The sequence below is a fragment of the Arvicola amphibius genome, chromosome 5 (genome assembly GCF_903992535.2).
Source record: "Arvicola amphibius chromosome 5, mArvAmp1.2, whole genome shotgun sequence".
In the NCBI taxonomy this organism is placed as follows: domain Eukaryota; kingdom Metazoa; phylum Chordata; class Mammalia; order Rodentia; family Cricetidae; genus Arvicola; species Arvicola amphibius.
In genome coordinates, this window is record NC_052051.1 from 5,874,848 (window position 1) to 6,017,177 (window position 142,330).

Here is a 142,330-nt window from a genome sequence, read left to right on the forward strand (position 1 = left end):
GTGTGTGCGTGTGTGCGTGTGTGTGTGTGCGTGCGTGCGTGTGTGTGCGTGTGCGTGTGTGCGTGTGCGTGTGTGTGTGTGTGAGTGTGTGTGTGTGTGTGTACACAGATGATGAGGATGTGGTGCGTGTGCGTGTGTGTGTGTGTGTGTGTGTGAGTGTGTGTGTGTGAGTGTGTGTGCGTGTGTGTGTGTGAGTGTGTGCGTGTGTGCGTGTGTGTGTGTGAGTGTGTGTGTGTGCGTGTGTGTGTGTGTGTGTGCGTGTGTACGTGTTCCTGTAGAGGCCAGAGTCATTCTCAGTCTCACTGGGCGCTAGGCTCAGCACTGAGGCTACTGGCTGGCAGTGAACCCCAGAGATCTGGGCTCCCCCTCCTCTGCTGGAGTCACAGATGTGCACCTCCATGCCCAGTTTTCTTGTTTTTTCAGTGTGGGTTCTGGGAACCTGAACTCGTACCCTCCCACCTGTGTAACAAGCATCTTACCAGCTGAGCCATCCCTTCAGTCCCCTGACCACGGCTTTTAAAGGGGAACCGAACAGAACACACACTGTTTAGTGACCTCCCTTCTGTGGGAAACTCCCAACTTCCCGGACATCGTTGCAGCCATTGGACATCAGTCCAGCTGAGTTCTTCTCCTGTACTAGCTGCAAGGACTCCCCTGGTGAGGCCCCTCTTGGTGCGTAGGAGGCCGTTAGGCCTTTATGGTCACAAATGCTTACTGTGTGAACATTCTTGACTGGCAACATTAAAACTTGGAATTCCATTTGGAAAGGCAGACTCACTGGCCAGATGATACACTAGGAACCAAGTCTGAGGCATGTTTAAAGTGCTTTCCTAATTATTAATGAGCCTGTATCTCTCTGACCCATTTTACAGGTGTGGAACCTGAGGCACAGGAGGAAACTGAGGTACAGTGAGATCACATCACTTGTCTGAGGCTCATATGCCAGTACAGACTTTCAGGAATATTATTTTTTATAATATTATGAATATTATGATCTGTTTGATGTCTTTGTACGGTGATGGGCATTGAACTCATAGGCTCACAGATGCCAGGCAAGTTCCGTGAGCAGCACCCCAGTTCAACTTCCAATGTATCCCCACCAGCAGAGCCTGCCTCCCTGGTCCAGTGATGGTAGGAAGAAGCTCAGTGACCTAGAGCTTCCTAAATGCTTTATGGCAGTGACAGGCAGCCATTAGAGGGGCTGTCATTATCCCACTTGAAGTGGAATTCACCTGAGGACAGAGGCTAGCATCTTACGATTATGGAGCTGGTACAAATAGCTTGGGGAATGTGGCTCCTGCCTAATTTCCAAACTGAATGTCGTTTGTGTGCACGTATTTTAAGAAGTTCTTGTCCAGCCTGGGGGTTCCCTAAGCCACACAGGTGCACGTCCCCAGACTCCAGCTGTTCCTGGGTGTCACTGGGGGTTGCTGTCATCACAGATGGTAGTGGCAACACTCACGAGATTGGTGAAAGCAGCTGGGTGACAGCGTCTAGCCTTAGGAGGTGAAAAGGATCTCGTGGAAGCCACAGCTTTCCCCTCCTGCCTGGTTGGAGGGAGGTAGGGCAAGCATTCCACAGGTGTAGGAGCAACTGGGTCCCTGTGTGGAGGACTCTATCAGGGCATCCTGTCCACTCCCCCCTGCCCACCGTCTGGCTGCGTCATCTGCCTCCACCGTCAGGCCTATCAGGCTCTCCCCTCCCTTCCGTAGCAATCGCTTTACTTGGCTAGCAGGACCAGCTCAGCGCTACTCCATCTCAGTGCTCCCCACTCAAAGCCTGGAGGTCCAGCGGGGGACCTGAGACAGAAGGAAGACTGTCCCTTGCCTCAGGATTTATCAGGAAGGAGACAGACACATGACTCATAGCCCTGTGGGGGTCACCAGCTGATATCTTGGGGACAAACCTCCCTCAGAAAGCTGTTTGAGAACCATAAGACCCCAAAGAAGGAGGTCCAATGGAGTCAGCCCAACACAAGAGACAGGAACACGGTGGGTGTCCCTGGGCACAACTCAGAGGAGAGGTGGGAAGGCCAAGGTCCATGAAGATGGCAGAGAACTACGTTCTTTGCGTCAGAAACCCTGGTCCCTCCATCCTGAGAGCCACTGCTGAGTGTGGTAGCCCATGCCAAAGGAAGGAAATTCATGTTGGCTTTTACTCCTTTTGGCCACAGTGTGGAGGGTGACCTGGCCTGTCACAGGGTTTGAAGAAACTGTCACTGATGTCTATATATGAGGACCCTCTATGGGGCTATGTGCAGACCACCAGGATGAAGCCACAGATGTCACCAAAGCATTTTCATTCCTGTCTTTTCCTATATATCTGTATCTACAATAAACTCTCACCTGTTAATGTGAGAAGGTGCTTTGTTTGGATTTTTGAGACAAGGTCTCACTACACAGTCCATGCTAGTCTTAATCTCAAGGTCTGTCTCAGCCTCCCAAGCACTGGCAAGACAAGCATGTACCACCATAACCAGCTTAAAGAAAATGCTCCATAGCTGCTCCCAGCAAGGCCGACAGGCAGGTGCCACCACTTTAAACTTTGCAGCCTTGGGGGAAAAAATACAAATCACTTGATCTTCTTGCCTTTGCCTCCCAGCAGCTGGGACGATAGGTCAGACACATACTAATAGGCCTGGCTCCCACCCCCACGCACACATGCTGTGTGTGTGTGTCCATACATATTCATATGTTCATGTGGGGTAAAGCGAGGCCAGAGATTGGCAACAGATATCTTCTTAAATCTTCTCCATCTTATTTTTCCTTCCTTCCTTCCTTCCTTCCTTTCTTCCTTCCTTCCTTCCTTCTTTCCTTTTACAAGACAAGGTTTCTCTGGAAAGTTCCAGACTGTCCTGGAACTTGCTATGTAGACTAAATTGACGTCCCAAGTGCTGAGACTTAAGGCATGCCTCGCCACTGCCTAGCTTGTTTCTTATTAGTTAACTGATTAACTAATTAATTATTGAGACAGGTTCTCTTTATTATGTAACCCTGGCTGTCCTGGCACTTACTATATAGACCAGGCTGGCCTTGAACTCACGGAGATCCCCCCCCGTCTCTGCCTCTCTAGTGCTGGGATTAAGGTTCAAGCCACCATATCCAGCCTCTATCTTATTTTTTTGAGAGAAGTTCTCTCACTGAACCCAGGGTAGGATAATTCAGCTGCCCTCACTGGTTTCTGTCCAACAAGTCCCAGGGATCCCCTTGCTCTGAGAGCACAGGCGTGAGCTGCTGCGCTGGCTTTTTCTCCTCTTTTCTTCATAGGTGTTGGGTATCACACTCAGGTCCCCATACTTGCTCATAAGCACTTCAGTGACTGAGCCATCTTCCTAGCACCCTTAATTGTTTTCCTGTTTTTAAATATCGACATTTGAACACTCTCCTCCTCCACTAATTCCCATAGCAGCCCCTGAGGCTTGTACCACCATCAGCTGGGATTTCCCAGTCAGGAGGACAGAGTTTAGAAAGAGTTAAGGGACTCACTCAAGGTCACATGGCCAACCAGTAATGTGCATCCAACATGAACCCTAATCTGTCTGAATCTTAGCCTTCAGTGTTTACAAATGTGTCTTGCCAGCTGGGAGAGGCAGGAAGCCCACAGAAAGTTCTCAGGGAAGCACTACCAAAATTTCCCTGCCCTTTATTTCACTGGTCACCCCAGCAGTGACTCAAAGCAGAGACTTCGCCTGGCTACTTAGCGGCTTGCTCCTGGCATCAGTCCTTCGGTGCATGGAGTGGACCTAGGGAGTGGGCTTTGGAGGTGAGCCCCTCTTTGAGGTCTGCATTGCTGTGAAGCTGTGGGACCCAAGGTGAATCACTCTGACCTGCCTGTGCTGCAGCTGCCCCAGGGTCACCTCCTTCCAGGGGTCTACATGGTTTCTGTGGACTCTGCTCAGGGCCTTCCCCTAGTCAAGGCTGGGTCTTGTTTCTGGGCTTCAGGCTATAGACTGGACTCTCTGCCATCATGCAGTGGATCATCGGGCTCTAGAGTTACCAACACTGCAAACTCACCCCCAACCACAACTCCCAACCCATACCCCCGTTTTGTTTTCTATGTTTTGTTTGAGACAGGATTTCTCTGTGTCATTCTGGCTGTCCTGGAACTCACTCTGTAGACCAGGCTGGACTCGAACTCACAGAGATCTCCTGCCTCTGCCTCCTGAGTGCTGGGATTAAAGGTGTGCACCACCACAGCCCAGCCCTTTTTTATGTGAAGAAAAAAGTTTATATTTATCTTGTCTATAGTAGGGAGGGCTGTAGAAAAAGGAGGGAGAAAAGGGGAGGAAGTGGAGGGAAGAAGACAAAAGGAAGAAGAAATGAAAAAAGGGGGGACTCTAAGAGCACTTGTTCTTGCAGAGGGCTTGGGTTCAATTCCTAGCACCAGCATGGCAGCTCAGAACTGTCTCTAACTCCAGTTCCAGGGGATCTGACTCCCTCGTCTGGCCTCTGTGGGCACTGCATGCATGTATGTGTAGCACATGCATGCAAACACTCATTCACATAAAACTAATTATTTTTTTAAGTAAAGAGGGTAATAAATAAATAGGAAAATGAGTCTGCATGCAAGCTTCAAACCTTCAAAACTCTGGCTATTAGGAGCTGTGTTGCAAGGCAGGCATGGTGGTATACGCCTTTAATCCCAGCACTCAGGAGGCAGAGGCAGGAGGATTACTGAGTTCACGACCTGGTCTACAGAACAGCTGGGCTACACAGAGAAACCTTGCCTTGAAAAATGAAAGAAAACAAAACATCAAACAAATGAATAAAGAGAGCTGCGTCACTCAATGTCGACCACGAGGGAAAGGGAGGATGACTCTGAGCAGAGCCCTTACCAGAGAAAGGGAAACTATGAGAGGCATTTGGTGGAAGCTTCATTTGCCACAGAGTCACTCCAAGCCGCTTAAACAGAGTCATGCCCTGCATAGCTAAGAGGGCAGGCAAGGCACACTAATTCAGGTTGCCAGGAGACTGCACGCCATGTGGCCACTGGAAAGGAATCCCATCCTTGTTTAATTAAAAAATAAACGGAAGAAAGGAGAAGGAAGACTAAGGAAGGGTGGAAGGGAGGAAGTGGAGAGGGAGAAAATGGAAGGGAGGGAGGAAGGAAAGCGTGGCCCACTGGGGACCAGCCTTAGACTGCGTGGGGACATCTCTTCTTACCCCAGAAAGACATCAGTGACCTGCTGGGTTGGGAAGTGGCTCCCTGGCTGAGCCCTGGAGTGGCCTTTACCACTCCTTGTGAGTCACTTGCCGCCTCTGTGCCCTGGCATGATGGCCAACTTTATCTAAAGACTACAAGTGATCCAGGGACAGCTCAGAGCAGGAGATGGCTGAGATGCAGCTGGCCTTAGCATCTCACTCATGTGGCTTTGGGACTCATTTTGGATACTTGACTATGAGCTTATTCATCTGCAAGACAAGTGAGTCACACTTGTGCCCAACACCTGCGTCAATGGAGCCCTACACGGCCATGTCTGTGGCCAGAGGTCGGAATACCAGCAAGGCTGTGTGGGTTTCCCCCTGGGCTGGCCGGGGTAGATTGCTTATGAGCACATCACACACATGGCCGCTGAGATCCAGAGTTCAACTGAGCTGACCCACTTTGGGAACATCATCAAATCCTGGAGATGCTTAAGGCATGAAGGGTCGTTCCTGGACCGGAAAACTGGGACCGTGTGGCCAAAGCTTTCATCCACCCTGGTATTTGACTAGAAGCAGCCAGGATGTATTGCAGTAGCGCTTCACAGTCTGGGCCCTTGACTGTCAGTCAACAAATCAGTTCTTGATTATTGTCAGCATTTGCATTTGTCTGTCTGTTCCGTCTCTTCCGGATTCTGTTTGAACCCAAGGGGTGCAGAGGCCTCCAGATGAAAAGCAAAGGTTCTGAACTGCGGAATGTTGAGCAGGTGCTGTACCCTGCCCCATCAGTAGAGTCACTACTGACCTCTGAAAACCCGTGTCCTATGGCATGGAGCAGTGCACACACAGACGCTAATGCATGTGTTGTGTGCCTGTGTGTGTGTGTGTGTGTGTGTGTGTGTGTGAGTGGGGGCCGAAGAAAGAGAAAGATCTCCTTTGAAAGCAGTAATTACGGGAATTGTGGGTCAGTCCTGCCTGTCTGACACCCTCCTTCCCCCGTTTTCTTCTCAGACAACAAATAAAAGAGCCAGCCTCCCTTGCGGCCAGACCACCACAGAGGAGCAAAGGCCCAGCCCTCCCCAGCGCCTTGGCTCTGCCCGACTGGGCACTTCTAGGGCGGTTCAATGGCTGCCTTGTTGAAACTTCCACAGGGTTGGCCTGGAAGGAACCATTAAAAAACAGTTTAGTCAGAACAAAAGCTTGTCTGTTTTTATTGTCTCCCTGGCTGCAGTTTGGTCTCTGTAGCTGAAAGTGGATCCGATGGGCCCCAGATTTGGAAGCAGTCAGCTGAGCATTCTCCCGTCTCTGGCTTCAATGTCTGATCCTTGGTAGAAAATGTATAGACTAAGCCAAACCCAGGCAGAGACTTGGGAGGATGCTAATGCTAAAGGCCTCAGAATCCCCTGGAGCTGCCTGGAAACTGAGTGCTTATTGCCCTCATGCTGACTGTCTGGGGTCATTTGGAGCACATAGGTCCTGCTATATATGCAGTCCCCGTGACTCTAGGCTGGCTGTTCAGAAGCCAGGCAGGACACACGGCCTGAGAGCTCTCTTTTGGCTGTGTCCTCAACCCCCATACTGAAAGTCCCCAACAAGCAGGCCTTTCAGAACCCCAGCAAGGAGCTCTACTGCCCTGGGCTGTAGAGAGTGGGAGTCTCTGTTTTACGGCTTAAACTTATTTTTGTTGTTGTTTTATTTTATGTGTATGAGTGGTTTGCCTACAAGTATATATAAGCACCACGCGTATGCAGTGCCCTCAGAGAGCAGAGGAGGGTGTTGGATCCCTGGAGCCGGAGTTAGAGAACAGACACCTGAAGGAGGGTCAGTGTGACTTCCAGCCGTGAGACAGCGCAATCAGCCCCAGTCCTTTTTCTAGTCTGTATTTTGAGACAGTCTTTTTGTTTGCTTGGTTTTTTTTTTTTTTTTTTTGAGAAAGGGTTTCTCTGTGTAACAGCCCTAACTGTCCTGGAACTAACTCTTGTAGACCAGGCTGGCCTTGAACTCACAGAGATTCACCTGCCTCTGCCTCCCGAGTGCTGGGATTAAAGGCGTGCGCCACCACAGCCTGGCAAGACAGTCTTATTAAGTTGCCCAGGCTAGTCTTGAACCCAGACTAACCCTAGTCCTGTGATTGTCCTGCCTCAGCCTCCTGTGTTGTTGAATGCACTAATGAGCCTGGCTTCTTCCCCAGGAAGGTTCAGGAGCTCCTTCCTTAGGGCGCACTGCCTCTGAGGCAATAATGGAGACCCACCCTATATGATACAGCATTCCCATGTCCTCCTCCTTATCAGTCTCCATGCATTACTTCAAGGTGAGCCTGCATATTCTATTGAGAACAGGGCAAAGCAGGGTGGCCTGACAAAGCCATTCAGTCCCATGGTGTGTCTCTGCTGCTGGTCCACCAATACACTCCAAGTAGCAGGGACCTGGCAAAGGTAAGCACTCTCAGGCTGTACAAGGGTTTAGATTCTGTGGATCATGGTGGGGGGGGTCTCCATCACATCACTTACTGCCATAGCAAATCAGGTCATCATAGATAATATGCAAAGAACAGTGTATTTCAGTAACATGTCTTACTTAAACTCAAATGGGCACCTTATCTGACTCTCAGCCCACAGCTTGTAGGGTCCAGATGTAGTGACATATGCTAACTCTAACTCCTGAGGATATTGGAGGATGTGCTGGTCTAAGCCTGGGATGTGTGGATACAGCAGCAGCTTTCTCATTCTCTCTCCCCTTTCTAGTAGACTCTCTTGCAGCTATCCTGTGCTGGCTGAGAAAATGGGAGGATGAGGTATGACAACATCAGAAAAGGCTATTACTGTCCTAAAAGTTCAGGACAGACTCAGCTGGCTGTGCTTCTTGCCTTTCCTTCTTCTAGTCATTCTGCCTGGAAGGTCAATGAGTCGCCTGGAACTGGGGCAGCTGTGCTACCGAACCACAGGCCAGGAGCAGCAGAGCAGGGAGCTTGTGAAGGGGGGGGGGGCACTTGCAGTATTTATTGAAAACCTGCATTAGCTATATTGGACTTCCTTCCTGTAGAATTCTTATATCGTGAGAAAAAAAACATAAACAAAAACAAACCCCAGCTCAAACCTATCATGTTCTTGTTTGGTCAGTCACCATGGGGAAGTCTCTGCCACAGCCAAATATAGCCTTGATTCAAATGCTGAGCCCAGTGATGGGCTAACAGTCAACCAGAGACAATCAGTCAAGATTGTCAGTGCCAGAAGAGACTTTTTTTTTTAACTTATCCAGGCACCATGAATGGGTTGAATAGGAAGATGCTGTGTTTTAGCATGGAAGTTATTTTATTACTGATCATATGTGTGTTCTTGTGTATGAGTGTGGTCGCACACATGTGCAGGTCAAAAGAAAGCTTTAGATGGCAGTTGTTGCCCTTCCACCTCATCAGAGACAGGATTTCCCACACACACCGCTGGAGAGCCTCTGGGGATTAGCCTGTCTCCAGGATACTGCTAGAGCACTCCCATTGCTGTAGAGTGCTGGGACGTGGACTCTATGCTACTACATACGCTACTGCATATACTTTCACATGGGCTCTGGGGATTCAATCCTAGGACTTCATGCTTGTGTGGCAAGGGCTTTACCCACTGAGCCATCTCTTGGGCCCTGGGGTAGATTTTATCACTGTTTTCCCCCCTTTGACTTAGTGAGTGGATGGGAAACCGGACAAGGAGCTGGAAAAGGTCGTCCAGGTCCATGTGTCCTGCCCCACCCCTTTTCTGGTTAATTTGACACAAGCTAGAATCATTTGGAAGAGAGACTCTCAATTGAGAAAATGCTTTTGTGGACTTAGTCTATAGGCAGGTCTGTGCAGTATCATTTTAATTAGTGACTGATGTGGGAGGGCCTAGTTCACTGTAGGTGGTGCCATCCTCTAGGCAGATAGTCCTGGATGGTATAAGAAAGCAGGCTGAGCAAGTCATGAGGAGCAAGCCAGTAAGCAGCATCCCTCTGTGGGCTCTGTATCAGCTTCTGCCTTCAGGTTCCTCCCCTGTTTGATGTCCTGCCAGGACTGGCTTCAGTGGTAGACAGTGATGTGGAAGTGGAAGCAAAATAAACCCTTTCCTCCCCAAGCTGCTTTCGGCTGTGGTGTTTCACCACAGCAATAGAAACCCTAACGAAAATGCCATGGTTTTTTGTTTTATTTTGTTTGTTTGTTTTCTACATTCTTTTCTGCGTGCCAGGATTGTGGCCATTTCTCTTCCTCGGTGCACTTGTGCACATGCCACCTGTTACAGGCTTGTAGGGGTTTAGGATGAACTTTCTGTGCTAGCAGAGTGAGCTTCTCAAGACAGCAACTGAGCTACTCATGGAGTATCCCTTCCTGGACCCTTGCAGCTAGGATGGCTGTGTGAGCTGCTCGGACAAATGGAAGAGACATCTGAGAGAGAATTTATATCCAGCAAGAGCGACAATCCAGTCTCTCTCCCTCCCCTCAATGTCTAGAGCTCTGGCTCCTCTCGTGACCTTAAGGGGATAAGTTAGAGTATGAGCAGGAAGCGCTGAGGAGGGTGCACTGGGGAGGTGGCTTCAACAGATTCCGGTGGCTGTCAAGGAGTTCCTGAGACCATGCTGATGCCTCAGCCTCCCTCCCCAGGGTTCTCAGAGGGCACCTGGGTCTGGTGGTGAAGACATGCTGCCTGCAGGCCCCATAGTCAAATACCTCAACCTTTCAGGCCATAACCGCTAAACCTGGTGAATGGGACACTTTTTGCTGTTGTTTTGAAACTGGTTCTTACTCTACATCTTGCCTGGCGTTGGTGAGCACGGCCCTTGATAATGTCCCTGCCCACTCCTAGGCCTCCACCCACACCATTGCTCAGGCTGCAAGGCGTAGCACTTCCCCGTCTTCCTCCCTGATGCATGTGATCCATCTGAGAGCCTTGAGCTCCACCCTCAGGAATACAGACTCCAGCCCCAATCATGGCTGCCTCTGACAACACCAGGTCTATGGTAATATCACCTCCACCCTGAAGCTCCCGCGCCTTCCACTGCTCCAGGCTCTCCACAATCTCCATGGGGTTCTTGGGTAACCTTGAGCTCCTGCCTTGCTATGTGCTCTCCTGGGCCCTCCACAGGCTTCTAGAGTCCTCACTCCTATCAACAGCAATGTAACAAAGTTGTCACAGCCCCTGTGGGGTCTGAGGTGGGCTTGGGTGTGGCTCCATGGCTCTTCTATAGGCCCGTCAGGGCACAGCCAGAACTAAATTCTTACTGAGGTTTCAGCTAAGGAATATGGCTGCCCAGGTTCACTGTCCTTTGCTGACTACCCTGAGCTCCTCGTCATTTGGGTCACCAGCACAGCCACACAGAAGAAAGTTATAGCTAGATATAATCACAGAAAAGCCCAAGGCCATTGGCTAGGAGTGAGTCACAGGTCCCGTTTGTAGTTGAAGGTGAGGGAGGTCGCAGGAATGCCAGGAGGTGGGACTGGTCAGGACCGGCCTTAGAATCTGGGGGATCCATGGCCTGCAACTCCTCCATGGTATATCTTTGGAGTCAAGATTTTAATTCCCTATCTTGGTGTCCCAGTCACTGGAACCCTCTGGTTGCTATGTAAACACACACACATACACGTGCACGCACACACACACACATGCACACACCTGCTCTGCCCCAGGACCTTTGAGCATGTCATTTCCTTGATCTAGATCACACTTCTGCCCAATAGTGTGATTTCTCTACTCAGATCTCTCTCCTCCAGCAGCTTTTCCTGGCTGATGTTGTTGAGATGGCCCTTCCCTCTGAAACTCTGCTCTGTGTCACCGGGTAAGAGGTTTCTGTGTCAGGACTCTGTCTGCCATACCCTCCCAGACTCTTGGAAAGTGCTAGTCACACAGTGGTACTCATTAAATGCTTGTCCTACCAGGGTGGATGGGCTCTAGGAAAAGAGATTCAAGCCCATGGAGAGGGCTGGAGAGATGCTCAGGGGTTAAGAGCATGTGCTGATCTTTTGGAGGACCAGAGTTTGGTTCCCAGCGCCATGTCAGGCAGCATACAACTGCCTGTAACTCCAGCTCCAGGGAATCTGCTGCCCTCTTCTGGCTTGCTTGGGCTCCTGCATTCATGTGCCCATCCCCTCACTTAGACCTAGACTGAAGGCATGGCTCAGTGGTGGAGTACCTGCCTAGAATCCCCACTGAGGGGTGGGACTTAGAGGAGGTTCACTTGATCAGGATGTTTGAAACCCTGAGTTCTGTTCTCACACCTCAAAACACCCCAAACCATTTCAGAAACACAACACCCCTTTTCCCATGATTAAAGGGTTCAAGCCCACTGACTTTTCTAGACACCGTCACCTCCTAACCTTACAGGAGAAAAAGTTCTTTCCTCTTGATGATGGATTGATTCATGGCGAAGGCCAAACATGTAACATGAAACTCACCAGGAAGGTTGAGACAGGAGGATTGCCATGAGTTGAAGACTAGCTAGGTTCCACAGTGAGACCCTGCCTCAAACAAAGGACCCAAACCCAGAAACTCCAGAGGCTCCCAGGTGGCAGCCCGAAGGCAGATACACACAGGTCTGAATTCTTGGGCCTGTCCTTGCTGGGTGCAGCTTGCTCCTGAGCAGGGACTTTGGTGCTCACACGCGGTTCTTTTCACGGCGTGTCTTCTGAGTCTGGTCATGTTGTTTTATCTATAAAAACCCTGCTGGGAACCAGGCCCGCTCCTCCACCGCAGGCCAGTTTTATCTGCTCAGCTTGTTTACTCCTCCATTCCAAGACCAGGGTGTCTGAGGCCCAGATGCCTCCAGCATGCACCGAGCCTGGGGCGCGGGACGGCCGCCCTCTGTTGATCTCCTGCTTTCTTCAAAGATGAGAATAAAAGAACCAAATGTCTGGAAATTAAATTTTCTGGTTATAACAAGGCTTTTGAAGCCCCGAAAATCAGTCTTTTGTTTCTCTGTCCCTCCCCCCTGCTTCCCCTGCCCTGCTCTCCCCAGAAAATTCCCACATGGCATTTCAGAATCAAAGGGTTTTACCCCATCAAAACAAAATCAAGGCCACAGTGCCAGAGACACTGAGGGCCACAGGAAGCCACCGACTTCTACCACTTCCACTGGGTTAGGCTAACTTCTGTCCTTCCTTGGTGTGTGACAACTTAGCAGCCATAGCAGGAAAGGGTCCAACATGTCAAACTCTTTGGTGTCTGGCACCATGCCAGCTTCTGTCTCTGGGTGCTTGTGGATGGACAGACAGCCCCCCCTGGGAGCAGGCTGGGGCAGAGAGCAGCCTGGGGAGGAGTCTGGCTACCTCTCTGGCCAGGAGTAGCAGGTGAGGACCCAATAGTGCACTGTGTGGACTCTGTTCCTGGGGAAGGAGTTGGCAGGGGTCTGTGCTGACTTCTTCTGGCAACAGGAAGTCGGTCCTGACCGATTCCAGCCACCAGGTGAACAAGGCTGGAGAATGCGGACGGACGGACGGAAGGGGCTGGACCAGGGCTGGTGATCCGCTGGGGACCATGAGTCTGGGTCGGTTAGTTCATTAACTCTTGTGCTCACTTTGCACCTCCTGTTCCCTGAACCAACAATTCCCTTCCCTCTTCGTCTCATGCCTGACTTTCCAGAAGTCCTTCCTCCAAGAGCCTCTCCCTGCTTTGTTCTCAATCCTTGCTTGACTCTTACCTGTCACTGCTTTTTACAGGAAGTGGGGGTTGAGAGCCGGTCTCTCTGTATGTCCTGGGACTCGCTATACAGCTATAGCCCAGGCTGGCCTTGAACTCACAGAGACTGGCCTGCCTCTGCCTTGCGAGTGCTGGGATTAAAGATGTATGCTACCATATTGGGTCCTGTCACTCATTCCTGTTCCTCTTTTCTCTCTCCCAGCTAAAACACAACGGCCATCAGATGTCTCTCCACTGTTGCTGCTGTAGGAAATTGATGCATACACACCAATGCATCAGTGAATGAATAAGAACGCAGAGAGTGTCAGGTACCGTGGGCCAGAGCGAGCGCCATGTAAGTCTGCAGGTCATCATTCTCACCATCATTGCGATGATACTAAAGTAGAGGACACTCATCACCTCACACACAGCCCTGGGCCCCACTGTGGCACTTGCTGGCTCCCCGCTGGTGGAGGCCATGCTGGCTCTGCCTGCTACAGCTTCCCTGATGAGAATTCCATAGTTTTCACAGAGAGGAGTAAATCTGAGAAGTATCCATAGTTGTCATGCTTAGAGCAAACTCATTTGCCACTCTGACCAACTTGAATGGTGACTGGCATGGGACTTGCTCTGGCCTGGTTGTCTCTGGCTGGAGAGGTATAGGTGTTGGTGGGGTCCATGTATAGTCAGGCCCTCCTCGCCCGCAGGGTTACACACAGTCATTTCACACGTCCACAGTAGGTGGCGCTATCACAAAGAAACTGATGATCTAAAAAAAAAAAAAAAAAACAGCTGGGGCTTCAGTTAGGTTGGCTGGGTTCACAGTCTGTAGCCATGAGCAGACTGCTTAAGCTTTTATGAGCCTCAGTTTCCTCCCGGGTAGAGTATACAAATGGTATCTGTTTGGATAGAGGTGATGAGGGTCATGCCAGGAGCTCATCGCTGACAGCTGCTGTTTCTACTGTGTTCCCTGGTTCTGCTATCTCTGAAGAAATGCTGGGGTGAGCAGCCTCACGATCACAGTCAGAACAGCCCAGGGCTATGTCCCTGGGCACAGCTGTGGGACATGACCTGTGCAGGAAGATTGGAGGGAGCTGCTGTTGCTGAGTGAGGGCTCCATCTAGAATCTTCTGTCACCTGGTAGTCCAAGATAAGGACTTGTCAGCTGAGCACTGCTGAAGCAAGGGAACCAGAGGCACATCTATCGTCACCTGGCAGGTGACTGAGTTCTGGCTCCAGATTCTGAGTCAGGTGTCATTCCAGCCAGTCCACAGTTCTCTCTGAAAGCTTGCTTATCCATCCATCCATCCATCTGTCCATCTGTCCATCCATCCATTCATCCATCTGTCCATCCATCCATTCATTCATTCACTCATTAATGAGCACCATGTGCATTTCAGATACCATTCTGGCCCTCAGACATGAGGTCATAACAGAACTGATGCCCGCATCTTAAAATACTTTATTTTTAAATGTGTGTGCATGTGTGTATGTTTCTCTCTCTCTGTGTGTGTGTGTGTGTGTGTCTGTGTGTGTCTGTGTCTGTGCCTCTGTGTAGATATGTGTACCTAAGTGCAATCCCCTTGGAGGCCAGGAGAGGAAGTCAGAGCTCCTGGAGCTGGAGTCAATGGAGGTTATGATCCACTCCACATGGGTGCTAGGAACCAAACTCTGCAAGAGCAGAACCTGCTGTGAACCGCTTCACCATCTCTGCAGCCCCACCCAACTGCCCATATTTATTTCCACAGAGGGAAGAAGGCAATAGACAATAAACTACATATTTTGGGTGGTGGAAAACATGAATGAAGAAAAGTCCCATCTCCCCAAATCTTGATTTTAATTTGCCAAATCTGACAGTTCTAAGCAATGGTAGAATCATGGGCACGGTGGAATCTGCACCTTGTTCTGCCATGGTCGGGACTGCCCACTGAAACAGGACTTTCAGTGGCTGGTACTCCTGGACTCAAATGCTGGCCTCACTGCTCACGGCCACACGCTGTCTTTCTGCCTCATCTGTGGGACGGGAAAGCCAACAACCCCACGTAAGGTTAGAGCTGGAGTTCGGTCCTTTTTTTTTTTTAATATTTATTTATTATGTACACAATATTCTGTCTGTGTGTCTGCAGGCCAGAATAGGGCACCAGATCTCATCAAAGATGGTTGTGAGCCACCATGTGGTTGCTGGGAATTGAACTCAGGACCTTTAGGAAGAGCAGGCAATGCTCTTAACCTCTGAGCCATCTCTCCAGCCCTGGAGTTCGGTCCTTTGACATGGAAAGCTGTGCCCTTAATCTAGTTCTTAGGAGGCTTTGCATCCAGTTTAAGACCCTCCCAGAACTGCTAATCTCCCCATATTGGCTTTCTCCCATGAGTCAGGACTGAGGTAGTTAAAATAGGCTTAGGAGAGGATAACAAAACCCACAGAGTGAGGAGGGATCACACTGTTTCTGTGCGTGTGTGTCTCTCTGTGTGTACACACGTGTGCTCACGCACCTGTGTGTGTGTGACATAGGTCTATCATTCTCCATCATATAACCCTGAGGCAGGGTCTCTCACTGAACCTGGAGCCAGGCTGGCAGCCAGCAAGTTCCAGGAATCCTCCTGTTTCCACTCCTCCACAGTGCTGGCTTTCTACGTGGGTGCTGGGATTTGAACTACGTCTCTCTTGCTTACACGGCAGGCAGTTTTAACCCACTGACCCATCTCCCAGAGAGGGTCCTGTGTCAGGTGGCGACCGCATGCCCAAGTACAGATTCTAAGCCCAGCTTGGCAAAGGCTCCTGAATCAGAGCCACACTGCCTCTCTCCTGGTCTGAGAGGAAGACGCTGAAACTCAGATTTCCAGGGCTTTGCTACTGAGGAAGAGCTCCTCACACAATGGCTTAAGCTGGGAAATTCTGGCCCAAACCTAGCAGTCCCCTCTATGAGACCAGGGCAAGCTGGAGCCCCAGAAACAGATCCCTGAATCATTTTTTTTTGTTCAAAACTCAAAACCAAATTGGAAGGTGGTGAGAAGACTCGGCAAGTAAGGGCACTTGGGCGCAAGTCTGATGGCCGTGTAGCAAACGTAGTAGAAGAGGATCGATTGACTACTGTAAGCTGCCCTCCTGCCTCTTCATGCATGCATGGCACATGTGGTTGCCTGTGTGTGTGCGTAAAATAAGTAAATGTAATAAAACAATTTAAAAACAATGTGCTTGTTGGCAAATAAACATGAGAATTGTCATATGTAAACTTGGTCCCAATTTCTCTTAGAGATCAGAGCTGTCTGGTGACTTAGGAGTCAAGTTTGGGATGGTTTTGATGCCCCCAGCTCATGCTGGCTCCTTCCCTCCTTACTGTCTAAGGTTATTTGTCCCAGCCTTGCACCTGTGTGTTCACAGCTTCCTTCATGGAAGCCAGTAAGGGTGCAAGCATCCTCGGGCCCAGTGGGGCTTATGCTGGTTTCTTGATGCTTGCTGTGGCACTGGGATACATTGCTTCTGCTTTAAGGGAAGCAGAAAAAACAGGTCCAAAGATGCTGTGGGCATCATGCTACAATGATGGGCATGCCTATGGGCAAGGCTCCTGCCAGTATTTGGAGATGCATGGGGCAAGTCCCTGTTCTGGGATGCCCCAGTGTTTAAGACTAGATAGCCTGCATTGGAGCTCTGATTGACAGCATTGGGCAGGTTCCTAGCTGAGCTCTCCCTTCTGGTGCGTAGACTGAGTACATCAACAGGAAACATGGTACAGGTGGTTGGGAGAGGAGGATGGTTAACTGAGAAAGTACTAACCACCAGGCATGCGCTTTTTGGTCTGCAGCCTTGGAGCCATAGCCATCACTTAGGAGAGCGTTTTGTCATCCGTGGAGAGTCCACAGACAGTAGCAGCTGCCAAGCCTGGGAACGGTATGGGGCAGAGTCCAACTGCTTCCCCGGCCCGCACGTGAGAGCTGCATTCAGCCTGCACACTGGCAGATTCCTGCACCCCACCACCAGAAGTGGTGCTTGAGGATGGAGTGGGGGGGAAGAGCAGGTAAGCTCTATCTCTAAAATCCTGGCAGTGTGAGTAGGCCCGTCCCAGTGTGTCTCTGGATCCTGTTCCACCACTGGCTGGACCTTGAGACAGCCTTTCTCGGACTCTCAGTCTTCCGTTTCATGTGGAGATTGAAGCATGAGGCAATGTTGTCTTAACAGGTGCCACCCCTGGAGCAAATGTGTCCTGTGGGTCAGGGGTTCCCTGTCACCTTCTGGAAGGAGAGGAAAGGGCTCCCTCTAAAGTGCCCATTGTCAAACTGGTCTTTCTCCAGAGGAAGGAAGGACAGCCATGAGGGTCAGAACAAAGTACCCTCCTACCCTGCCCCCCACATGGCGGTGGCCCATTGCTTGCCAAACCCTAGAAATCATCATAGCTCCCGTGTGTAAGGTGGTAGTGCAGTCTGCTTGGCGGTGCAGCCCCGCGACCTGTGAGTCAATGGGATGTTTTCCACTCCTCTCCTATCCTTTTCTTTCTTCCTTTATTTCTTTTTTCCTTATTTTTTCTTTTCTCCCACCGCTGTGTGGTAATTGCATTTATGTGTAAAGGCCAAAGGCCAAGCTCAGGTACACCCCTCAGGAGCTATCCACTTTGTGTCTGTCAGCGTTCCCAAGGGAAGCTGGAGTACACAGATGGGCTAGGCTGTCAGGCTGAGCAGTGAGCAGCGAGGGTCCTCCTGTGTAAATGCTGGGGATTGCTCTCCTCACGCTTGACAGGGAAGCACCTTCCTGACTGAGCTCTCTTCCCAGCCCACTTTCCTTCTTTCTGGCAATAGGCTCTGTGTAGCCCAGCCTGGCCTCAAATCAAGCAATCCTCCTGCCTCATTGTCCCCAAAACTGGGGTCTCTTGGCCACTAAGTGCAGTGCCAAGATGGACTGATGGGTGGATGCCCAGTTTCTTGTTCTGATTTAAGTCGCAGAGAACATGCAGGAGTCGTGGACACAGGAGCTGCTGGAGCTGCTGCTGTTGCTGCAGAGCAAACTTTGCCAGGAAGAAAGGCATGGCCGACGTGCAGAAGTAAGTTTCTTTGTGGGGTGGTGCTCTCAGCACACAGGAGTGTGTGTGTGTGTGTGTGTGTGTGTGTGTGTGTGTGGAGAGAGAGAGAGAGAGAGAGAGAGAGAGAGAGAGAGAGAGAGAGATTGAGAAGCAGGTTTGTGGGGGTGGAAGGGTGGAGAGAGCTTGTTTGATCCCGGTCTGAGATCTAAGTCATCTGGCCTTGACCAGGTTGGGTGGGGGCACAGGGAACTGACTGTAGGCCTTAGCCGTGCAAGGTACCCCTAGGTTGGCTCAGTTCCCGCTCTCCAGGCAGATGGAATTAGACTCTGCAGTTGAAGATGAGGTCCCACCTTGCTCTGCAATGTGTACATCAGCAGAATTCTTTTCTTTTTTTTTTTTTTATAGCCTTGGAGACATATGCTGTTGGGATCAAAATCACCTCTGCAGGGTGTGACTGACATGCAAACAGACGAGAACTCCTTGCCCAGCACTGGGAGACTGGCTGCAGGGAGCAGCCTCCAGACATAGTGACACCCCTCCATTCCAGGCCCAGGTGGCCCAGGTGTGGAGCAGTCTGTGGGGATCACATTACATCCTGGAGCCTGAGCTGGGTGCCCAGGCCGGGTGGGGGTGGGGCTGGTGTGGGTCAGGGCCTGGCTGCTCAGGAAGTCCCCGGGCCCAGGCTGGCCTAAGGTGGGGGCTGGGGGACAATAAGAAGCTGGCAGAGGACCGGGATTCATGAGCTTTAACACTGGCTGGGCCTCCTTTCCTCTCACTCAGTTGCTCTCTGCTCAGGTCTGTCTCAATCCTCTGTGCAGGCCACCCTGGAAGTTCTGCTCATTTTAACCTCCAGGAGCTTCCTCTCGGTGCGTTTTCAGACTTACTAGATGGCAACAGACTTTTAACAAGGATGTCTTCTCTACCCCAGGCACCTGGCAGATCCCTTTGCCTGAGGGGCACTTGTGAATCTTCAAGCAAACTTGGGAGTCACAAGCTTCTAGTCCCTCATTTTATAGACTGGGAACCTAAGGCAGGGCCTGGCCGTTTCATTGTCACCGAATCCAGGCTGTCACTTCCTCCTCACAAGGCTGTCCCTAAGCATCCCTAAAGACTTTCCTGGGATGGCCTCGGTGCTGAAGGAATGCTTCTGTCCTGATTGCTTGCTCCATCACCCAGGAAAGCTAGCTGGGGTCTGCTGAGGTCTTGGGGAGCGCAGGGAGAGCCCTCCTCTCTCCAGGGTTTGACTGAGAGATAATCCTGACTAGGGGATGGTTGGAGTTCAGAGAGAATCTTATCTTCAGAGTGGAGGGATGAGAAAAGGTGGCTTCTGGGAGGGAGGGACCTGGGTGAGGGGTGGCCTTTCATGGGCCACCCCTGAGACAATGGCCATCTGGGTTATATATGATCCACCCATCCAACAGGTACTTGGTGAGCAGACATCCACTTTGTGTGTTGGGGAGAGGGTCCTCAGGGAGATACCAACAGGAGACACACTAGGACCCTTCGTTCGTTAATGCCTTTTCTGGTGGAAGAGTCCAGAGGAATCCCTCACAAGAATGTTTTCCCTATGCAAACTGGCAGCACCTAGACCTGCTCCGGTTCCCCCTACAAAGCTTGCTAGGGAGATGCTCCTAAAGATGGAGCCAAGGATTGGCTTCCTAGAGCAGGACATCTTAACTTGATGTCATTCTAGACTTTGGAAGGAAGCCACTTCCTGAGTTGAAGCTGACATTGGGATCAGCATAGTGCCTATGGGGCCTCGACTGAGGCCTCAGGAGGGGCTGAGACTAACCTAGTTCTCCTTTCTGCTCTGTGGGCACTGCTGGTTGGGCTCCTCTTCTTGATGCCTCTCCCAGGAAAGTCTCTCCTTCGGGAGTTGTGTCTCACCTCTCACCTCACGTGGGCGGCCCACTCTTTTGGCAGGGACTGGAGTAACCTGGGGTCTTGCTTGTGTGTTGTGCTATGGACAGTGGATACAGTGGCTTTCCTGTCACCTGCCCTCCAGCTCATAGGTCACATGTCCTTCTCTACCCAAAGGCCAGCCAGATGTCCTATCTCTACTCTTTTGGGTGCCTCCTCCGCCTGACTTTGGGGCTTTCCGGGGAGAAGGAAAGGGAGGCTCCTTTCCGGTTCCCAGACCTTACTGTGGGTCCCTGTTGTTTCCAGGGGCCTGAGAACCAGTTGGTCATGGAGGTCACCATGCTGGCTCCCTTCCTGTTATATCCTCCTCCCGGGCTCTATCTGTGGCATCCAGGCTGCCACAGGGTATTCTGAAGTGAAAGTAGGGCCTTTTGTTTATTCTTTATCAAGAACTGCAACACGGTGACCAGAGGTGTGACACCAGCTTACAGCCAGCATGGCCTCAGTTCACAAGGTCCAGGGAGGGACCTCTCCGGGTATTTACTGGCTAGGGATTCAGTACTGGGAGTATCCACAGCCTGGGCTAAGACCTGCGGGCCTGTTTTGTTGTCTAAAATCCTGCAGGTCTCAGGAAGCCTTGTTGTCCAAAATCCCCAAGAGGAGTCTCCTCTGTTCTAAGAGGCTTTCTCCCCAGGCTGTCGCTTCTCACCCTAGGACTCCAACAGAGGCACCTACCCAATGCTTAATACCCAGTCCACTCTTAATCTCAGACTTTCATGGGTCCTCTAAAGCCGCCCCCCCCCCTCCGGAGAGCAGGGCAGCCTGCCGTTCTACAGAGCCTCCCCCCCCCCCCACTCTGGGCGAAAGCTGTTCTGCTCCTGTTTTTTTCAGATGAGGAGACTCAGGCGGCAGAGAGCAGCAACCCACTGAAAGCCCCAAATGTCGAGTGTACGGGGCCTTTCCTGGCTTGAGGAGAGGGTGGCTGATCCTTTGGGAACAGGAAAATGCAGTTGAGAGGTCTCCTGAACAGCCCCTGGGCCATGAATTTGGGTACAAAGATTAACTGCCTACTCCTCAGCCTTGCCTGGGGCTGGGAGGTGGTGTCTGACTGTGAGGGATTAAGGGGCTAAAGTTAGGATGTCACGATAAGGGGTGGGTGGAACCCCTCCTCTCCGAGGAGAGGGTGGCACTCTCTAGTCCCAAATTTTGCTTATGCACTCAACAGAGTTGCAACATCAGGGATTACCCCGGTTCTGGGTTCAAAATACTAGGGTAAAAAAGCCTAGAAGTCGCCGGGCGGCGGTGGCGCACGCCTTTAATCCCAGCACTCGGGAGGCAGAGGCAGGCAGATCTCTGTGAGTTCGAGGCCAGCCTGGTCTACAAGAGCTAGTTCCAGGACAGGCTCCAAAGCTACAGAGAAACCCTGTCTCGAAAAACCAAAAAAAAAAAAAAAAAAAAGCCTAGAAGCCAAATCTGAACGCTCAGGGTGCTGGACTTGGGGGATGGGACGGGGGCTCGGGGAGACCCCAGACTATGTAAATAAAGATTCGGGGTGTGTGTGTGTGCGCGCGTTTCGGGGAGCGAAGCGCATAAAAATAAAAGTACTGTCCGTAGGAGGAAACAACCTTATCTCCACATTATCTCTGCCCGTCCGAGAAGGTTCCCAGAGGAAGTGGCACCTGAGGGGAGGAAGGGCGGGGAGAGAACGTCCCTGGCGGGGAGAGAACGTCCCTTTAGGAGGATGGCCAGGGCAGCAGAGCTGGCAGCCCAGTGAGTGTGCAGTGGGGGTCTGCATGACGGGAGCAAATGAAGTATTCGGGAGGAAAGAGAGACGAGCCAGGTCCAAGGATGGCTACCTCCGGGGAGCCTGCTCGGATTCTCGTGCTCCCTCCCCGGTACTTTCCACCACAGCCCGAAGGTGCCACTGGTCTCACTTTGGTCACCTCCAAGTGCGAGTCCCGAGAGGGCAGGGCCGCCTCGGATTCCTCTCTACGCACCCCTACAGCGTCCGACCAGGTACCGGACACACGGTGGGCACTCGGTAAATATTTGTAGAGCGCCCTGGGAGAAATGAATGAAGCCATTGGGCCAGGCATGGGGAAGGCGGGGCCGGGCGCAGGTGGGAGGCCGCGGGAGCGGGAGGGGCGGGGAGGTCGGTCCTCCCGCTCCTCCTCCCCCTTCTCTTACCCGGCCCCAGCGCGCACCACTCCGGGGCTCCCGAGGCGGCTGGAGGGGAATCCGGGGCGCGCGGGGCTGGAGAAGCGACCCGGGGCTCCTGTTCTGGGCGCGGGAACTCAGAAGAGGGTTTGTCGCCGGTGCCCGCAGGCCTGGGCGCTACCCGAGCGAGAGAGGAGGGAGCGAGGGCTCGCCCGGAGCCCAGCCGCCTCCCCGGCACTCGCTCTCCGGACTCGAAGGTCTGCAAAGCTGCTGCTCCTCCCATCCCGGCCCGCCTCCTCGCTCTTTCGCTAGCTCTCCGGAGCTGCTGTGCTAACCCTGCGGTGCGTCCCGGCGAGTGCGGGCCGAGGGGCCCCGCGCCAGGGCTAAGCAGAAGACAGGGGCGTCCCGGGCAGAGCGCAGCCGGCCGGGGAGTGGCCATGTGTGGCAAGGCCGCTGCGAAGCTCGTCTGCAGCAAGTGACCTCGCGTTGTGGACCGCTGCCCTGCCCCCTCCGCTGCCACCTGGGGCGGCGCGGGCCCCGGTGCCCCGGATCGCGCGTAGTAGAGCCGGCGCGATGCACGTGCGCTCGCTGCGCGCCGCGGCGCCACACAGCTTCGTGGCTCTCTGGGCGCCTCTGTTCTTGCTGCGCTCCGCCCTAGCCGACTTCAGCCTGGACAACGAGGTGCACTCGAGCTTCATCCACCGGCGCCTCCGCAGCCAGGAGCGGCGGGAGATGCAGCGAGAGATCCTGTCCATCTTGGGCTTGCCCCATCGCCCGCGCCCGCACCTCCAGGGAAAGCATAACTCGGCGCCCATGTTCATGTTGGACCTGTACAACGCCATGGCAGTAGAAGAGAGCGGACCCGATGGCCAGGGCTTTTCCTACCCCTACAAGGCCGTCTTCAGTACCCAGGGTCCCCCTTTAGCCAGCTTGCAGGACAGCCACTTCCTCACCGACGCCGACATGGTCATGAGCTTCGTCAACCTCGGTGAGTGGCGGTGGGAGGGGTATCTCACAGCTAGCCAGCGAGTCCACCTTCCATTTGCAAAGCATCAGTGCCCGCGAGAGACTTTCGCACCGGGTTCTTAGAGAACCCTAAACTCTGTTCGTTCCTGGTAGGGCTTGCCGGCTCAGCGGGTTTGTGGGGGATACCGGGAGGGAAGGATCGGTCCTGAGTCTCTTTGCGGTCCCGGCCACGGCTTGGGGCGGGAGGTGCTGGCCTGGCCGCGGCTTAGTTCAAAGCGCCCGGCTGGGTCATGTGAGCTGAACCGGCCACAGCGGCCCGCGCTACCTGGATTTAAAGGGCCCTTGTGGGCCTAGCTGCCTTCCCGCCCTTCCTTTGCTCCTCTCACCCCAACTTTACTCGGGCACCGGGAGCATCCATTTCCCTTACCTGCCTTGGCCAGTCCTACCTGTCCCCTTGCGGTGCGCCTGTCTCGGCGCGCGCCCGGAGCTCTTCGGAGCTCCTCTTCCAGTCGCAGGGCCCCCTACCTTTGGGCTCTTGTCTGGAGCCGGGGAAAGAACGTTGCCATTGCGAGTTTTCTATTTTAAATATTTAATGATAGGTCCCGGGCAGGCAGAATCCATTTTCAGCGTTTATCACGTGTGGCGCGCAAACCACGGGGTTTGGCGATTGGGTAGCTGGGGACCTCGGAGCAGAGGCCGCCACCGAGTGGCTGGGGAATCCTCTTCCCTACTGGAGTCCTAGCCAACCAAGTGATGCGAGGCTGGGTTGCAGTTGGTCCGGATAGCTCCCCCTGCATCCCTGCGCTCACATGTGTCTAACTTGCTCAAACTAACCCCCGGCGGTGCGCTGTGGGGTTGATCATCAAATATTTGGTTTTGGTGCTAACACACTCTGATAGTGCTGTTTCCTGAGCCGCTTTTATTCTGCTTGTGGAAATTGCTGAGAAAACCCCAAATCAAGATACCGAACACCACAGGCGCTGTGTCAACTTAGAAATAATGAAGTTTGAAGGCCACCCCTCCCCCGCTGGGTACCTGGGGCTTGGAAGGGGACTCACGTTAATCCTTCCAGCTCCAGATAAAGGGCCTGGAGTCCCAGGGAGGCCATTGTCTGCCTCCATTATTGGTCAAAAATATCAAATAATGAAACAAGGGTCACCGTGGGTGATAGAGATGCCAAAACAATATAAAACAAGTTTAAATTTTCCTTAGATGCTTGTTAAGAAGAGGCCCCGCTTTGGAACTATCTCCAAGACATAGGTTAAAAAAAAGGTAGGAGCCGGGCGGTGGTGGCGCACGCCTTTAATCCCAGCACTCGGGAGGCAGAGGCAGGTGGATCTCTGTGAGTTCGAGACCAGCCTGGTCTACAAGAGCTAGCTCCAGGACAGGCTCTAAAAAAAGCTGCAGAGAAACCCTGTCTCGAAAAACCAAAAAAAAAAAAAAAAAAAAAAAAAAAAAAAAAAAAAAAAAAAAGGTAGGAGAAAGCCTGAGAACTGAGAACTGCAGAGAGATTCTCCTGGGGGCAGGGCTGGGAGGTGGAGGCTGTGCTTCACTGTGTTAGTTCTTTAAAGTATGTAGATTACCAAAAACTATAGACAACCACTTAATAACATGCTTAGCAATATATGGTCAGCATGGATGTGTGAAACCGCCTGTTCCAAAGCCAGAGTTAATAGGGTCCTTTTCCTAGAGTGAGGGTAGGGGCTTATGGCATCTTCTGTGATCTCCAGGAAGGTCCTAACTGATGATTCAGAGTCTTTTTGGGCTCATCAAGCAGCGATCTATAATCCCTGGCTTTGGTGGCAGTTCTCTGTGCTTTAGGTCAGGCAGTGTGGCCCTAGCTGGCCTCCTCTATCCCAGAAGGCCAGGTGGCTCCCAAGGCGGCTCCTCGGGCCCTGCTGGGAACTTGGCGGGGGCGGTTGCTCCCCCCCCCTTGGGTACAAGCTGGGGCATGCTGAGGAGGCCACAGCTGGGTGGCTTCCTCTGGCTGCACACACACCTTTCAGTCCATTCTTTCATGTTGAAAGGACAAAGACTGGCTTGTCTGAACCTCTTACTCAGTGGGTCTGGCTTTGGGCTTTTGTGGGACCATCCTGACTTTCTCAGGCCTGGCTTTCTGGGCCATCACTCCCAATTAGATAGCAGAGTGTCTTTTAGCAGAACCCATGGACCTGGGTCTTGTTTTCTTTCCCTTGGTATAAACTATAGGTAATTAGGGGAAACCCCAGACTGCAGCTGCTGTGAGCTTCCCGTGGGTGCATCTTTAATCTCTGCTGGGCCACAGCACAGGGCATGAACCTCCTGCCTCTGCTGCTGGGATTTCTCCCTGGAAGCGACTTGGGGGTGGCAATCAGGTGGAAGAGGGGTTGTGTGGCCGCTGGAAACGTGTCCGACATTGAGTTTGCTGAGAGAGCTTAGTTGGACTGCCAGTCACGTGGATCAGAAATAGACAAAGCTTTAGAAAGCCAAGTTGGCTCTTACCTCTCTCCCTGAGTGATACAATGTCATTGGTTCCCATCAAGCCATCCCTTGTCACCATTGCAGCACTTGGTGTCGGTGCAGACTGGCTTCCCTAGCTGCTCCCTCTGACCCCAAACACCTCTGCCACCCTCCAGGCCTGCCTGATTGGGGACCCCTGCCTCAATCATGAAGGCTTTTGCAGGTCCTTTACCCTAACGTCTGCAGCCAAACTGGTTTTTATTCTTTTAAGTTGTTCTCCCTGGATACTGAGCAGTTTGCCAGGCCGAGTGGGATCTACACTAGAGGGTACTGGTTTTGTACGACAAAACCAGGTGCCCTGTGTGAGGACTTGACCCCTCCCAGATGACAAAGACCAGCCCCACATCATAAAGCCCCTGGAAAAGCCAGTCAGCTACTTGCATGGCGGGGGCGGGGGCGGGGGTGAGACACCCATCATCCCAATTCTGGCCCCAGAGTTCAATGGCAAGATCTGTAAACTGGTTTGGATTAACAAGCCCCTGACTTCTCTGGGTAGACTTCATTTTGGAATTCAAAACAGGCTACACTCACTTAAACAGTCCTCAGGCAAAGTCGATCCTGTGGAGATTTAGTCTAGCCATTAACCCCCAACTATTCTTTTCTTGGAAACCCCAGCATCTTTTCTCAGAATCTTCTAGAAAGCCAGCCGGCTTGGAGAGGGTGTATGTGATTCCTGTTTATCTCTGGGACAGGTTAGGAAGGAATGAAATTTGTTTAATCTTTGAAACTAAGTTAGAAAAAGGAGAAGGTTAGAACCCTGTCATTATTGTAGCCAGCACATGAAAGTGGCTTTTGTTAACTCAGGCTGGGAAGCAGAAGGGAGACCCAGCAGTTTGGTTTTCACTTCACCCCATCTGGCTGTCCTTTCTGTAGACAAGTGTTTGGCGTTAACATCTCTCCTTTACCCCTCGGAACAGGCTCTACCACTGGGGAGTAGTAGGGAAAGGTTCTGTTACAATTTAAACACGTCCTTTGGGGACTGCTCCACAGAGCATGGCTGCAGGGGCCTGCAGCTGTAAGCTGGCCTGCCTTAGAATTTGGAAGGGGCTCCTTCACATTCCAGCCCTTTCTGGTTAGCAAAGGAAGGTTAATAGAGATGTCACATGGCTTCCCCCTTCATCTTTCTCCTCTCTCTCTCTCTCCCTCTCTCTCTCTGCAGACCAACTTCACCATAGGGGTGCACTAACAGCTGTGTTTTCAGTAACTCTTTCAAAATCACTTTTAAACCTCATTTTCCTGGGTCTATAAATCAAAGATTCCCCCCTCCCCTTTTCCCAAGGATATTATGTGACCCAGATTTGAACTGTTTTTTGGATCTTTTGTGTATTTCCCTTCTGCAATCAAGGCAAAGGCTGGGCCCTGGATGGCAGCTCAGATGGCTGGCTTGGGTGTTTATCCCAGGGCTGTCATTTGGGTCTGAGGTTCCCGCGGAAGGTAGGAGGTGGTGCCTAGAAGAGCCGGTGATTGTTCCCCCCCCCCCCCCCCCCCCGTGGAGAAAAGAAAGCGCCTCTGAGACCCAGCTCCAGAGAACTGGGTCGGTGGAACTTTAGCCTAGGCAATGATGGTGGCAGCCACCAAGCCTTTGCCCAGATAAACGCAGAGCATGGACGATCCCCTACCACTGTGGCGTGCCTGTGATGTGAGCGCATGTCACATGCCTGCTGAACTGGGAGACAAGTGATGATTTCATCCCAGGCAGAGTCCCGTGGACATTGATCGATCGCCCCGATCGCTTTCATATCTTGCCCACCCCGCTTGCTAAGGTCATATTTGGCCCTCATCGAGCCTCACAGTGTCCTCCGGCTGCCTCCTCCACCCTTCCCGCCCTGCCCTTTCGTGTAACTGGAATGGAGAGCCCTTCCCACCTCGCAGCCCAGCAGTGGTTGGGGCCCATCGACACACAGGGGATGTGGCTGGCCGCTGCACAGCTTGCTTTCTCGGACTGGACTCTGCGGTGTCTCTGGGGTCAGGGCACAGGCAGGGATGTATAGGATCTGTCTTGCTATTGTCAGAAGGAATGCACTCAGGGATTAGCGGGAGAGCACGGTGGTGGGAGGGAGCCACAGCTGTGTACACTTATTATAAAAGATTTAAGTCCCACTGGTAAAATCAATATATTGAATTGCACAGCCCTCTGCTTTTAATTAGTTTAAATCAAACGCGCCCAGGCTGTTTTGCCTTTCCTTGCCTCTGTGGGGTGAGGAAACACCAATATTTACATAGAAACTGATAACATGTCCAGCTTCACACTCCGATGGCCTCATTTTGATGGATCCCAGATCGACGTGGATGGAGTTGGGAGGGATGATGTCAGTGGGGTGAGGGACGTCGCTGATGCCCAAGACTTGGATCCCGATATTAGGATACAGTAGGTGTGTGCTCAGAGGTTGGTGAGTCCCCTTTTTGTACAGGCACTCGGAAAGCTGAGATTCACCAATTCGCCCTCTAGAACATTCTTGCAAAACCATTCAGGGGCTCCGCCAGCATGTGGGGTTCTTTGTACTGGGGCAGCTCAGGGCACATGCTTTATTTATTCCAGAACTCGCCTTCCTAGTCCCTGCAGCTGTTTATAGAGGCAGGAGGGCTTGCATTGCAAGCGATCGCATGCACCACCAGGCTATTATGTGAGCCCGTCGGTATTAGCTGTGTGCTCAGCTGGGATTGAATTCCCCAGGTTTTGCTGCAAATGGCATTTGACAAATACTATTTGACAAAAAATGTGACTTGGTATTTCTTAATGTGGAACAGATATTTCACGGTTAACGTCCCCCGGCGGGAAAAAAAAATCTCTCGACCCCCAAGTGTAATGGCAGTGCAGATGAACGCCAGGCCGGGCAGGGTACTTCCCCTCTCCAGGATGGGCTGTTTATGATTTGGGGGATGTCAGGAGTGCACGGAGCCTGACACGCCCCGTTGTGAAGCTCAGAGTAGCATGTGCCAGGCTGTCCTTTCAACATTTGTGTCGGAAGGCATCGCGGGGAGCGGCGCAAAGCCTCCAGTGATCCTCGAGGAGTGGATTGAATTAATGAGGCCTCTGTGAACACCAGGGTTTGGGTAACTGCTTTATTGTTTGGGAACCAGAGTGCTTATAATCTGGTTCCTGTACCAACATGTTTAACGTGTGTTAATGCATTTCCAAACCGGAGCCTCTCAGCACAGCCCTGCTTTTCATTAATTGATGTCAGTAGCATGGTACAGTATTTCAAAGGGCCGGCCAAGCATAAACTGTGTTTCCAATTTCCTTCCTTTCCTGTGTTTGGGATGCCATTGTTAATTTGTTCCCATGCAGGAGCTGGGGCTGCCAACCGGCTTTCTATAAAGGGTTTCACAGTGAAGGCTTCCAGCCCTCGCTCATGCTCAGGGCTGCCTGGCCAAGTTTCCTGACACTTTGCAGTTAATTCTGGATGATCTACGGGGTGGGGGGTTGGGGGCTTCCCTGCCGAGGAACGGAAGTTCTTGGTGACAGCGGTGGGTGTGGCTTGGCAAGGGAGCCCGGAGGAACATCCACCGTAATTCTCTTTAGACACGACTTAAACCCTGCGTCTGTTTCCACCCTGGTAGAGTAAGTAGCCCTGTGACCTTGGGCGAGCTACTTTAAGGTCTCTGAGTCTGTCCCCTCATGTTGTAAAGGCCGATAGCAGACCTCTATCTCAAGACAGAGTCTCAAGAAAACACCGGTCTCACCAACCCAGAAATAGTCGATGTATAATCAATGTACTTCTTGTTGTTGGGGTGGGTAGAACCGTATTCGTTTTCTTATGTTAGTCTAAATTTCACTTACAATTTCTTTTTTTAAAAATATTTGTATTTATTTTTACATACCAATCTCAGTTCCCCCTCCCCTTTCTCCTCCTCCCCCACCTTACCCCCACCCCACCCATCTGCTCCTCAGAGAGGGTAAGGCCTCCCCTGGGAAGTCAACTAAGACTGTTCCATCACCTCGAAGCAGGACCAAGGCCCTCCCTGTTCTGCCATGCCTAGGCTGAGTAAGGTATCTCTCCATAGAGAATGGGCTCCACAAAGTCTGTTCATGCCTTAGGGTTAGATCCTGGTCTTCCTACACTTATTTATTGGGGAGGAGGTACCTGTGTGGCACATGAAGGTTAGAAGACAACCTGTGGAATCCAGTTCTCCCCTTCCACCATGGTGGTTTTAGAGCCTGAACTCAGGTGGTCATGCTTGGCAGCAAGTGCCTTTGCCTGCTGGGCCGCCATCTTGCCCACCTCTACATTTCAGCGCTGCTTTTTTTTAAAAAATAATATTTTATTCTCTTTCTCTAGTGTGTGTGTGTGTGTGTGTGTGTGTGTGTGTGTGTGTATCCCTGTGTGCACGCTGGAGTCACAGCTCTGAGCTTCATGACTGAGCATCCTTCAGCACCGAGTCCCCTCTCCCGCCACAATTTCAGTTTCTAAGTAGTTAACTATAGATAATGAGATCAAGTGCAGGGAATGCAGCTTGCTTGGTAGAGCTCTTGTCTGGTGTGCAGGAGGCTCTGGGGATGATTCCCAGCACCAAACCAGGCATTGTAATGCCAACACTTGGAGGAAGATTGTCTTGCTAAGGCTAGCTTTGGCTATGGAACACATTCAAGGCCAGCCTGGGCTACACAAAACTATGTCTTTCAAGAAAAAAAAAAAAGAAAGAAAGAAAAGAAAAAAAGGTTAAAAGATACTGAGCTCAAGTATTTGAAGTTTCTCCCCTTTTTCTGAGACTTAGAGACTCTCTCTGAACTGTCACTAATTCCATCCATCCTGCTCGAATCAACAAGGCCTCTGGACCCCTCTGGTGGCACACAGATGCCATCCAACATAGACAGGAACAGAACACCAAACTGACTGACTGATGGTGAACAGAGAAAATCCTGACTCTTTCTCTGGATTTTAGCATCTGTGGTTATTTAAAAACATCACAACCTGGGAGACCAAAATGGAGTAAGGGTTCTGTATAGAAGCTTCAAATAAAAACTTATTCCAACATGAAAAAGTTTAATTTAAAAAAAATCTCATTACTGAAGTATTTGTCCCCACCCCCCTTTCTGGAAGCTTTCACTTCGGGGGAGCTGACAAGCCCAGAGCATTCATTAATGGAGCCTGCGGCTTGCACTTGTGATTGGAGCAGGTGCAAGGTGCCCCCTGACTCCCCCAGCTGGGGCTGAGCAGACGACATCAATAAAGCCTTGTGTGGATTCCATGGAGGCCAGAGAAAGAGCGAGATCACGGCCAAGGCCCAGGCAGATGTGCACCCTCCTTCCAGGGCCCCACAAACTTCTTCAGCTCTCCATGCCTTTTGGGAAGTCCTGCACAGTGTGCAAATGCCTCTGCGTCGCTGAAGCCACGCCTCCCCGAAGCCTTTAGGCTTCCATCTCTTTAGTCACACTTGATTAAATTTGTCTGTGAGTACACACGTGTGCTGTTTTCAGGACCAAAGGCTTGGTATTTTAAGCCCTGGTCTCGGGTGTGTGCATTCTTACCAGCTCAGCCTCTTTTGAGGCTTGGCACTTTTCTGTGGCACTAAACATTGCACTCTGAATCTGATGGACTAGGTGCTCACCTGCTGGGTGAACGTCATACAGTCATGCGCACGCAAACATGCATGGATGTATGCACATGCAGAGACAGGTACAAACATGCATGCATACACATGCATGTTCACACACGTGCATATCCACATGTGTACATGTATGTGTATATCCACACACATATGCATGTACATACACACAACCTAGGGTGTCTGGTTGCTTTGGCTTTTGATGAGGGACTCCTTGATTGTTTTCTCAGCTCTCCTTGCTGCTGGCTCAGGCGTTGCCTTGCACAATTCCCAGGGTGCTCCAGGTGTTCACATGTTGGCTTTCTGTATCTGTGTACATGGCTGGCGGGGTGATGACATTCCAGGCAGAGTCCTGTAAATATGTCTGATCTTGTGGTCCCTCCCTGGTACGTTTTGAATGCACAGCCTACCTAGAAACTGCATGATGAGTAGCATGTTGGGAGATTCTTGCTTTATAAGGCATAGATGAGAATAGCAGTGTAAGCAGGGGTCCTAGAGAGGAAAAACAAAACGAGAATCTTTGTGTTTGTTTATCGGCAGGAATTGAATGTGACCTGTCCCCCAGCAGCTCATGTGTTTGAACACCTGGTCCCCAGCTGGCGGTGGTGTTTTGGGAGGTTGTAGGAACTGTTTAGTGACGGACTTAGGGTTCATGGGGGGAGAGTCTAATGATGAGGACGCTGTGAAGTTTTCCCAGAAGGTACCAGCTGTCCCTTATCCCCAAGTCTTGGCTTGTGTGGAGAACGTCTTCTTCTCAGGCTTTAGAGATGGCATCTCCCTCCCCACAGGACCTGTGTGGCTGAACCCAGACACTGAGTTCCGGTTCTTATCTAAACCTCTCTGAAATGGGACAGAATGAAAGCTCAGAGCTGGTAGCTTTCTGTGTAGCCATTTAGTTAGTCTTCCCCCGCCTCAGACCTTCCCTTTTTTAGCTCCGATTTCTGCAAGGTAAGTGCCACGGGGCTTACCTGATGAGTGTGGGCCATGCATGTCACTGAACACAAGCCTCTCTGGCCCCTGAGGGGTCTAGAGGAAGAGGACAGACTGCCTGGGAACAGACTGCAGGCCTTGAACAGACTGGGTCCCTTCTGATGGGTAAGAGAGCCAGAAGCAGGCATGACTCTCTCCCTCTCCATCCTGACTGTAGTAAAACTTCTCTCTGTCATGGCCAGAAAAGAATTGTCAGGACAAAGAGCCTGCGCACCCATGGATGGGATCCTACATGCCTCCTGCTTCCCCAGCCCATCCAGGAAACCCCGGGGCAGCTACACGCGTGTTCTAGCGGTCAGACCTGGTGATGCTGGTGGAGAAGTGTGTAGAAGTGGTATCACCATGTGCCCAGGGCTTCCAATTGCAGCTGGGTTGTGACACGGGACAGTCATCCTTCTCTGGATGCCCTCCAACGGGGAGTTGAGTTCTTTTCTTGTGCCTGTGTGTCTCCCTCTGTGTGTCTGTGTGTGTGTATTTGCTGGTGGCTGGGTGTATGTGCATGTGGTATATGCATTGTGGGGCACACCCCGGCAGGCTCTGGGAACAAAAGCAGCTGTGCAGTTCAAATGCACAGACCCCTGTCTGTGTGCAGGGTGACTTAGAACACAGCAAGAGAGGAAGTGAGGGGCAGAGGGCGTTTAGAGTGGGGCTTAGCACACAGTTCGGGCTCACTGGGCACGGGGGGTGACTGCAGATTGTGGGCATTGTGTTCTGTAGTGAGATCACGAGCATGGGAAAAGACTCAGGACCTGCAGGATGACAGCTGCTGGGGGAAGTCAAGGCAAGGGGTAAGGACCAGAGCATACGCCACAGCTGAGGTCCTTCCTTGTGTGCGCATGCTCACGTGGTGTATGCGTTTGCACCCGTGGCCCCCCACCTTCTTAATGCTGTAGTCCTTTGATATAGTTCCTCGGGTTGTGGTGGCCTCCAACCAGAAAATTATTGTCATTTATGTTTCATAACTGTAATTTTGCTACTGTTATGAATTGTAATGCAAATACCTGTCTTTTCTTATGGTCTTAGGCGACCCCTGTGAAAGGGTCGTTCAAACCTCCAAACGGGTCTAGACCCACAGGTTGAGAACTGCTGATTTTTACATGCTTAAGTATGTGCTTGGGTCAGGGTAAGTATACACATGTCTGGCGTGTCTGCATGTGTCTGCACTTGTGTGTGGAGGCCAGAGGTCAGCATGAGGTGTTGTTCTTGTCTTTCTTTCTCAACTAGTCTCCCCTTTGCTTTGGTTTTTGAGATAGGGTTTCTCACTGACCCTAGGCCTCAGCATTGGAAGGCTGACAGGCCAGTGAGCTCTAGGGAATCTACTTGTCCCCCCCTTCCTGTTGCTGGGGTAACAGATGTGTATGTGCCTCCTGCAGCTTTTTACATGGGTGTGGAGGATCCAAGGTTGCAGGGCAGCCTCTCGCCATCTCCTCAGCCCCCAAGGTTTCATTCTTGTAACAGTAAGAAGCTAAAGCATGAGGTTCCGGGGTCAGATCTGGACAGGACAGGACCAGACAGCAGTGAGCAAGCAGTCACGTTCCCAGCACTCAGGTTCTGCAGCATGCCAGCACGAGTCTCAGCACCGACAGTGCGTGTTTCTGGTCGATGCTCACATGGTGGGGGACTGGGTAAAGCTCACAGGTAGGGCCTCTACCCACCAGGCTTGAGATTCCTTTACAAATCTTGTTACTCCAAAAATAATTTATCTTATTTTAATTTTTTTTAAAGGAAGCAACCAGAATGTCATATCTCATGGGTACATGGATGCCTGGCATGTTTGTCTCTAAGGTCTGCTGTGCGGTTAAGCTTTTCCCAAGCTTAGGCCCATCAGACTGATTCCTACTGAGATACCTGCTGGGCACAGTCTGCATCTGGTCTCAAGGCCCTCTCTGTGGCAAGGCACCCCTCCCTGCTGTCCAGAGTAGTGCTGTAGATTCATGCCTCATGGGTCAATAACCAATCAATCTTGAGACCCATTAGCACAAAGGGGACCAACGGAGAGCAACTGGAGACTCAGTGGGGCAGTGCCTGGAGACATTTAAAGCTCCCTCGCCTGCTCCGAAAAGGCTTAGAATGGAGCAGACATTCGTTCATGGAGCAGGGGCTGTCTGGGGTCTTTCCATTTCTCCTCGGTCTTGAACTTTGTAAAACACACCCCCACTCCTTTCCCTTCTCAAGTTCCATTTTCTGACTGACTTGACCTTACCATTTGTTGAGAGACAAGCCCTTAAAAATGGCAGTGGGGCCAGGAATCTTCCAGGGCCAGTAAATGTTTATGGGATGGAGGCATTGGTTGGTCCTTCCCTGCAGGAGGAAACAATAAATGAAGTGACTTGCCTCTCCACCGCGGGTACGGTACAACCGTGGGTTGTCTTGGTGGGGGTTGGGTAGGTGGAGAGGAGGGTGTGGAAGGGGGATCCAGGAATATTGGGACCAGTGAATGCCTTGGGAACATGGAGGCAGCTTTTGTAGGGAGTATAGGGCTGCTGTGGATGCAGTCTGCACGGTCACCCTGGTCTGTGTACTGTGGAATATTCAGCCATCTCCTAGGCCTGCACACACTAGCTACTGGGACTGTGTATGTCTGGAGTCGTGACACCCTAATGTAACCCCAGACCTGGTTAAGCATCTTCTGGTTGAGGGGAAGTCCCTCCCCCCAGTTGGAAACCACTGGCTCAGAGTGACTTTTTAGAAGCTTAAGAAGTTAACTGCAAGTTTGCAGCAATCAGGCTGAGTGGGGATACCCCATTCTTGGGGATGACTCACTTCTCACTTGCTGGCTGTAGGGAGGAATATTGCAGTGAGGATGGAATCACTCCTGGACCATGCCACCTTCCTGAGAGCTTCCCCAGCGACTCAGGTGGAGGAAGACATTCCACTGACCAGCTATTCTCTATCTGGAGCCCAAAGTGATGGCTAAAGATGTTTAAATGTGCACTCAGACCTACTGGTCGCCTGGACCCATTCTGGGTCCATTCATGAGCTCTCTTCTAGCTCCTCCAGGAGGAGTCTGGGTGTCCTAGCCTGGTGATCTTTTCAGATGAACAAAATGGGCAAGCCAGCTTCCTGCAGGCTTCAAAACCCTTCAAACCAGAGAGGCCACCTTAGGCCTTGGCTGGAGTTGGACCACGGTCTGAGGCTTGGTCTAGCCACTCACCTATTTCTGTACAACCCGTGATCTCAAAACGGTTTGTTCACCTAGAACACGAGTTAAATTGTCAGACATGACAATTAACCCACAGTCCAAGTGTCAGGGATGCTAAGTAAATGTTTTGCTGGCACACAGGCTGGGTGTGTTCTCTGTGGCCATCTCTGGTTCATAGTGGCCTTCTAGGGTGTTTTCATCAGATGTTGTGGTAGTCGAAGCCTGAGTGTCTCCTGCCTGGTGTGCCATGGGCCTCTGCAGACTCCTGTGTCTCAGTTGCTAACCCCTCCTGTGAACAGATACCATTTGGTTGCATTAGCCTTCTTCAGGGACCTCCTCCCCCTTCTCAGAGCACCTCCTTCCTGGTTTGGTGGGACCTATGTCTACTCTGATGTGAGCCCCCAACCCGCCCCCAAGGGCAGTACTCCACCCCAGTACTCCACACAGGTCTCTGTGTCCCATCCCTACAGACTTTTTGAAGTTTTCATAAGCAGCCCAGCTCTGAGGTCCATTCCTACCCCCGGGTCGATCCACGACCTTTTCTTTTTTGAGCTCAGGGATTCGGTCCCATCTCTAGAGTTGATTCTGCTTTCCGTACCCTGAGGGCCAGGTTAATAGGAGGAGAGAGGAGATTGGTGCATCCATACTGAGGCCAGGGACCTCAGCTGTGGGCCTCAGTGTGGCCTGAGTACAGGCATGCATGCAGCCAGGGTCCAGAGCATGGTGCCTCAGCCCTGCATGTAGGACATAGGATGGAGGTGGCATGCCTGAGCAGAGAGACACTGGCTCAGTCAGAAGCTTGCCTGTGTTGACAGGGCACGAAGCAAAACAGGAAGTTGGCGTTATCACATCGGGCTGATCCTGTCACACTAGAAAGTTATATCTGGACTGATTAAGATCTGTCATTGGTCAGGGTTTTTAAAGAAGTAGAACTGGGGACAAGATGGAGGAGTGCCCTGAATAGAGACTGGTAACCTCCCCTGAGGTTCCCTGGAAGATGTCGCCTTCCTTGACTCTCCAGTCACCCTAGGTCACAAGGACACATCTTGCTGCAAGTGAGGGTAGAAAGGTGTGCTCTGTCCTCTAGCCAGCTGGGCTCATGGAAGACAGGGGGAAGGTTAGACCTGGCTGTCGGGAGCCATGTTGAATAGATTAAAACGTTTCTCACTCTTTGTTGTTTCCTATATTGCATACTTGTAGTTAGGAAGGTATGCGATTGGCTTCACTGTATACATGGGAAGCAGAGCCTGAGCTACTTCCAAAGCCTGTGAACACAGCAGTGTGCCACCGTGGATGTATGCAGAAGGCTGGCTGCATTTAATGGTTGCTTTGTGTTTATAGGTACTGGGGACAGAACCCAGGGCCTTGAACCTGCTGGCCAATGTTTCTTCATCTCTGAGCTGTGCCCACAGCTCATGGCTACTAACCGGGCTCTACAGACTGCTCGAGGTTTTTCCTCAACCCCCACCCCAAAGGTCTGGCCTTAAATCCAGCTGAAGTTCAGCATTTGCTGCTAACATGACCAGCAGAATCCTCCCAGTGTCCTTCCACAAGGGCAAATGTTCTTGACAATGACCCAAGCAGGTCAGAAGTCTCATCCTCCAGGTAGAAGTAGAGCTGGACAGGCCTCCATCTGGGTCCTGCTCAGGGACGGGTGACAACAGCTGTCTCCATGGTCAGAGTGTACACAAGGACAAGATGCTGTGAGTGCCATTAGAGTCGGGTCATATTTGATCCTTGGAGGTGGCTCCAGGCCATGTGGACCTGAACCTTAGCAGACCCTTCATCCATGAGTGTGGTCTGGCCTTGACCCTACTGCTGCTTGTCCCCCTGGAGGATGCTGGGACAAGGCCTTGTGTTTCTTCTGATGGATGGGGTGGGAGGAGTAGGAGATTTTTGTTGGGTGCTTTCTGGCCAGCATGTGTCTGCACGTTTGTCAGAATTCTCTGAGCATGGGCATCACGGCTCAGTAATGAGTAGCTTGTGTGTTGGGAGGAATCAGTATAAAGAAAGGGCTCACTAGCCCAGCACCTACTGAGTCCTGGAGAGGATGCAGGATCTGTTCAACAAAGACCCACAGCACTGTCTATAGACAGAGCATAAGCCCTCCCCGCCTAGTCTGCTACTGGCCTACTGGAGCAAACATGGCCGCACACAACAACTCTTGATTATAGCATAGGCCTCCACCCCACCCCACCCCACTCCACCCCTTTTGCTTGCTCAGCTTCCCTTGCAGCTTGAACCAGCCTTGGGCTGTTATTCTAATTAGCAGACACAACAGGAAACCTTGTTGGACAACGAGCTAGGGGGTGGTTCAGAAAAATATTTTGCTTCCCACCAAGTGACTGCTTAGCAAACAAAACTTCTTTCCTTGCCTTGAGTGTGGTTCTATGGAGATGGTGCTTGGTGTGGTGACAACTCTTTTGTGACCACGAGACCCGAGGATTAAAAGCCATTGTGCAAACAGTGGCAAAGTGAGAAAGACAAAAGTAGCTCGAGTTATTGATTGATGTGGCTGAACTTCCAAATTTAACCAAAACTTTTGGAGAGAGACTTTAAGCTCAATCACATGCTCTGCCACGACTCAGCTGCTTTAGAAGGTAGATCTTACCACATCGATGGGTGGCAGGAAATCAGGCTCTGGTCCCCTGTGGCTGCGCTGCAGATACTGGGGTATTGGGCCTGCTCTTTGGTTGCCGCTGGGTTAGTCATCATAATAAGAATCAAGTTTCCTTGTGCCCCATATCCTCTTGGTTACTGTCTTGGTTCATAGTATCTTATGTTTGTAACATATACCCAGGGACACTTGGAGCAATGGGTGCCCCTTTCTACTCTGGAGCCCCTTGTTCTCACACCCAGTGGTCATCACAATTTGCCGCTAAACATGTAAATTCGTTTGTCGATCCGTTCTTGCATGACAGATTGCAGGAACCCTGCATGGGAAAGACCCTGCTTGGAGCAGTATGAGCCTGTCAGTGATTTGGCCTGCGTGTGTGCAGGAGGAAGAGTTCCTGAACTCCAGGATGGGTCCACAGCGTCTCACATGAAGCTCGGGCTGGCCTGGACTCAACAGAGATCTCTCTGCCTCTGCCTGGAGTGCTGGGATGAAAGGCATGTGTGCCCCACCACGCCAGACTCCACAGGCAGTTTTTAAAGGGCTTTGGTAGTTCAGACTAGGAATTTGAGCACCATTTGTTCAAAATATGAGCTTGAGACAGTGAGGGCCTTGAAGATTTCCAGTTCCCACCAAACCGTTTCCAGTCATCTCCCGCACCAGCCTTTTTCCAGGAGTGAAGTCGGGCACTCAAGTTGTCCATGATTGGTCTGGAGCCTGAGGTCAGTCGGCTCTATGGAAGACTCTTATTTTGAAGGGGAGATGGAGCCTGTTCTTCTCTGAGACACCTGCATCTTTGGGGCTAATGAGTTTAGGCTGATAGAACCCAGACCCCAGGAAGGATTATAAATTCTCATGTGATTTGATTTGCTGCTGAATACCTGAAAGCAGCTGTGCCTGCCCAGCTGACCCTGCAGCCCCAGCTGCCTGGGGGCGGTCTGGGTCTCCCCCTGGCCCAATGGGGAAGGAGGAGGCAACAGATCCACTCCCCCCACCTGGCTGCTGGGCCTGGGCCCCTGCTGGGCTGGCTGTTTAATGGGGACCTGGTTCTGCCACCTTGTGTGCTGGCTTCTGTTGTCTTTACTTTTCACTACAGCCTCTGTGTGGCTTTGTGTCCTGAACCTTTTAGAGATGGATGAACTTGTCCTGAGTCCCTGGTGGTTGGCAGAGGCTGTGTCCCATTGGGCATTCGGGGCCCCCGGGATTGCACTCAGATTTCTTCCTGAGCGGACTGAGGTCAGGAGAGATTTCCTGGGCTCTGTGGGATGCTACCCAAGCCCTCTGCCACCTTCCCAGAGAAGCTGCTGAGCGCCTGGCAGCGAAGCGGTAGGTGGGGCAGAGGTGAGCGGAAGAGCAATGGCAGCCATCTTTGAAGACCTTTGAATGTACCGGAGGCTCCACAGATGTATCCCAGTGGTTGTCAAAGTGGGGTCCCCTGGCAACATCATCACTCTCGGGAATAGGCTAGTCCAACCCCAGAGCCTGTTCAGCCATGGGCATCTAGAGGGGCAGTCTTGACCCTCCCCTGGCCTGGATCCTCGGATCTGGAGCAAGAGCAGCGTGCCAAGAATGTGGACTCATCCTAGCTCTGAACCACAGTGGGGACTGGCGTTTGGTTTCTGCAGCTGACAGCACACGGGCAGCAGTGTGCCAGACCAGAAGGGACGGAGGCCACGAGAGGGTAGTGATGAGCTGTGCCTGCCAGGCTGATTCCTGCCAACTGGGAAGAGGCTGGGGGCCAAGGGCCAGGTGGGTCTGGAGCAGAGCCCTGCATGTGTCACCTGGACACGTCTGACCACTGTGCCCACAGTGACATTAGCCACATGTGTTCTGTGAGCATCTGCTTTGAGGGACCTTGTGACCTCAGCAGGGGTCTTCCTGCAGGCAGAACCAGGAACATCAGTCTCCAGGGTCCATGAAACTCCACACATAAGCCTTAGACCCCAGGCTCTGGAATGGATGTGTGTGTGTGTGTGTGTGTGTGTGTGTACGTGTGTGTACTCATGCACATTAATGTGCACATGTATGCAGGTGCATGTGGAGGCTGGAGATTAATGTCGAGTGTGAATCTTTTTCCCTCTTACGCTTTGGGGCAGGGTCTCCACCGAATCCAGAGGTTGTCAATTCAGTTGTCTGGTTGGCCAGCGAGCCTCAGGGATCCTCCTGTCTCTGTCTTCCCAGCATTGGGCTACAGATGTGTGCTGTCCTGCCTGGAATCTGTGTGGGCGCTGGGGATCCAAACCTGCACCCTCATGATCCGTCACAGGCCCTTCCGTGGAATTCTGCTGCCCATCGGCTGTCTCACCTTCAACCACCCTTCTTTGAAGACAGCCATCATGTTACCCCACACGGCCCTCCTTCCCACTTCACATCAACCCTACGATGCCTCGGAGCAGGTGGTGGCACCGGGTGCGGCAGAGTCGTGCAGATCCATAGGGCTTTCCACCATGCTGCACGCGTTCGTCGGGTGGGGAGTCCACAGGCCACAAGTGGCTGCTTATGTTTAAATTATAACAACAAAAGCAAAGCACCCAGCCACAGTGGCCACATCTCAAGGGCCCCGTGGCCGCATGTGGTCCATGGCTACTGCCGTGGGCAGTGCCCGTGGACAGAGGCCCATCCTGAGCCATGTGTAGATCAAAGTTGATGGGATGCTGGCAAGTTTGGATGACATGACCTAATGGAAGAGAAAGGGGACTTCAGAGTGATGAAAGGCATTGGGGTCCCACCCAGCTGGCTGACAGCCCAGATGGGGACCAAGTCCAGCAGCACCCTTGACCTCTTGAGGTCTGGTTAGCTCAGAGCCTCTCAACACTTCAGGATAACATCTGGGAGGCATTGTGGAATGAGCCTGCAATCCTAGCACTTGAGAAGTGGAGACAGGAGGGTCAGGAGTTCAAGGTTATCCTTAGCTACACAGCAAGTTCAAAGCAAACAAGTCATGATTTCTCAGAAAGTCAGAAAAGGGCCTAGAGGTGTAGTCAGTGGTGGAGGGCTTGTCTGGGTTTAGTGCATGTCTTTGCAACAGATTAATAAACAAAGAATAAAGAAAACAGATTAATAAACAAAGAATAAAGAAAAGGAAAAAAAGTGAGATGGACCTTAGCATTTTGTTAGGCTCTCCTTGAACCTGTAGGGGCAAGTGATCTTCTTACCAGAGCTTTCCCGATAGCCAGGATCCCAGGCACGAGCCACCATTAATCCCCTCGTGTCTTTCTGCATTTCAAGGCTATGCAGTGCCTTGTGGGGTGTGGCAACATTATGACCCCAACCAACCAGACTCTAGTAACCGCACCCATCTGTGTGACATCCACAGATGTATCACGTGCTGCTTAGAGTGGCTGGGTGCAGAGGGGGTCTGGGACAAAGCTGCCCTGTCTGGGAGAGCCTGACTTAGTGGGACGTTGTCATGATTTCTGTTGTTTCCTCTTGTTTTTCAGTTATTTGAGGACGGGGCTGGGATCAGATAGCCCTGGATATCCGGATCCTCACCCTGGGGATGTGAATGACAGGTCAAAGCTGACTATTGGCTTGTGGAGGGCAGAAGGCCCTAGACTCATGGAGCATCTCTGCTCTCATCTTTTCATTCTGGGTCTTTTTAGGCAAATAACTGGCTCAGCCCTGGAGAGATAATTAGACCCATCTTTCCCTCTTCTCCACTCCAGCCCGAACCCTCAGCTTCACCCAGTTTACAATGATGACATTGTTCGAGCTGTGCTGCACACATGTGAACACTGAAGTGTTTAATCTTGCAGCAAAGACCTCGTTCCTCAGCCTTGTCTCCATCCCAGCGTCTCCGTAGCTGAGAAAGACACCCCCACCCCTGCCAACGCCAAAGCAGCCCCGTGCTCAGAAGGAGGGAGGCTGAGCCTCCTAAGACCCCACTGGAGCGCTGGTGTGGGGACTCTGGAGGCCTGACTGTTACTACACATACTCGGTGAAGTTCCAGAGCTACGAGGCAGCGAGTTGGACGTGAATCTGTGGGGAATGCCAAGGGCTCTGTGCACACCTGGCTCGGGTGCCTCCCCAGGACAGGGTTGACAGTGGTTCAGAGCTGTGGGGGCTTGGTCCTGACCTGTGGGCCTCCAGGTCTCTGTGGCTGTAGGTAGCCAGTGACTTTATACTGAGCCTCAGTCTCCTCAGTTCTGAGCCAAACCTCCGCTGGAGTAGGGCTCTCATAAGGATCAAGGATATAACGTGTAGGATAGGGATGGGGCATCTAGGCCAGTGAGAGAGAGAGTGTGTGTGTGTGTGATGTGCATATGGTAGTGTGTGTTGTGTGTGTGGGGCATGTGATATAGATTTGTATAGTGTGTGCTGTGTGGGGGGTATATGGGGTGTAAGGGTGTGTGATGTGGGTGTGGTTTTGTGTGTGTGTGTGTGTGTACGCGCGCGCGCGGTAAGGTGTATATTGAGACGGGAGGTCAACCTGAGGTATCATTTCTCAGAAGCTGTCCATTGTCTTTTTCTGTCCTGCTAGCTCCCAAATAATGACAGAGACTTCTTATTAATTATGAAAGCTTGGCCGATAGCTTAGACTTCTAACTAGTTCTTATAACTTAAATTAACCCATATCTTTTCATCTATGTTCTTTTACATGGCTTGGTTACCTTTACCTTGTAAAGCCTATGCTGTTTGCTCTGTGACATTGGCGTCTCTCTCATGCCTCTGCCTTCTTCCCAGCATCCTCTCTGCCCCCCAAATCTTGCCTAGCTATTGGCTGCTTAGCTTTTTATTAAACTGGTCAGAGTGACACATCTTCACAGGGTACAAAAAGATTATTCTACTGCAGTCTATTTTATTTGTTAAGACAAAGTCTCTCACTGTGACCTGAAAGTCAGCAATTAAGCACGGCTGGCCGGCCAGTGAGCCCCAGAGACCACCTGTCTGCAGCCTCCAATTGCTGGGGTTCCAGGTGGTGCCACAAAGCCTGGCTTTTTCTCATGGGGCCTGGGGACTGAACTCATATCACCGTGCTTTTCCGGCAAGTACTTCACCATCTTTCCCAATTGAGAAGGCTCTTAAGATAGTGACTGTCCACCTCCCAGCCATCTCTGGTGACACACGGAGAAACCGGGGCACAGTGCACTGCTGGTAAAATGGGCAGCTGCTGTGGCAGACATTGGTGCAGCTGCATTAGAGCAGACAGAATTACCATTCCTCTTTTTGGTCTCTGCCCAGAAGAATTCAAAGCAATGTCTCCAGGGACTGCCTATACGTCTATACTGACAGTGGCATTTGTCACATCAGCAGGAATGGAAGCAATCCAAATTCCACAGGAGGATTGTAGTGTGAAGCGGTGGGGCTGCGTCCCGCCACCCGGCCGCCGGCTAGCTTTACACCCAAAATAATTACACGGAAACTGTATTCTTTTAAACACTGCCTGGCCCATTATCTGTAGCCTCTTATTGGCTAATTCTCACATCTTTCTTTAACCCATATTTAGTAATCTGGGTAGCACCACGAGGTGTGGCTTACCAGGAGAGATCTTAACCTGCGTCCATCTCGGAGAGGAGCAGCATGGAGACTCACTATGGCGAATGCCTGAAGCGTCTCCCCAACTCTACTTCCTTGTTCCCACAATTCTGTTCTGTCTACTCCACCTACCTAATTTTCTGTCTCTTAAAGGGCCAAGGCAGTTTTCTTTATTAATTAACCAATGAAAGAAACATAGACAGATAACTCTCCTCCATCAGAGGATGAAGAGATAACAGGGTGTTGTCTATCCATATGATGGAATATTATTAGTTCTTGAAAAGGGACATTCTGATGCCTGTTATAACCTTGATAATCTCGAGGACATTGCTGAGTGAAATGGCCCAGCTGCAGGACAGATTCTGATAGGTGGTCCACAGAGGAGCGCAGTTCGCAATGACAAAACTTACCCGGTGGTCTCTAGTGCTGGGGAGCGTTTACTGGGGACAGTTCCATCTTTTCCAGATGAACATCCTAGAGACAGCAGAGTGTAAATGTGTCTTCAATGACTCACTGATGTGGACACAGGTGGTGAGGTGAGGTGGTGCTTTGTCACCCACCTTTCCCCCGGTGAACGGTAAAGTTTAGCAGCTATTGAGGTCAAAGGGTCGGCTCAGCAGTTAAGAGCACTTGCTGCTCTGCCAGAGAATCCAGAGTTCGGTTCCCAGCACCCACATCAGTTGGTTCACACAACACTTGTCGCTCCAGCTCCAGGGGATTCAACACCTTCAACACCTTAGTCTTGCAAAGGCACACACACACATATGGCATGCACTCACACATACATACACACACACACACACCTAAAAATAATAAATCTTAAAGATCATCAAGTATAGGGACTTTGATGTCGCCTGCCTTAGAGGCCACATTGGTGAAGACAGGAAGGCCCTATGGGCTCCGCCCACTTCTTTCTGGTACCGCCCAGCTGGATCTCGGATCCAAGCCTGGACCTACGTGTGCACTGTGCTGACTGATGTGGTGATTTGGAAAACTGTTTCCATGAAAACCTGTGTCCTCCCTCCCCCAGCAATGAGGACGTCCTGGCCTGTCTGGAATGGCACTGCCCTGTCAGTGGGGACACACTTTCCTTTAGGGGTTTCGGGATCACTCAGCTTACCATGCATCTCCAGTGCCTTTTCAAGCTTTTTAATCTTGCCCTTCCTAGACACTGCCCCCACCACGCGCTTTGTTTGCAGTTTAGGATATGAGCTCTCAGCTTCTAGCTCCAGCCACCGCGCCTGCCTGCTGCCATCCTTCCTCACCCACCTCCACCATCACTCAAGTGATGGACTCTAACCCTCTGGAACCACAAGCTCAAGCAAACCCTTCCTTCTAGCATTACCATAGATCTGAGGTCTTCATGGCAGCAGCGGAAAAGTAACTACTACAGTATCCCTTTTGTTTATTGATTTGTGTTGCTTCATGATTCTTTCTTTGCTAAGTGACCCTGTGATGTAAACACCCAGAGGGACATCCTGTTGTCTCCACTGATGGCTGTTCTTCTGCCTCATCGTTTAGAGGCCCCATGACAGTGGCAGACATCCTTTGTCTGCCTAAGGGCCACCCTCTATGGCTGCCAGGCCATTACTGTTACTGAGGACACAGACATAAGGACAGGTCACATGACCCAGGCCGCAGAGCTGAGTGACAGAGCGAAGACCAAGACCCCGGGTCTCAAAGAATAGAGGGCAAAAGCGTAGGGCTCAGAGTTCCACAGTCACCCATTTTGCACTGTGGGTAAGCTAATCGGCCTCCCTGAACCCCAGTTTTCTCATCTGCGAAGCAGGGATCCCTCTAGGCAATGGCCAAAGCTATGCATTGTGGGGCCATCTCCGAGCACTAACAAGACATGCGCCTTCTGCACCTCTGGGTTCTTCAGCCATCTTTGGTTGTGAGAGAGGTCCCACTCTGCTGTCTTCTTTTCTGGCCGATCCTTTTGTTTGCCAGTGGCACTGTTCTGAAGCCCACGGCAGGGGTGGGGGTGGGGCTCAGGACTAAAGAGTTTTGGGGACTGACTTCACTTCAGCTGGGAAGCCCACGGTGCTCCTGGGCACAGGATGGCTCTCCTTGCTGAGCCTGGAAGCATCAGCGGTCCCGGAGAATACGGCCCACTCCATGAGGGAAGGGGAAGAGAAGGGGAGGGAAGAGCAGGAAAGAAGGTTGGAAGTCATGGTGAGGGCCATCTCTCCATAGCGGCAGGGATGGAGCTACGGACAGGGATGGGACCAGGAGCACTCTCCTGACCTCCGGGGCACCTCTGGAACCTAAGCAGAAGCTTCCATGATAACCCGATCCCATCTGTAGGCAAAGTCACCCACACTCAACCAGCTGGAGAGGGCCCGTGAGCCTTAGGATGGGAAGGGAAGAGGTGCATCTGGGTGACTGTGGGGGTTCTGCTGGAGCAGACAAGGAGCAGGGTTGTTTGGCCAGGGTGACAAAGAGTCAGGAGACAGCTGGGCTTGACTAGGGTGATTTATGAACGACTTGGGGACTGACTTGGCATTGTGAGACCTACAACTGGAGGTATCAAAGGGAGGACATGTGTGCATGAGCAGGAGGCTGGGGGAGACAGCCAGGTATGAGAGAAAGCCACATAGGAGTCAGGGTTGTTTATATGCAGAGTTGTCTCCATGTTGGAGCCATTAGCATGTAGGTGGTCATCTGTAGGTGGGCTCGTTTGCATGCAGGGAGCCATCTGCCTGTGGGCTGTAACCTTGTTCTGGGTAGATGAACTCTCCCTGGAGGTGGCAGAGTGTGAGGAGACCAAGCCTGAGGGAGGGAATGCTTACAAGGCGGACAGAAGTGAGGACCAGACCGAGAAGGATGGTTGGGGAGTCAGAAGGCCCCTGACAGTTCCTGGTGAAGGAGAAAAGAAAGGGTAGCATTCAAATGCTGGGGTCACATGCTGAAAGCTACCTCCTGGAGGCCAGCAAGACTGTGGATGGCCATTTGTGTCCCAGCTCGTTACTGTGTGGTCTTTAGCGACTTTGCTGGGGTGGAGATGCTGTTGGGGTGTTCCCTGGAAGCTCCTCCCTGGGCTGAGCAGATGGGGTGGTATGGGCGTAGGTACTGGCTGTTCACTGTGGCACAGGATGCTCTGGGACTTGTGGTTACCTCCTGAGCCTCAGCCCCCCTGTGGCGTCATCGTTCCCTGTCCCTTCATAGGACTGTCCTCCTGTAGCTCAGGTTCCGTGTGCACCTTGACAACTCTCCCCGGCAGCACACTTTGGGAAACGAGTATTGTCTTAGTTAGGGTTTCAGCTGCTGTGAAGAGAACCATGACCATGGCAACTTTTTAAAAAAATATTTCTTATTGTTTATTTACTTTTTATTTTATGTGCACTGGTGTGAAGGTGTCAGATCCCCTGGAATTGAATCTTCAGACAGTTGTGAGCTGCCATGTGTGTGCTGGGAACTGAACCCGGGTCCTCTGGAGGAGCAGTCAGTGCTCTTAACCGCTGAGCCATCTCTCCAGCCCCATGGCAACTTTTTAAAGGAAAATGTTTAATTGGGTGGCTTACAATTTCAGAGCTTTAATCCATTATCATCATGGCGGGACATGGCAGCATGTATGTGTGGTTCATGCACATACTACATACATGTAAATGGTACAGTGTGACATCTGTTAAATAGGCAGAGAACTCACCCCACCGAACTGTCCTCACTGTTGCTGTAGGCATATGTGGTGGTGACGGTCCTGGGTTTGGTAGGCCCTGGTTTAAATCCTGGCAGTGTGACTCCAGGCAGGCTGTTCGACACCCTTGGGTCTCAGGTGCGTGCTTGGCCATTGCTGCATTACGCTTCCTTCTTCAGGTAGCTCAGGCACACTGCTGGTTAATTTTACCTGTCCATTAACACTGCCTACAATCACCTGGGACATTGAGAAATGGTCTACATCAGGTTGGCCTGTGAGCATATCTGTGGAGGACTATCTTGATTGCTAATTATTGTGGAAAGACCAAGCCCTTTTTGGGTGTTGGCGTCCTGTAGGCAGTCAGGTCCCGGCTGTGTAAGAACAAGGAAAGCTGGGAAGCTCGCGGGCAGCATGGGTAGGTACAGTCATTCTCTCTGCTCTTGCCTGTGACCAAGCTCTTGCCTCTCCCTCCTCTGCTGTGACGGACTGTAACCAGGACCCGCGAGCCAAACAGACCCTTCCTCCCCTTAAGATGCTTTATGGCAGAATGTGTTATCACAGTAACAGACAGGAAGTGAGGGCAGGCTGAGAGGAGCTGGCGGAGAACAGGACCGACCTGGGGCTTTCCGCCTTGTCTCCTTGTCCTGGGGTCACCTCCCCAGGCTCTCTTGGTATCCAGGAGACCACCTGGATCTCAGCAGCTGCTTTTCTTCCCTCTTAGGGACCTGTGGCATCTCTGATGCCTCTTTGTCATACTGGCTCTCCTTTCCCATGTGCTGGTGTGGAAGGGATGGGCTCCTTGTGCTGCAGAGGACAGGAGGAGAGCCGACACCGGGAAGAGTGCGGAGGGTTTCTGGAGAGTTCTCTCTGGCACAGTGGGCTACAAGCAGCATGGTGTGGCTTCTCTTCCCCTCTGGGAGGAGCCTTTGTGTTAGCGATTGAACTCTTATGACGGCAGCATTTACACCATAGGAATTGGCAAACCCTGCTGAGAGCTGGTCGTAACACAAGCAGAGCACGACCAGACATCTCTAATTTTTAAAAGGATCCGCCATCATTCTATGCTGCCCAGGGCTGAGAACCACTGTTCTACGCTGTCCCAGGACAGGCCTACCAAGGTGCATGTTCTCACCAGTGGCAGTTATCTGCCATAACATCAGCAGTCTCTTGTGTGAATCTTAGGTCCCTCACACATCACAGCCCTGTTTTCCACATGGCAACACGGAGCTTCAGGCGGGGAATCGGGACTCTTTACTGCCTCAGTGCTTCTTAGTGGCGGAGGCTGGACTTGAACCCAGTCCCGAGCTTCTAGGATTCCAGACTGGTGTGGTTGTTGCTGTGGTCAGTCAGTGCTTTAGTTTCCCCAGCAAATTGGATACAGAGCCATGCTCTTGTTGCTCAAGTTGTCCCTAAGGTCTGGGCCTGTGACCATCCGGTCCACAGTGTGTCTATATGGGATGTGGGGTTTGCACAAAGGTTCCCTAAGGCAGTGTCCACCCAGCTCAGGTCAATTGCACGGGACAGAGATGAACCAGATACTAAATGTCTTCGGTGCTGGTGTGCTTTCTTCCCCTCCAGTGGAACACGACAAGGAATTCTTCCACCCCCGCTACCACCATCGGGAGTTCCGGTTCGATCTTTCCAAGATCCCCGAGGGGGAAGCCGTGACTGCAGCTGAGTTCCGGATCTATAAGGACTACATCCGGGAGCGTTTTGACAACGAGACCTTCCAGATCAGAGTCTACCAGGTGCTCCAGGAGCACTCAGGCAGGTAGGTTCTGCCTCTGTGTGGGAGTGGGGTACTGAGCTTCCCCTTGCTGTAGAGAAAGGAGTGGGTGAGAGGCAGAGGGTGGGGCCAGGAACAGTCCTGGTGGCTTCCACTATTGGGCCCTACACCAGATGGCTGTCTTAAAGTGTATGATGTGTGCATGTTCTTTCGAACTATGACCCTATGCAGACTTGGTCAGGGATAGCAGGAGACCAGGAAGCCTGGAGCCCGGGGCTGTGCCTCCCTAGACAGGCCTACATGAATGTAGGTTTGGTGGTGTGTTGAGGGGGAGGGGAGGGAGGGCTGGTGTTGATGGTCCTTCCGCTCACCGCTCTGAGCCCAGTGTGATGTCAGACCACCAATAAAAATGACCATTTATAATCAAATGCTCTAAGGGGAGCGGGGGTGGGGAGGGAGAAAAAACAAAAACAAAAACAAACAAACCAAAGCAAACAGCTGGAGAACTCTTGGCTGTCCAAGAGTTGCTAGGTCAGGGACCAAAAGCTTGTTTCGAAAGCACTTCTGGGGCCCTGAGAAAAGTAAAGAGCTCAGAGATGATGGGGGGGGGGGCTGCCCCTCACGTACATCCCAAAGTTACTTTGCAGTTGAGCTTGCCTTTCTTTGTGGCCAGGCTTTTGTGTTCTGAGGCTGTGAACTTCTGTCGTCCCCACAGACATGGTGGCACAGAACTTAGTGGGAGATTCTTTGGCTATGATGGGAACAGGGATGAGGGAAGCCTGGTCCAGGCACTGCTGTCGGGCAGCTCATCTTGGTGGCTAAGGACACAACTTCTGTGGTGTGTCTCTGGTGGCTCACACCCATGTGTCACTTCAGATAGACACTAGCACTCGGAAGTAAGGAGTCTGTGAAATGGGCACAATCCAAGTGTCCTAAGAGCGCCGAGAAGGCCAGCCACGGGGACTCGGCCCAGCCACGGGGACCCGGCCCAGCCACGGGGACCCGGCCCATCCACGGGAACCCCGCCCAGCTTTGGGAACTGAAGAGCAAGCTTCTGAAGAACTCTCTGGTAATAGTTTAGTTTTGAACTGAGTCTGGTGCTGCTCAGCCAGCTACCCAGGAGAATTAGGATGTCTTGGTGACGCCCTGTCTCACACTGAAAGGTGAAATAAGGTCTGGGGATGTAGCTCAGCGGTAGAGGGCTTGCCTAGAGCCCACAAGGCCTTGGGTTCTGTCCTCAATGCAACAAGGAAGGAAAAAAAAAGTTTCAGATGGACAGACAGAATAAAGCCGAAGAGAGAAGCAGAGGCGACTGGGGTTTAGGCTTCCTCTCACCACTGAGTCCTCAGTCCCTTCCCCAGGGGGCCTCTTCAGCTCGGTTTCTCTTTCCATGGAGGAACCCACCGTCCACTGTCTCCTGCTTCTAGGTGGGGCAATTTGCTCAACACCTCCTGTCCTGAGTCTTTCAGACCCACACAGTTCCACAGGATAGACTGTGTTGCGCTGAGGGTCTCATATGTCTCTTGCCCACGAGTGTGAAGTAGCTGCTTCTGTGGACGTTCACAGCACGCTCTGCTGCTGTGGGCAGTGCTGTGGGTGGCTCTCAGGGACAACTGGAAGATGTCCATTCTCTCTTGTCGCGTGGGTGACAGGGATCAAGCTCAAGTGGTCAGCCTTGGCGGCAAGCACCTTTACCCACTGAGCCGTCTTGCCTCCCACCCTCTGGCTTTTTCTTAACCCGGGTTCTGGGAGATCAAAATCAGGTCCTCATGCTTTTGAGGTAAGCCTCTCCCTGACAAGCCACCTTCCAGACCTGTTGTCTCTTCAGAAGCATGTCTGCCTGAAGTTCTAGAACTGTGGCTGAGTTGTATACATGTGTGTATGTGCTCACACGCACACCCACACACCTGCATACCCATGCACCCGCACACCCACACACCACCTTCCCAAATGTCGCTGGGCTTCCTCCACCAGCCAGGGAGGAGAAGGCTGGTCCCCATGCACTCAGGAAAGCCTCTTGCCAAACTGTTTTGATCTTTGTCCCTCTGATGGGTGGCAGATGGCGTCATGGTATGGCTTTAATTTATGTTTACAGCCCCACTGCCCTGCACCAAGCTCTACCCTGCATGACTTTCTTGTTCTAGAGGTCGGCAGTAAACGAGAGGGCAGGATGAGGCCAGAGCTGGGGTGCCTGGGGGCAGAAGGCAGTCATGCAGATTGGCTTCGAATCTTCCTAGACACTCAGGTGTCCTGTGGGTCTTACCTTGGTCCCCAGGCCTGGCCTCATTCAGATGACATGGCCCATTTTCTGGAGTTCCAAGCACGTGCTGTGTACTTGGGAATATCGTCACTCCAGGGACTCTGTTTACAGAGCCACTTGGAATCAAATCCAGGTTTTCATGTGAACTGGGCAAGTGCTCTACCACTGAGCCACCCACCCCAGGCCATAGAGACCCTTAGCCAGACCACGTGTTTGATCTTTCTTGAAGGTTGATGGCTTAAAGAAGGCACATACCCAGCGGTTATTTGCCAACGAGTGGGGCCGCCACCTGTGCCCTGGGCTCTTGGCTGTTCTCCAAACCTGCCTCTCAGAATGCCTCATCGAGAGGTCCAACTTTGGGAATGTAGTGGCAGCTACTGAGTCCTGCCTAGCCCACCTGGGATGGCCATACACACCCTCTTCTCCTATCTCTCCCTGCGGGAACATGTGCCCTCCTGGTGGCTGAGGGCCACTGGTCTGCAGGTCACCTCTTACCTGTGCAAAACTGGCTTCCTGATACCACAACTTTTCATGCTGCTTTTCCAGAGAAGGGAGCGTCTCTGGCCCGTGCCTGTGCATACCTTCTGTATCCCGTGTTGGAAGGTGATGGAGGACCAGAGACCCATAAGCCCTGCCAGACGGTGTTCGTGGAAGTCAAGGCCACACCACTGACGAAACGATGAGCGCTGTGACTTGTCAGCGATGTTTGTGTGCACATATGCCTGGTACCATTACCAGAGGTCAGATAGTGGGAATAAATGGGGGGCTGTGTGCGCCTGACTGCCATGTAAAGCTCTGGTTGGGATGCATCCGAGTTCCCAGGATGCCACTATAATGACGTCCCACAAACAGGGTGGCTGGCCCAGAACCTTAGGACTGGAATTCCCTGCAGGCTGGAACTTCAGAGTTAGACTCAGTGGGGCCTGGCTCCTCTGAAACCTGCGTGTGTGTGTGTGTGTGTGTGTGTGTGTGTGGTATGTGTGTACGTGCGCCTATATGCGAATGTGTTCTTGAAGTGTCCTGAGGCGGCTGCCAGCTGCTGGTGCTTTCAGACTCAGCCTCCGCTCTGCATGACCCCAGCTGCTTTCACCTGGGTTCCCTCCTGCGGCATCTCCTCCAGCAGGAGAGGGTCCACTCCACTCTGCTCTGAGCGTGTCTGCATATGTCTACAGAAACACTGGTTCTGAATGAGGTCGGTTCCATTGACAGATCTGTGGATTAGGACTGGAATCTCCCCTGTTTTGGGGTACAAGTTAGTCATCACAGGATGATGAGGAGATGTGAATTCGGGAGCAAGCGAAGAGCGAAGGGAAGGGCTTGGAGTTGCTGGGGAAGGTGGTGGGGTGGTAGGTGCTGAGGGCCTGCTTCTGGGGGCAGGGGAGCCCTTGCTAGGCAGAGGAGGGGACACAGAGCAGGTGGAAGTGACTGGCCTGGAGGGAGCAGAGTTGATTGACAGCAGGAAGGCGGGACTATTAGGCTACTAAATATTCCTGAGTTCTACGGACAGAAGCCATGTGGCCCTTCTCCAGGCGTTAAAAAGCTTTAGCTTTAAGTCTGTTTTCTGGGTCACTTTTGAATGTAGGTGCTTCTCTGAGGCACGGGAATGGCTAATCCAGCTCTGAGAACCCGGATTCAAATCCTGCTATCATACTGGGAAGGTCATGAGCTTGGAGCCTCAGTTTCCTCCTCTGGAAAGGAATGGGCTGTGGAGTTTCCCTGCCGGAGTGCGGGGGAGGATTTTAGGGACTGTCTTCCATGCAGTAAGCATCCACTAAGCGCTCAGTAATCATTGTAGGAGGGAGAGAGGCCATAGCAGAGCTGAGAGCTTCAGCCTTTGGCAGAACCACCCTCTCTGGGCTTCAGCTTCTGAATACTCAAATTCTTTAAGCCTAAGAATATGCCTGGGGACACAGGCCTGAGCTGGGTAGAGATGTATGCTCTTTGGCATGTCTCCCACTGTACGTCTTCCATTAGAGCCTCCTCCTTGCCCAGTCCTCCGAGGAGCCCAGTGCCTGCCCCTCCACAAGTCCTTCCACTCCCTGGGCTCTGGGCTTTGAGATGGAGAACATAACTGTGCTGCCACCAGCTACCCAGCTGTTCAGGCCTGGGACATCTGGCTCTCTGGCAGGCTCAGCCAAGCTCCAGAGACACTCCGGGGGTGCTGGGATTAGCCAGCTGTGGGCTGGCCTCCGCATCTCTCCCCTGTGGGAGTCACTTCCCACCAAGTCCTCTTGATCTCTTGGAGTTGGAGGCCTTCCATGGCCTGTCCCTGCCTCAAGCCCCAGGCAGCTGGAAAGGCAGGAGAGGTATGCCACCCTTGGCCAGCTGTGGGAGAGCCAGGGTTCAGAGGTGGGCCTGAGGGTGGTGGCTTGGTTCTGAAGGCTTTGCTGGGGTTGATGGGGAGGATCAGGAGCTTAGTGTTACTTCCTGGACCTTGGGCCTGAGGCTGGACTAGCTAGCTTTCAGGACCTGAATTTGCTTCTGCTCTGTTGGTTCCATCCTCAGGCTAGGGGTCACATTAGGCCCATCCTCAACCTGTGCTCTTGCTGGGGGCGCCCGGGTGTGCTCCTCCTGTACTGGAGGGCTATGCTTGCACCAGGAGCCCCAGGAGGCCAGGCCCTGTCACCACCAAGGTCAAGATGTTGTCTGCAGCTGGATGAAAAATGTCCCCTGCTCCATTACAGGGTCTTCGGCTGCCAGGAGGGTGACCTCAGTCTCTACAATGCCAGGACTTGGATCAACCATGGCCTGAGTCACTATGAGGGAGAAGGGGCTGTTTCTGCCTGTCCCTCCAGAGAGAGATTCAGGGTAGAGGAGGCCAAAGGGGTGACTTACCAGCTCCCTTCTGAACTCAGTCCAGCCCTGCTTGCTCCTAAGTGCCCCTGGGTGGGGACAGCAGCCTCCCCAGAACAGGCTCTTGGTGTCCAGTCCAGGGTGCCCCTGCTATATGAACAGGTACACACCTGTCCTGCAGCCCACTGCAGCCAACCTCTGAGGCAGCTCAGCTGCCTTTCCCCCCTCAAGTCCAGTGTGAGCAGGTAGAGCATGGCCTTTTACCCACACCAGGACAGGCTGAGCCGCTCTACCTCAGGATACACATGGAGGACCACAGGGGTTTGGAAAAGCTTGTGGGAGCTGAGGGCAAGAGAAAAAGGACCTCTGGTCTCTACAGCTTACCTCCCAGCCCCCACCAGTGTCCTCCAGGTGGCCCTGGCGTGGCACCTTGCCTCACCTGTTCTCTGTGTGGGCTCTAAGGGAGCCATCACTTTGGTTGCAGGCTCAGGACTTGGCATCCAGACTCTGGGAGGGTTTTCCTATATCCAGGTTTAGGCAGAGGTTACGGGCACAGTGCAGAGACAGCACCAGAGTACTGGGGCGTGTCCCATTTTAGTATTCTCTCTTTGCAGTGTCGTAGTGAGTACTCCACCTCCACAACGGGCCTTTTCAGTGTTACCCCTCTTCCGCAGACTGCTTCAGAGGTGGGGTGGCTCACCTGACCCAGGTTTCTGAGATACCCCCACCTGCATTCTGGGCTGCAGTGAGAGTCTCAGCCGTGGCTATGCATTGGGTAGGCTGACCAGGGTCTGTTAAAACTACCACTGTGGGTGGGTTGAGCTGGATGTTGGCATTTCGCGAGATAGCCCATGTGGCTCTAAGCAGGTGGCTGCCATCCCTTATGGCCCTGTCTTGGTTGAATCCCCTGTCAATAAGTAGAACAGGGGTCACCCCTGCTTCAGTCCTGTCTAGCAAATGGCCTGTTTGCTTGCAGCATTCCTCTTCTCACAGGACAGAGCCCCATTAATGTTCCAACTCTGTCCATTTCTCTGGCATGGGGAAGGGACTAGCTGAGAGTGAGTGGGGACCCTTCCGGAAGCTTCTGGCTTCTCCCTGCTCCTATTGGCCTATGCATAGGCTTTTGTGTTTTCTTACTTCCACCTCTTGCCAGACCTCTCAGTCACAGGGCATTAGCGAGGGGCTGAGCTGCCTTAGTTGTGGGCTGTAGCTGGTGATCGTTGTCCTGGAAGACCATGGGGGGCATGAAGAGCCTGGGTTAGGACCACCTGGGCGCCTCTGCCCCTTTCTCAGGGAGCCACTCCAGACCCCAGCCCTGAGCCTTGGACAAGGTACAGTCAGTCCTTGGTACTGCTTGGTTCCCCTCAGGGCCCCCTCAGTAATTTGCAAGGATCATTCTGGAAAAAGCTTGCATTCAATACCACCCAGCAGGGCAGGACAGCAAGCCACTGTGTCCAATCTAGTTAGTTCTGGAAAGGCAGTCAGCTGGTCCTGTCCTGTGTCCTGGAGCCAAATGTCCACTGGCTTCCTGTCCTGTGGTCTGAGGCCAGCTGGTGGGCTTTGATGGCTGTTTTGATCTGTACTGTGTGTCTTTTCCTTCCTTCCATCTCTCTTCCACAGTCTGGCTTCTTGGGGACTGGCTGGGCATCAATTGGGTGTCAGTGGTAACAGGGCGTGTCTGTGGGGTACTTGTGATAGGGTCCTGTAGGGGCTCAGCAGGGGGCTTACGGGGGGGGGCTCTCATTTTCTTGGATACCTTCTGAACCACATGGAGTCAGTCGCTAGCCAGAGCCAGCATCATTGCAGACCTGTGGCATGGGGAGGGCTCTTTCCTACTGCTGGGTAGATCCGGGCAAGTTTGAGACACAGTCCTCCGCCTCCTGTGATGTGTCTCTGCAGAAGTGATAGCTGTCCTCCTGAGTAGCCATGACAGATGAGGGCAATTTGTCCATTCTCTTTATCCAATTCTATGAACTGGGTGGTCGGTCAATTGGATTCCCACCAGGGAAACTGAGGTAGAGAGGACAAACCACTTTCCTAGCTTGTCCTAGCATTATTGTGAGGACATCCAGGTTGCCACCTGTAGCCATCCCCAGTTTCGTGACTGTGAGGTTGGCAGCCTGCTGACCTGGCAGAGCCTCCTTGAGCAGTGAGTGAATTCCGATGGGGTAGCCCCAGAGGCTGTGAGGATGGCCCGGCTACAGAGACTGCTGGTGGAAGTGAAGTCTGAGCCACACAGTAGGCACTCGGGATGCCTGGCTGCAGGAAAGGTCTGACCACTCTCAGCAGGGCAAAGGCTTCTTGTATGGCGGTGTCGCGCCACCACGAGGACATGCCCACGGGTACCTGCCACACGTATGAGTGCCAACAGCGCCTTTGCTCGGTCCACCCCGGCACATTCTGCTCTCCTCACTGCCTTGTTACCAATCTTACCTCAGCATCTGAGCTCCATTTCCAAAAAGTGAAAATTGCCTGTAATTATACTGCTTTCGATTCTCTGCAAACTTTGCTGTGATGATTGTAATTATATTATACAGAGCCAGGGGGCCGCCGGGTGTCCAAGGGTCGGTGGACTCTCGTGGCCAGTGAGGAAGCAATGGCAGCGTGTGCCGGGGTCCTGGGTTCCTGATGCTGGAATACATCTGGGGACAGTGGGCTTTAGGATCCAGCCTGTCTGGATAACTTGATCAGATGCTTTAATTCCAAAAACACTCTGTTCTTGGATTGGGACCCCTGTTCCCCTATAGAAATCGATTTTTCCAAATGTATTAACATATGTGTTTCATATCAGGGCCTATAATTGCTTTAGCCTTCTTGGCAGGAAACAAAGGGAATTAATGTTTTTCAGTTTGGTTGTAAGCGGTCATCTGTAGCTGGGATAACAAATACCTTCTCAGATGCTGACTTGGCGAGGGTAGGGGAAACAGGTGCCCCCGGAAGTGTGGTTTCTAAGAAGTCGGCTATTTCCACAAAGGCCTCTGCTGTCTCATATTCTTGTCAGAAGACGAACTCTCAAGGCTTTGTCAAACTCTGGTTTCTCCCACTGTCTTCCTACTGTCACCCCGTCAGTACCATCTTCCTTCTTGGCTTTGCTTTTGCTGCTGCAGGAATGGAAGAAAAGCTGACATTTGGCCTCTGTTCTAGCACACTCTGCTCTAGTCTCCCTGTGGGAACCGAGGCAGGCATGACTAATGGATCACAGCACTCCTTCCCACAATTCCTCAGTGCAGCTGCATGAAAGGGGAGCAGCCACTGTGGATCAAGGGAAGCTGCCAGCAAGGGAAGCCTGCTTGGCCCCTTGTCTCAGGTCAAGGTGTCTCCAGGGCCAATGGTGAGATGACCGGCGCGCGCGTGCGCGCGCGCGCGTGTACAAAGTAGAGGTTGACATCAGCTATCTCCCTCAACCATTCTCCACTTTCATTTTTGAGACAGGGTCTTTCACTGAGTCTGCTGTTTTGCTGGACCTACTCACCAGGAAGCCCCCGGGGCCCTCTTGTCTCTGCCTCCCCAGTGCCAAAGATCTGAGTCTGGCCCACAGCAACCTCCTAAAACCTACCTTCCCAGACCCTGAAATGAGGGCTTGTTACTAGGAGAAGAGTGGGGTGGGGCGGCTGGGAGATGCAGGGGAGGGTGGTTCTGTTCGGGGTCCCCAGCTGTGGTCCGCTCTCCTGCAGGGGATTCAGAGGCAAAGTTGAATCCTCTTTCTGGAATGCTCCCACCTCCATAGGCATCATTTCAAGCAGAGCTCCTAGCTTTAGTGCTGGGGGCTTTTGACCTTTTTCTGGGACAGGCTGATGGGGAGATGGGAGGTGTGCAGTAGCCTCTCCAGCCTCAATACATGAGATGCCGGCCATGTCTCGCAACACCTAGGTGCCGGAGTGGGATAGCCCTGGGAGGCCCCCAGAGCAGGCCATGCTTGGGGCAGGAAGTACCTCAGTTCCCTCCCAGCGTTCCCACCTCCTCCTCAGCCCGTGCCTGCCTCCCCATGCCTGCCTCCCCATGGCTCCCACTGTCCACAGTGCCTGAATCCACCCAGATTAGAGAGAAGAATCCAGACCCTCGATTCCAACCTAGCTGTTTAGACAAAGATCTAGAGGCAATCACTCTTGTTAGCACTTGCTTCCAAGGCGGGTCACAGATCAGAGAAAGGTGATCAAGCAAATGTGTGAAGATGCCGTCTATAAACCTAGTCCTGTAGGAACAGAGGCAGGAGGATGACCACAAGTTCAAGTCCAGCCTTCTCTACATAGAGACTTCAAGCCAGCCAGGATAACATAGTGAGATCCTGTCTTTAAACAAAGAAACAAACACTGTCAAAGTGGGACGGGAGATGTGCTTGGGGATAGAGTCCTTGGCTGCTTGCCACAGGGCACCAGGCTTTATCTCTGCCTCACAAACCAAGCTAAAACATCCTGAGGATTTCAGCCTGGTACTCGTGGGACCCTGTACATAGCCTCATGATGTGTGGGGCTCCCGAGCAGGAAGCCAGCTCATCAGGCCAGGCCTGTAGGCTCCTGGGTCTTGGTAGCTGTTGATACTTGTATCCAGTGGACACTGGCCAGGTCCTACCAGATACACCTGTCACTCAGGCCTCTGTAGGTGCCCAGGTGCTCTTTCCTTCCCCGCCTCCTGTCTTGTACCTTCATGTGGGTCCTGGCACCACGTCTCAGACAATCCACTTGCGTTCAAGTCCTTGGCTGGAGGCCAGACTCCGCCTTTTCTCACGCGTGACAGGAGGTGAGAGAGTGTCCCACACTGCAGCCAGCAGGGCGTGCTTCAGAGGCATGTTCAAGGTCTGCCTGGCTCTCGACTCACAGCCAGTACCTAAGCAGGAACCATTTTTCTTAGCCGTCCCCTTTCCTTTCCTCCTCTGGTCCTCTGCTTCCTGAAACTTCCATTAGCATAGCTGTGGAGAATCCTAAGCTTGGGAGTGGTCACACCCACTCTGTCAGTAACACAGCAGTAGAGGTTTGTGTTCGTCTAGTGTAAGAGTTTATTGACTATCCCTTGCAAGCTGCACCGGTTTCCTTGCTGTGAGGGTACTTAAGCCGCTGGCTGATACCATAGGCTTGGAGGTGGGAGAGGTGTGGGGGCTATTTGCTCATTTCCTCTTGGTGAGATCCACTCAGACGCAGTGCAGAACTGAGCCACAATGTTCGTCTAGTGACACATTCAAACATCACAGTGACACAGCGAGACCTAGGAGGTTCTTCCAAGATACTGTGGGGAGTCCTATGGAGATTCCGAGTCAGCTCAGTCCCCTTGATGGTCCCCTGTCTGAGGCTGGTGGTGCAAAGGCAGGTCACTCCAGACGTTCCCTGGTTGCTGCATTTCTGAAATGCATTCCTGGTGGCCTCTGGGAGTAGTTCTCTCCTCCTGTGTGGGTCTGGGGATCAAGCTCAGGTCACCATGCTTGGTGGCAAGCACCTTAGACTAGTGAGGATCTTGTGGTCTTCGTACTTGGTCATCAGGTTTAGAGACCAATGCCTTTACCTGCTGAGCCATCTCACTGGCCCAGGTGCCCCCACTTTGCATGATCCAGGTGAGGCAGGGGCATCATTCGTTGGCCTCATATGTCTGTAAGTTCAAGAGTCTGTTGACTCTGCTATGATCTTGTGTATGCCCATGTGTTTGCTTGTTTGTGTGTAGGTGTGCATGTGTGCACTTGTATGTGGAAGCCAAGGCGACTACAGGTACCACCCACCTTGGTGTTGTGTTTTGTTTTGTTTTGGTTTTTCACTGGTCTGGAGCTCACCAAGTAGGCTAGCCTGGACAGCCAGCACACCCCAGAGATCTGCCTGTTCTTGCCTCCTCGGTGCTGAGATTACAGACACACACTTCAGCTTTACATGGGTGCTGGGGAATTGAGCCCAGGTCCTGATGCTTGCAAGACAAGCACTTTGCAGGCTGATCTGCCTGTTTAGCTCTCTGAGGGGGTTTTGGTACACCCACACGTCACGTCTTCTTGACTTAATTTGATTACTTGATAGGTGGTAATATTTCATTTGCATATGCCCCGTGGTTAGGGTTGGGCAGACAAGAGTGTTGAGTTGCCAAAGGAAGGTTCAGAGAGCATTCTCTCTCAACTGTCTCAGTTCACACTGAGCAGTGTGGTTCACGTGGAGCAGTGTGAACTTCCTCTGTCCCTGAGGGTAAGATGCAGCCTAAAGGCCACCGTACACAGTGGAGGGCCTCAGGGCAGGGAGCAGCCTGTCTTCCACAGGCATGGCGTCCCTTGCTTCTGTCTGCAGCTCCCTGCTTTGCCGCTTTCAAGTTTAATTTCTTGCTGTGCCCTGCTCCCCTCCCCTTCTGGTCTCTGGGTTTTGGAATCTTAAAAGAGTCGGTCTGTGGTTCTTTTTTTCTTCAGGTTGGAAAGATGACGCGGCGGGGGAAGCTGTCAGTGTCGACTAGTTGATGTCTTGAGTGTTCATGAGGAGTCTGAGGTTACCTTGCCCTATTTCAGTCTCGAGCTGGAGGCTGGAGGAAGTGGGGCAACCAGGGAAAGTCTGGAAAGTTCCACCTTTGCACCACAGCCTCAGTCAGGGGTCCATCAAGAGGACACGGAGCTGACTCAGAATCTCCACAGGGCTCCCCACAGTTTCTGGGGGGGGGGCTTCTAAGATCTTGCTGTGTCACCGTGATGATGTTTGATGTGTCACTAGGTGGACAGTGTGTCTCAGTTCTTGCACTGCGTCTAAGTGAATCTCACCAAGGGGGGGAGGGGGAGGAGCACCAGCCAGGGTTCCTGTGGGAGGTGGGAGGAGGTGTCCAGGGTCTTTCCTTAGTCAGTGTGGGTGACCACCTCGGGATTTGAGAGTGGGCTTCCAAGTTGCTCGGAGCAGATCAGTAGGTAAAGGCCCCAGGGAATTGGGGGAATCCAATCCATTTGTGGTGACATCTGTAAATTTGAAAAAAAAGTTATTCTTTATTCTTTAATTCTTTAAATACATATACATACATATTCATTATAAGTATTGTGTGTCTGTCTGTCTGTGTGTCTGTCTGTGTGTCTGTCTGTGTGTGCATGCATGTGCACACGCACAGATCAGAGGACAATTTGTAGAAGTCAGTTCTCTGTTTCTGGGGTCCTGGGGATGGAACTCAGGTCATCATCTTGGTGGCAAGAGCCTCGAGCCATCGAGCCATCCCGAGGCCCTTCGGAGCCTTTAATGTACTTACGCACATACAGTTTGGCATCTCTGAGGGTCAGTGGCACACATTGTCTTATTTCACTGCAGGGCCCTTTTGGGCGGTGGCCCTCTGCTAATGAGGTAAACTCCGGAGACCTTGATGAGTTTCAAACCTGTCTTCCTGCAGACAGGCTCCTGAAGCCCTGGTGGTGAATGGCTGCTCCTCGTTCCCTGCCTGTAACAGCACAGCCTTCTGGTTGCTTTGTAGGCTGTCTCGGGCCCTCCACGGATGCCTGGTGGGCTTCCTCAGTGGGCAACCTGCCAGTCCTGGGCTGGATGGGAAGGCGGTGGGTGGCCCCCCAGCTCACACCGTGGCAGGAGGTGTTGTGGCTTCTCATCTGTTTTTCCACCTTTCTCCCGAACGACTTAATTTTGGTCTTCCTGGACGTGTAGGGCCTCAAGAGAGTGGTTTATAAAAAGCGCTGGGCCTCTCTGACTTCACCGTCAGGGCCGTTTGTGTCCTTGTTGGAAGAGCCTTGCATTTCCTAACCCTGAGGTGGGCAGCTCCAGGCGCCTGGCGACCCGACCCTGCGGGGCCAACTTCGCCTCAGGACTTTGATCTTCCTCCTGGGCCTCCCTGCGGCCTGGAGTGTGCCTGCTGGGCTGGCTCCAGGTACACTAGCCAAGGGCCTTCTCTCCTGACTCATGAGGCCTCTACCCACATGACATCATGCTAGCCTGCCTGCGAATGCTCTGCTCACTCTCTGGATTTCTCTCCCGCTGCAATGTTCTCTCCCCTTCTCTCTTTCTCCCTACCCCCCACCCCCATCATGTCCAGAAGAGGAATGGTGTGGAAGGCAGGGAGAGGGAGGGAGGATCTGGCAAAGATTTTGCCACCCAATGTGCTGCCTATTTTCTGGGTCTTAGCATCTGACATACAGTGGCCAGAAGCCTGCAGGCTGTGGCCCTGCCCACCTCTGTTGCCACAGCTGCTTGCACCCTCCTCACTGGTCTCTGATCACACCTTCCACACTTCTGTTCCCTCTGTCAGGCACACTTGTCCCAGCAGACACCCTTGTCCCGGCCATCTGGGCTGTATTGGCTCTGCTCATTCTTTTCTTCTTGTCCTGTTGGGGTGTCCCCGGGAACCTCCTTCCCTTGGAAGTCTTATACTTTTGCTGTTTCCTTGATCTTTGTCAGCATTTTGCCTGCTCAATTTGGGTATTGCTGTCCTTGCCTCTGGTCCTCAAACCCCATTCTGGCTGCCATTGTCCCTCCAGTTCTGGCACTGGCATAAGGTTGAGGGAGAGGCGAGACATCCCAATGGTGACAGGGTTGCTGTAACAAGGGACCACATATTTAATGGCTAAGGAGATGGTTCAGTGGGTAGAGTCCTTGCAGCCTAAGCATCCTGAGTCTGGATGCTCATCACATACACAAAAGCTAGGAACTGCGGGAACAGTGGCCACACCTTTAACCCCAGCATTTGCGATGGGTGCCAGGCGGGGCAGGTGGAGCTCTGTGAATTGGGGCCAGCCTGGTCTACACAGGGAGACCCTGCTTTTGTTTGTTTTAAGGCAGGGCACGGTGGTGCAAATTTATAACCCAAGTGTTGGATGGTATAGACAAGCTGATCCTGGGGCTCTTGCTGGCTAGCTGGGCTGGTCAACCCTGAGCATGAGGGCTCTGGGCTCACAGAAAGACTTTATCTCAGAAACTAAAATGGTGAATTATTACCAAAGAAGTCACCAGATGTCTGCATTGGACTCCTGGGGAGGCCTCGGTTCCTAACCTTTCCTGGCTTCTGGGAGTGTCCTTTCTCATAGCATGCTGACTGACGTCTGACTCTGCTTTCTTGACTCTGTGGTGACTTGGGACCTTCCTGGAGAATTGCCCCAGTTCAGGTGTTCCCCATGTCTTCTCTTTGGACCCCTTCTGCCATTTAAGACAGCACACTCAGGTCTTGGCCCTCCACTCAGGACTTCTGAGGGTGTATTGTTCTGTTGGCCTCTCAGCTCAAGTCCATTTTCTTCTGTTTGGTGGTGGAGTCATTCAGTCCAGAACCTGATGCATCCTTGCCTGTCACCTCCTGTAACATGCGGTGTGATTCCTGGCTGTCGTTGTCTCAGTGAAGATTGCTCAAAGTGTTTTTCTGTAACAGCCTGGGGCACTGGCCCAGCAGACACCCTGATCCCTAGTCCTCTCCACTACTCTGTGGAGATGGCTCTTGGACCTGCAACACAGGAGGCAGAGAGGTTAGGTGAGCAGGTGCCTGGCCACAGCCCTGAACCAGGCCTCCTGGAGAGACCCTGGGGAATTCCAAAGGCCATTCTCTCCAATCTGAAGAAAGTGTCTGCTCCCTGCAGGTGGTGAGCCATGCCTGAGGGCCCCTGCAGGTGGAGAGCCATGCCTGAGGGTCTCTGCAGGTGGTGAGCCATGCCTGAGGGTCTCTGCAGGTGGTGAGCCATGCCTGAGGGTCTCTGCAGGTGGTAAGCTGTGCCTGAGGGTCCCTGCAGGTGGTGAGCTGTGGCTAAGGGCCCCTACAGGTGGTGAGCTATGCCTGAGGGTCTCTGAAGGTAGTGGGCTGTGCCTGAAGGCTCCTGGGGGAGCTACAACTGTGTCTTGGGCTGTGATATTGGGGACACCCCCCTCAATTCTGAAGCTTGAGTTCAGGGCCTGGTGTCTGTTAAGTAAGCACTCTTACTGAGCTACACCCCCTCTTTCTGTAATCCCCCATCTGTCTCCTTTTGTCTCTGTCTTTCCCATATTTTTTTTTTTTTTTTTTTTTTTTTTTTTTTTTTTGGTTTTTCGAGACAGGGTTTCCCTGTAGTTTCTAGAGCCTGTCCTGGAACTAGCTCTTGTAGACCAGGCTGGCCTTGAACTCAGAGATCCGCCTGCCTCTGCCTCCCGAGTGCTGGGATTAAAGGCGTGAGCCACCACCGCCCGGCTTTCCCATATTTTTATTTTGAGGCAGACTTGAGATTGCCCAGGCTGGCCTTGGGTCTGTAATTGTCCTAACAGTTGGAATTGTAGGCCTACACCACCATACCTGACTTGGAGAATGTTTAATCACACCACTTAAGATTTTATGGCTGTCACCCAGATCCTCCCTCCTGTCCAGCCACCAGCATGATGACACAGACACTCCCCATCATCAGCTGCAACTAAGATGTTTTGCAGGAATTCCGAGGTTTTCCTGAGCCCTTAATACACTGGGTGCTGGGGTGCTGGACCCCTTGGCAGTGGTCAAATACGGCACGTCCCCCAAGGCTGGGTACTGGGTTCTAAAACAGGCCTTCACTGGCAGTGAAGATTTTCCAGAGGCCCCTGGGGTCTTTTTCTTTCTTTCTTTCTTTCTTTCTTTCTTTCTTTCTTTCTCTCTCTCTCTCTCTCTCTCTCTCTCTCTCTCTCTCTCTCTCTCTCTCTCTCTCTCTTTCTTTCTGTAAGCTTTGGTGGTCTTGATGTGAGGAAATGTGGCCATCCCCAGGGGAGTGGTTGATGGCCCCTGGGGATTGCAGACTGGAAATAGCCTCGGAATAGTCAGAGTTCCCAGACAGGGCTCTCCATCCTCCCACACTGGAGATTTAAAATACCCACTTTCCACAGCCGTAGAATTTTCCAGGGGAGGGTGTGTTGAGAGTCCCAGCATGTGTGTGTGTGTGTGTGTGTGTGTGTCTCCTCTCATTTGCCAATGTTCACAGGTTTTCTTGTTCGTGTGTGCTTGCACACGTATTCGAGTGTGTGTGTGTGTGTGTGTGTGCGCGTGTAGGGCACTCCTTCCTCTTCTCCAGGGTTAGGTTTCTGCTGTTCACAGGTTTCCTTTGGAGGAGGGGCCCTTGCAGTTTGCAGTCCACAGTCAGGTGGTTAATTATTAACATCGCAGAGCCAGCATCAGGGTCAGCTGGGGTTCACACCTTACAGAGCAGGACTCTGGGAAAACCTGGGTTTCTGGAGGGGAGAAGGTGACCTTCTGTGTCTTGATGCTGTTTCTATGTGTGAGTGCAATGTGTGTATGAGTGTGTGAATAGTGTAGTATGTGGTGTGTGTGTGAAAGCATATGTCTGTGTCCTGAAGAATATCCTGAAGACTGTTTTGTTTTGTATTGAAACATTTAAAAACTTTGTTTTTATTTTATGTGTTTTGCCTGCATGTTGGTGTGTGCACTACATGCATGTTGGTGTGTGCACTACACGCATGTTGGTGTGTGAACTGCACGCATGCTGGTGTATGTACTACATGCATGTTAGTGTGTGTGCTACATGCATTGTTTTTGCTTGCACTGCATGCATGCAGTACCCTCAGAGGCAAGAAGATGGCACTGGATCCCCTGGAACTGGAGTTATAGGTGGTTGTGAGACACCATGTGGGTGCTGGGAACTGAACCCCATGTCTGCGAGAACAGCAAGTGTTCTTAGCCACCTGCACTTTGTTTTCGAGACAGGGTCTGTCACCTGGAACTGAACAGGTAGGCTAGGCTAGATTGGCTGGGCTGTGAGCCCAGGGATGACCTGTCCTCTACCTCCTACTGCTGGGATCACAAGCGTGTGCAATCATGTCTGGCTCTTTTACATGGAATCTGGGAATGGAACTCAGGTCTTCATGTTTGTGTTGGTAAATACTTTACCAACCAAGCCATCTCCCCAGTCCTTGCTATTCCTTTAAGAGGCATTAGTGGTGGCAACAGTCAGGGACTCATGCCCTGAAATCTGCTCCATGCCTTTCCTGAGCTTGGCAGACAGGGCCACACTATGCATGTCCATGAAGTAGAAAATGAGTCCAGTCACACTCTGGGTTTTCTGGAAAGACCACGAGAACACGGGACTGTATTGCCCAGACAGTCAGGATTTTGTTTTTTTCAAGATTTATTTATTTAATGTGCAGTAGTGTTTTGCATGTGTATACTCTATGTGAGGGTGTCAGATTCCCTAGAACTGGAGTCACAGATAGTTGTGAGCTACCACATGGGTGCTGGGAATTGAACCCAAGTCCTCTGGAAGAACAGCCAGTGGTCTTAACTACTGAGCCCTCTCTCCAGCCCAGCCGACAGTCAGGGTTTTGAGAGCCATGCATGTTTTCAGGATTGAGATTTGGAATGCTCCCTTTCCACCCTCTAGACTAGAGTACACACAAGCAGGCTTCCTGGGTAAGGGCTGCAAACTTTAGGAAGTTATTCCCGCAAGGCGCTGCCCTGTGTATTGTACATCACCCTCGGGCTTTATCCATTTAAAAAGATAGAGCGTAACTTAGTGCGTCTCTCAGCCCTCATCAGAGGAACTTCTGTTTGCAGTAGGTGCTGTTCAACACAGAGACCCACAGCTGGCCAGGGTTTAGAGAATAAGAGACAATGGGATGCTCAGCCTTAAATGGTACATTTCTGTCACACACACACACCACGGCTCAGGGGTCGTCCATTGCAGCATGTAAGAGCCAGAGGTGGTAGGTGATTGCAAAGAAACATTGTCCCCTAGACACAACAAGGCAGCAGCAGATAAGACACACAGCAGGTGTGAGAGCTTGCACAAGATCTGTTCAAGCACTGGCCAGAAAAAAAAATACACTATAGAGAGGGGAGGGGGCACTAAGTCCCACCCCTAGCTGGGTTTGTGTGAGAGTAAGAGAGAGAGAGAGAGAGAGTGTGTGTGTGTATCTTCCCATGAGTCCGTTTCTTGGGTGCGTATGCACATGTATTTGGTGGCCAGAGTTTGGAATCAGATGTCGTCCCCAGGAAAGCAAACTGCCTTATTATTTGAGACAGCACTTCTCACTGAACCTGGTGCCCATCAGTTCAGCTAGGTTGGCTACTGACGGAAACCCAGGATTCTCCTGTCTACCTTCCACGTACTGCAGCGCCCAGTTTTGTACATAGGTACTGGGGATTTGAACTTGGGTCCTCATGCTTGTCTGCCTTCCACACACTACCACACCCAGTTTTGTACATAGGCACTGGGGATTTGAACTTGGGTGCTCATACTTGTCTGCCTTCCACACACTGCCACACCCAGTTTTGTACATAGGTACTGGGGATTTGAACTTGGGTCCTCATGCTTGTCTGCCTTCCACACACTACCACACCCAGTTTCATACATAGGCACTGGGGATTTGAACTTGGGTGCTCATACTTGTCTGCCTTCCACACACTGCCACACCCAGTTTTGTACATAGGTACTGGGGATTTGAACTTGGGTCCTCATGCTTGTCTGCCTTCCATGTACTGCAGCACCCAGTTTTGTACATAGGTACTGGAGATTTGAACTTGGGTCCTCATGCTTACTGCAGTCACTTTGATGACTGAACTATCTGCCTGTTCTTTATATCCTTCACATTTGCTTGTTAGCTTGCAGAGGACAGCCTGGGCTCCCCTCTCTGCCTTGTGGATTCTGAGAACCGAAGTCTGGTCGTCAGGCTCGGCAACAAGCACCTTTAACTGCTACCTTGCCCATTCTAGTTTTTATTTGCCTTTCCCTGATAACTAATGCAACTGGACCTGTTTTTTCTATCCACTGGCTGTTTGGCCATCTTTGGAGAATAGTCTATCAAAACTGACTACATTTGTGTAGTGCTGTCCATGTCCCACACAGTGCAGGTGCCACCCAGGACCTAACAGATCCTGTGCCTCCCTCCCTCCCTGCTGAGATGTGACCTGGGAGTCAGGAGAGGGGGACAAGGCTTAGGGATAAAGGTTCTTGAATTAGATTTCCTGTGCCACAGTCTAGTTGAACATGTATAAGGCTTGCCCCTGGGACAATGGCAACATGTCTCCATGCCCGCATGTGTGAAATAACCATATCTACAGCCTGGAACTCACTACGTAAGTCAGGTTCACAGCAGTCCTGCGTCGGCCTCCCCAGTGCTGGAATTATGGGCGTGTGCTACCGTGCCCAACTTGGGAGTGACATCTTAACATGACAGAGGGCCTGGGGAAGTTTAGAGTGCCCGTTTGGAAAGCACCCAGGCTCCAGGAGCAGGGAAGGTAAATGAATGCATGTCTGTTCTTGGGGCCCCAGCACCTGCACCTTCTCCACCTCTGTACTCACCTGGGATGGGCAGCAACCGATGTGCTCTAGGTAAATAAAAATGTCCCAGAGGCCCATTCGCTGCTTGCTCTCACTGCTCGCTGTCTCTGTTGTATGACCAGTGTTCCTTTGCAATACTACGAGAGGGACTGGGAATCCAGTTTCCCACTCAATTGGGAGCATGCTGTTGAGTGGTCCCGCCTCTGTTCTGGTGAGGTGTCTCTACATCTTCATCCCACTCCTGCCCCCTCAGATAAGGCGTGGCTCTTGTATGCATGCCTGAGATAAACTGCAAACTCCGATGGCTGTGGGGAGTGGCCGCCTTCATGGTGATGTGGGGATGAATCACTTCTGGCCTGACACATCTGGCCTCAGTGTCCTGGCCTTTAATGAAAGAAGTCTTAGCATCCATGGGCAGGGCAGCCTGTGTAAAGGCTTGCTCCGTCCCCTGGTCACAAGCGTTGTTCCCTGTGCCAGCATCTGCTCCCACCTTCCTGCACATCTGGTTTCCTAGCAACGTCACCACTCAAGTTCCTCATCTCGTGCTTGGAGCAGATGTTCCGAGCTGACTTGGAGTGGCTTCTTTTTGCTCCCATCCGCTGACTGTCAGGGTAGCCAGCTGCTTCATTGACAGTCCTGGGAGTTTTCCAGAATCAGGGAAGCCATCAGGCAAGTTGGAGATGAGGCCAGCCAGATTTCCCTAGCCATGTGAGATATTCTCCAAACAAGAATTTAAAGTCACCTCTAAAGGGACATCAGAGTAGAAGAAATAAGTGGGTCCTAAAGACTCGGTCATTGTTTTCATTCAACTTGGACATTGAAGTCAAACTTGGGGTCTTTCAAACACTGTGTGACCCTAACAGGGCTTCCTTGCCTCTGTAATAAGTAACCAAGAGGACAGACTACTGAGAATCTGGAGGACTTTGGGCCCTGAGGAATGACATAGGCTCTTACCTTATGGCTGATTTACTGGTTTAAGATCAGAACTTGTAGCACCTTAGTCTGTTTCTGCTGCTGCAACAAATTGCCCGAGACTGGGAAACTTACAAGAACAGAAATTCATGTCATAGTTCTGGAGGCTGGTGGTCAAGGCACTGGTGGGATCTGTGTTCCGCGAATAAACAAGTTGGCACCTTGTTACTCTGTCCTGGCGCAGTGAACTGCAGAAAGTCCAAAGGGTTCAAATGCTGTCTCTCTACACCCCTCACAAGGGCTTGTCCCTTCACGAGGACCGTGCCTTCGTTGCCTGATCACCTCCTAATACCGTCACATTGTGGATTAGTTTTCAACATGAGCATGGTGGGAAGGGACACGGTGTTCCAGCTGTAGCAATGATGTAATTAAACGTTTTCTAAATCAGGTGTAGGGGAGTGTGCATGAAAACCATCCACGCCCCCACCTGTGGTCTCTGTGATGTCATCCATGTCTGGAGTGCCCACCACCATTCCCAAGCCTGGGTATGTGATATACCTAAACCACCTAGGTTCTCTGTGCCTAGACTGTTGGCTGGAGGGATGAGAAGGGGAAGACACAGCTAAGAGCATACATTGGTGACTTTGACCCGTGAGACCACCCGTGTCTCAAACCTGCCTTGGCACTGACTATGGATCTAGGTGCTAAGGTCTGCCCACAGCTCCGCTCCCTAGCTTGTGTGTGTGGATGCACCTGGTGGCTACAGACTGCACTGTGGCTCTTAGCAGGGAGAATCTACAGACCTCTGAGATGAATGGGATCAATGACTAGAGATGGCCAGCAGTAGTTTAGTAGGAGGAGGGGACTGGGACCAACTGGAGACTCTTTCTAGTATGGCGCTGTGTGTTGGCCCCGTTGCTGGCTTAGTGGCACACACAGCAACAGGTCTGATTTGTCGAAGACTCTGAGAGTCGAGTGAAACACGTCCAGGCATGCCTTTTACATCTCAGTATCTGCCCGGCGGTGTGGGCAGGATTCCCCAGCTCCTAGGGTTGTTGTGAGGACTCAGCGACAGCATGCTTTTTACCCCAGAGCCTGGAGAGTGATCTGTGCCCAACCAGCAGGTGCCATACTGATGTCTGTGTGTGAGCCACAAAACATACCCTGTTCCCAGGAAAGTTGGTAACTACAGGGCTGATGGCAACTGTCAGGGGCCTGGGGAAGGGTCTGCGTTGGAGAGGAGTACACTGTACCCCAGTGCCCAGCATAGCGTAAGTCCGGGTTAGAGAGGAGCACACTGTACCCCAGTGCCCAGCATAGCGTAGGTCCGGGTTGGGGAGGAGCACACTGTACCTCAGTGCCCAGCACAGCATAGGAGCTCTTGTATTTAGTTAACCACTGAAGGACTCAAAATGTGGAAACCGAGTCGTGATAACTAAAAATCCACAAGAGCTGTTATGAATGCCTTATGTATTGTATGCAGTGGTGGGGTGGTATTCCTCTACCCACCCATCCATCCATCCTCCACATACCTACACGTCCGTCCACCCCATCTATCAATCCATCTGTTTATCTCATCCATACCTCTATTTACTGATTTGTCCATATGTCATCTATCCATCATTTACCATCTATTCTGTCAATTCACCTATTATCCATTCATCCATCTATCCACTTATCCATCCACCCATCCACCCATCCATCCATCCTTCCATCCATCCATCCATCCATCCATCCATCCATCCATCTATCCACTTATCCATCCATCCATCCATCCATCCATCCACCCATCTGCTCACCCACTCATCCATCATCTCTCTGTCTTTCATCTATCTACCTACCTACTTACCTCCCTCCCTCCCCACCCGTTTAATCTATATATTCATCTGCTCGCTTGGTCTATCCATTGATCTATCTACCCATCCTTCTATCCATAAATCCATCTGTTGCTCCAACTCTCAGCCAGTTAGCCAGCCGTTTTCCGCCTCTCATCGGGTGAATTATGGCTTTACCTCGCATGGAGTTCTTGGTGTGGTGCCAGACACATGGTGCATGACCTCCTCGGCATTACCTTCAGCCCCAGCAACTTGCAGGCTGTGTAGTTCCTGCCTCTCCTGTGCCTTGTTAGGGTCCCCTGACGTCTGGTAGAGTGAGATGGCCTTGTGCCAGCTTCCTATTCCTGTGTATACCTGTGTTTCTAATACGTTCTTTCCCCCATCACAGCTGCTAAGTGGCCGTTGTGCCCAGGTCCTTTTCTGACAAGCCTGTGTGTAGGGGGCTGGTGTCTTGCCCCCACTTGTCCTGTTACACAGAGCTTCCCCTGTCTGCTAAGCTGCTGCCTGTCAGGGTGGCTGAGCCATGACCTGCCTAACCTCAAGTCGTATGTCTCTCTCCTCTTTCCAGGGAGTCGGATCTCTTCTTGCTGGACAGTCGTACCCTCTGGGCTTCTGAGGAGGGCTGGCTGGTGTTTGACATCACAGCCACCAGCAACCACTGGGTGGTCAACCCTCGACACAACCTGGGCCTGCAACTCTCTGTGGAGACCCTGGATGGTGAGTCTCAGACACCAACACCTCTATCCCAGTGAACCTCATGCTTCCAAGCCTCCAAGGAGGCTCAGCAGCAGCCCACAAGCTTGTGTTTGCACAAGTCAGTGTCCTCTGGTGCCCCCCATCTCAACCAGGCCTCAGGAGTCTAGCTTCTTTTCTGAACCCAGCACATCCTCTTGCATTCCACATAAGATTGGGAGTTGGGCAAGATGGGCCAGTGATGGCTTCACTGCTTACAGCTATCTTGCACCAGCAGGGTTTGCAGTCATGTGACATGTGTAGACTCTTGGGTCAACCCAGACCTGCTACATGAGAACTGCACAAGGCTAGAGCTCTGAGGTGGCATAACACACACAGCACAGCAGGGCGTACCAGACAGGTTTGTCAGCTTGTTACCCTTGGCACTCCTGATGTCCTGGGCAATGGAGCATGGTTGCTGGCACCCCCAACCTTCTAAGCATTTGATTCAGGTAGTATCACCCCAGAATGTCTTCAGACATGGCCAGATGGTTTCTGTGGGATGATATTGAAGCACTGAAGTCGCATCGGTGGAGAAGTCATTGCTGGCTGGTCCTTCCTGGCATCTCTCACTCTCTCGTGTGTGTAATGAGAACAAGCACATGAGTGGAGGTGACCTCAGAGGCCAGAAGAAGGCAGCAGACAGACCCCCTGGGATTGGATGCAGGTAGTTTCTAGGTGAACAATAGGGTCCTGAGAACTGAACTTGGGTCTTCTGCAAGAGCAGGAAGTGATCTTAATCTCGAGCCATTTTTCCAGCTCCTTTCCACCAGGTATTATATTATTGTTGTTGTTGGTTTTGTTTGTTTTGGTTTGGTTTTTGAGACAAGGTTTCTTTGTGTAGCCTTTGCTATCCTGGATGAAAGGCGTGCACCACCACCACCCTGGCACCTTTTGCACAACCACCACCCTGGCACCTTTCCACCAGTTTTAAGGGGGAAAAGAAAGCATATTGTTTTCATTCATTTTGGAATAGGAAATATTCATTCCTCTATAGTCAACATAATAGAAATGTGTCACAGTAAATAGTTCCTTCCCAATTTCCTTCCCCCAGATTCTGAGTTCCACTTTCCAGAGATAACTTCTGATTAGCACTCATGTGTACCTTTACAGGAATGATGTCTGGGTGCTTAAAAGCTTAGGTATAGATTTTGATCTCTGTTTCACTTCTCATACAAATGATGGTGCAGATAGACTTTTCTCGTTGGACTTCTTTGGGACTGCAGCTCCCCAATAATGACACGGAGACTTATTATGAAAGATTGGACTTTAGCTTAGGCTTGTTTCCATCTAGCTCTTATAACTTAAATTAACCTGTTTCTATAAATTTATATTCTTCCACGAGGTTTTTTACCTCTCTTCCATTCTGTGTGTCTGACTCCTTCCTTGTCTTGCTGGTGTCTAGATTCATCTCCCTGAGTTCCTCTCTCTCCCAGAAGTCCCACCTAACCTCTTTGTGCTTAGCTACTGCCATTCAGCTCTTATTAAACCAATCAGAAGGTGCCTTAGCGAAGACACATCTTCACAGTGTACAAAAAGGTTATCCCACAACATGATGGGTGTGTCTTAGTTACTTTCCTGTTCCTGAGACAGAATGCCATGACTGGGGTGACGCCATAGACAAAAGGATTTATTCTGGCTTAAAGTTCCTGAGGGTTAGGGTCCACAATGGTGAGGACAGCATGACAGCAGGCAGTAGAAATGATGACTGGAACAGAAGCAGAGAGCGTGCATCTGCAAACAGAAACATAAAGCAGCAAGCCAGAAGTAGGCTGGGCACTTTACTCTCAAACCCTGCCCCCAGTGGCACACTTCCTCCAGCAAGGCTACACCAACTAAACCTCCCCAAACAGTGCCATCCTTTGGGAACCAAGAGTTTAAGTGCCAAAGACTATAGGGACCTCTCTCTCTCTCTCTCTCTCTCTCTCTCTCTCTGAGACAAGGTTTCTCTGTAGCTTTGGAACCTGTCCTGGAACTCACTCTGTAGATCCGGCTGACCTCCAATTCACAGAGTTCTGCCTGCCTCTGCCTCCCAAGTGCTGAAAAGTAAAGACATGTGCCGTATGGGGACATTTCTTATTCAAACTACCACAGTGTTCGGGTGACAACTTGTCTTGGAGTTTGGTCCCATCATCTATTAAAGAGTTTCTAATTCACTTTAAGGTGTGTTTTATGACCACACATTATTAGTGTCTAGACCCATGCTCTCCTGTGACTTTAGACTTGTCTGAATCTTGGCAGTCTTGTCTCCAGCAGGCAGGTGGTAAGGTGGTAGAAGGAGAGAAATCCATGCAAGTTGTCCTCTGACCTCCACACATATACGATTACATGTGTGTGCCTCCCAGGAGGTTTACCAGGGCACCTTTCAAAATGTGGATTCAAACTGAATAGGTGTGGGGTACAGGAAGCCTGTCTTTCCAGACAGCCTTCCCTGCTCCCCAGGCTGCTGGTTCCCAACCCACACTGTGAATGGTCCAGACTTAGATGTGACTGTCAATACCACTGTGTGGATGGATGGTTTCCACTCTGTGACTCTTGCAGGTAGGACTGAGGTGAGGAGCCTGGCTCCAGCCCTTTCCCACTGAGTGGGTTAAGCTCATGTCTGAACTTGACTCTGCTTGTGGTAGTTACACTCCATATCTTCACCCTGCCCCATTTAGAGACCTCCTGGAAGCCCCCAGCAGTGTGGTGGGTTCCTGCTGCCCCTCCTCAACAGTCTGACCTTCCTTACTAAGACCCGCAGGACAGCGGCACCTTGTGTCTCATAGCACTTCTCCTGAGGGAGGTGCTGTGTAGGAAGAGAGAGCCAGTTGTTGGTTCCTAGCTGCTTAGCCCCGAAATAATCACACAGAAACTGTATTACTTAAATCGCTGCTTGGCCCATTAGCTCTAGCTTCTTATTTGCTAACTCTTACATATTAATTTAACCCATTTCTATTAATCTGTGTATTGCCACGTGGCTGTGGTTTACCAGCTAAAGTTCTGGTGTCTGTCTCTGGCAGGGCTACATGGCTTCTCCCTCACTCCGCCCTTCTTTCTCTCAGCATTCAGTTTAGTTTTCCCTGCCTACCTCTAGTCCCTGCGCAGGCTCAAGATAATTTTTTTACTAACCAATGGCATTCACAGCATACAGAGGGGAATCCCACATCACCTCCCCTTTTCTGTTTAAATAAAAAGGAAGGTTTTAACTTTAACATAGTAAAATTACATAAAACAGTTAGCAAGCAAGAATTACAGTTACAATGCTGTTTGCAATTTTTGTTTTCTTCTTTGTGTTTTGTGTATGTTTGTGTGTTCTCTCAAGTGTGCGTGCGTGCGTGCGTGTGCGTGTGCGTGTGTGTGTGTGTGTGTGTGTGTGTGTGTGTGTATGTGCATGTAAAGGCATGAAGGCCAGACGTCAGACTCAGGTGTCATTCATTCTTCAGTTACCTTCCATCTTGATTTTTGAGACAAGGCCCCTTACTGGGCCCACACGTATACTGCATGAATATGCATGCACACGTGTGTAGCACATGCGTAGAGGTCAGAGAACAACTGGAAGAAGTCATTTCTCCCTTGCCGTGTGGGTTGTAGGGATGAAACTCAGTTGGTCAGCTTTGGTGGAAACCACCTTTACCCACTGAGCTATCTTGCCTCCCCACCCTCTGGCTTTTTCTTTACACGGGTTCCAGGAGATCAAATTCAGGTCCTCATGCCTTCAAGGCAAGACCCCGTGGACGAGCCACCTTCCAGCTCGGCTGTCTCTTCTCACCCTCCACCCATGTCTCCCATGATCATATTCTGTTCAATTCTGACTCTTGCAGTTTAGTTAGGTTTTCTTTGCCCCTGTGGCCCCAGACAGGCGTGGGCATGATCACTGTCACCTCTGTGTGTTTTGGGTTTTGCTTCTTTTCCCTCATGTCTGGAATGGGAGGACCTAGCTAGACTTTTGAGGGTGACTGAAAGACCGTCTGGTTTAGGTATCCCTTTTCTTTTTCTGCAGCCCAGGCGCAAAGAACTGGGACAATCATGATCTTCTAGAACATTCCACACCTTCTAGAACATTCTTTAATCCAAGCTTCATATAGTAAACTCACCGAAGTTCAAGGCTGTGTGGAGACCACAATGTTTGGGGTCACTCTCTTCTTTCTGGACTCTTCCCTGATCCCCTCTCTCCCATTCTTTATCTGCTTTCCTTGCCCCTGAGACTTACAGGGGTCTCTAGAAAGTTCCAGAGTCTATATCAGGGGTTGATAAACGACACTTTCAGACTGTTTTTGTCCCTTTTGAGTTTTTTTTGTGTGTGCAAATGTGTATATGTGTGTAGGTGTGAGTATACATGGGTTGGTTTGCATGGATACATATGAACGTGTGTGCACGTGTGGAAGTCAGAGGTCAAGGTCAGCTGTCTTTATCACTCTCTGCCTCCTTTTCTTTTAGACACAGTCTCTCACTCAATCTTGAGCTCACTGATGCAGGCTGCTAATGATGTCTGGGATCCACCTGTCTCCATTCCCCCTGGGACTCGGTGCTGGGGTTACTGATGCATGCAGCCATGTGCACATTTCTATACGGATGGATGCCAGAGATCCCATCACATCCTGTGCTTGCCTGGTGAGCAGCACTTTACCCACGGAGCCATCTCCCCAGCCTGGGTTTTCATATTTTTAAATAATTTCCAAGAAGGAAAAAACCAGAAGGAAACTCTGGTTGACACAAGAAATGCTATGATACTCACTTGGTCGTCCACAAATGTTGTCTGGTGGTACCACCCGCACCCGTCTTCCCTGTGGTCCACAGCGGCTTTGGCACTCCAGTCACAGAGTTGAATAGCTGTGACAGACACCTGCTAATGTGCCAAGCTGGGTGTATTGGCTCTTTTGAGAACAATAACTGGGGGGATGTTTATGGCATTGGCCCTGCACCAGCCTTTCTCAGCCCGTGCTCCCTGAAGAGCCACAAGTGCCCCTCGGAGGGAAGGGTTCACGGTCCGTTAACTATGAGGAATGCCAGCTGAGTAAACTCCACAGGCTTTTCTTGAGGACTTATCGGAGGCCATTTTGCCAAGTGTCCCTGGTTAATCTCAGGCTGAGGCTTCACCGAGGAGGATTCTATGTGAATGTTTCTTGCAACAGATTAATTCGGCTCTTAAGAGGCCAGGTAGAACATGGGGGGTGAGGGGGGCAGAGAGATGAAGAATTGAAGAGTGGAGGTGCAGACAAATTGCATTTCCCTCCAGAATGGCTGTTTCTTTGGGTTTTGGGGACACCTGTTGGGACTTCCAGTTTGACTCAGTGGGCCCTGAATGTCTGTTCCCTGCTGGTCCTGCTGGCTCATTTGGCTCAAGTTTTATTTTTCCCTTAGGTGTCTGGTACTTAGTGGCCAGTACTCTCTTCTCCTTTCCCAGAACAGTGATTGGACTCGCCAGGCTTTGAGGTAGAGCAGCCTGGTGCTTAGAGCTCAGCCTCAAGAGCCAGGTGGCCCAGGTTCGAATCCCAGTGCTGCAGTTCCCTAGTTTGGTGGCTAGGGCAAATTATCAAAGAACATTCCTTTTCTGGCCAACAACAGCTCCTGCTGCCAGGGTGTCTGTGGCAGTTCAGTTTACCTGTGCAGTAGTGAATGGCAGCAGCTAGGCATGACGGTCTTATGACTTAGGCTGTGCCTGCCCTCTGGGTAAGGCATAGAAGGGAAGGCGTGCCTGCCCAGTGTCCAGCTTTCCCAGGAAGGCCTTTCCTTGGTACCCCTGGGCAGGGAAGGACTGCCTCAGACCATCTAGATGGATATGTAGAGGCCATTGGCTGTGTGAGTGAGCACCTCTGAGGATGTGCTTCAGGGCAGGGTAACTGGCACTTTCTAGCCTAAGGCTCATGGTCTTTCCCATCCGGTGGTCTCCAGCGAGAGGTCCATTGGAGTCACCTGAGCACACAGGCCCCATCCACACTCCCCAAGGGCAAGTCTCTGAGGGTGTCTCCTAGCTGTGTTATTGGGCATCTTGGGGCCTGGCGAGGTAACAACAGCACTATGAACCTCTCATATTCCTGTTCATTTAGAGAGATGGATGCCGACAGACTCTACGCCTGCAACCAGTAGGTGAGAGGCTCATGGGGCCCACTGGGGAGTCAGTGCAACCAACAGCTACTGTGTGATGGGTCTCAAGCTGGCCGCAGGGACCCCTATGCTCACCCTGAGGACCTGAACTAATTCAGGTTGCCTTGATGTTTTTGACCGCTCCTGCTGAGGGTGGCACCAGAGTGGAAGGAGAGTAGCTATCCTCACCCTGACTCTAACCTTGGTTAGAGTGGTGGTTCATCAAGACCACCGAGCTGGAGAAGACCTGCCTAGTGGCAGCCAGAATTTGGAACTGGTTGCCTGTCAGGCCTCAATTTCCCTGCTCAGGGACATCTGTTTCCATCCTAGTGTGGTCTTTCTGGAAGCCTGATGTTTCGCCTGACGTCAGATCCTACTGGATGGCAAACGCAGAGTTCTCCCGGCATGCTCACTGCTCACTTCCTCCATCTGGCCCTGAGGGAGGTCCCAGGTCAGAGGTGCTCTTCCCAGACCACCCAGGCAGTGTGCCTGCCTTTGTGTGTTGGCCTTCCAGCTGCAGGCCCCTGCTAGTCACCAAAGCAGCACAGCTGGGTTCCCTGAGCAAGTGTGTGGTGTGGGACAGAAGTCAGCACCCTCTGGATACCCTGGCTCTCAGAAGACAACAATGGGGAGGAATGGATTGATGGATGGATGGATGGATGGATGGATGGATGGTGGATGGATGGATGGATGTATTGATGGCTGTTGGATGGAAGGATAGATGGCTGGCTGGCTTGATGGATGGATGGATGGATGGATGGTGGATGGATGGATGATGGATGTATGTCTGAGACCCAAGGTTAGCACTTGTGTATTTCAGACTGGTCTCAAACTTGTTGTGTAGTTAAGGGTGACCTTGAACTTCTTCCTCCATCTCCCAGGTGCTGGAATTACAGGCATGTATCCCAAGGCCTGGTTTTGTGCAGTAGCAGAGGTCAGACCTAGGGCTATGTGCATGCTAGATGAGTGCTCTACCAACCAGGTGCTCCCCAGCTTCCACCGGGTGCTCCCCAGCTCCCACCAGGTGCTCCCCAGCTCCTACCGAGTGTTCCCCAGCTCCCACCGAGTGCTCCCCAGCTCCCACCGGGTGCTCCCCAGATCCCACCAGGTGCTCCCCAGATCCCACTGGGTGCTCCCTAGCTCCCACCATAGTTTTCCGTACGGTCTGGAAATAAGCAGGTCTGGAGTGTGAGGGTGAGAGTAGATGTCAGCAAATGCCTTCTAGAGTGTTCCAGAGGCTGGATGTTTCAGGTTTGAAGCAGTTGTTGGCTTTCACCAGTAGTTAGCATGAGGGTAGCCAAAGGCTGCCTTTGCGACTGTGCACTGGCTGTGTTCTAATAAAACTATTTGCTAAAGCAGGCAGTCGGCCAGATATAAGACGCAATGTGCTGATCCCTGGGCTAGGGTATCTGTGGTATCAAGACTTTCACCTTTTGGCCCATTACCTGATGAAGGGATGGGATACCTCTAACTGGGAAATGATTGGTTTCTGTGCAGTGCCAGTGGCATTGGGCTCCCTCTGGCATACATGTCGTGGCCTCTGAGAGCAGCAGCCCCCTGCTGAGAACAGGAAGAGTTCACACACATGTGCCAGTGTGCCCGTGTGCGTGTGTGTGTGTGTGTGTGTGTGTGTGGTGAAGTGGTGTGTATGTCTGTATATGTATGCATGAGGGGAGGTGGTGTGTGTGTATGTGGTATGTGTGTGTATGTGTGTGTGAGGGGAGGTGCTTTGTGTGTGTGTGTGTGTGAGGGGGGGAAGTGCTGTGTGTATATGTGTGCATGAGGGGAGGTGGTGTGTGTGTATGTGTGTGTGAGGGGAGGTGCTTTGTGTGTGTGTGTGTGTGTGTGTGTGAGGGGGAAGTGCTGTGTGTGTATGTGTGCATGAGGGGAGGTGCTCTGTGTGTGTGTGTGTGTGTGTGTGTGTGTGAGGGGAGGTGCTGTGTGTGTGTGTGCGTGGGGTAGGTGGGGTGTGGGGCGTGTGTCATGGAAGCACTGACTCAACTAACTGTTCCAGTTGACACCGATATACATGTCAACATGCAGATTTGCAAACAAAACACCTAAACACACACACAACGCACCCCCTAAAAAGTCATTTTTACTGTCCCTTACTTTTAAAAGGAATAAAATAAACAGCTAGGGCTGGGGCTTGGTAGAGACTTCCTACCCTGTTTGAAGTCCTGGGCTTGATCTCTAGCACCTCATAAAGGGGTTGTGTGGTGCACGCTTGGAATTCCAGCACCCTAGAGGTAGAGGTGGCAAGACCGGAAGTTCAAGGCCAGCCCCAGCTATATAATGAATTTAACACTAGCGTGGGCTACATGAAACCTTATCTCAAGTCACAAAACAGGGAGGCAACAGCAAAGAGGGCCAGCATGAGTCCCAGGAAGGAACAGCCCATACTGGCCTCGCCCACTACCTGCCTGGCTGGTGGGCAGGTGCCCCGTGCCCCTCCCTCCTGCTGGTTGTAGCCCTAAGGAGGTTCTCAGGACATAGAGAGAAAAATGTCCTGTCTCAGCCTCAAGCAGACGCACGATGCCAGTGGAATTTGAGTGAGCAGCGATTGCTCGCAATGCTTTCAGTGTGGTCCTGCATGCAGCAAACAGTATTTGTTTTTCTGAAGTTCAAATTCAGATGGGACAGCCTGCTTCCTTACTTCCCAAACCTGCCTCTTTATAGGCAAATCTGTGGGTTTGTGGATGGAGGAGAACGCTGGTCTACTAACCCTGCAATAAAATAGAAATGTCTTCTAATATTGCCAAAGACACAGATTTTATGCTTCAAAGTATATGTGTGTTGTCTTTCTGCCTAGATTAGTTAATTCATCTGTTTCCACCCCATGCCCCGTTCAGTAGCCTTGCTGGCTGTTTAAACACAAATAGTCAAAACAAATGATTGCAAGCCCTAATTGAAACCGTCACACGAAAGCATCGCAAAGGAAAAAGGATTCTTTTTTTTTTTTTTTTTTAAGGCTTTGGCTTCTGTTTTTTTCAACACAGGGTTTCTCTCCATAGCTTTAGCTGTCCTGGAACTCGCTCTGTAGACCAGGCTGACCTTGAACTCACAGAGATCCACCTTCCTCTGCCTCCTGAGTGCTGGGATTAAAGGCATGCACCACCACTACCTGACTACAGTCAACCTTTTTTGACTGTCCCCTTGTTCGATCAAAATAAAGAACACAGCATAGTGGCCTACACCTCTAATCTTAGCACCCAAGAGGGGAAGTAGGAGAATGGCTGTAGGTTCAAGGCTGGCCTGGGCTATGTAGTGCGAGCCTGTATCAAATATGTACTTGTCTGTGTATATATGGATGTCTGTGTGTAATGTGTAGATGTGTATAGACATACCACTGTATATAACAAGTCATGGTGTCATGGTGTAACATCTGCCAGTACTGAGGATGAACTCAGAGCTTATGTGGGATTCCTCTCTGTATGCTATGAATATGTTTTTTTTTTTTTATTATTGGTTAATAAGGAAGCTGCTTTGGCCTATGGTAGGGCAGAATATAGCAAGGCAGGAAAGCTAAGCAGAGATAGAGGAGGAAAGAAGGCAGAGTCATGGATATGCTATGTAGCTGCTGAAGGAGAAAGATGCCAGAACCTAACTGGTAACCCACAGACTTGTGGTGATATACAGATTAATAGAAATGGGTTGATTTAAGATGTAAGAGCTAGCTAGAAATACACCTAAGCTATTGGCCAAACAGTGTTGTAATTAATATAGTTTCTGTGTGATTATTTGGGTCTGGGAGGCTGGAAAATGAAAGAACAGTCACAGCTTACACAGGGTCTCCTGCATGCTGGGTAAGTACTCTACATTGGAGCCACTTCTCAATAATTTATTTTGATTGCTTTGTATACAAGCAACTAAGACAAGGCAGACAGAGTAACAGCCAGCCAGCCATGACTTTCTATCCAGGTCTCTTTGCTTCTTAGGTGTCATGTGACATTGTCTGGGGTCCTGGGTGGAAGCTGTTTGAGCCTCCTCCAGTGCATAGAATGCCCTCTAAGGGCACACACCTGTAGTGTGCCCTCCACCTTCCTGCCCTCCTCCCTGTTTCCCACATGCCATGGCTGTGGTTTCTGCTTCTGGGCTATTAGGAACAACGCCACTCTGGACGTTCATGTGCAGAGTGTGGTGTGGGCTGCCCACAAAAGTACCCCACACAAATGACTTAAGGGAGGGGGGTTGACATTGGCTCATATTTTGAGGGGCCGTTCTGTACTGCAGAGAAGTTCTGGCAGCTAGTCACAGAGCATCAGCAGTTAGGACGTAGAGAGAGACGAATGCTGGGGCTCAGCTCGCTCTCTCTCATTCTGTGGGACCCTGGCCCACCACATTCACGGTGGTCTTCCCTCTTAGGTTAAAGCTCTCAGGAGAGTTCTTTACAGACACACCCTGAGGTGTGTCTCTGGTTCTAAACTTATCAGCAAAGGTGAACTGTCACAGGTAGTAGGGCGTGTTTAAATACTTTTGCAGATGTGCACACATAGTAGGGCGTGTTTAAATGCTTCTGCAGACATGCCAGTCTTTTTCCTGACCCCGCTTTCTGCTGGAGGTGAAACAAATGCAGTTGGGTTGGCTTCCAGTCTTTACACAGAAAATCTGCATCCTTCCCCAGATTGGGCAGTGAGGACAGGCTCAGCGCTTGCTCCGGAGGACCAAAGACGGCTTGTGCCCATGCTCCTTGTTACCAGCCTCTGAGGAAGGGGTGAGGAAAATTACAGGCTCTAACTTAGTCATCAAGGTGGGGCATTCGTGGTGGTGATTGGGGTGAGGATGAAGGCTGCAAGCTGTCTTGACCCGGTGACATCCGAGTCACAAGAGACCTGTCTGTGTTGTTCCTTCCCTGGGTAGCCCTTGTTTGAAAATATGGCTTCCTTGGGCTCAGGACATGAAGGTAGTGTTGGGAATGCCATCTGTCTCCCTCCCTACTGCTGAGAGAATACGTTTTTTCTGAACATTAGATTAGTATGTTTTCTAGAAATTTCCCGAACACCTCTCTTGCGTGTTCCAGCTGAACTGGGTCACGTCTCACCCCTAAGCTGTAACAGTGACTGTGTTGTGAGGAGGATTAGGTGCCTCTTGTCCAACCACATCCCACCCAGCCCTGAGGCTGGGGCCGAGTCAGCTTGAGCGAAGATGCCTAGGTGATAAAACCAAAAAACAAAACATGTCATTTGGCAGGGAAACTGGGATGTGAGACCACCGGCCTCATCCTGTTTTACACAGGAAAATCGACGCTGTGCAGGCAGCTGGTGGCAGGTGCGGGTTTTGGTTCCTGCTTAGCAGAGGTTATGACCAATGGAGGTGGCTTTGCTGATAGCTTCCAGCACTGCTCGGCAGGTCGAAAGGGCTACAGGGCCTGGGACCACTCTTGGCGCCTAGATTTAAGGGGTCCCGATAGGCATCAGGGTTTTAGGTGAGGCATTTTTATTCTGCCCTAAAAGCCTTCCAGGGGGGAAGCGCAATTCCTCAGGGCCTGACTTTAATGGTTTCTTTTATAGACTCACTCATGTTATAGATGGATGAACTGGGGGGGACCCTGCTCAAGAATGCAGGAGAGCTAGACGATGAAAACGGGGGGGGGGAAGGTAAATTGTGGGGGTTGGTGAAATGTGTTTTCTTAAACATGAACTCTTAAAAACCACGCTAGCTCCCGGGACTGAGCCAGGCACTGGAGGTTGGGCTTCCCCGGGTTTGATCTGCCTGGCAACACTAGCTGAAGTACTTCCTGATGGAGAGGAGGCAAGGCCCTCCAGAACCATCACTTCTGCTGGCCGTGGTTCTGTCACTGGACTTGGGCCATAATAGCTGCAATGGGTGAAGTGCCCTCCTCACCCCCAACCTCATCTAGGGTCAGATTCAGTGTCGTTGAGTTGCACATTTTTAGGCAGGTCCCTCAGCCGCTCTGATCTTGCTCTGCTGTGCACAACCAACATTGTCTCCATCTGACGTATTCATCAGCAGTGTGATGTCAAATTCTGTTTCTAACGAGCTCATTCTGTTGGTCCGCGGGAAGACATATAGAGCAATCTTACCATCAGGGCCTTGGAACAGCCTGGGACCTGCTTGTGGGTCACTTTTCTCAAAAACTTTTCTCAAAACGCCCAACAGAGCAACTTAGGGAAGCTTTATTCGGGAGCATGGCTTGAAGGTCCAGTCCATCACGACATCCAGGGCATGAGGAAGCTGGTAACAGCGTCCACAACTAGGAAGCAGACAGAAATGAGCAGGAGCTCAGCAGTCTTTGTTCTTTATACCCATTCCAGGATGGGCCCACCCTGGAGGAAGGGATACTGCCCACCTAGAGGGTAGTTCCTCCCAGGCCATTAACCCAGTCTAGAAACTACCCCTTGCCCATAACCAGAGGTCTGTTTCCGATGGCAATCAACATTGGCTGTTACAACCTGGAGTTAATTCCGTACTTTGTAACTCTGGTCTCTGGGCACCAGGCTTTCTTGGAGTACCTACCTCCTGTCCACGCTCTTCAGGCTTGTACAGTGGCAGGTTCTGATGTGTTTTGAAGGAATTTGCTGAGCGACCGTAAAAGGGCTGAGAAAAAAGACAGCTCTGCGAGATTGGCACATCCTTGGCTACAGCCATGAAGGCTTTACAAAGACGGGAAACTGAGGCAGGGGCTGGGGAGAAGAACGTGGAAGACAAAGTATAGTTTAACTGAACAGATGCTGTGGGAAACCCCTTCTTGGAACCAAGGGTCAGGGTTAGAGTTGGGGGGCGAGGGTAGCCTCTCCCTCACTTTTTACAAAGTCACTGGCCCCTGTCATGAAGCCTTGCCCTGCATGGCCTTGTGTTTCTCAAGGGCTTACACCTGCCAAGAACTTGTTCAGGCAAAATGCTTGCCTCAGGCCTGGAGGTGATCTGTGCCTCTAGCCTGTTAGCAGTGGTCACCCAGTGTGTCTTCTTCCCTCCCCCACCAGCTCTCATCCACCTGGAATCCAGCTTTTCCCTCCAGGCCTTTATGTCTGCAGGGCCCTCCACCCATAGTGCAGGGGGTCTCAGACTAATGCAGGGAGTCTCAGGCTAGTGCAGGGTGTCTCAGGCTAGTGCAGGGGGTCTCAGGCTAGACCACATACATGGGGCTCATTCCTTACTGCCACCAGGTCTCTCCTCTGGAGGCCTCTCCATTGTCATCAGATGTCGACAGCCATGCTTACCTCCTTGGCACACAACAGTTACATCATGAAGCCTGGCAAACCAAGTGACTCACTCTGGCCAGAGCAGTGTGAGCTGCACTAGCCTGTGACCCCCTGCACTAGCCTGTGACCCCTGCACTAGCCTGTGACCCCTGCACTAGCCTGAGACCCCTGCACTAGCCTGAGACCCCTGCACTAGCCTGAGACCCCTGCATGAGCCTGTGACCCCCTGCATTAGTCTGAGAGCCCCTGCACTAGCCTGAGACCCCTGCACGAGCCTGAGACCCCTGCACGAGCCTGTGACCCCCTGCACTAGCCTGAGATGCCCTGCAGTCTTGGCCTGGATCCTCATGCTTCTTAGTGTATGGGTCACCATTGATGTATATGTGCTGTCTTCCATGCTCCCAGGGGTCACCAGAGAACAGGGCACCCCTAAAATAGCTCCTGGAATTGTCCAGATAGTCCTTGTCAGATGAACGAATAGCCATGAATAGGTTGTCAGGTGAGAATGGAATCTCCCCCCCACCCCTTCCCTGTCCCCACACCTCTGTAATGGACACCTCCTCTGCAGGGCAGAGCATCAACCCCAAGTTGGCGGGCCTGATTGGGCGGCACGGACCTCAAAACAAGCAACCCTTCATGGTCGCCTTCTTCAAGGCCACAGAGGTTCATCTGCGGAGCATCCGGTCCACTGGGGGCAAGCAGCGCAGCCAGAACCGCTCCAAGACACCCAAGAACCAAGAGGCACTGAGGATGGCCAGTGTGGCAGGTAGGCCAATTCAGGTCCGAGCAGTCAGAGGGGACCGTATGTACAATTGCATTACAGATAGACCAGAAAAGATCAGCCTGTGAGCTGGGATGTAGCTTCTCCAGGACACTGGTGGACTTGAAGCAAGGCAAGTCTAGGCACAAATCCAGCAAGTCTGCTTGCGAGAGCTCCAAACAGACTCGGTCTTCCCTCGGTCTTGGGAGTCTGAGGAAACACCCAAGGGGGTTTGGGCTGTTGAGAACTCAAAAGCGAGACCACCAGGCCATTGCTCCCCCTCCCTCCCCTCCACTTCAGCGCACCTTGCATCGCGTATGTCTTCTTGAGAGTCATTCAGTTTCTGAAGGGAGAAGGTGGCCCACTGCGGCTGTTGGACCTATTGTTTCTGGGGTGTCCCCCAGTGCCCGGAGAGACTTCGGTGGGTAGAGTTGGGTCAGAAATGTATATGAACACAGTCCTCTTTCCACAGAGTCAGAATCTATTCTTAATTCAGAGCCTATGCCAATTTTATGGGCCAAATACCCAAATATCCCTTGGTATTCACCAAATACCCCTTTCCCTCGGTAGACATGGCCACTTCCAATCAGAGGTTTTTATTCCAATATCAAGTGGTAAATCAATCTTAACAACTAAGCACTTAATGACTCAGCACACATTATACATGTGTGTCATGGCATTACATATTAACACACACATTATAGATGGATAAGAAGCTGTTTGGGAAGAGGCAGTGCTACTCAGCAAGGCTGTCCTAAAGCTGGAGATGCAGAGCCAACCTGGCCTCAAGGACAGTCTCTACGGGGACTAGATGAAGGGGTCTCAGGTTGAGCTCAGGGCTGTTCAGAGCAGAGTTGTTGAATGCAGACCTAAGGAGCTTTGGTGTTGGTTTGCAGAGGGCTGAGGGTGGCAGGCAGGGGCTGGAGTCCTTCCCTGTGGCATCCCTGGGCAAGGTTCATGACTAGTGACCAAGACCACGTGCCAGCATGTCTTGGCTATTCCTTCCATCCTACCCCAGGCAAGGACATGTGTGATGGATGGCTCATGAGTCTGATGTTCTGACATAAGCTATACTCCTATGTAGCACTGTTCATAGACACAAATAAATTACCCGGAAGTGGCTCCTCTGGGGTGCTGGCGGATGTTGCTGTTTTACTTATATAAATGAGATGCCGAGTCCGTCTGCCTCATCATTCAGACCCAAGATGGAGCCACTCGGGACAGCACAGCTGATTTGTAAAACAGACTAACTGTGGAGAGGTACAGTCAGAAGCTGCTGTTCTCAACGGTCACCTGGCGTCACCTGCCTGCTCTGCCACCTGAGTGTGGAGAGAGGCTTCCTAAGCTTCTCTTCTGCCAAGTAGAGCCTTTTATAGGCACCTCAAAGGGGTCTGTTAGCCCCCAAATTAAAAAAATGCTGAGTTCCTTCATATTTGGGGGCCTTGTTTATGCTGAGATTGGGATTCTGTGGTGGGAGCCTAGGTCTAGAAGCTATTTGGGACAGGTAGAAGAGATTACCGCCCTCATCTGTTCGCAGTGACAGGCCCAGGATTGGGGGTAGTGACTGGGTAACTCAGCTCATTCGAGGGTCGCAGAAAGAGTCCCCATGGGAACTGAGCTGAGGCCCATGAGCAGGGCCAGGCTGACCCTGTTGCTGAGGCCTGTGTGCCCTGAGGGTACCAAGTCCCATGGTTTAGCTTTTCTGACATCTTTGAGACTGGTGACTATGACAAGGAGGTTGCTAGAGCCACAGGTGGGTGGGACGTTCTCCTGGGAGTCTGATCTTCGAGTTTGAAATCCATCCCAAGCAGGAGTGGGAGTTTTCCGTTTCCAGGCCGTGTGTTGTGTAGGCGTGAGGTCATGTGGGGAGCTCTGGGAAGAGTGGCTATAGCATCGGGTGAAGTATCTGAGACTTCCCAGAAGCTTGTGCAAACTCGGCTGGCAAGAAGCTCTGGCATATCCCTTGCCAGCAAAGGTGACCTTGTCTTGTAGATCTACGTTTGCCTCTGGAGTGAGGAATGCAGAGGGAGGGCTTGACCCTACGGAGTCCCCCCAGAATGCCCACCTTCATACCTCCAGGACAGGATCCTCCCTCGAATGACAGCTAGTCCCTCTGGCTCGGATTCTGCCTACTCCCATGGATTTCAACTCCCTACTCTCGTTTTAAGTTCTTCCAAACCCTGCCTGGAAGTTTAACATAAAAAAGAAAAAAAGAAAAAGAAAAAACACCCGGACTGGGGCTCCACCCTGGTTTAGTGAGGCAGCCTGTGCGTGTGTGTAGGCGTGTGCCCAGTGCTTTTGAAGTGCTCACACCTCACATGATGGGCCACACAAGTTGAATCCTCTCTTGCACGCACAGTATCCTTTATGTGTCCAGTTGGAGACACATGTCCCAGCATGCCTCTGCATGAAAGTCTCTTTCCTTTGGACCACCCCTGCCCCAGGGTTCCAGCCGCTGCTGAGATGCAGGTGGATAACTTGGGTCCCTTGTTCCCTTCAGTCCAGCACCCTGGTAGCCGACCCTTGGGTGTAGCAGCAAGTATGAGCACCTATCCTAATTTGCTTACTGATTTGCAAGACTTTTCAGAGGTAGCTGTGCAGCGGCTGGTGGCTGGTACCTTCTGTTCACTAGCTCTCTGCTATACTGGGTGGGGTGGGTGGAACAATATTGGGGGCAGGGGAACTAGATGTCTCCTTTCCCTTGCTTTTCTACTAAGAAGGACCTGAGAATGCTGGGGAATTCCAACCACCTTCTCCTGGGGCAGCCACAACCCCAGCTAGGACACGCAAGGGCCCATCCCCCCACAGCATGCCCACAGCTAGCTTCCAACGTTAAACCAAAGATCTTCACTGGGATCTGCCCCTTCTTTGCACGTGATAGAGTGACAGACATGGCTAATTGCCACAGCACCTTTTCTCATATCTCACTTTAGGATCTGCCCAGACTCAGAACTGGGAGCTGTGGGCAATCTGGCCCCAGGGATCCTACTCGGAGCTATACCTTGCTCAGACTTCTTTACCCTGGTCCCAGCCATCCTACTCAGAGCTATACCTTGCTCAGACTCCTTCGCCCAGGGCTGAGGATACAATCTACTTCCCTTTCTCTTTCCTACCTGCCCCCACCCCATGGAGGAGGGAAATGGGGCTGGTGGGGTAGAGAGTGCTAGTTGCAGTCCCTGGCTTTGCTGTGGTAATGAACGGCACCTTAGATATCCCCTTCAGAGCTGTTCCAGGAGGTAGACCAGTTGTCTGGGTCTGTGGCCTGTGCTCTAATAGTGCTCTGGCCCTGGCCCTTTGTGTTGAGACAGCCTGGCCTGTGCTATTTTCTTCCTGGACAGAGCTATGCAGGTGGAATTCCGATGCATCCTGAGAAGCAGACTCTCCTAAGGGATGTGTGTCACTTGTCATTGGACACCCTGTCAGTAGGCTCAGAGAGAGCAGTCATCACCTTTGGGTGGTTGGTTGTAGGGTGTGTAGGAATGAGAAATCGCCTGAGCACTCAGGAACCTGGCCTGCAGGGCTCTGTTGTATAGACAGGGGCCTGGGCTTTATGGGCAAGGATGTGGAATGGTGGAGAAGGTGATAGAAAGCCCTAGGACGAGTCAGGCTGGGGAAGGCATCAATTAAGTACCAACCACCTGTGCAGCTGCAGAGTAGAGGAAGCTTCCATAGCTCTGCATGAGGGACAGACAGATTCCCACAGTGTTTACAAAGTGCAGCCTCCGGACCAAATGCTACAAACTTGTGTCCTAGAAAACCAAGCACACTGTTCTTGTTCCTTAAACTCAACAGCTGCAGCGGGGGGTGTGGACTTTCCTCTGGTTTCTTCCCGGCGGTGACCGCAGCCTTTGTTCTGTACCTCCTGAACCTTCAGGTGCATGAGTGTCTTGAGGCTGACTTGGTGGGCCTACTGAGGCAGAGTCTGGAAGCAGGATCGTCTGAGTGGGACTGGGCGGCCCTCCACTAAAGGGCAGAGGTGACCATGAAGGTCTCAAACTGGCTTCTGAGCCATCACTGTCCTTCAGCCCCTGAGTCCAGTGGCTGCTCTCCCACTGCAGACTCAAAGGAATTTGAACATGTATGTTCTTCTCTCTCCTCCTTTGGTTTTTCTCTTTGTCCATGCAGAAAATAGCAGCAGTGACCAGAGGCAAGCCTGCAAGAAACACGAACTGTATGTCAGCTTCCGAGACCTCGGCTGGCAGGTAAGGATGGCTGAGCTACCACACATTGGGCCTCTCTCTGTCCCTGCTAGCCACAGGGATGTCTCCATGGGTGCATTGTGTCACAGTCCATGTCTTTTCCCCCTCGGAGCTAGAGTTCCATATGTCCCAGGCTGGCATCGAGCTCACTGGTTAGCCTGAGATGACATTGTACCTCCCAGGCACTGGGAGTACAGGAGTGTGCCACCATGCCTAGTTTGTGCCATACTGGACTGGAACCCGGAGTGTCCTGCATGCTAGGCAAGTACTCTCCCAGCTCAGTTCATAGTTCTTGTCTTTGCTGGTGAGATGTCAGGTGCCAGGACCCTGACATGAGACGGGGACTTGAGTTGAACATGTGAGGACATCCATGATGTCCCATGACACCCAAGGTGTGGCTGACTCTTGGGATAAGAACTTGAAGCACCACCCTTCTGAAGTGTGCACTTTATTCTCCATGCACACCCTAGTCCCAGCCCTTGGCTTGCTGCTTCTCACACACATGACCGTGTGTTTGAACCCAGCCCTGGAGGGCCAGCTTCCTCTGCCCTTTCTCCACCCTGTTCTGTGACTCAGATCGGGTGTTTGTTTCTAAGCCAAGCAAGCAGGCTGTTGTGGTAGAGCAAAGGCTCTGAGCACACTGTTTATCCTGCGTGCTGTGCCGGACACTCCTGCAGCAGGAGCTCTCGCTTGCAATCCCTAGACATTACCACTTTGTGGGTTAGCATGACACAACACTTCCAGAACTCAGAGAATATGCTCTCTGGATTACCCAAGCCACAGAGGGTCACTAGCCTCTTGCTCAAGAAGGTGTACCAGGCATGGAGGTCTGATTAGACTCACAGGCATGTCCCGTCTTGACAATGGGACAATATGTTGTCATCCACAAAGTTCACTCTGAAGCCATACATACAAAGAAGGTGCAAGCAAACAAACAACGAAATTACGACGTTTTCATTGTTTACCGTATTGTGTTGGGTTTCATGAGTAGCTGCCCTTACCCAATGGGTGCATGGTCTAGGCTGTGAAATGGACACGCCTGGGAGCAAGCTGAGGCTTGCCACCCCCAGCAGGGACGGGGGTGGTTCTAGGTGTGGTCTCTGACCCATGGCTCCCTCCCTGCTGCTATTGCACCTCTGGTCCAGGAGACGCAACACAAGGGCGGCCCCTCTAAGCCTTGACTTGTTTGTCTTTTCCTTCTGCTGGGCTCACAAAGTATCATGCTCACCTTTCTGGCCCTGAAGGGACCCCACAACTCAGAAGAGCATACCCTGGGCCTGAGGGAGGACTCCACACAGGGTGGGACCCTGCCCTGGGCTCTCTGCAGGGCCGGGTTAGGACCTGGCCTCACTCTTGTCTCTTTGCAGGACTGGATCATCGCCCCTGAAGGCTATGCTGCTTACTACTGTGAGGGGGAGTGTGCCTTCCCTCTAAACTCCTACATGAACGCCACCAACCACGCCATCGTCCAGACACTGGTGGGTGCCCCTGGGGGTGTGGCCTATGGGAGATGGGAGTGGCTTCTACTGCCTTTAACCAGAACCTGAGCAACTGTCTGTTCAAGTATGTCATGACTCTTGTGGGTACCTGCTATATAAAAGGCTGAAAGAATATGTTTTAAACATACAGTGGTATAAAGATGAATATGTACTCACACACATACACATATATTTATATATCTTGGACCCTGTCATTGTGCCTCGCTGAGAATTGGGTCCCTTCCTGGTGGGGACTGTCCTCTTGAGTGTCAGCATGCTGTCCTGTGTTATGATAAAGTTTGACTGCTAGCCCCTGGAGCTCCTTAGTCACAGGCCCCTTTCAGAGCTAGGGCTTTTTTTTTTCCCAGTTTTGACCTTGAACTTGAAGCTTAAGTGATTTGAGAGGCTTTACTCTGTTGGTTGTCTGCTCTGTGCCAGAACAGTCCAGTGTTCTTGACCTTGGGCTTTACTGTCCAGGGGAGGAAATGGCCAACTGAGCAAATGAGAGAATTTCAGAGGGAGAATGTGCCTGAAAGGGAAGAGGGCAGGAGCCAGCGCTGATTCAAGTCAACCCTCTGTGGGTTACTGTGATGAGACCGTGCTGGCCTCAGATGCTGGGGGCCAAGGTGACCTTGCTCCCTGCAGTGGGTGCTGCCTGGACTTCTCTCAACAACTGAGCGTCCATGCTGGTTTGAATTCTGGTGCCAAAGAGCTCACCACAGGACCCTCTTCCACGCAATTCTGTTTGTTATTCAAATTTATGTTTATTCCACACCATAAGTCCTGAACGGAGCTCATCGCTCATCGATGCCTTTCATTTAGTCCAAGCTTTATCCTACGGCAGAGGAAGGGCTCCCCATCACTCCCTCCCTCCTTTCTCTTTTCCTTCCTGTACTTGCTTCAATACCCAGAAGTTGCTCGTTAATAGCAAATAGGGAGCTGGGGTTGTGGCTCAGCTGGTAGGCTGTTTTCCTAGCACACACAAACCCCTGGGGTTCAGTCTATAGGGCTGAATAAACTGGGTGTAATGGTTTAGGTCTGTCGTTTCAGGAGGTGGAAGCTAGCGACATAGCAAGTTCGAGGCCAGCTCTGGCATATAAGAGTCCCTGTTTCAAAGAAACCAGTGACACATGAGAAGAACTGAATCTCTGGCCTGTCTTAAGCACTGGGTTCACCTGATGATGTGGACTAGTTGGCTGGGCTAGGGTCAGCTTGGATGAGTGGCGGCCTTCTCCTTTCAGTTTGCTCCCCTCCCCACTATTCCCTGCTGCCTGCTCCAGGTTGACTTTGCTTGCCAATGGCACTCACTTGGTACCTGCATGGCATCTGAGGTTTCCTTTGTCTGAACCCCAGCTCTGTGGAGTGCATGGGTACCTGTGAGCAAAACAGCCTTCTCTGTTATTGTTGTGATGCTAGGGATCGAACCCAGGACCTTGTGTGAGCTAGGCAAGCCCTCTGCCAGTAAGCTACAACCCATCCCTTAAGATAGAGTGCTTTTTGCATGGGCAACGGTGAGGGAGGATGCTCCACAGTCCTCAGTTTGGAGTTCCAGCTGCCTCTCCCACATCAGATGTGTGCAGGAAGCCAGGTTCCCTCGCCCGCATAGCGGAGGCAAGTCCTGAGCTGAGTTGAGTCACGAGACAGGCTCACCTGTCATTTATGGTTATCTTAACCAGACAGCAGAACTGCCTTAGAGAACTCTAGAAGCCTGCCGAAGGCCTCACTGCCTCTCAGCATGATTTGTGTTGGTGGCTTGCAGGTTCATTTCATCAACCCAGACACGGTGCCTAAGCCTTGCTGTGCGCCCACGCAGCTCAACGCCATATCCGTCCTCTACTTCGACGACAGCTCCAATGTCATCCTGAAGAAGTACAGAAACATGGTGGTCCGGGCCTGTGGCTGCCACTGACCTCTTCAGAGAGCCCGACCCTTTGGGGCCACATTGTTCCAGATCTGAGGTGTCTCACCACCTAGTCTCTCACTGCCCACCTTGGCGAGGAGCAAACAGATCAGCCATCTCTCCGGAGCCTTCCCCTCACCTCCCCGACTGGAAATACGTAAGGCGTTAGAAACCCGAGTGCCCTGGCTGGCAAGCAGGCTGTAATTCTGGCACATTATGGACAAGCTCCTACAAGCTGCCACAAGCAACATTTAGCAGGAAAAATATCTTCCAAGGAAGAGTCCGTTGGCCACATGGCCTCCGTGGTGCTCTTGAGCCCTTGAGGGGTAATTACTAGTGTCCTCTAGCCAGGCCATCAGCTGCAGCAGGAGGAAGGGCACAGCCAGGGTGGGCGCTTACGTCTGTGCTGAAGGAAGACCAGCAGAAGTCCCTGTAATAAAATGTCACAATAAAACCCATGAATGAAAATGGTTAGGATGTCACAGATATATTTTCCTAAACAATTTATCCCCGTTTCTTGGTTTATTCTGACTTCATAAACAGAAGCTAGGGCCTGTGGAGGTTGGAGAGCCCCCCTCCTTTCCATTTGGTTTCCTTCTGAGGCTGCAGGGCCCAGTGTTTACCAGAACTGCCCAAATCCACTGTATAGAGAGGGGAAGGACGGATGTCTGCTCAGAAGCCAGGGAGTACTGGCCTCAAAGGAGACACACACTGGGGTGGAGAAGGAGGGAGGCACACACATGCACGCCTGTGTGAAACACACCAAGACTTTGGCTCTGCCAGCCCCTTGGCCCTAGTTCCTGCCCTGTGCTGGGAAATAATGAGAAAATTCAAAGTGGATAAGCAGAAGGACAAGACAGGACCTGTGCTCCGGCCCTAGTAAGGAAGCACAGGGGTTAGCCCAAAGCCCCTGGTGCAGGGTATTCGGGGCAGTGTCCTCTAAATAAGGTCATCTGGCACCTCTCTGGCCGCACTCCAGAGCCAGGCCCTGCCCCTTACAGCTGCCTCTCCTCACTCTCAACCCCATCAGAAGGCCCTGCACCAAACTGCTTCCTCAGTCTGAGGGAGACTGGGCTCAGGGATGTCCTGTACTTGGAAGGACTTAGTGGGCAACTTCCTGACCTGAATTCCTGCTTTAGAGGGGCCATTCTGTCCTGGCTCAAGCAAGCCCACTCTGCCTGGGTCTGCGGTGCTGTAACTATCATGCACCAGCCCCTAGCTTCATGTACAAAGCTGTGGCGAGGACTGGACCAATCTGCCAATGTTTCCCACATCCACACGAAGAATGGGGTTAGCCAGGTGGGACCAATTGCCCTGTAGAGTCTGGTCACATGGGGAACCCGTTCTCCATATCTGTGATCCTGGAAACACTGGGTTCTCTTCTGTTATTTTATTTTATTTTTTTAATTTTTCTTCTTCAGTAGCTTGGGCTGCAGCCTCCACTCTGCCTGATCAATGGAGAGAAGAGCATTTCATCTTGTAATTTGTTTTGTGTCTTGGCAGATCTGGGGCTTCTTTGTGTGACTCCCTCTCAGTACGCATTTTATCACTCGCCCTAATCCGTCCGCAGTGTCTTTTGTACATTTAAATGTGTAAATAATTGTGACAAGACAAAGAAATTATTTATTTCCATCTGAAGTTCTTTTCAAAGGCTCCTCATGGAGAACAATGGGGTCGCTTTCCTTCAATCTGTTTGTTTTCTTATTTAAGACTATTTATTAACAGTCGGACCGATGTACCCATAGCTGTCGAATAAAGTGGTCCTTAGTGAAAACGCTGTATGATTAGAGGAAAAGGGGGGGTTGACTTTGCAATAAAAGGAGACATTTGGTTCTGGTTGTCAGGCCCATGTGTGTATTTGTGTCTTTCCCCTCACCCCTGTGCTCCTTATACTGGAGTTTCATCTGTTGAGAACCTGCAACCTTGATCTCTACCGTTAGCGGGATGTTTATCATCGAGGCCCAGGGGGAAGCGGTGCAGCTGTGTGGGGCTCCGGGCCTCAGGGCCGGAGGGACGGAACCAGACAACAAATGCGAATCTGGTAGATGGCAAAGATCCTTGATTGAATTACAGTCCAGCCGTCAGCAGCTGCTTCAAAGAGGTAGGGGGTAAATTAGCTGTGTTTACTGCTAACATAGTCAAGGATTTAGTCATCCCAATAAAATAGAGGCACAAGAGAGAAAAGGGGGGCGTATACCCCAAACTTGAAAGCAGCACTGGCTTCACAGCTGGCGTCATTCAGTGCCCGTCACCCGGACAGTTGGGGGCTGCCCTTGCAGGCCAGCTGTGGAGGTGGGCGGCCCACCGCAGGCCTGGATAGGGTGTGGGCCCCCGTCAAGCTTGGAGCAGTGCTCATCTGGCTCCATCTGGCTTTGAAGTGTGCACGAAGGTCACCTGATGGATGTTTCTAGAATCCCAGCCGATACTTGGACAGGCTGCTCCGTCTTCCCTGTTGACTCAGACCCAGCAACCACTCCTAACTCATTCCAGCCCCTGCAGTTCCTAAACCCCTGCTGTCACTGTCCTGACAATCTAGCTTTTGTTCTGTTTTCCAGGCTGAAGACCAGAGCCACAAACCGGAGGTCCAGATGTGGCCTCCCAGATGTGCCTTGTCCTCTCTACCCCACCCCCAGGAGTGTTTACACATTTTTAAAAACACAAATTCATTGCCAATATTTTTTTTTTTTTGCAAATCAGGAGTTCAGGTTTCTCTTGAGTAGTCAGTGGAGTGGGACACCTGGCTCTTCCCCGAGTGCCGCTCCTAGCAGAACAGAGATGCCAGGGCCCCAGCCACCACCACACTCCGTGGCCTCTTCCACAAAGGGGCGAGGTCAGTTGGCATTTTAAAAACGGCAGATGAACATCGATTTGTGCCCAAGTCCCAGAAGGAATAAAAATAAAAGCTATGTTGGGAGATGAATGAGCTTCAGGACAGGCAAGTGGCTTTTATGTTTGTCTTAAGCTAGCCTGTTCCCATAGCCCTCAGCAGGCCCTGTGGCCATGTGTGGTAGACCAGATGTACCTATCTTCTATCCCCTCCTCTTTTTCTTGGCTTCCACCTCTCTGCCAAATGCTGTTTAATTTTGGGCACCAGCAGGTGATCTCGCTTAAAGGCCAGCAGCTAACCATTTCTGAAACCCAGGCTCCCCAGAGTTGGAATTTCCTGGGGCTGTTTAGGGCATAGGGATTACTGACTCCCAGCTTTTACCCTTGGGCCCCTTTGAATCCAGAATCCAGGCTGAGTTTCTGAACTACATGCTCGGCATGGAGGCTCCCTCCTCCTTCCCAGCTGTTTGAGGCTCTGCACCTCTGGGTGTGACCTTGACCTCTGTTTGAGGCTCTGCACCTCTGGGTGTGACCTTGACCGGGATGGGGATGACTGCTGTCCTGAGCGATCAGTGGCTCCTCCTGGGGCCTGGTGGCCACTGTGGGAGCAGAAAAATGTGCCAGGGGGGGTCCTCTCTGGAGGAGCTTCTCACAGGAACATTGGGGTACCCTCTGAAGGAGTCTCTTCTGGGCACATTGTCCTTCCTGCTGCAGTTTTTTGCGGAAGGTGAACGTCTTGGGACCAACACAGCTCACTTTGTTTTCTTTTCTTTTTTTGAATATTTATTTATTATGTATACAATATTCTGTCTGTGTGTCTGCCTGCAGGCCAGAAGAGGGCATCAGATCTCATTTTGGATGGTTTTGAGCCACCATGTGGTTGCTGGGAATTGAACTCACGACCTTTGGAAGAGCGGGCAATGCTCTTAACTGCTGAGCCATCTCTCCAGCCCCCACAGCTCACTTTCATACATGCTATTTAGCAGACTTGGCCCTACAGTCCAGAGACCCTCTCTTTAGGAACAATGCCTGCCGTATTCACGGAAGGACCTGTCTCACAGAAGGCAGAGTTCTTGCCAACCTCTTGGAATGCTACATCATTGCACATGTCAGGAACCAACACAGGCTGCACAAACATTAAAATGTCAATCAACAACAACACACAGGGCTGTGCTGAATCCAGGGTTCCCACCAAGACCCCAGTTAGGTGTCTAGAATAGCTATTTGTCACCCCAAATTCTCCAGAAGGTCCCTCATTGTCCACCTCCTTGGTGTGCCCCTGACTGCTCTGTTTGGAGGACTTGGCACTTGAACAAGCTCAGGAGAAGCCTGGGGGCTGCACTGGCTCCAGGCTTCAGCAGTGGAAGTAGCACAGGTCTTAGCTGTCATGGGGCTGGTATTCTTCCCTGGATAGGGCCCTACATAACTCTTCACACACAGCATCGATAAAATGATGCCCCTAGTGGGGTACTTTCATGATGTCAATGGAAAGCACCTCCAGGGAATACGTGCTGACAGCCTTGGCCAGTCTCAGTCTCTTCTAGGACTCAGCTTTGTCAGGTCGACTGGTCCCCACCCACACTTGGGATGTTGAGTGTCTGCCCCTGCCAAAGGCATGCGTGATGACCTCCTTAGACATTTCCTATTGGCCTGTGAACCCCATTCTCCTGGCTCAGATCCTTCAGCACTCTGGCGCTGGCCTCTTTTGGTTCCAGATTTGAGGAAATAAAAATAGAAGAGGAAAACACTCTGCTCTCCAAGGCTGTTTCGACAGCTGCTTGGATGGAGGCAGAGTGCACCTGGCCAGGAGGGCTGTGCTGCCCCTGCTGCATCGGCTCTGGTGCCCCCTGACTCCTGCAGTCCTCGTTACCAGGACAGGGCCCTGATTCTGATCAGCTCAGAGGAAACATGGGGGCTGACTCCCGCCCGAAATCACCTACCCAGCTCTACTGGCCCACCTCAAGTCTGGTCCCACCCACCATCCAGCTAGGACACAGGCTCCACCCTCCAGAGAGCCTTGACTGTAATTATGCATTTTGCTCTTGCCGGCCTTGAATTGATTAATGTTTATGGACAAGTGCCTCATAGTTTTATTTTGCCTGAGGCCCCATGTATCCTGTTCCCAAGGGACAGAGTACGGCACCTATCACATATCGCTCACGAAGGACATTCTTAGAGTCTGTGGTGGTGTCCTGGGCAAGACAAGCTGTGGACAGCAGGTGCTGAGGCCCCTTTGCAGGTGACAGCACAGAGAACAATAAGCCATCAAGGAAAAGGTCAGACACCAGCAGGGTCTCACAATACCCAGGGGTCCCGGAAGGAGGAAAAAAGATCTGCTCAAGCTAGGGCCTTCAGAGGTGGGTAAAGGGCAATGGGACAGGGTGGGGCAGAGCCTAGGGGTGGCCTTGTAATGAGCTGGGAGCAGCCATTTAAATTGTCACCCCTCTACCCGCACACAAACTGCCAGAGTCTCCTAAAAAGGTGGACAGGGTGGAGAGATGGATGCAGTCAAGAACACCGGCTGCTCTAGCAGAGGACAGGATCCAAATCCCAGCACCTACATAGCCACTCCCAACTGCTTGTTGCTCAAGTTCCATGGGATCTGAGGTCCTCTTCTGGCCTTCTTGGGTACTGCATGCATGTGATACCCAGACATATACAAACCGCTCAGCAAATAAAAGAATTAGTAACCTATAAATACTGATATTGAGAAGAAGAAAGATAGCCGGGCGGTGGTGGTGCATGCCTTTAATCCCAGCACTCGGGAGGCAGAGGCAGGCAGATCTCTGTGAGTTCGAGACCAGCCTGGTCTACAAGAGCTAGTTCCAGGACAGGCTCTAAAGCTGCAGAGAAACCCTGTCTCGGGGGAAAAAAAAAAAAAAAACAAGAAGAAAGATTAGGTGCTTGTTCTAGCACGGTTTTTGATACCCTTGGAATGACTGGAACATCTCCTGTCATTCACAGCAAGCCCTGTCCATCATACCTGAGCTTATGGGATTCTTAATGGTGAGTGAACCAACCTTGGCTCAAGAGGGCAGAGCTTTCAGGTCTATGGGCTGAAGGAGAGGACTGCTGGCCTGGGAGGTCACTGATGACCAGCGATGTTATCCATGGTGTCACCGCTTGGAATCTCTCAGCACATAGCACAGCTGACTGGGCGATTTTTGACAATTAAATGTCATTAATAACAGTCTGGGAGTCAGAAGATGTGGGCACTGCTCCAAGTAGTCACGCGACTTTGGAGGGAGCCTTAACGCTAGTCTCTGGGTCTTCCCCTTCCATGCCAAAGCTGGACAACTCTGTGGGATTTTGTTCCGCAACTCTGGTGGTACTGGGCTGTGTTTGGGGGTCATCAGTGACGTCTCTCAGGTGTGCACAGGATGAGCTCTGTGGAGCCATGACCTTCATCCCACACTGTAGCTGTTTCCTCTGCTTCTTGTAGGAAAGGAAGTGACTGGGACCGCTCAGAATGACGCATCTGACCGTAGCCGCCTGTTTGCCCAAACTCACGTCATTGTTTAATGCCATAAGCAAGCCACGGATAACAGACTAAATAATCCCCAAAGACAGTTTACGTGAGCGTGGTGGAGGCTGTGGGATGATGGTGGAGGTTGGGGGCAAGGAGCCTGGACACCATGAGCTCAGAGGTCTGCACCTTTGATGGCGGATGTTCAGTTTAAGAAACAGTTGTGCTGCATAGAAAACGGTTTCAGTCACTGGCGGGAGCAGAGAATTGCCCATTTGAGCTCTGGCCCCTCCTAACAGAATCCTGAGGCCATCAGAGGTTCCCTCAACCCAGAGCTGCACGGTAGGAACTTTGTGCCTCCATCCTGTGAGGTTGCCCTGGCTGTGGCTTGGGAGTTGTTCACCACGGGGTGTTGTGAGAGGCGGAGGCATTCTGAACACATTCTTTTCCCAGCTGCCTTTTGGGAGGGGCTGCTTTCAGCTTGGGAATTCTCTCCAGCGCCCCCACCCCCACCCTGCTCACACAAGTGCTGGTCTTTGTTTGACCCGTTCAGAGTGTTGCTGATGGAAAGAATGACAGGTGACCTGGTCCTCCGGTCCAGCCTGTCCTTTGAGTGGTCCCTAAAATAATACCATTAGTGGGGCCAAGTTAAGGCTGCTTATCTCTGAAGTGGCCTGCTGATAGTACTGAGCAGGTCCTCGTGGGATCCTGGGGCCCAGATGGAGACGTGGCTGTGAGCCCCCGATGAATGAGCAGGTCTTAGCACCCGCTGTCTTGATGACATTCCAAGGGATATAAATAGCCCCTCAGGCTTGGCACCTGCCTGTGCAGACACGGAGAGGGCACACCTGGCATGCGGCAGACACCTCGAGCCATTTTGCAGTTCTGCTCGCACAGCTGGGGCTGTGAGGTCAAGTGACATCGGGGACTGATGCACAGTGCAGCCTTTGTCCAGCTGTGCTGGTCAGGGATGCTTACTCTCAGCACCATGCCCACAGTGTCTCCTGGCTGTAGTTGGCTCACTTGCAGCCTTTCCTCTTGCCCTCATTCGGTTTTCCCCAGCCGTGGTTCCGAAATAAAGAAGGGCACCCAGGAAGAGGAGGGAGACTGCCCGGAAAGCTGCTCTTCTTCCAGGACATTGTGACATTTGCTAGGCTTGCCTCTGGGTATTTCTCCCACCTCTGTGCTCTCTATAATTCAGCAAGTTTCATCCTCCATCTCTATAACTTACTCCTTTGATTTGCTGTATCACAGAGCCCCACGATGTAGCCCAGGCTATCTGCAAACTTACCAGTCTCACGCTGCAGCCTCCCTGCTACTGCAATCAGCTTCATATTTGATGGCCGTCTGTCCAAGCACACACAAGCCACCTAGCTTTCCATCCTTGCTGCGCTTATCATCCACGGGACCTCAGGCAAGCTCCGTAATCTGCTTTGGTTCTCGTGTGTGGAAATGACTTTGAACCTCATGGAAAGGATGGAGGAACTAAATAGGTTAATATGTATGGTGCTCAGAGATGTGCCTGGTTCAGAATGAGCACAAAACAAGCGTGGAGTTGACAACACCATCTGCATCGTCACGTTTACCGCCGCCATCAATATGCCTACCACTGCCAGCACCGACCTCACCACCACCATCACCGTCAGTACCGTCACCACCATCACCACCATCAGCAGCAGCATCACCATCACAGCCAGCATCACCACCAGAATCACCACTATCTGCACCTCCAACACCTTCCTTTTGCTCATTGCTCCCCAGACATGCAATACCATTCAGTGGGATTGGGGCAGAGAAACAAGTACATCCATACCGGGTTGACGCAATATGGCCATACTTTAGCCTGGCCTACAGGTAGCCTGGCCACGCTGAGTATTGTCCCAGTGACTACAGAGAGGCAGGGAACCCTGGCATCCCACCAACATCTCAGAGTCCTGGAGGAACACACAGGTGAGACCAGCCCGCTCTCCTGAGCACGTTTGCTCTTCGCCTCCACCATAGGTGGAGAACAGGTTGAGTGAGGGACAGGAAGTGCCGTTGGTCAAGCAGCAAGCGTGAGGCAGCTGGGTGAGGGTGGGGGGCTCTTGTTTCTGGACACTGGGCTGACAAGGCTCCCTCTGAGCTGTGTTCACACCTGTAAGGTGGGCGGGGAGGCTGATGTCATGAGCTTGCCTCTGTGTTTGACTCATCCCTTGGCTGCTCTGAACAAGCGGGAACATGTCGCTCTGCCACTGGGGCGGTGGCCCTCCCAAAGTTTGTGTTTCTTATTTCCTGCCTACACAGACATTGACCACATGTTTCTTCTCTCCACTACTCATACCCAGATGAGCCTTCCTGGTTTTCTTTGAGCCTCTGCGTCTTTGAGCCTGTGGTTTCAGAATCCCTTTCCTGGGGTACACTGTGTACATCCACTGAGAATCTGAGGCAATTGCAATGTAGCCTCTCTGAACTGCTTTTGGTTCCTCCAGAGATCTATGTCCCTCCAACTGCCCTGGTTCCTGCAGAAGCCCTCTGTCCCAGACTCAGGCATCTTTGACCCAGTTAGCTGACCTTGGCCCACCACAGGGCTCACCTGCACCCGCCTGGTCGGGGCTCTTCACAGGTGTGCTCAGAGCCCTGGACTTAAGATGACTTTCAAGGGCTCTCTGCTCGCTCTGGTCTATGGAGCTGTCCTCTGGCCACATAGGCATCTTCTTGGAAGGTCCCACTGAAGTCCAAAGACAAAGCTGTCCCCTCCTGAGACACCCCAACTCTAATCTCTTAAGGTCAGTCTCAAGCACTCTTGACCCAGCCAGCCACCTGTCCAGTGAGCTACACCTTGGGATGTCCCAGTAGGCCCTCTTCTCTGGCTTTACTGCCCAGTATTCTCTCCACAGCCTCCCACCCAACCTCTTCCTGGTCAGCCTTGGCCATGCCATTTCCTTGAAGCCAACTTGGTCCAACAAGCTTCCTGCTTAGACACCCATGGCCTAGCACCTTACATCCAAATTCTGCAGAGAAAAGATGCTAAAATTGGGTACATGGCTGTGACCCCAGACCTCGGGAGTTAAAAGTAGGAGAGTCAGGAGTTCAAGGTCATTCTTGGCTACGTAGTGAGTTCCAGGGCAGTCTGGGCCACGTGAAGTCCTATCTCAAACTCCACTCCCAAAACAAAGCAAAACAAATTAGCACTGAACCAAAACAAATGGAAAAGATTCTGAAAGACAATATACCAATATCAGTTATCTTGGGCAGGGGGGGAATTTGGGCACATTTATTACCTGTAGCATTAAGACCATGTCCAGCAAGTACCTGTCTGTATAATGAGAAAGCAAGCTAAACATATAGATGAAAACATATGCACAAAATAAAAATACACATATCAAATAGTATAAATTCATATATCTTGAGCAAGAAGACACTAGCAGCTTCCTGCAGCCTTCAAGTTAAGTCCCAGAGCTCTTCAGGTCCTGTGAGTCCTCCTTCCTGGTCTGGCCTCAGCCACCATCCATATACCTTGGGTCCAGTTTGCAGCCTCTGAGGCCTCTGCTTGCTGCAGATTGGCTCTAAACCTGACCCTCATAAGAACATTGCCACCTCTCTGGGTAGCTGTAATGGTTTGAAAGAGACAGTCCCCCATAGTCTCTGGCATTTCCACTCTTGGTCCCCAGTGGGTGGTGCTGTTTGGGGAGGCTTAGGTGGTGCGGCCTTTCTGGAGGAAGTGTGTCATTGAGGTGGACTGTGAGAACAAAGGCCTTGCCTGTTGGCATCCTGCTTTGTGCTCACTGTTAAAGGTACAGGCCTTCAACATTCAGTTCCTGCTGCTTACTGCCACGCTTTCCTCACCCTGAGGGAATCATAATCAACTCTTCCATGAATTATCTTGGGCATGGTGTTTTATCACAACCACTGAAACACGGTTAATACAGGCAAGTTCCTTGAGCATCTAAATCTACCCCAATCTGAAAATGAGCCTGGGCTGCTGGACTTGTGTGCCAAGTGGGACCATCTGCTGCTTCCTTACCTGCGAAAATGGCCCTGTCATTGTAGTGGGCATACTTTCAAATCACGGTTCATTATCAAAGGAAGCCAGATGTGGTGGTTTGAATGAGAATGGCTCTCACGGGCTCATATTTGAATGCTTTGGCTGAAGTTGGTGGAATTGTTTGGGAAGGATTAGGAGGTGTGGCTTTGTTGGAAGAGTTGTGTCACTGGAGGTGGGCTTGTAGATTTTAATAGCCCTACAATGTAAAAAAAATTAAAAAAAAATGTAGGTTTGTCATTCCTAGCTAGTATACCCCTCCTCACCTCATGCTTGTGGTCAAATGTGAGGTCTTAGCTACTTCTCCAGCGCTATGCCTGCCTGCCTGATCTTATGCTCACCGCCATGATGGTCAAAGACTCGCCTTCTGAAACTGTATGCAAACCCCCAGTTAAATGCTTTTCTTTTGTAAGTTGCCTTGGTCATGGTGTCTCTTCACAGCAATAGAAAAGTAACTAAAGAACAAGAACAAAGCTCAAGGCAGGAACCAGAAGGCAGAAGCTGAAGTAGAAACCATGGAGGAATGATGCTTGCTGGCTTGCTTCCCCCGGCTTGCTCAGACATGTTTCTGATATAGCACAGACCCACAGGCCTAGAGATGGTACCACTCAGAGTGGGCTGAGCCTTCCTACCTCAATCAGTGATCTAGAAATGCCCCCCCAGATATGCCCACAGGCCAATGTGATGGAGAGAATTCTTCAGTGAGCTTCTCTCTTCCTCGGTGCCAAGGTTTGTGTCAAGTTGACCGCTAACGTTGACTGTTACATGATGGCACAAGAGATGGCCTTTGAAATTAGTGTCCTTATACAGCACACAAGCACAGAAGACAGTCTGGGACCCTGGGACCCGCACATAGTTGGGGTTATACAAACACATACATTTTGAAATCGTGCGCTTGACAGCCCAGCTTCCTGTGCACACACACAACAATACACCTAGCAATCTCAGAGCCCACTCACTCCCGCTCACATCAGGCTACATGGAGTCCTATCTGGACAATGGAATGGACTTCTACCCCTAGCAGCAATCACATTTAGACAGTTTCTATTCAAGCATACTTGAGCTGTGTCAGGATATGAAGAACAGAATGGCTGATCTAGCCGGAACTGGTTTTGAGCACATGCTCAGTAAGGCAAAAAGTCTGTGTCCTCCAGTAACTGCTTAGGGAGAATCTCCTATTTACCATCTATGCCCATGCATGATTGGAGTAGGCGTATGATTAAAATCAGATGCATTATGGGAAAGAGCATTTGCAACAGAAGTAACGAATATATGACCTAACTCATCAATCAGGGTAGAGAGTTGCACAAATGAAGTCCCAGAGTAATCAACCCTCCATGGTGATTTGAATGAGCACTACTCCCACAGGCTCAGATGTTTGATATTTGGTCTCCAATTGGCGGTGCCGTTTGGGTAAGTTCAGGAGGTGCTGGCTTGCTGGAGGAAGTCTATCACTGGGGGTGGGGTCTGAGCTTTCAAAAGCCAAGCATCATTTCCAGTTTGCTCTTTATGCTTCCTGTTTGTAGTTTGAGATGTGAACTCTCAGCTGCTGTTCTCTGGTCCCCTCACCTTCTGTCCATCACCGTAGACTCTTGTCCCCTGGCACCATAAGCCCAGATAAACCCTTTTTCTGTAAGTTACCTTGGTTGCGGTGTTTTATTGCAGCAACAGAAAAATGGCTACTCCAGCCTCCTTCTCTTGTGCCCTGAAAAAAGGATGCTCTGAGTGACAGTCGAGGTGCTTGACTGCTGTCACGCGTGTGTCTGCTGTCGGTCTCGACAATGCATCCCTGTGTCGTCTGCACTATCGCTTTGCTCTAAGTAAGCTTAATCTTGTTTGTTTTGAAAATCTGTGTGAGCTTTCATTTCCAGTTCTTTGACTAAGAGGCAGAGAACCTGGAAACGAGGCCGGAGAGTTGTTTCAGCGGTTAAGAATGCTTACTGCTCTGGCAAAGGCCCTGGGCTCTGTTCCTAGCACCTACACAGTGGTTCACAGCCACCCTGAATTGTGGGTTTTCAGACAGGGGTCTTGCATCCCAGGAAACCCCGTTGCACGAAGCTTCCAGGGGAACCACTGTGGCTGCCCCATGATGGAATGACTGTACCTGCCTTTGCTGTGAGCTCCCTGCAGAACCACCCTGAGACTAGCATGCTCACCCCAGAGTCATATCTCCACAGCCTCCCAGGACCAGTGACTAGGTCACTCATTGCGGGCACTCACAAGTGTCTGGAAAAGTCCCTATATTTCTGGAAACCCCAAAGATAAACAGCACACATGACTATCATTACCCAAATTGCTGGGGGCAGCAGAGTGGGCAGGCCTGGTGCGCTCCGCCCACATGCTCTCTATAATTATAAGACAGCACTTTAAAAGCCTCCAGTCCAAACAAGAGTTGCATGCAGAGATCAAGATGGGTGCTGGGGCTGGAGAGGGGAAACCTGGAGGAGGCTGGGGAACTCAGTGGCAGGACACTGGGCTGGCCCTACCACCCCTGCAGTGGAGAGTGGGGTTTGTAGACAGGAGTGTCCCCAGCAGGCCTTTCTTGGCACCCCAGTCCCCATTTGGGTGGATATGCCATTAATCACACTGACGATCATTATGGGGACTGCCTTTCCTGTAGGGACCTGCGTAGGGGGAAATCCTCTGCTGTGGAGATGGACCTAGTGGCTGGGTCCTTCACTAGAGACGGGGGCAACTAGCCTGAAGGTGGCACAGGGTTGATGGTAGGGCAGCTGGTGAAGAGGGAGGCCCACTTCCAAGATGCTGACGTAGCCCCATCCTCGCCCACACACTAGATGTGTTATTTTGCCTCTCAGAGCCTTGGCGCTCTCATCTGCAAAATGGGTTTAATTATATATAGCACATGCTTCACAGGGCTGTGGGGAAGATGGAGAAGGAAGATAGTGGCTTCATGCATAGGCTGGCCGCTGGCATACACGCGGCAGTGATGATATCGTTTACTGCCACTTTTATTTTGCTCTTCCCTGGCAGAAATCACCTCCTTACCACCCGTCAGCTATGGCCACCAGACGTGGAAGTAAGGTAATCAGCTGATCATCAGGGAAGTTAGATGGAGCGAGACCACAGTAATGAGGACTCAGCTCTCCAGCCTGCATACCTAGCTGGATCCTCTCCCCACCCCAGTCTGTCTGTACCCCACGAAGCCCATGACCACTGGAGTCCAAGCCCTGGGCCCACTGTACCTGCCTCTGACCCACAAGCGATGGTACTTGCCAGCTGGGTGAGTATTGGGGGAGCTGGTCCAGCCAAATTTATGGCCGTAGCCAAGGCAGAGAGACAGGTAGAGAGCCACCAAGCTGCCTCACACTGAGGTTATGGGGCATGGCAGCCAGAAACCTGTTTTGACCACCGTTTTCTCTAATGGGGAGAGATCTGAAGAGTTGAGCTTCTTGCTGATGGTGGAGGCATTGTGGACTTGTCACCGTGCTTCTGTGTTCCCTTCACTCTCCTCTCGTGGAGTCTAACAGGCAGGGACAGCCACACAGCGTCTGAAGAAAACTGACAGAGCCCTGGTTCTCAGTAATGTTAGGGGGAATTCGTAAGGCGCCGTGCAGGTGGATGAATGAGCTGGTTTGAAGTTGAAAGGGAACGAACGGAGCGTGGTGGTAGACACGCCTGCCATCTCAGCACGTGGGAGGTGATAGCAAGGGGATCAGGAGTTCAAACTCATCCTCAGCTGCACAGTGAGCCCGAGTCTAGCCTGGGCTATTTGAGACCACATCACAAATGAACAGACAGAGCAATTCCTCCATGGTGGAGGAAGCTTGGGGGACCAGCGAGCTCAGTTAGCCCTAAGCTCCACCCTTAGCCGCTCCGGCCCTTCCATTACTGTCTATAACTTACCCACTTTTATTTCTCAAAAGCCCAAGAACCAGTTGGACTAACCGATGAGCATAGAGGAAGGCAGAGCCCAGTGCAAGATGGGAACTCAGGGCCTTTTGTTTAGAAACCATTGAGACCTTACCAGCAGTGTTGAGCCAAGTGCTGGGCCACGCACCTCACCCCAGCAGTTGGGAGACAGAGGCAGGAGGACCTGATTTAACACATCCTTGGCTGTAGTGTGTGTTCAAAGCCATACAGGGACACATGAGATTCTAAACAGAAGAATTTTATGCAGAGCTTGGAATTCCATGAGGGTGAAGCCAGGCTGCCCCTAGATCCGACCAATCATACCCCAAATGGCTGACATTTGTTGTGTGGTGATGATGGATAGGTTAAACCAGGCTGTAGATACCCATCATCATGCTTACTCTGTAGGATGTCTGTCTCTTGTCTGCCAATTGCAGGTAAAAGACGGGCATAGGTGTGGCATTCCTGGAGAACCAGGGCCAGCCAGGGTGTAGGACTGGCGTGAGCCACAGCAGAGGGACGGTGCTGTTTGTGGTGGGCCAAGTCATCTCAGGGACTCAGCTGGCTGCAGAGGGTGGCATCGGGATTGTGGCGTGTGTTTGGGAGGCAGGGGAGTGAGGAAATGAGTCAGGGAGGGGAAAGGCCACCACAGTTCAGGCAGGGGCAGGCTGTATCTGTGGGGAGTCTGAGGACAGTACAGAAGGACCTCAAGACAGCAGAGGCTGGCATTCCAGCCCAGGCCTGTGGTCAGCATCCAGATAGGCTGCCTGGGTCATTGCCATGTGCTGCCTGCTGTCCTGTTTCATCTTGCCAACAACCGTGTGTGTGTGTGTGTGTGTGTGTGTGTGTGTGTGTGTGTGTGTGTGTGTGTCGCGCGCGTGTGATGCTTCGGAGGCCAGGAGAGGCACTGGGTCTTCGGGAACTGGAGTTAAAATGGTTGTGATCCTCCATGTGGATGCTGGGATTGAACTCTGTCAACTCTAGAAGGGCACCCAGTGCTCTCTAGCTCTGAGCTTTCTTTCTAGTCTCCCTTCACCTTGTTTTTTTGAGACAGGTACTGTCACTAAACCTGACCTCACAAATTGGCCAGACTGGCCAGCCACTGAGTTCCACAAATCTCTCATGAATCCACCTATCCACTGTGGGGCTAGGATTTTCAAGTGGCTTCTGGGAATCAGAACTCAGATCTTGATGCTTGCCTGGCAGACACTTTAGTGGCTAAGTCATCTGCCCAGGCCCCTAGTGACCCCATTTTATAGATGGGTAAACTGAGGCCCAGGGGCTGAATTGCTTAGTGACTAGTGGAGCTGAAGGCCCGGGGTGCTGGAATCTGTAGGGTGGTGCTCACACTGCCTGGCGTACCAGACAGAACCTGGTCCAGTCTCTAAACTTTGAGATACAGCAGCCTGAGTCCCCACATTCTCAGCCTCATGCTGGACCACTGTCTCTGGGCACAGTTTGCCTTGGCTACGCAGGGTTTGGGGTTCTGTCCTTGTGCTGGGGGACTCCTCAGTCTGTCCGCTGCAACCACTTTGATGTGGCTAGAGCTTGCTGGCTTGCATCTGGCCTGCACATGCGGGGGCATGCCTCCAGGCCCGTCCTCCAATAACCCTCCAGTGCTTCTCCACAACGGCTCGTGATCCCAGCACCTTCCAGATCTGCCCTCCTAGTCAAGAGGCGAATGGGGGACACAGTTCTTGGGGACAAAGGACTCTAGCCTCAAAGTTCTGCTTAGGCAGCAGGCAGGGCTGGCTCCTGGCACAGCTGCAGAGACAGACTGCCAGTTGACTGAGTTGGCTCTGAGCCCTTGGAACCCCCACTGCCCTGGATCCCCCTCAATACAGCATATAGAGAAATCCTACCCACTTTGGGGATGGTGGACATCTGTTCTAAGAGGACAATTCTAAACACTCTAAGGAACACCCTTGCCAAGGGCAGAGGCCAGGGTGGGGAGTTATTGAGCTTGGCATGTGCCATACCAACCACGCAAGGGCCCTGTCTCTGTCCACAGCCCTCCCTCTGTTTCGCAGAGCCCATGGTGAATGTGCCCATGGTGGGGGAGACTGTGTGACACCAGTCAGTATGCCTGCCTTCTGAACTTTGAGGGTCTGAGTTTGAATCTGGGCTCCCCATTGGGTGGCTATGTGGATGTCATCTAGTACCAGAGGCCCTCTGAGCCTCCCGTTGTGTGTCTGAGTGCCCCTGGGATTGTAGGACCTATGGGATTTTTCAAAGATCAAATGCACGCCCTACAAATCCAGTTTCCAAGATCCAAACACTGACCAGCTGTGCCCAGTCTAGGAGCCAACAACATTGGCACAGGCCTCCAGGCCTCGAGCTGCAAGCTGCAGAGGGAACTAGGGTTCTTCTGGGTGGCTGAGTGGCTTGGCCCTGCCCTCGGAGTTGCTGTCACACCGGGATTTGGTTGCAGAGTCCAGCATAGAAGGAAGACAGGCTGAACTCGGCCTTCTGAAGCCAGCCATGTGCTGTGTCTGCTGTGCGCTGGGTGCAAGAGCCTGGTTTAGCCCAGTAACTGGCAGCCCCCTGTCACAGCTGAGGAAGCTGTGCACAGCAGGGCCCTCGCTGTGCAAACTCCTCCCATCATGGTTTATGTGACACTCAGGGACTGAAAGGAAATGAAAGGCAGAGGAAGGGAGTCCGAGGCAAGGAGGTGGGGTGGGGGTGTTGTGAGGTGGGGTGGGGGTGGGATGGGGTGGTGAGCGCAGGCGAGTTCTTCCCCTATGAACAGCAACTCAGGACATATAAAAATATAACACGGGCTTGCTTCCCCCTTTTAATAACAAAAGTCTTTTGAGTTGAGTCCCAAGGAAAATATATAATCTTCATGGGCCACGCACTGCTCTGAACAGCAGCCAGGCGTGTGAGCCAGAGGACTGAGGTCAAACCTTGTCTCCGGAGGGCTTGTTAAGGCTTGGGCAGAAGGTACAACCTATCTGGGCCTCAGTTTCCTCTTCTGCATGGAGCAGGGTGGGCACTGTGGAGAACACCTGCAAAAGTCCCTGGGCCAGTACCTGGTCCAGCGTGGGGCTCTGTAAACGTCAGGTCATATTAAATATATTGTTCTGGGACAGCTTGATGTGAGCGAACACATCACAGTTTTTAGTCACAGAAATGTTTATATAACTTCAGATATATGGCCAGGAAGATTGTTTTGTTTGCCTGGTGTGTCTGCTCACTTCTGTGTGGGTGCAGGTGTGTACATTTGTGTGTAGAGACACTGTCACGGGGCCGTGCCTGCTCGTGGTTCTTAGATACCTTCCATCTTTCCTTTGAGATGATGTTTTTGGTCTGGAGCTAAGGACCCCTCTACCTCCATCAAGTGCCGCCACTGAGAATGGGAATCTCATTGAGGTGAGCACTTCGCCACTGAGCCACCTCTCAGCCTTCAGTCTGAGCGTTGTTTCCTGTGGGGAGAGACACGTGATGGTGGTCAAAGACTGGAGATTCCTAAATTGGGGTGTTCCTGAAACCTGGGAGCAAGCTCTTTGCCACGGGGCCACGCTGTGCTTGCTGGGGACTCAGCAAGACTCCTGGCCTCCACCTACCAGATGCCTCTCCCAGCTGATTCTGGGCTGAGAGTCATGGCTGTGGAAGGAAACCGAGGCCAAGGAGGCATTAGGCTGGATAAGACTTTTGTCTTTTTCTCAAAAAAATCTTGAGAAAACTGAAACTGGGCTGAGCCTGAGAAAACACCACAGCAAAGCTGCAGACGGACTTTGGGCTTGGTGGCAGTTGAGAAGACTTCTGAACTGACAGCTTACAGTCCATGGCTGGCGAGGCCGCTCAGCACGGAAAGGCACCTGCTATGAAGCCTGATGACCTGAGTTCAATCCCTGAGACCCTCATGGTGGAAGGAGACGACATCTCTCCAAAGCTGTCCTCTGACCTCCACACACAGGCCGTGCTGTGTGCATACCCCCTAGACACAATAAATAATTAAATATAACTTAAATATTTCTATCCCCAGAATGTCTGCCCCTTCCCTGCCTCTGCACGTGTGATTAATCCACATTTGCCACCTGCCACCTGGAGACCAGCCTAACACTTCTGATGGGTTCTCCAGCACTTGTGGCCGTCCTTGGGAGCACCCCCAGTCCTCAGTCATTATCCCCCATGATTTTCATCTCTGCCTGTAGAATGACCACATCTTTTTATTTACCGTTTTCTTGAGATCAACTCTACCACCACCTCTTCTCCCGGCACCTTCAGCCTTGACCTCAGCCGTTGCTTCTAAGCAGCAAGCTCCCTCTGTTTTCCTAAGTACCTAAGTACTGTTTTACAAGTACCTAAGGCAAAAAAGATTGCTGGTGTTGCTCTGCTGTAGTCACTGCCACCTTTCTCCTGCCCTGACAAAATGCCTGGGGATGGCAGTCTGATGGGGGAAGGCTTTGCTGTGGCTCGCCATTGGGGAGTGTAGCCCACCATGGTGGAAAAAGCATGAGGCAGCTGGTCACATGGCATTCACAGTTGGGAAGCAGCTGTCTGTCACGTGACATCCACAGTCGGGAAGCAGCTGTCACATGACATCCACAGTCGGGGAAGCAGCTGTCACATGACATCCACAGTCAGGAAGCGGCTGTCACATGACATCCACAGTCGGGGAAGCAGCTGTCACATGACATCCACAGTCAGGAAGCAGCTGTCACATGACATCCACAGTCAGGAAGCAGAGAGATGAACGCTGTGCTCATCTCACTTTTCCTTTCTATTCAGTCTGGGACCCCAGCTCCCAGGACATTGTCTACATTCAAGAAGAGTCTTTCTTCCTCACTTAAACATCTCTGGAAACAACCTCGCAGACACACCTTTTGGTGACTCTAAACCCAATTAAAATGACCAAGAGGAGAAGCATCACACCTCTCTTGGGAAGTGGCCATGCTTTTCCCGATAGGAGGTACCTTGGGATGAGGCCAGAGTGGGTCCCACAGAGAGATCCTGTATGGAAACATCAACGTGCAGGGTGTGCAGGGCACACCTGTAATCCCAGCACTCAGGAGGCTGAGGCAGGAGGATTGCGCTGTAAATTGAAGGAGTTACAGGTCACCCTGGCTACATAATGAGACACTGACTAAAATAAAAGAAAATAAGTAAAACTCAAGAAACCACCACAGAAACAAGAAGATTCTGTGTAGTGGAATAAGATTTGGGGAGAGAGTGTTACACTCAGAGACAGGGTCTCAAGTAGCCCAGGCTAGCTTTGAATTCATTGTGTAGCTGAGGGTGACCTTGGGGTCTGATATTTCTGCCTCTACCACCAGACCTAAGGTTGCAGGTGTGTGTTGTCACTCCCAGTCAAATATAATGTTTAGATTTTTTAAAAATTATACTTATCTATTTGCTTATTTGGTGTATTGTGGAGGGCACAGCGCCACAGCACCCGTGTGGAGGCCAGAGCTCCAGCTCTCTTTACTGTCACAAGAATCAAGCCCAGGACAGCAGACTCAGCAGCAGACACCTTTACCCACTGAACCGCCTCAACAGTGCCCCAGTACAGTGTTTTAATTAGACATTAATACAAAACAATTTCTACAAGAACATCCCAGAACTACGGAGAAAGATGGAGTAGTCTGGTGCCCTGGAGCTTGAGACACAGGACAGCTCAGAGCTGCAGCTGAGGTCTCAGGAGTGAGTCTAAGCAGACGGTGTCCTTTCTCCCAATCTGAGACTAAGGTTTGGAGTGCTCCTTAGTTATTACTCTATTGCTGTGGAGAGACTCCAGGACCAAGGCAACTTATAAAAGAAAGCATCTAACTGGGGACTTGCTCACAGCTTCAGAGGGGGCATCCATGCTTGTCCTGGTGGAGGACATGGCAGCAGACAGACATGGTGACAGGCGTGGTGACAGGCATGGGGCTGGAGCAGCAGCTGAGAGCTTACATGTGATCTGAAGGCTGCTGGCAGAGAGTGAGGCTGGATCTGTCTTGGGCTTTAGAAACTTCAAACCCCGGTGACACACCTTCCCCAGCAAGCCACACCTCCTAATCCTTTCTAAACAGTTCCACCAACTTGAAACTAAGCATTCAAATCTATGAGCCTGTGGGGGCCATTCTCATTCAGACCAGCACAGAGTGACAAGCCCGTGTGCACTGCCCTTGCTCCACCCTTGGCTTAGGGGTTGGTCCCAGGCTACCTCTTCCTCGCATTGCCTCCTAGATGTTCCCCCTGAGTTCCACAGCTTGTACCTGCTCACACCACTGTCTCCAGTGGAGCACATAGTCTGTTTCTGCTAGGGCCACAGAGGTCTGCTAGACACAAAGCAAAACTCATCCCCACACAGTCTTCAATTTTCATTTGGTTGTTGAGACAGGGTCTCACTGTAGCCCAGGCCGGCCTTGAACTTCCCGTTATCAGAACTCAACATCCCAAATACTAGGGCTACAGTTATGGATCAACGAGCTCCACTCTATCAGACGCATAGGGCTCAGAGCCTCAGGCAGCTGCCTCACCTGAGTCTGACGTGTAATGGTTTCAGCTGTAAGCCGCTCTCCCATTGTCTTCCCACCCAAGCCTCCAGTGAATGGCTGGCCTTGCTGTGACTGGAATACTCCAAGCCTCTGCTGCCTCCGGACCTTCTGCCCAAACACCTTAGATGTCTGCTTGACTCCCACCAGCCTCAGTTTACTGGAGGCTCAGTCTCCCTGTCACCGCTTCAGAGAGGCCTTCCTCAGCCACGGATCTAAGGTGACTCCCTTCCCTTCTGAGCACGTTCTGCCTTTTCTGTCATCCGCATGCTGGGCAAGCCTGTCTGGTGTTTACATAGATGTGCTGGGGATCCCCACCCTGATCACCACACTTGTGCAGCGAGTGCATTACGTAATGAGCCATTGCCAAAGGCCATAGGTCACCACCAGGAGTCTTCTTGCTCCTTAATCTGTGTCCCTACCAGCTGAAGGATTTTGTCCAGAATGTAAGATCACCAAATTAAAGACATTGATCCTTTTCCGCCCCCTTTCCAGGCTCTGTGAGCACTTTTAGGACAAATGAAGTTCTAATAGCTCCCCAAAGCTCTTACGCTGTCACATTCCACCTCTACCCTGAGACCCCTTTTGCAATCAGTCCCTGGGCTGCCCCCCCCCCCATATCTTCAGCTCCTCACACTCTCTTTCTGGCCCCCTTTGCAGCCAGTCCCTGGGCTCCCCCCTATATCTTCAGCTCCCCACACTCTCTGTCTGGCTCGGATTACTGCCAGCCACCCGCAGACAGCAAACGTGGACCAGCTGTGCGCAGGAAGCCGCCTGCACCTCGACATGATGGCGCAGGATGTCTTCAGTTAGCGTAAATCGTCTCTGAAAAGTCCGGGCTTTCCCTCTGGGTAAAATGTCTCTCATTAATTCTGACTCGGAGATCAAACGGTCAACAATGTGTTGATCCCCACTTACTTCCTTGTATCAGACTGCCATTCCAGAGAGTTACGGAGCCCCTCTGACAAATGCACCCACCCATGAGGAGGCCCAGTGGGAACCCTGGGAGGAGGTCTGCCCACGGCCTCCGGTCGCTCGCGGGTGCCTCCTTCCTAGACTTCTCCTGAAGAGTGCTTTCTCTCTTTTGCTTTCTGCCTTCGCCCTCCCAACCACAGGAAACAGGCATCTCTCATCCATCGTCTTGGGCGGCATCAGAGGTAGGCTGGGAAATGAACATGCTTCATTGAGCAGCGGCACTGGGTTTGCCCATCCCTCTGTGCAGATGAGATCCTGCTTGGCCGTTTTGTGAATGGATTTTTCTTCTTTTCAGGCCTTGCTGTCTTGTCAGCAAAGTCCTGTGGATTTCCACATTCTGTACCCAGCCAGGATTTCTAAGATGGCACCGTATCTTCAGATGCTCCAGGGTCAAATGAATATAGATAAGCCAACAACTAGCTGGATGCCAGAATCCAGGGGGTGGTGGGGACTGTGGGAATTGCAGAACCCTACCCAGCCAGCAGGAGGAGCCACTGTTCAAATTGTGTCCACCTTGAGACTCCTCCCCACCCCTCCCACCCCTGATAAGAATTGCTAGAGAGAGGGAGAAAGCCGATACATATTTAGCTTCTGGGGGGGGGGGAACAGACCCACATATGTCCCAGAAGAATTGAGGCCCCATCTCTGAGAAGGATAATCATATTGTCATCTTGGACTGGAGGGTGGACTTGAGGAAACGCTTTGTTAGTTAAATGTGGAAACCAACCATGACGCTTAGTGTTCATTGTCAACCAGACAGAACGTAGAATCGCCCCAGAGATGGGCTGCAGTGAACCCCCCTGGCCAGCAGGTAAGAACGACCATCGAGTCGAGGATTCTTCTCAAATCACGCTTTATTGGAGCCTCTTGGTTGTAGGGAGAGCAGAAAGCGAAGGGCCCAGAGCACTAAACGGCAGCCGCTTATATAGGGGAGAGCGGACACGGGTTGTGCCTGGATTGGCTACTCGCTCGTCTTTCGATGCCCCCGGCCACGGGATTGGCCAAGATTACTGCGCACTACTGCGCATGCGAGAGGTTCCGGCTACAGCCTTGCCATATATGGAGTTGTTTACTCGTTGGTGCAGGGGCTTGGCGCCATCTTGTAATGGCGGCCAGCAAATCGGCTCCCTGCAATGGGCCTCTGGACATGCTTGTGGGGGACGATCTTGATTAGATTTTCCTACACTTGAACTGAGTTAGGAGGAGTTTCCCACTGAGGGTGGCGCCTTTCCCGCGCTGGGATTCTGGACTGTGTGAGCGGAGAAGGGGCTTGGGTAGCAGCCCGTTTTCATTGCTCTCTGGTTCTGGATTGAGGATGCAGTGACCGGCTGCTTCTGGCTGACTTCCCGGCCATGATGGTCTGAGCCCTGACCTGTGAGCGTTGGGAGAATGACAAGAGTCGAGTGTGAGAGACAAGCTGAGTTTGAAGAGAAGCTATTTCTACCGCAAGCCCTGGCAGAGGGGCTCCCGGCCTGCTTCTTCACACCAGGCAAGCCATCCTCCACTGAGACACATGCCCGGGCGTCTTTCCACTCGTCACTTGGTGACGAGGGTCTCATGAAGTTGCCACAGAGACCTTGAACTTGTGATCCTCCAGCTTCAGCTTCCTGAGCCCCCATTCATTGCAGACTTGAGCCCCCGTACCCCTCTGTAGGAGCAGCTCACCTTGTACTCTTTCCTCACAGCCTTCTTCTTCTGGGAGGGGCACACGACTCCCCTCAACCCTGCCTGAGGCTAGGTGGGTACCGACACACAGCAGGAGCAGACAGAATTTGTTGGGGTATAGGTGTGGGAATTGCTGTGCCCTTTAGGCATCTGCCTCAATGGAACCCTAGCTGGCAGGACTTGGGGCTTGGGTGTGTCCTGTGATTTATGGAGCTGTTATCAATCTCAGACTGGGTAGAGGAGCAATGCACTAGAGGAGAAAGCAAGGCTTGGAGAGAGTGTGCAAGCTGGGGCCTGGCGTGGGACCGAAAACCACCCCGGCTGTAATGGGAACCCACCCAGCCAATTCGAGTTGATAGTTCTAATGTTCCCCGAATCTTGCAAAATGTGTATCCAATTAGCCACTACTGAAGGGCCTTATTTATAAAATAATACTTCTGTGGTCGGGTTGCACTTTTCCATTTCTTTCTGGTGCACGGGGCTCAGGTTGCAGATTGGGCCCGTGATTAATCGAGGCAAACACCGGCTTTCTGTTGGCATCCGCACAGGGTGGAGTCGGGCCAGAGCTGGAATCCGGAGGCTCCTCACTTCTTCAGGGGCCTCTCTGGAGGAACACAGAGTAAGGAAGTGTGAGGAGAGGGCAGTGGATGGAAAAATCACTACGGTCCACAGACAGGCCTGGGTAGAAGTACCACATGGCCCAGGGAGGCCCCACACAGTAGTGGCTAATTGGAGGGTGATGGGCAGCATGGGGAATGACTGGCAGGCCTGCCAGCTGCATGGCTCTTTCCCAGGCATGGGCAGAGCTGGCACAGAGAAGTCAAGTCAGGGCAGGGCCTAGAGAGTGATGCTGGGGAAAAGTTGAGGCAGCGGGATGAGGAAGAGGAAGGCCTGGGTTCAACCTGTTTGCATCCTACTGTGGTAACTGTGGACAAGACACACTCAAAGGAGTATGGTTGTAGCAGTAAAACTTTATTCACAAAAGTAGTCAGTGGCCAGATCTGGCCCTTGGGCCTTCATTTGCAGCCCTAGTTTAGGCTGAGAGACAAAGCTGAAACAAGTTGACAGCTTGGGGTGGGGGTAGAAGGGGGTAGGATGAAATTTTCTGCCCCTGCAGAGGGCAGGACGTTGGTCTTCTGTGTAAGGAGTGTAACTCTCACAGAAGTGAATGCTAATTAAAGCCCTTAGTACAGGAAGCAGGGCTGTCCCTTTGTACTGAGTGTCTCTTCTCATCTGTGGGGGCCCCACAACATCTCAAGCATTTGAGTGACATCTAGCCTGAGCCGCCCGGACTACTCCATCCCCACTCTTGTTTTTCTTCCTCCATCCTCTCTAGACCACACCTGGCTGACAGCTCCAGGCCCAGAGAAGATTCTATGGGTTCTATGGGGCTTTGAGCCGTGTCCCCTCTGTGAGCGCCCCAGATGGAAGTTCCTTCTGCACCTGCTTCTTTTGCTTCTTTTGCTTCTTTGTGCATCCACGAGAAAACTGAGAATTTCTGCTTCTGAGAGTCTCTGCTCCTGGTGGGTGTGTTGCTGATGGTGAAGACTGGGGAGGTCTCAGAGGGGGTGGATGGAGACTTCTACCTAGTGTTTCTGGGATCATGTCCCAGACAGAGACAGTCAAAGTGAGGGACTGACAGGAAGTGGCATCACAGAGTAAATGTGCACAACGGTTTCTCAGGAAGTCACACTGTCTAGGATGTTGGATAGTGTCTGATGGACACTAATGGAGAAGAGGATTGTGTGTGTGTGTGATTCCAAGAACGGGTTGGGACTTACTCCACCACTACAAACCCCTTATTGTCTGTGTATAAGGTTTCAAATGTGCCATGGTATCTGATGCTTGGTGGAAGCGCTCAGCTTCTGAGACTAATGACATGCAGATGTGATTATAATAAGCCAAGGACAGTGAGCACCCTCTCTGTCCACCATGTTGGTTCCAGCTGGTTTTAGGCAGTGTTGGGAGGTCTTGTTTCTGTTTGAAGTGTCCCATGACACTGGCTCAGCAGCTACATGAGCCTCTAGCTACCACACGATTTGTCCCTTTGCCCTCCATGTCTGTCTAGCCCACCTTGACTGGCACAGATGTTCCGCAAGCTTCACAGGGTTCTGTCTCTCTCCTTTCTTGAACTTTTGGGTCCTGGGGGCAGAGGAGGGTACACACCCCCTTATGTGACCATCATGTATCAGACAGCTATCATGTGTCACAGCTAGGACACTGTCATGCTGTGTCCATCATCCCAAGCTGGAATGCGTGGGACCAAAGCATTGGAGAGGCCAGAGGTGGACCTGCTGGGAGAATGATCTACTCCAGCCCTAGACCCACTAGACTTGGTTAAAAGGACACGGAGGTTTACGCAGTTGTAGTGTGTTTGCTCTGGGGCCCAGGAGGAAGGGTAATAGCTTGCCCTGGGCACAGCCTCCTAGTGGTAGGCGGGGGACACCAAGGCACAAGCCAAACACTTCCAACGCACAAAGCCACCGCGTGTATCTCTTGGGAGTATTTCCATCGGCAAGGACCAGAGAAGCCATCGTACTGTAGTTTGAATTGTGAATTATGTGGTCTCACCCCAAGAAGCCTGGGACTAATGGGCCCAAGGCTACTCTGATGTCTCACACAGAGCCCTACTCCTAGACACCTGCTGGCCTGCCATCTTCAACACATGCGCTGCCCCATGGAGACAGCACAGCAGCCCCTGCAACAAACCAATCCACTGTCTATGACAGCAGTCCAGGCAATGACACTTTTGCTGTCAGTCCCTTGCTGTCACCTCTGCAGTATCCTCAGAGGATGTCTGAGGTTCATTTTCTTGGAGACAGTGTGGCAAGGGTGAAGGGGAGGGAGCCACAATCCTTCAGACCTTCTTGGGGCAATTCCCTGCAAATGTGTTGTACCCTCCCCTCAGCCTCAGAGAGTAGGGACAAGTCCCTGCATTGAGCTGCAGATGCATACCCAGGCTGAGAAGGCTGAGGGGGCTGAGGGCATGCGGGTGGGGCCCCTGCAGCAGGTGTAGGAGCCCTCTCTGTCCCAACCGCCTACTTCCCCTTGGCTATTAGATGCATCTTTGCCAACCAGCTAATGCCCTATGCTGACACCCACCGTCAAGTCGGAGAGGAGGACCGTGGAGTGGGCATCCCAGAGGCAGCACCATCCCCCATTCAATGCTGCCTAGAATTTTCCATCAGCTAGACTTTGCAAAAGCTCTGCCAGCCTCAAAAGCCCAGTTCAGTCCTCTCCAGGTGGGGAGGCGAGGGCCAGTGCCCACAGGTAAGGGTCTTTTGTTCCTGCACCTGTGAGGCTTTGGAAGCGGCAGGCAGAAAGTATTAGCCTATGCCACGGTCAAAGGTTGGGCCAGAGCAAGAGGGAGGCCTGTGAAGACAACCTCCTTAAAGATGATGCCGTGTGCAGGTTTTATTTCCCGGTAGGTTGGAGTCACAGTGGCCCTGTAAAACTATCAGCTTGTCTTCCGGCCTAGGAAAGACAAAGCAGGAGATCAAACGAGGCTGCAAGTAATGTAAACACAGTTAGGGTCACAGGTGAGTGAGCCTGGCTCCCACAGTGAGGCAGAGTCCTGTGAAACGGGGCAGGGGACAGCTCCCACAATACCGACTCCTCCTGCCTTCAGAGGCCCCCTTTCCACTCTTCTATCCTCTTGGGCAGATCCACTCCCTCACAAAAAGGCCACCATGTCCACCTCTAGTAGTAGAGTGTGTGTGTGTGTGTGTGTCCATCTGTCCGTCCTTGTTTACAGACACTCCTAGGCCATTTGGGGGTCACACCTCCAAGGCAAGGCAGCCTTCATCTTGAACTTCTCTGACACCAAGTTCCCCGAGTTCTGCACCCTAAATCAAGGCAGGTGTCTGACCAGGTTATATATTCACCCAACAAACAATAGTCACCCTTGAGTGCTTTAGATTTGCTAACATCTGGCAGGCTTCTTCATGTAGACTGAGCAGAGAACCCTGTATGATGGTGAGGGCTAGGGAAAAAAATCAGGCCAGTCTGTAGTTGACATTTTCTTAGGGCCGCCAGCCAGCTCCCAAATAAAGTCACAGAGACTTATTATAAATTATGAATTCGGCCATCGCTTAGGCTTGTCCCGCTAGCTCTTTGACCTTAATTTAACCTATTTCCATTCATCTACGCTTTTCCTCAGGGCTTTTTACCTTTCTTGCATTCTGTATGTCCTCCTTTCCTGCTTCCTCTGTGTCTGGCTGGCATGTCCCTCCCCATCTCCCTGGTGCCTCTTTTTCAGTCTAAATTCCTCTTACTCCTTACTCTCTCTCTGCCCACAAGTCCGGCCTTTACCTCCTCCCTCACTATTGGCTGCTCAGCTTTTTATTAGACCAGTCAGGCAGTCAAGGTGAAAGAGCAACACATATTTGCATAATTAAGCAAATGCAACACATCTTTACATAGTTAACCAAATGCAACATACCTTTGCGTGGTTAAACAAAAGCATCTCTTCACATAGCTAAACAAGTAGCCCACAACACCAGTCACACAGGCCAAAGGTGCTGCCTCTGGAGGTCAGGGCTACCAGGAGAACATGACCACCAGTAGGGCCAAGGCAAGTTTCGTCTTAGTGAGATGTTGAGGAAGGAGCCTGCCCTTCAGGAGCTCAGGGATGCCTGGATCTGGAGGTTGTCATAGTTCCTGTTACTGTCATCTTAACAGAGTCTAGAGTCTCCCAGGAGATGAGCCTCTGGGCTTGTCTGTGGGGGATGGGATTCTCTGACTGTAGCTGAGGCAGGTCTGACTCTCCCACCTTGGGCGGCTCCATCCCCTAGCTGGGATCCTAGGTTGAGCAGCAGCAGGCATTACTCTCTGCCTCCTGGCTGTGTATAAATGTGACCTGTGGTTCAAGCTCCTGCACCTTGGTGTCGCTACCATGATGATCTGTGCCTTGAACTGTGCGCTAAAGACAAAACAAAACCAAGCCTCTCTCTCCCATGTGTTCTTTCTAGGGTGTTTTGTCACCCCCACAGAAACAAAATAAAGACCTCCCCCGTCCAACTGAACGGAGACCTACTGAGTACCGAACCATATTTTCCGAACCAACTCCCTTTCTCACAACTAAGGGCTTAGCCAAGTTCACACCAGAAAAGTTGACACACAGACCCAGGCAGCTGTCCTAAATTGAGGGAGCAGGTATGATTCTCACCTGACTCCTCAGAGGGGTCTCAAGGCTCTAATCTCTAACCCCTCCTCCTCTCTTCTGCATCCAGTGAAACCTCTTCCCCACAGCAGGAGGTTGTGGAATCCCAGAAGCTAAATCTGCAGACAGCTAGAGCCACTCAGCTCTGGGGCCAACCTGGAGAGGGCCCCAGACGCAGCTTCTACACTGCATGCTTCCCATTTCCGCTCTGCTGTGTGGGGGATGCCAGGGCCTGGAACAGGGGTAGTGGCAGTGTTAACTTTTACAAGCACAGAATACAAATAGCATCTCTCCTGGAGAATGCTCTCATTCCCAAGGCTGTTGCCCCCAGCTCCAAGAGTTTGCAGAATGGCTTTGCAGAGTGGGACCCAGCCTTAGTTCTGGAACCCACAGAGCCCTGTAAGTAGAGTTCATGCCCAGATTTCTGTCATCCCCACTCTGAAGTATGACACCACCTTCCTTGTTCCCTGATCTTTTTCATTGTGGCCACAGTTGAAACACACTTCCACAATGCAAAATGCTGGTCCAGGCAGAATCGGCCTTGTGTCTGTCTCTGTGTGTGCATTTCAGACCTTCCTTGGCAGACATTTTTTTCATCTGCTGGCATCACCAGCATGCTTTGCAAAGTGCAGTTGGTAGAGGATCTAACTTGAGCATTAGACTGATTTTTTGTGCTGTGTTTGCGAGCTACCACTCACACAATTGATCCCTACGAGCTGATTAAATAGAAAACTCTGCGTGTGTGTCTGACTGTATGTATGTACGTGTGCATGTGTTTATGTGTATCATGCATGTATGTCTGTGTATGTATATGTACACGTGTTTATGCATGTGTGCAGGTAGACATTTGTGCCCATATGCTCTGTCAGGCCAGAAGATGATGTCAGACGTCCGCGATCACTCTCTACCCTGTGACAGGATCTCTCATTAAATCTGGAGCTAGGGTAGCAGTCAGCAAATCCCAACCATCCTCCTGTCTCCACTTTTCTATCACAGTGCTGGGGTTACAGGTGTGTGAGCGGCCACACCTGACTTCAGTTTTAATGTGTGTGCTGGGAATTTGTATAGTCCTAATGCTTGGACAGTAAGAGCTCTGCCCCACTGAACTAACTTCTTCCAAATACACACACACACACACACACACACACACACACACACGTATATTTGAGATAGGGTCTCACCTCAGCCCCAGCCAGCCTGAAGCGCCCACTGATCTTCCTGCCTAGGCTCCTGAGTGTGGCAATCGAAGGTGTGAGCCACCACTTCTGCTAAAATTTCTTATTACGGGGAACTGAATCCCTGCCACAGTGATTCAGTCAGGCAGTCGCTGCGGGCCTGGAGGTGCTGTCTTTCTGGGCCTCAGTTTCATCTCCGAAGGAGGCGATGACAGTGTTGGTGACAAGACCTGTCTCTTACCCTGCATCTCCCTTTTCTGCGGACTCTGAGGCTTTTTTGAGCATGTGATCGATTAGAATAAAAATTCTTATTGGCAGCTTTTCTTGTCCAAGGGCACAGGGCTGGGAGAGAAGAAGTGGGGAGTTAGAATCTGGTGGGAACAGAGTTGAGTTTTGCAAGATGGGATGCGGCTGGAGATGACTGGGGATGGTTGAACCAGAACGTGAAGAAGGTTCTTGGTGATACTGGGCTCGTCACCTAGGCGAGCTTGAGAAGCTATTCGTTCTAATGCTCTGTGCGTGCGTATGTGCATATGTGAGTGTGTGTGTGTGCTTGTGTGTGTGTTGAAAATGAACACCCCCAACCCTGCCAAAGTTAATGGGAGGGAACGGAGGTGTCTTGGGTGGAATTCCCAGCGTTAGACCCACAGAGAGGGGGCCGCTGTGATTGGCGGGCCAGCAGGCCTGCAGTCCATATCCTCTCTGGGAATGAAAGCAGTCTGCTCAGGCAGCCTTGGGGAATAACGGTGGGATCTGCCTTCCAGAGTGTTGCTTTGCTCCGTCCACTGAAGCTGCTGTTTCCAAAATCCATTTCTAAGTCCACAGCAAGGGCTCTTTCCCTGCAAGGTCTGTGAGCACTGCTGCCAGGGTGGAGGGGAGGGTCAGCTCCCATCAGGGAAGCGGCTCCCTGTAGCTGTGTCCTCCTCTCCCTTGAGGAAGGTGATGGGTGCATCTCACATGACGAGGTCCCAGCCTCAGGCTGTGTGACCTGGGCATCCACACACCCTCCTGCTGGCTCTGCTCTCTCATGGAAGAGATGAGTCCTACTTCCCAATACACTTTCCCTTGAGTCCCCAGGATCAGAACCAGGGACGTTTGTCCTTTCGTATTGGGTTGGGCATTGTTCTTTTGCACTCTGTTGTTCAAATTAGTGAAGCGTGACCCGCCTGTAGTGGCAATTAGACCCGGTGATGGTGGCATGGGCCTTTCTTGGAGATGATCGCTGGGCCTGCTGAGAGGTTCACAAGCCAGAGAGAGGCAGGGCTGGGATTGAAGCCCCAGTGTTGTGTTTGTTGGGGCAGAGTTGAGTTTTTCGGGGCAGGGCAGCCTGAAGGCAACGGTCTCCTCCACTGCAGCCTCACAGCCCAGGCCTTGGCTCTCAGGATCCACTCGCAGGGCTGGCCTCGGCTGGAGGCCTCACCCCAAAGCCGCCTGGGGGCCTGCGCCGGCCTTCACGTACTCATTAAGTCGAGTTGAAACAAAGGTCAGCTTTTACTGCCAGTCTGGAAGGATCGTGGCTGCTCTGGCCAGTGCCGAGACCAGCCCTGCGGAAAGGCTGCCGGGCTCTGCTGTGTGTGGACGTGTTTACAGCTTGGTGGCTGAAGATAGCTGACTAGAGAGGGCCTCTGGTTCCTTTGAGGTCATTGGAACGCTGTGGGCTTTGGGAATACACATGCCTCATTTGGTTCACGGTAAGGGACCCTTCTCGGGTTTGCCGGGGCATCGCACCAAGCAGGGGTGTCCTAGGCTGGGATTAGAAGATATAGACTCACAGCAGAAAGCAGCCCCCCACTGTCCCAGCCTCCTCCCTGGAGAGGTACACCAGATTCAGGGTACTCAGGATAGATCTACTAAACAGCTGGTTTCCCCAGACTCCTCGAGCCTCGTTCTCTGCCATGGGACAATGCTGTGTCCCTTAATGGGAGATGGGCTCCTTCTCTTCCTCCTAGTTCCTGTGCACCTCTGGCTGGCCTGGACTAAAAGACAGTGGGGGAAGGGTGCTGCCTCACTTCCTTACCTGGCCTCAGTTTCCCCACCCATAAATTTGAGATAGGTTGGTGGTTGTGGAGGATGGCATCCTTGGACCTTGTGATTACTGTGACCAAGCCCAGCTGGCCTGTGGGACAGGAGGCCCAAGGGCACTTACTCCACCACCGCAGCCCACACTTACCCACCTCCAGACATAAGCAAGGCCATGTTAGCAGGATTGGTTCTGGGTCTTTCCAGCTGACCATTGGTGTTAAGTTCATATTGGCCAAGGGGGTCTCAGCCTGGACCAGATGAATTTCCCAGGGTCCTGCCCATCTGCAAAAAATGAGCTAGGTGTGGTGGAGCACGCCTTTAATCCCAGCGCTCAGGTGGCAGAGGCAGTGGATCTCTGAGTTCCAGGACACCCAGGACTGTTGCACAGAGAAACCCTGTCTTGAAAAACAGAGAGAGAGAGAGAGAGAGAGAGAGAGAGAGAGAGAGAGAGAGAGAGATCAAACATCTGTGCAAATTACCTGCAGTGCTGGGATTAGGTGGTTTGGGGTGGCTTGTTATGCGGCTATGGGTAACTGATATATATACCTGACCCTTCCCTTCTATGACACACTGTTCTGGAAGGTTCCCCACCCCCGTTCTCTGTTGTTGGTGTGGGGTCATCAAAACGTGACACCAAAGGGCTCACTGACAAATCAAACAATCTAACGGATGTTGGAAGTGTCAATGTGAGATGTGTTTATTTGCCAAGGAGCTAAAGAAATATATTCTCCCTACCCAGATTCACACACGCCTGTATCACGGTGCCCTCTTTCTTTCCAGAACTAATCTTAAATTCCCCTCAGAACAAAGGTCTCTCTGTTGGCAGCGGACCTCAAAGAGAGAGCTTTGTTCAGGCTCAAACCCCCATCCCCACCCCTGGAGCAGGGAGGCTGACACCCCTGTGCCAACCACCCCTCCACTCCAGCAGCAGGGGTTGGCATCCCCATGCCAACTTGCCAGTGTCTGCAGCCCCCACCTGGGGACCCCACATGGGGAGGTTAAGGCCTCTATATCCTCCCCAGGCTGAGTGGGCATATGGCCTGCTGTGTCTAAGAGAATAACAGCCTTTTAGCTCTGCAACTGGGCAGGAGAGGGGGAAAACCAAGAGGCCCCAGAGCAGAAAGGACAGTGTTGGGAGTGGGGGACCCAGAGCAGTGGGAAGGAGCCTCGGCAGCCACCCGAGGATTCTCCCTTCCATGATTAGCTTTCAGAACTGCGGACAAGTGACCACAGACAGGGCTTGAAAGGAACCTTTCTTCTCATGGTCTGGAGGTCAGGTCATGCACAGTCAAGTGTCCTCAGGCTGCCCTGGGGAAGAAGGGTACAGTGCCTGTCTCTTCACAGGCCGTCTGTCAGGCGGGGGCTTTCAGCCCCCAGCAGCCAGCTTCATCCTGTGCTATGTGGCCCCTTCTGTCCTAATAAGGATTCTCTTTTAAGTCAGATCTTTCTTTCTTTTTTTTTTTTTTTCTTTTTGAGACAGGGTCTCATGTAGCCCAGGCCGGCCTCAAACTCACTATGCCACAGAGGATGCCCTGAACTCCTGATCCTCCTGTCTTCCACGTGCTGGTATGAGACAAACTTTACCAGATCTGATTCACGTCAGGCTGGGGCTAGAACTCATGGCGCTGTGCGCTGTGCACACTGAGCAAGCACTCTACCACCTGAGTTACATCCCTGCCCTCAAATCAAATCTTTTAAGACTCCTAATCTTGTCCAGGAGGCCTTTGCCCCTTGGCAGGGCTCTCCTGATTAGGCCAGACCCATTAAGGTCAGGCCTTCCTCACAGTTACCTGTGCCGTACAGCAGCCTCCCGTTACAGGAGTCGTCTCCTGGGATCCAAAGGATCTCGGCCACAGCAAAGTGGAGGGGGTTCCAAAGCAGTGTGGGCCACTGTGAGTCACCACAGAGTCCTGCCTGCTGCACCACTGGCAAGGAGCCTCCCCAGCCCCCATAGGCCTGGCCTCTCCATCAAGGCCAGAGGGGTGGTGTTGACTAAAATTTGGGACTAAAAAGACATGTGAAACAGACTTAAAAGTTGCATCTCCAAGCCAGGCATGGTGGTGCACAGCCATTTACAATCCCAGCACAGAGAAGGATGGAGCCAGAAAGGCCCAAATTCAAGGTTGTCTAGGCTACAGAGCAAGAGGTCTCCTCAAAGAACAGAAGCAGCAAACAACAAAAAGCCGCATGACGGTTCATGCTGTAAGCTTGGCAGGACCTAGAACCCCAGAAAGGGCCTGCCATGCTAGGTGGGATTTCTTGGTTCGTGAGAAGACACCTTCTCTCAACGTAGAGGTCCTATGGCCTGGGCCCGGGCCCTGAACTGTATGAAGGGAGGAGGTGAGCTGAGCGCCAGCCTTCATCTCTCTGCGGCCTGACTGTGTCTACGTTGTGACCTCTGCCTCACTTCTGCCGCCTGCCTAACAGAAGCGTTAGGGTTCACTGTACCTCAAACCATAAACCGACAGAAACCCTTTGCTCCTTAGGGTGCTGTTCTTAGGAGCTTTTACCACAGTAGCAAACATACTCATTTCCCATTGTTTTCACCAAGCAGTGGGTTACTTTCTTCATAACCAAGGAGAAATTATCTTAACAAAGTTACTGGCAACATTCTTCCCAGCACCTGTTATTCTTCACTTTTATTATAACTTCTTCATGGCTTTGTCATGTGCGTGTGTATGTGTGTGCGCGTGCGTGTGTGTGTGTGTGTGTGTGTGTGTGTGCGTGTGTTTGGGGCGGTGTTAACTTGTCTTTTTCCTAACAACTGGTGGTGCCACCTCTTGGAAATGTGTCAGCTGAAGTCCACTTTTAAGTGGATGGTTTGTCTTTTGTCATTGTCCTCTCAGAGTTCTTTATGTATTATGGATGCTTTATAACCTCTTGACCTGGCAAATCAGTGTTAACACTGAGCCCTGGCCAGGGAATCCCAAAGCCAAGTCCTATACTGGGATGATTTTCCATTTCAGGTGTAAAAACAAATCCCAACCAGGATGTCTGAGCCTATGTCCATCCTCTGGCCACTCCAGGCCCAAGTGAGGATACTGTCAGATCAAGTGTGTGACTTTGTCTCTTTTCTCTAGGACCTTGTGTATAGATACATGCTGGAGGATGGCCTTGAACTTGTGACCTTCCTGTCTTCGCCCCTGAGTGCATGTGCCTCTATGTCTGCACTGATTTTATTTTTGTGAGACAGAGCCTTGCTGTGTAGGTCAGGCTGGCTTCAAACTCATGACCCTCCTGCCTCAGCCTCCAGAGTGCTGGGATTTATGGTGGGCGGCACCACACCTGATGTAACGGAGGAAGGACTAAGAAAAATCTCTCTACACAGCCTCTTTGGGTGCTGACCGAAATAGCTGGCAAACACTGAGGGGGAAAGACATCTACGAACAAGGGAGTAAATCTGCCCCAGCAGAGAAAGGAGAAGATAATTAGTCATTGAAATCCCCCGTGCCAAGGACAGTGCTGACATTCGCCAGAGCATGGAGGGATACCAGGGAGGGTGGGCCTGTGACCACAGCAATCGGGGGCTCCCTGCTGGAGGGTGCATTTTAGCAGGGTTTCCAGGGTGAGCGTCCACTGTGCAGAAAGATGGGAAAGGTTTCCCAGGCAGAGGACTGGCGAGCATGACAGCCCTGTGACCAGAAGCCACTCCAGAGCCGGGCTCCAGAAAGGGGACGTTTTAGAAAGCTGGGCTGGGTGACACAGATCTGTAACCCCAGCAATCCCAGCTGCACAAGCCGCAGAGGGAAGATTGCCCATCTGAGACATGCCTGGACAACATAGTGAGACCCTGATTCCAAATTCAGATCAGAAAAGGGTTTGGGGTGTGACTGGGGGCAGAGAACTTGTTCTGTGCTTACAAGGCTCTGGTTTCCACCCCCATTTCTTCCATTTCTCAAAATGAAGAAAATAAAGATGTGTACAAACAAATGAATTTATTGAGCCCATATTCAAGCCTGTTCCTCTGGGTCCCAGCACCCGCCCTGTGATCTAAACAGCTAAGAACCCTGCTAAAATGCACCCTCCACCAGGGTTTGTTCAGACAGGTTTTCTTTGTGTAACAGTCCTGGCTGTCTGGGAACTTGCTTTTGTAGACCAGGCTGGCTTTGAACTCACAGAGATCAGCCTATCTCTGCCTGCTGAGTGCTGGGATTAAAGGCGTGTGCCACCACCGCCTGGCTAACAGCTGTGACTTTTATTCTGGTGAGGAACCCTGGGGTGGGAAGAATGTGCTGTGGGTAGAGCAGAGTGCTGACCTAGTCTGATGCCTCTGCGGGTCACACGGAGACTGTGTGTCACTCTGTGTCCACATTTCTAGCCCCTAACAGAGCCCTCCCACTGTCAGTGATCTTAGACAGTGTGCTATCTCTTTGTGACAGAGAGAGCATGCCTGCCGGGTCCTGGCTTTGAACCTGGGCTCTGCACAGCAATTACCCCAGCAACTGGCCTGCTCCGCTGAGTGTGAGAGCCAGGGAGACTTTTATGGGGGTGGGTGGGGGTGGTCCGCTTCCAGGGATCTCCAGGGCATGCTTTGACAATCTTGACCCACCTTTGCCACCGAGTCTGAAGGGAAGGATGGAGGCTTCTGGAAAGAGAGGGTCAGTGGGCCAGCTGGGGTGGAACCCTCCGGTGGGTCCCTCCTATGGGTGACTCCATCTAGTGCTCTTGGGGACACCAACCCTTCATCTTCATTGTTCTCTGCCAAGACCTGGATGTGGTCCACGTAAGGATAAACCCAAGGAGGCCAGTGGATGTCAATTCCACAGTAAAGTTCAGACTCTATACAGATGGTGTGTGTGGGGGGGGTCCACGTCTAATCCCTCCACGACACAGTGACACAGCATCAGTATGAGGTCGTCCACGGTCACTGTCTCTGCTTCACCATCAGCTCCTGCTTCAGGACATCCTGATGGAATCAGACAGACGTGGCTGACCCTGTGCCGTTTTCACATGTGTTTCCACAGGTCCCCGGTGCTGCCTTTAACACATCTAAAGAGAATCAGTGTCGTGTCCTGGGCGCATGGGTAGGAGACGACTTTGCCTCCATCCAGGCTCCAGCTTCACAGAGGTAGGCGGGGCTATGAGTCACACAGGTGTGGGTTTAGATGCCCAGAAGCTGAGCAAGCAGACCCTCAGCTGTACCACCTGACTGCATCCGGACCTCCCAGCCTGGGGGGGTAGCCCCGCCCTCTGGTCCTGCTAGGAATTACAGACCCTGGGGTTGACACAGCCACCCTCCTGGTCTCTGAGGAGGTTTATGGCTTAGTGTGACCAGTTGAGACCAGTCCAGGACTGCAGGTGAGTGGGCACAGACAGCTGTCAGGGTGACAGGCCTGCCTGGACATGCCAGCTCAGTGGGAAGGAGTGAGCATGCTTCGCGTATGTGTGTGTGTGTGTGTGTGTGTGTGTGTGTGTGCATGTGTTTGTGTGTGTGGTGCGTGTGTAACGGTGTGTGTGACCGCGTATCCTGTCTGGGCCTAGGATGACACAGCTCAGGCAGAAGTCAAAGGCGCCCCCTGCTGGCGGTTAAGTTTCTCTGCCTTGCAGGCCCCAGAAGGGGACCACAACCAACAGAAACTGCTGTGGGCTGAGTAGTCCTCCTGCCTGGCAAGCATTCTTGTGTTCCAGTTGTAACCATCACCATGAGACAGCCTTCCCCACACTGTGTCACTGGACCCCAGCATCCACAACCCACACACTGCTCCCTGGTGCACCTGTCTTCTCTCGTAAGGGTGCACACGGGCCATCGAGGAAATGTCCACCCCACAATGTCCTTTCCCAGATACATCTGAGAGGTCCCTTCAGCGGTGACAAATAGCACCATCCTGGTTCTGTGGATAAGATGGGAAGGTGATATTTGGGGGCCACTGCTCTGAACTCCCTGGGTGAATCACTTTGGTTCTGAACCTCAGTTTTGCTTCCGCTGGGAACTCCAGGGTCCTGCAGGAGGGTGTTCACAATAAGGGTCTCCTCCTCAGCGCCCTGTGGTAGGCATCCTCTTTAGTAGGCCTGGCTAAGCAATATTGCATGCTTCACAAGGATGTACCTACACCCGAGGCCTTGACAGTCTCCACCAACCTTGTTACCGGTCAAAAGAGGGGACAGTGCCCAACAACCCCTAATAAGAGCCCAAGGCTCCTCCCTGTGCCAGCTGTTGCTCTCTGCTGCCCTCTGCTGACTCTATAGGCTCCACAGCACTCTGGCTGGTAGGCAGTCTGTCTTCTTTCTACAGTGTGGGGGTCCTTATGTTCCCCACGCTGGGGTGGCATTGCACTCCCCACATTGGGGTGGCCTCACACCTGTACCTACAAACAGGGTTCATTCCTGAGATCTTTCTCTGGGCAGGGAGGATGGCAACCTGGGGCTGTAGAAGCGAGAGATTCACTGATAGTCAAGGATTCTGAATCCTTCCTGAGTTGTGCTGAGACCCGGCCATGTGACCTCAGACAAAGGGCTTCACTTCTCTGAGTCCCTGTCTCTTGAAAGTGGGAGGATCTGAGCCTGCCTTGCCGGACATGGGCTGTGTGACAGAGACACGGCTCCCCCCCCCCCCCCACTGTCTACTTGTCCCTGTTTGCTTGTTAAATTTCAGTTGCACCCCATTAGGGCATTTCGGGAGACCCGGCCATGAGGCATACCCAATTCCTTTTTACAAGTGAGGAAACTGAGTCCCAGAGGCATGGCGTCTCCTGCAACAGCTCAGGCAGAGAACCAGGCTGTAAGCTCAGGGTCTTGCAAACCCGCAGCCCTTCCCATAGCTTTCTGTTCTATCGTCTCTGGCATAGCATGTGTCCAGATTGGCCAATACATATGTTCTTGATAACTTTTTTTTTTAACAGGGGAGGTGTTTGAAATAAAGGACATAATGAAAGCTCTTTGTTCAGTAGCTACCCTGTGTCTGGGACAAGAGGTCCTTGGAGGCACGGAGGGGCTTCTCAGGCTTCAGTGTGTCGCTGTGGGTGTCTTGGCCTTCCTTCGGGTCCATCCCCCTGCTGGGCCTTGCAGCTCACAGTAAGGGTCCCAGAGAGCCAGACACACCCAGATCCCAAGCTCCCAGCAGAGACGCCTGGGGGCTTGCTTCCCAGGCTTTCCCAGTTGCATAACCACCCATGGGCTCTTTCTAATTTTACAAATGCTCCCAAGTTCAGGGCCAGCTTGGGTAATAGGGATTTTGTAAGCTGTGTTTTGATTCTCATTAGCAAGCCATAAATCCTTTTAACAGCTTTTCTTTTGGGGTGAGTGGAATACCCTAAAGACCACTAGAAGATTCTGGAAGGGTGCAGCACCGGGGGGGGGGAGGTTTACTGTGCCCAATGGTTTAGGTGCATGGGTCTTGATTTTACAGACAGGTAAGAGAACCTGTAGAAGTTAAGGGGATCCCCAAAGCCACACAGCTAGGCTGAGGCAAAGCCCTGTTCCCTCCCAGACACCAACCTTGGATTAACCACTCACCAAGACTGGCAGACTTCTCTTTAAAGGATCTGTGATGCTCAGGATCTCTGGCAGGCATGGAAGGAGCGAGCAGCATGGCTGTTTGCAAAAACAGGTGCTGGGAGGACTTGAACCTAGAGCCGAGGTTTGCAAGCCCCCTGGTTTTAGCTGCTGGGATGGGCAGGGTTCTGGGGAGATAGCCACAGAAAAGATTATGGGGTAGAAGCTTCCCAAGTCTCCAATGAATGGCTTGTCACTTCCTCCCTCTTCAGGACCCGTGAAAACAGGTTTGTATTCAGGGGATCCAACCAACTCCGATGGGAATCAGCAGCAGACATGGCATCAGCTGGGGAGGCGAGAGACCCCAGGGGCTGGCGGTATGGCAATAGACACTTCTCACAGGAGGTCTGTGACTTGTGAAATATCTGTCTTCGTTTCTTTCTGACTGCTGGGATAAATACCTGACAAAAGCCTTAAGGGAAAAGGGGTTTTTTTTTTGTTTTTTTTTTTTTTTTTTTTTGTTTTTTTTTTTGCCTTGCAGTTTCTGGTATAGTCCAGCATTGAGGGGTCTGGTCTCAAGACTCCCATAACCATGAACAAAGAGAGATGCATGCTTGGTAGTGCTTAGCTGCTCACCCCACTTAAGACTGGGTCTTCCCACATCAATGGAGTCAGTGAAGACACTCTCCCATAGGCATCAGAGGACCATCTCCTAGGTGACTCTAACCACCACACCACCTTAAAGACCCAGGGTAACCCATCATTCACCATTGATCTGGCTGGAGAGGAGCTACTAGGGGAGGGGACCACACCCTGACTGTGACATCCCCAGCTGCTGGGGGCCGGACTTCTCCACAAAGCACCCCCCCCCTTCCCACAGCCTCTGGTGCTTTTTGCTTCTCTCTGTGGCTCTGAAGAGCTTCCCTCAGCTCCTTGAAGCCATTCATACTCCTTTGTTGCTTCAATTAGGAACACAATAAGTTAGAGAACAGAAAGTCACAGGATTGTCCCCAGGCTTGAGGTTGGCCTGAAGACAGACTGAAGCCACCAGGAGCTGAGGTTGGATTTCCTGCATATATGGTTAGGTACAAAGAGAACCCAGGGCTTGCAATGCGGGCACATGTGTCCAGGGTGTCCCCCTCTGAGCCTGGAGCAGCTTTGAGCTTTGCTGGCTACCGTGAGTCTATCAAGCCCCAGGATGTCATTGAACTACTACTTCCTCAGGTGTGGAAGAGGAGCAGCCGTGAAGTCTGCCGATACTACCCACGGTGAGGGAGGCTTCCGTGGACAGTGGGCAACTGGTCTCCCCCAGTTCCTGATCCTGGGAGGCCCAGGCCAGCCTAATCCCAGTCTGTGTTTCCAGCAGTGGAAGGCCAGCCCTCCCCACTCAGGACCACCCAATTGCAGTGGCTTCTTTCTCACTCAGACTCCAGTGGAGCCTAGAAATGCCAGGATGCCTCGAGGTGTCCTCACATGAACTGAGCTGTGCCCACTCTCCTGGGTAGGAAGGGGGCTGTGTCTCAGGGCTCTCCCAGCTCGGTCACTCTTCCCCAATCCTGGAAAAGGCCTAGGCTGACAGCCAACTCGTGGGCTGCTGCAGCCTCCATGGCCTCTCCGTGGAGGATTTGGGGACACTGGAGCTTGTCCGTGAGAGAAGCACTCTGGGGGAGTTCCCTTGGCCATGTGACTTAGGACCTCAGACTGCTGGGACAGCAGCTGTGACTGGGGACAGGCTTTGCTCTCCTGGGTCCCTAAAGGAAGAGCTTCCTGGGTTCTCTAGATCCTGGGAGCCAGGTGGGGGTGTGACCACATCCCCTCCTCCATCTTTCTTGTCACACACCCTCTGCCTTCAATGTCTAAGGACACATCTCTAGAGTTAGGGTCCCGCTACACAGGGGCTTCATGCTTTATTCTCTTGGATCTTTCCTGGTTTGCTTGTGTTTTGAGACAGGGTCTCACTGTGTAGTTGGGCCTGTCTTGAAATTTGCAGTGTAGAGCAGGCTGGCCTTGAACCCACAGAGATCTGCCTGCCTCTGACTCCCAAGTGCTGGGAACAAATGTATGTACCACCACGCCCAGCTCCTGGAACCCTTGAAGCCCATTTTCTGGGGGGATAGGAGTGGCCATACTGGGCACATAGCCTTTAGTACTCAGTTCCCACCCTGATGCTGGCCCCTTATTGAAAAGTTCGTCAGCCACCAGCAGGGTGTCCAACATGGGGCGAGCCTCATCTCCAGGGATCCACCAGCTGTCACTCCACGTGTTAGCTACTTTTTCCATTACTATGATGATACACCTGAGAGAAACAAGAAGTGGGAGGGGTCTAACCTGGCTCACGGCTCAAGAGATAGAGTCTTCAGGGAATGTGTGGCCTGGAGATTGGTCCCATGTCAGCCTTGGTGGTTGCTTGTTCTTGGCACTAATAAAGTCTACTCACTTCCTCCAGTGAGACTAAAGTTCTACAACCTTCCAGAAACACTACCAACTGGGGTCCAAGAGTTCTAACACACAAGCCTGAGGAAGGGAACATGCCACATTCAAACCGAAACACTCAACCACTGGGACATGGCCCCTAAGCCTTTGGGATCCATCTTAATGAAAACCACCCCTTGCCCTGAGTGCTGTCTCCAGCTGTGGAGCCTTTGCTGGGGGGGACCCCACGTGATATCGACTGAGAATTGGTATGACCGAATTGCAAGGTCAGCTGTGTTTATTCCAGTGGTTCCCATTCAGCTGGGGACAGAGAAGGACAGTCCTTCAAGGTTAAGAACCTGAATTCCTGGGAGGACACCAACCCTTTGAGACTGAGGCCACTTCCCTTTTGCTCTGATGGCAGAGCTGGGGTGTCAGGCATGGTTGGTTGAGTAGAAACTCATCCACATTCAGGGTGGGGGCCCATCCAGGAGGCTGCTTCAGGAGCTGCTGGGAGCTATAAAAGCCAGAGGCCCTGTCTGGTCCACAGACTGACTCCAGGCTCCCCTGCTCCATGAGCTAATAATAGTGACCCTGGCTGTATGGGAGACATCTCTGAAGGAAATCAGCTCAGTCTGCCTGTTCATTCATCTACCCTTCCTTCTCCCCCTCTCTCCTTCCTTGTCTTCTTTGCTGACACAGGGTCTCACTCTCAAAGCAACCCTCCTACCTCAACCTTCTGAATACTGGCACTTCAGACCTGTGTCGCCATATATGTGAGATCAGTCTCTGTACCCAGGCACTTGGCACAGCAGAAGGCTCTCCCTGTGCAAGGGGGCACCACTCAGGCCCTTGAGGGAAGAGGGTTCATGGGCAGGGAGGAGGGAATCTGCCCTGAGCTTTTCCCCTGTCTGAGTTGGGGCCTCCTCCATCACATAGGCCCTGGATTGGGGTTTGTGTTCTCAGTTCCAGGATTTTTAGCTTTTCCATTTGACAAATGTCGCACCACCGGCTGGCTGGCTCTTCCACTGTCAGATGTCAGATCCTCTGTCCATGAGCCACACCATCCTCTGTGTTTATATCTACCCTTTTTCTGCTAATATGTGTGTATGTCTGTCACTTCTCCCAAGAGCCCTGGCAAAGGTCCTGACTGTCCCAACCCTCCAACCATGGAAACGGAGGCTCAGAGAAGTGAGGTCTTTTGTCTCAGGTCTCTAGGGAAGGACTCTGGAGTTAAATTCCCCTTGGCCTTGTTTCAGACTGGTACCTCCCAAGTCTCCCCCCACCACACACACACACACACACACGCACACACACACACGCCTGTCACAACACACTCTGTTGCCCCTAATGGCACAATTACAATCAAGTGAGACACTACCTCCGAGCTGCTGGCCAAGAAGGCTGGTTGTGATTTAGGCCAATCAGCTCAGCCTCATCACTAATCAGAATGACGGTAAACAGGAAGCAAAGAGGACACATCTATAACGGGGACCCTGGGACCCCCGTGGTACTTGGTGGGGTTTCTGCCAGGGCCAAAACCACCAGCATGTCTCGCATTAGTCGGTCCCTCCACCATGCAACATGGCCCTGGGGACACTCACAGAGAAGGTACATCTGACGTCAGCAGGCTGACACTGAGGTATGGGATGGAGTCCTGCGGCGGGTACTTGCAAGCTCAGACGCAACCCCCCCCCCCACCCCGTCTGCACACAGATTCAGAAGAGGCAAGCATCTCAAGGTCCAGTTGAAGAGTGGAAGGAGGGAGAATATGAACAAGGAAGTCAGGACCACGAGGGGTTGGTCCACCCACTGAGACAGTGTGCCTGAGCTAATGGAGGCTCACCAAATCCAGCTGGACTGGTTCTGAACCGAGCATGGGATCAAACTGGATGCTCTGAATGTGGCTGACAACTGGGGCAGACTGAGAAGCCAATGATAATGGCACTGGGATTTGTCTCTACTGCATGTACTGGCTTTTTGGGATCCTATTCTATTTGGATGCACACCTTCCTAAGCCTAGATGTGGGGGGGGGGGGGCTTTGCACTTCCCACATAGCAGGGTATCTAGCCCTCTCTCAGGACTGGAGGGGGAGGGGAGGAGGGTGTGGGGAGGAGTGGGAGGGAAGTGGGAGTAGGGGAGGAAGTGGAAATTTTGATTGGTATTATTTATAAAGTAATAAAAATTTTTTTTTAAAAAAAAGAAGAGGCAAGCAGGGCTCCTTGTCCCTGGGCTGTGTGTGGTGCAAGCAGGATGGGGGAGGGGAAGGGGCTCCCAGAGTCCTGCTCTCTTTCACTGGTCCCTAGCCCAGGTGGGGGAGGGGCTGTGGGGCATGTCACCATCAAGGGTGGAGAAGCTGTAGGAAAGTGCCCACCGCCGCTGCGTGGACAAGTTCACAGGTGTGAAGCCGTGACACTTGCCTGACTCTGAAAGGGACACCAGCCGTCACTGTGACTTCATATTGGTGGCTGCTTTTTGGAGTTACTGGCTAGGCCAACTTCAGTCTCCTGGTGCTAGAGACAAGGTGGTGGCACCAGTCTAGACCCTGGCCTGCCTGCTTCCCCGCCTTCCCTTTTGCCTTCTCCCTCTCTCTTCTCTCCCATCTGAAGCCTCCCCCAACAGCTTTTGTCTGTTATGGGCAGGCAACCCCCAGGACACAGAGAGTTAGCTGCAGGGAGCCTCAGCTGGCCGTGAGCTACACAATCCTCTGTGGCTCAAGGTGGGCTGCAGGAATTGCAAGTCTCGGTGCAAAGGGAAAATGCAATGCCCTCTGGACGGAGTCAAGGGTAGTGTTCACTGAGCCCTGAGTCCTCTAAGCCTTGGGATCTCCTATTATGGAGTCTCCTGGGTCCTCCAACCAGGGCGTCCTTTGAGTGTGGGGTCTCTTTAAGTTCTGGCATAGGGTTCTCTCTCCACGGGTGAAATCTTCTGAAAACCTAGGGTACTCCAAGCACGCATGCGGTCCTGGGCTCTAGCTAGAGAAGATGGGCTTGGTTGCACTGTCCCATTACCATAAAGACTGTAACTCGGAACTCTGTTGATTCTGGTCCGGGACTCCCTCACTGGCCTAAAGTGAGGTAAGAACGGGCGGGGAGGGAGGCGCTAAGGCAGTCTGTCTCCGTGGACTGGGCTATTTATTGTGCAGTTGCGGTACTGCATTTTAGTTGGAAACGACGGGATGGTGGCTGGGATCACACATCCCACGGGAAACCCCGTCGGAGGGCTTGACTGTGTAGCCTCCTGCTTGGCCACCGCCCCTGAAGATGCCTCGACGATCCTGCGAGTACCTTTCGGAAAAGTGTGGCAGCGGCCAGTAGAGGGGGCCGCTGGAGCGCGCATCCCCAGCGGGGCCTCCCAGCTGCCTGGGGTTTTCGCGAAGGAAGATTCCGGAATTTTGTAGCATCTACCTGGCCAGGCTTCGGCCTGTTTTTTTTTGTTTGTTTGTTTGTTTTGTTTTTGTTTTTTTGCATTTTGTATGAGAATCATTTCCCCCGGAAAAAAAAAAGTTCATCTTTAACCCCCTGGTTGGGCTAAAGTGTGAATAGGTGGGAGAGCTTTAAAATCAGCTGCCTCGGGCTGCAGCACCTGCTGGGTATCAAAGTTCTTAAAACCACCGTTCTTCTAATTCTGCCAAGTAGAGGTGTGTGTGTGTGTGTGTGTGTGTGTGTGTTGTGTGTGTGTGTGTGTGTGTATTATCCCAGTTGGATGTAATAGTGCATGCCTGTAATTCATTTGGGAGGCTAAGAAAGAAGAATCCTGTGTTCAAGATCAGTCCCGGCTAAATATCAAGCCCCTGATTCAACAGTCAAAAGCAAACAGACAGACAAAAACCAAACGGAGGAAAGGAGTGAAGTACTGCCTTTCCTACCCTATGCTGAAGACGGGGGGGGGGGGGGGGGGGGGGGTGGGGGGGTGGGGGGGGGGGGGATGGGCATCCTTGTTCTGAGAAAAGTTTCCTGTAGCCTAGGGTTAGGGTTAGGATCCTGCGCTAGCAGGGAGGGCGGGATGGGAAGGCAGCTGATGGGTTCCTGAGTCCGCGGCCTCCGGAACAGCCCCGCCCTGGGGTCTTTGCGGCAGGGGCGCGCGGACGAGGCTTGGGGAGCAGCTGGGCAACCGTCCTGAGCAGCAGAACCTGCAGAGTGAAGCGAGAAGGCAAGTACAGGCCGCTCGAGGGCGTGTTTCTTAGTAATCTTCTCAACACAAAGAATAATTCAAAGTTTAAGCAAGGCGATAGAAACCCGAGTGACTCAAAAGGTATTTTGGGAGCAGAGTGGCTCCTCCCCGGTGTCAGGATGAGCAATCCCCAGCGATTACCAGATACTCAATAAGAAAATTGTCTCCAGGGTGGAAATCTAAAATAAGGAGCTCTTGAGGCAGAAAGGCCTGTATTGGACTATGGGTAGCTGTTAGCTAACAAGGTCTAACCCGAGCGAAGTGGGTTCCCGGTACAGGAGCGATGATGAGGATGAGGATGAGGATGAGGATGAGGATGAGGATGATAATGATGATGTGTGGAGGGGGTGAGAGGGGGTGAGGTGGGGGGGGTCTCCATTCTTGGAAATGACCTATTTGCCTAACACTAGGAATTCCCACCCTGCAGAGGGATTGGATTCTAAACCACGCCCTTTGGCTCATAGTGAGTCATTTGGTTCTCTATGGGGTGAAGAAGGCATGGCTGGACCCTCACAGCCTAGCTTTCCAACCACCGTCACCCCGTCTTTCGACCCCTCTTATCCAGTCATTATTTTTTTAGTATTCTCCCAACACGGCCTTTACACTTCAGACAACCATGGGACAACCCAAAGTGATGGCCACTCCAGAACCCAGAACACCCTGACCACCATCTCCCCCCTCCCCCCGCTAAGCCCAACAAACCAGGAAAGCCAGGCAGGCCTGGAGCATTTGCAGAGGATCTGGGATCCCACTGCTCTCTCGTCTTTATCCTGTGTGCAGAGAATCCTCCTCACATAAGTAAAACCCAGAGGCTTTACTTACTTTGAGACAGGGACTCATGTAAGCTAGGGTAACCGCAAACTGAAATTGTAGCTAAGCATGACCTTGAATTTGTGATCCACCTGCCCCTCCTTAGTGCCTGAATTAAAGGCATGTGCCATCACACCCAGTTTCTGCCGTGTTGGGGATCAAACACAGGGCTTTGTGTGTACTAGGTGAACACACTACCAATTGAGCCACCTCTCCAGCTCCCAGAGACTCCGCAAGTGGAGGACAGGCTGTCTTCCCACTGCAGCTTTCAGGAGAAAAAAGCCACAAGGAATAACTAATAAAGAGGCTGCAGAGTAGGGGAAGGATATCCCAGCATCTTGACCTGGAGGTACAAACCAGATTCAGGAGGCAACTCCTGCCCTGGGGCAGGTCACTTGGGAGGTGGGGGAGGAGGGATGGTTCTTGTCTCTCTAGCCAGAAGAAGGGCCATAAAGCCTGCAGAGCCCACATCCAGGGCTCCAGAAAGATCAGCTGCTATTAAGCAATAAATATGAAAACAGCAGTATATTTCAATCAATCGTCAGCAAAGCCTGATTTATCCCGAGTCTCCATGTAGTAAAAATTGGCTCCAATATAATTTAGCCCACATCAGAAGTCGGATTTGGAAGGAGTATTGTAGAGAAACTACAAATTACATTTTTAAAGATTGGTCTGTAATTACAGGCTTAATTAATTACACGAGGGAGCTGTTCTTGAAAAGGTGTGGACCATGTGGCCTGGGAGTTGCCCAGCAGAGCTCTGCTGAGGATTTGCAAGCATGGGTGTGTTGCCACTGGGCTTTGGCCTAAAAGAAGACCACCTGCTCAGCCATTTGGAAATTCTAACGTGTCATTTTTAAGAAGAGTGCATACTTTGGGTGAGGGAGGACAGGGTTCAGATCTGAGCAGAAGAGGAGGGACTGAGATTAGGACGTCAGCTTTTGCTTGCCAGGAAGGCACTCCACTTCCGTCTTGCGGTATGCTCACCCAACACCCTGACCCCTGAACAATGGCTGTTTTCACTGTTGATGCCTTTGATTGGATCCAGAGACTTCCATGTGCCCAGTAGGTGCTCTGCCATGGAGCCAATCTAGAGACAGAATGTATGTTACCCAAGCCGGCCTTGACCGTGCAACCTCCACTCCTGAGTAGCTGGTAGGTCAGGCCTGCCTCACTCCATCCAAATGTCAACCTTATGTGTGGCTGCTCTCACACCGCTCACCCAGTCACCTCCCCGGCTCTGGAATTAGAAGCAAGCACTGCAACACCTGGCTCTATTATTCATTTATTTGTTTGTTTGTCTTTAACCTGGGTTCTTGGGGTTGAACTCAGGCCTTTGAGCTTGCAAGGTAAGGACTTGGGCTTAGCCACCTCCTTTGCCCCTATGGTGATGCTCTTCTGGGAAACAACAGTGCCCAGAGGGCCAGCTCATTCTGGTCTGCAGAAGAAAGCTGTGTTCCGGAGTGCCCCTGCCTGAGCAATCAGGACCCTTGTTAGCAGATGTGGAAGGAACCTATGGTCCTCCCTGGAAATTCCGTCAGTGCCAAAATGAGGTGGTCCAATGGATGGTTTGTGTTCACCAGAGGAAAGATGTAGAGCCAGTGGCCATCTGCTGAGTGCCGGGCAAGGGACCCAGTCACCCCAACCAGGTGCTCCTGATGGAAGGGTTTGTGCATGGGACCATTTCATTCATTGTTCTTTAGCAGATGGTGAACGGCAGGCAGGATGCTCGCGCAGCGCTTGGCTCATTGGCTCGGCTGTGAACCCAGAGGCCCTTCCTGGAGCATGTTTTTCAAGGTCAGCACGTGTCCTTCAGCGTCTGTGTGCAGCTCAGGCCCTGAGATTCCAGACCCAGGCTTTGAGACCTGGCTCATCCCCAGAATGACACACCCGGGAGCTGTGAGAGAAGGCTGCAGTGGGGGCAGGCTGGGACTTGACAGGTCCCACCCTCTCTAAGGCACCCACAGAATCACATCCTCTGTCCCCTTCCCACACTCCCTTGGCAGAGTCTGCCTAGAAACCTGGGAGAATTGGTGCCTTTGGCATGCCAGGAGGCTGAATGGGGACCCAGGATCCCATAATGTGATGTGGGATTCCCTTCTGGATGTTGTGAATGTGCTTTGTGACCATTGGTTAATAAAGAAGCTGCTTTGGGCCTCTGGCAGCACAGAATAGAGCAAGGCGGGAATTCCAAGCAGAGGTAGAGGAGAAAAGAAGGTGAAGTCAGGGAGATGCCATGTGCCACTGAAAGAGACAGATGCCGGAACTTTACCGGTAAGCCACAAGTGTCATGGTAAAATTAAAATAATAGAAATGGGTGAATTTAGGATGTAAGAGCTAGCTTGAAATATGCTTAAGCTATTGGTCAAACAGTATTGCAATTAATAGAGTTTCTGTGTGATTATTTCATGCCTGGGTGGCCGGGAAGCAAACAAGTAGCCTCCGTCCACAATGATGCAGTGTGGTCCAGGCACACCTGGGCCCTCTTCTCACTGCAGTGCAGATACCCAAGGTCTTAGTTTCCTGCCAGTCATGGTGATCCTGTCCCTCTCCCTTGTCAGAGAAGCTCCATTAGATCCAGCAGAGAGTTCCAGGCTGGGGTGAGGTCTTAGGAACCCTTCTGTTTTTTATCACGGCTATACCAGCACACACACACACACACACACACACACACATACATACACACACACACGTCAAACTGCGCTGATTTTCTCTCTCACAGTTTTTAAATTTTTTCAAATTATCTGTATGCATCCGTGTGTAGATATGTACACATTTGTGTAGATTCCTTATGCAGGTCAGCGGAATTGGATCCCCCTAGAGTCACACGTGGCCGTGAGCTGTCCGTGTGGTACTGGGAATGGAACTCAGGCCCTGGGCAAGAGCAGAAGGTGCTCTTAACTACTGAGCCATCTCTAACCCTGTTTTTACAACTTTCAAAAACATGGTTGCAAATATAGTATTTAAAACTTGAGAGATTGGGGCTGGAGAGATGATTCAGCAGTTAAGAGCACTGGTTGTTCCTCCCAAGGACCCTGGTTCAATTCCCCAGCACCCACATGGCAGCTCACAACTATCTGTAACTCCAGTTTCAGGGGAACTGACACCTGAACACAAACATGCAGCAGGCAAAGCATCGATGCACATAAAATAGAAATGTGGTGGTTTGAATGCAATTGGCCCCCATAATCTCCTAGGGAGAG

At 51.8% G+C, this 142,330-nt stretch overlaps 1 protein-coding gene across 1 annotated transcript; it reads left to right on the top strand.

The window, feature by feature from the left end:
- The first annotated feature begins 22,374 nt into the window (after nucleotides 1–22,374).
- Bmp7 (bone morphogenetic protein 7) lies at nucleotides 22,375–94,051 on the top strand. Its single transcript, XM_038330905.1, has 7 exons — nucleotides 22,375–22,789; nucleotides 48,250–48,442; nucleotides 70,909–71,057; nucleotides 84,870–85,067; nucleotides 89,187–89,263; nucleotides 90,628–90,738; nucleotides 92,498–94,051. The coding sequence occupies exons 1-7, from the start codon at nucleotides 22,375–22,377 to the stop codon at nucleotides 92,645–92,647; spliced, it is 1,293 nt and encodes a 430-aa protein (XP_038186833.1). The 3' UTR covers nucleotides 92,648–94,051.
- Nucleotides 94,052–142,330: the final 48,279 nt, after the last annotated feature.

Bases quoted from the DNA above. Each gene is read 5' to 3' on its own strand.
- Bmp7 (XM_038330905.1), top strand. From the start codon at position 22,375: ATGCACGTGCGCTCGCTGCGCGCCGCGGCGCCACACAGCTTCGTGGCT. The intron at 22,790-48,249 runs GTGAGTGGCGGT...CTTCCCCTCCAG, and splicing joins CATGAGCTTCGTCAACCTCG to TGGAACACGACAAGGAATTC. The intron at 48,443-70,908 runs GTAGGTTCTGCC...TCCTCTTTCCAG, and splicing joins CTCCAGGAGCACTCAGGCAG to GGAGTCGGATCTCTTCTTGC.